This window comes from Elephas maximus, chromosome 19, assembly GCF_024166365.1.
Source record: "Elephas maximus indicus isolate mEleMax1 chromosome 19, mEleMax1 primary haplotype, whole genome shotgun sequence".
NCBI lineage: Eukaryota > Metazoa > Chordata > Mammalia > Proboscidea > Elephantidae > Elephas > Elephas maximus.
In genome coordinates this window covers 9,705,368-9,849,546 of record NC_064837.1, presented here as the reverse complement: position 1 = coordinate 9,849,546, position 144,179 = coordinate 9,705,368, and the positions used below count along the sequence as shown (strand labels likewise).

The following is a 144,179-nucleotide window of genomic DNA, read 5'->3' as shown; positions in this document are numbered from 1 at the left end:
CATTTCACGTGTCCTTATGACAAGCCAGACCGTTTGTACTGAGACCCACCTCGCAGTCCAGCCAACCCAATTAGTTGTAGTACAAAGTGATAATTAAATTCTGGACCTACTTTTCTCAGACCTTGCACCTCTCTGTTATTATATTGTCACTCAACGTTACTAAGTGTCGGCAATCAGATTAGGATGACATTACTATTCTTACATAAACTGTATGTTGCTCATGTTGAAATAACATAAACCAATCACAAACAAATGTGTGGTATTCTTCCTACCCTGAAAAGGGCAGAGACGGTTTGGAAGGAAGAACCCTTCTTCTTGGCGACTTTCTTCTTTCCGCTGTCAGCTGTAAGAAGTAAAAGACAGCGCATACTATTAGCAGATCTATAACGTTTTTTGGTCATGTGGAACAAGCGGAGGGAGACAGCACGAACACAAGGGCTTCCTGAGAGTCCATTACCGTCCGCGGTAGCAAAGGTGGCGTAGAGGTGCGCCAGAAGCCTGTTAGAGGACTTCTGGTACAACCCGACCACTGTCTCATTCAGGGGGTCCTTGTTCTTCTCCAGCCAGCCCGAGACACTGTAGTCCACGGTGCCGGCGTAGTGCACCAGTGAGAAGTGGGCCTCGGCCCTGCCTTTCACCACCTTGGGCTTCTGGAAGTTGGCCGACTTTCCCAGGTGCTGGTCATAGAGCTTGTTCTTGAAGGAAGTGTCTGTGGCCTTGGGGAACATGCACTCCTCTTCCAGGATGGAGAAGATGCCCATGGGCTAGATTTGAAGGCAAAGTGCAGGTAGGATAAGTAGGAGCTGCAGTAACAAGCAACAGAGCATATGAGAAGAGGCTTCAAAGTGGATGGGCGGATAGGAGAGGATACCTTCTCGATGAGCTCAATGCAGGCGGCCAGGTCCATCCCGAAGTCAATGAACTCCCACTCGATGCCTTCCTTCTTGTACTCCTCCTGCTCCAGCACGAACATGTGGTGGTTGAAAAACTGTTGCAGTTTCTCGTTGGTGAAGTTGATGCACAGCTGCTCCAGGCTGTTATACTGACACCAAAATACAACATTAACGTGGAAAGTTAGACTTCCTTCAAAAGCAAAGGGCCACCAACGTTCCTTCTCATTGCCTTAGGCTGTCGCCAGCTCATTTATCATTTTCGATGTGGTCACATTCTTTAAGGCTTAGCTCAGATCACCTCTCCTCCACAGAGCCTTTTCGGGGCTTCCCACTAGAAGGTGTTTCTCCCTGTCCGGAGTGGCCATGGTCTGGGCATCTCCTGGGCACCAGCCACGTTCTGCCTTATATTGTAGTTACCTGGTGTGTGACTTACATAATTCTAAGTTTCCTCTGCAAGACTAGAGGCTCATCTTTTATTCACTTTCACGTCTTATACGTGGTAGACACCAGATATGCACTTTGACGAATGGATATAAGCTTCTAGCGCAGAACCAGGAGGATATTTATGTAAAATATTGCATGATTAGCTTATTATCAAATCCTCTATATCCCTTTTCTGGCTCCCTCTAAGTGATTAATTGCATTTTCTTTCTTTCATCCACTTGACAATGTCCTCTAAAATTCCGCTTAATAGAAGTCATCCTCTCTCTTAAAATAATGCCCTCCCCCCCTCCCCGGCCAACTGGTACTTCTTTGCTGCCTGATCTGCCCTCTGTCTAGTTTTCCCAGAATGTGCTATGACATGTTGCCCATCTTGATATCTTCCTTATTGAAAAAAAAAAAAGTGCCATTGAGTCAATTCTGCTTCATGGCTACCCTATGCATGTCAGAGTAGAACTCTGCTCCATAGGGTTTTAAAACGACTGATTTTTTTAGAAGTAGATTGCCAGGCCTTTCTACCAAGTACCTCTGGGTAGATGAGAATCTCCAAACTTTTAGTTAGCAGCTCAGTGTATCAACCATTTGTACCACGCAGGGACTGCATCTTTCCTATAGAATCGTGACAACTAATCCTCCCCCCGCCCCACACACAAAGCCATATGAAAACATGCCTATAGGTAACACAAACCTCAAAGATTTCAAAACCTGCAATGTCCAGAACACCAATGAAGTGTTGTCTTGGTAGCTTGGTGTCCAGTTGCTGGTTGATGCGGGTGACCATCCACAAGAACAGCTTTTCATAAACAGACTTGGAAAGGGCATTCACAGCATGGTGGACCTGTTAGGGGAAAGAGGGGCCAAAATCACTCTGAAGTCTGTGGGTACCTGTGTCCCTTCCCGGCCCTGGAGCAGTCCCTTACCTGATCCACAGTCTGACCCTTGGTAACGTACTCATTCCCGACTTTCACTCTGGGGAAGCACAAAGCCTTCAGGAGGTCTGATGAGTTCAGGCCCATCAGATAGGCTGTTTTGTCAGCCACTGGCCAGAAAAGAAAGACAATTACAAAGGGAAGCTCTGGGTGCTTGGCAAAGCACAGGAACAACTTTGAAAACCGACCGGGTATTTCAAAGCTTGGATATTTTGTCTCGGGATTTTTTTTTTCTCCTGAATAATGCCAAACGCAAATGAGTATTTCATACTTTTTGCAAGTATCACCATTTATTTCCAAAACTTTCATCAACCAAAACAGAAACTCTGTACCCATTAAGCAGTAACCCCCACCTCCCCTCCCCCATACCTGGGAACCACTCTTCTACTTTCTGCCTCTATGCATTTGCCTATTCTAGATTTTTCACATAAACGGGGTCATATAATACTAGTCCTTTTGTATTGCCTTAACATGTTTTACATTCCATATCTCTAAACTGCTTATACAGTCCCTGGGTGGTGCCAACGGTTGAGCGCTCAACTACTAGCTAAAAGCAGTCCGAACCTACCAAGAGGCACTTCAGAAGACAGACCTAGCTATCTGCTTCTGAGAGGTCACAGGTTTGAAACCCTATGGAGCCCAGTTCTACTCGGACACGTGGGATTGCCATGAGTCAGAATCAACTTGATGGCAATTAACAACAGCAACAGCAAAACTGCTTAGTGTGGCCAGTGGAAGCTAAATCACTCAGAGAATAGGAAAGATTTTCTGAAAAGGCAGGACTGGGTTCCAGAAAACCCTGGTCACTTCTCTTTGCATCTGAAATAGGAGATTCCAGGGATTCACAGCATGGGTGGTAATGGTACCTAAAGACATCTAAGCCCAGGGAGGTTCCTTCTCCAGGTAGAAGAGGCACCAATTGATCTCGGTTGAACCACCCCACCTCCCAGCCCCCAGCCCCCAGCCCCCAGCCGTGGCTTCTGGCGTGTTGCAGGGAATTTTTACCCTCCGTGCCATCCGGCTCTGCCTGCTCCTCTCGCTGCTTCTGCTTGAACTTCATGTTCCCATAGTGCATCACGGCTCCCGTCAGCTTGTAGAGCCCAGATTTCTCTTCTGGGGTGAAGCCCAGGATGTCAATGGCACTCTGGCATTGAAATAACAGCGAGTCAATCGGTCATCCCAAGTGATGGATGAGGAACACCCCACACCTTTCTCTGGGCCCTACTTACATCCGTGGCCAACAGCTCCTCAGCGTCGTCGATGCTGGCCACCAGAATCTCCCCCTGGCTGATGAACGGATAGTCGTAAGGGTTGGTTGTAATAAGCAGCAGCTCTGAAAGGCAGAACAGTTTGAGATTACATAGATGCAAAGAATTTACCCCCCTAGTGGATTTGAGCTCCTGCACCCTGGGCTGGACGTCCCTAGGTGGTGCAAGAGGTTAACGCCCTTGGCTGAGTCCACCCAGAGGCACCTGGAAGAAAGGCCTGGCAACCTACTTCTGAAAAATCAATCATTGAAAACCCAGTGGGACACAGTTCTACTCCGACACACATGGGATTGCCATGAGTCAGAATTGACTCCATAGCAATTATTGTTAGTTTTTCTTTTTCTTTTATTTTTTTCCACCCTGGGCTGGGGCTTTACTGCTAGAGCCCAAAATGCATTTTGAGTTAGAAGTCTCTTTTAGACAGCCTAAAGATACTCAGCTGTGACTGATGGTAAACTCCAGGGAAACCTTTGCAGGCTGCCCATGCAATGTAGATGAAGAACTCCTGAGAGAATAGTTAAATTCTCTCACTTTGCATATGAATGGTGCATAACAGTGGGTTGGGAAAGGTTCATAGCGGAAACTGAGAGTGGGTGGGTTAGGGCTTGATCCCAGTTGGGGAGAAGCACCAGTTGTTTGGTATAATCATAGCCCTTTCCAGAATCTGTTGAAAAGCTGCAGCCAATGCTGTTTCCAGGCTGGAGACCAAAAGGCTGAGTGAGCACAGCCAAAGAGCAAGGGAGGCAGTGTATACAGGGGCCTCTGTTCTGTGCCCATCAAAGGGCAGAATGAAGAATATCCCCAGGCTGGATTTTTCATCTAATTTTGCACTGGCCGCACAGCGTTTGGTGACAAGTTATTTCCATACCAGAACACAAGGGGGCGCTGAAGGACAATTGCTTAGTTCAGATTTTTATTAATAATCAGGGCTGAATTCCACAACCGTGCTCAGCTGCTAACAAAAAGGTTGAAGGCCTGGAAGAAAGGCTTGGTGGTCTACTTCTGAAAACTCTGCCATTGAAAACCTCATGAAGCACAGTGCTACCCTGACACACACATGGGGACGCCATGAGTCGGAATCAACTCAACAACAACAACCAAAAAAACCAAACCCGTGGCCTTCGAGTCGATTCCGACTCATAGAAACCCTATAGGACAGAGTAGAACTGCCCCATGGGGTTCCTAAGGAGTGCCTGGTGGATTCGAACTGCCGACCTTTTGGTTAGCAGCCAAAAGCTTAACCACTATGCCACCAGGGCCCCTCAATGGCGACTGGTAATGGTTAAGATGATCCTGTTGCCGTCAGTTCGATTAGATTTTTTCATGTTGGCATGCCACTGTCCAAACATCCCATTTCTAAAGTCAACTTCCTCCACTGGCTGTTGAGCTACCCATGTACCAAAATGCCCACCGATGGCCGAACGTGAAAGCATGGACCTCCTTACCTATGAGCTCAGGCTTCTTGTTTGAAAGAATCTGGTAGAAGATGTGGTAGCTCCTCTCAGCCTTCAGCTGGAAGGTCACTCTTGATTTCTCCAGCAGGTCTGTGAACACAACACAAGACCATTTTCCCAGACTGCGCCTCTCCTCACCTTGAGACATCGTCTGATCCCATTAATTTACTCACAAGTTTCAATATCTGCGGAGGCCAGCTTCCCAGTGGTGCCAAAATGGATTCGGATGAACTTGCCCTGGGGGAGGAGGGGGAGGACAGGATCTCACACAGCTGTAATTGTTCCAGCTAGTCTCCTGGAAGGAGTCACACGGCTCACCCTTTGCCTACCACTCCACAGACACAGGGAGCCTCTTTAGGTCCCTTGGCCACCAGGCTTTCCCCACCTCAGAGACTGTGCACATGCTTTTCCCTGTGTCCCCCCTCCTCCCTGGTCTTTGCAAGGCTGGCAACTTCTCATCCTGTAAATCTTACCTGCCCAGCCCCAGATAGGCCTTCCTGCCAACTCTGTCTAAAGGAGACCCCCTCCCCACCTCCCATTTCAGTTATTCAGCAGTAAAACCAATTGCCTTCGAGTCAATTCAGGCTCCAGTCAATTCCACCCAGATGCCTCCAGGTAGGTTTGCCACCAACTTTTCCGTTAGTAGCCAAGTGCTTAACCATCTGCTCCACTCAGGGACTTCTCTACGACTCACACGGCCTGTTAACTGAACTCCTCCTGAATGTAGCACTGACTGAAATTGTTTTGTTTCCTTATTGGCTCCGTTCGTTCACTGTAGACTCCTTGAGGACAGGAGCCTTGCCTATCCTGTAGAACACGAAGCAAATCCATTTTAAGGGAACTCAGACTCACAAAGCGGGAAGAGTTGTCGTTCCTCACAGTCTTGGCGTTCCCAAAGGCCTCCAGCAACGGGTTAGCACTGATGATTTGATCTTCCAGAGTCCCCTAATGCAAGAAATTGAGGGAGGAAGCAAAAACCCGTTTGAAGTCACAGAATGGCAGTCAGAAGTGCTCTCCAGCTCCCCCTCCTGCCTGCCCTTGTGCCCTGGCGGCCTCTGGTGAAACCAGCCCCCTTTCTGATCACCCGGTTTGGGGTTGACCAAACCCACACCATGTCTTGCCCAGAGCACTTGTGCCGCTTTGTTATCCTGGGCTATTCTGTTATATTTGTCTTCATTTTTAAATTCCTCCAACGCTGTGATTCCTGGATTCTCAGTTAGGAAGTTGTCTGCTTTTGTAAAAATACATTGGCTTACAATTTTCTCAAGCTGGTGTATGTGATTCTGCCACAGAAGAGCAAGCCATGGGGCTGCCCCCAAACTGATCTTCCTTAGTTAAGCTCTAAAGCTTTCTCTTCTAGGAAATCTCAGGGTCTGGTCCTGTAACAGCACACGCATGCCATGTTGTCTAAGGTGACCGACTGTCGTCCAAGATTTTAAATCCTAGGCTGCTCTCCTTTCCTTGGAGAGTTTCAGTCGTCTTTGCTACCAGGAGTGTTGCCGCCCCTGCCTCCTCATTCTGCAGTGAAGACAGAAGTTTGAAAGCAAAGCAACCCTTCCCTGTCTTCCTGCATCCCATACCTTCATTTTGGAGTCCTTCTTCTTGGTGAGGTCTCCGGTAGCTGCAATTGTTGCAAAGTACTGGATGACCCTCTTGGTGTTCACAGTCTTTCCTGCCCCGGATTCTCCGCTATTCAGAGTGACAAAAAGAAAGGAAGCAAGTCCTGTTAGTATGAACAGCCTCCTCCAGACCGCACCCCCATTTTGTTTTCTTGGGAGCCCATGAAGATGACCCGTCATACGGAGGCCTGGACACGCCCTGAGCCTCATCAGACACACGCCTGTCATCCAAGGGCCCGAGGAGAGACTCATCACAGCTGCTTGTGTCGTTGACCCGAGGAAGGGTAATTCCAGTTTTCTGAGACTTTAGGCATATTTCCTTGGCCATCCTCCACTCTATCTTTTCATCCAAACACTTTCTAATTAATAGACTTTAACAAGTGGGATCCTTGCCTTCAGCACTGGGGACAAAGGTCACATCTATGAAACTACCCTGCGCCGTGGATACTTACGTGATCAGAATTGACTGGTTTTCACGATCTGCCAAAGAAAAAAGGAAAGCAGAGTTGATGGCAGTACATAAAAAGCCTCCCAATTGTCCTCCATTTCTCATGCAGTCGAAAGTTGAATTGCAGTCCTTCCCTTTCAGTTGTTCTTTAGTGCTAGGTGGGAACTTGGAGTCCCTAGGTGGTACGAACGGTTAATACACCCAGCTGCTAACTGACAGGTTGGAGGCTCAAGTCTGCCCAGAGGTGCCTCAGAAGAAAGGCCTGGCCATCCACTTCCAAAAACTCAGCCATTGAAGACCCTGTGGAGCACAGTTCTACTCTGACACACACAGGATTGCCACGAGCCAGAGTCGACTTGCTGGCAACTGGGAGATGGGAACTGAAGAGCCTCCTTTTTGAGAACAAGTCTCAGAGAGATTAAGCCCCTTCTTAAAACTAGCCAGTGGCTTCTGACTAGTTACTGACTTCTCATTGCAGCAGGCTGAACCAATGAGATTGCCAGTCTTTGTTTCTGACCCACAGAAATTTCATACGATTCCATCAATAAACCAGTGACCATCGAATTGACTCTGACTAACGCCAACCCCACGTGTGCAGAGTAGACTGCACTCTGTAGGATTTGCGAAGCTGGGACCTTCTGGAAGCAGGTCACCGGGCCTTTTTTCTGAGGGGCCTCTGGGTGGGTTTGAACCACCAATCTTTCAGTTAGTTGAGTACTTAACCAATTGCACCACCCAGGGACTCCGAACTTTTCACCAAACTTTTTGGCCTCTTTCAACTCCTTTTATCCTCCTGTCCCCCCTGTTGGATGTCGTAATGCCAGACAGCACTAGGCCCAGGGCCAGAAGGCAGGTCTCCTGTGTCCCTGTCTAATGCATGCCCCCGCACTCCATGCTTCCTCCTTGGAAACATACCAGTCAGCATGAACTGATAGGCGTTGTCGGAGATGGAAAAGATGTGGGGCGGGGCCTCCTGGCGCTTCTTGCCCCTGTAGCCATCCACCACCTCGGGGTTATACACCGGCAGCCACTTGTAGGGGTTGACGGTGACACAGAAGAGGCCTGAGTAGGTCTGCGGAAGTAAATAATAATGTATAAATATGTGTGTATATGTATACAGAAAACCTTTTGCCTTTATTATTATCTAATTTTTCTTTATGATAGCCTTGAAGAGGAGGGAAGATAATATGATCTCTATTTATAGATGAGGCAACTGAGGCTCAAACTGGGGTGTAGTGGGACCTCATACAACTAGTAAGTGATAATGCAATTCCCAAACCTGGGCCCCCATCGTTCCTGCTCTCCCCACTTTTCCTCCTCCCTGCATTCTTGCCAACCACTCTTCTTTCCACCCTGTTTAAGTCTTGCTTTCTCATCTTCCAACTTCTTTGACTCTCCTCCCCTTTTTCTGTGTTTTCCTTTGCCCTGACATTTTCAGCAGCAGAGTCAAACAGGAAATCCCATCACCCGCCCAAACATCTCTCCCTCCATCTGCTGTCCTAGGAAACTGGAGCAGGCCAGCACTGACGTAGATCATCCAGGACGTGTAACGGTCCTTGAGGTTGTAGAGCACTGCTGGCTCGTTCAGGTGAGTCAGCATGGCCATGTCCTCGATCCTGTCGAACTTTGGGGGGTTCATCGCGTACACGTCCTCGGGTTTGACAACCAGGGTCTGAAACGGAAGAAGCACAGAGCTTCACTGATATTCTCTGCTGCAAATGTCTGTCACCCTGGAAGAGACTTAACCCGTGGTCCAGAGGGGCAGCCCTAGAGGAAACAGCCAGTTCACAGAGAGGTAAGTAAGGTTGTAAGGTAAGTGTGGCTTGCGCTGGTGGCGATGGAGTGAGATTTGTTTCTGTTACTCAGGCCTTTTCCCCCCTCCACGGGCCTGAGGTTGAGGCAGGGATGACAGAAGAGAGAAGAGAGGCTGTCTGTGGGAAGCTGAGGGAAAGGATGGCAGGGAACCAGCAGGAACCTCTCAGCTCAGTCATGCTGGCTGGGCCAAAGGCCAGCTCCAGCAGCCAGTGGGCAATTTTCTATCTACTCAGAGGAAATGGCACATCCACTGGCGTTCCTGAGACGGCGATGCAAGAGAAAAGGGGAATGGCATTGGGCTCCCAGGCTGGCACCCAAGGGGTTAGCAACATTCTGAGTACTCTGAAAGCAGCTATCCAGGCTCCCACCTCCCCAGTGTGCTCCCCCGACCCTGTCACGGCTCTGTGAATGGAGTGTTACAATTCAAGGGTACAATGAGATAGAGCGGTGGCTCCGAATGTTCCTCAGAGGAAAAGCCTGGTGCCCCAGTGCCCTCAGGCTTCCCAGAGCTGGAGGACCCCACGGCCCTGGGTGTGTGCAGCTGGCCTTCTTCTCTCTGCCCCACCCTCACCACGTTCCTCCTCCCTCTGAGACTTCCTCTGAAGACCACTGTGTTTCCCTTTGGGTCTCTGGGCTAGAAAGGGAGGAAGCTTGCCTTTTCCCTGCCTTCAAGCAGGGACCACTTAAGCCACCCCATATAATCAGCCCTTCTCCTGAATGGTCTCTTATATTGTCTTTGATTATCATTCATTCTATCTGACTTCCATCTTTCCTGCTGCTTTGTAAGCTCATCCTTAGCTACTTTATCTGAAATATATGCAGAACCAGGCTCTGGGAGAGCCAGCGCTCAGCAGCAGTGAAGGGCAGTCCTTAACGTCTCTCGTCACACCCAGTGATGCCATCTCCTTTACCGTTCTCTCTTAGAACTTCTTTTCCTTTCTCTCTCTTTTTAATTTTCCTTGGATCATTTCCAGATTTTAACGGCCTTGAGTCCAGAAAGTAGTGAAGTCTAGAATTGCTCCCAGCACTTCCACTCTGGCCTGGGACAGAGTGTCTCCAGATACAATACTCAGCTCCTTTATGATATGGGAAGGCTACTATTTCATTAAACTTGTGGTCCATTAGGGCCCCTTGCACGTTTTCTTTACTTCCTTCGTTAGGTGGCTTTAGCTGGAAGAGCTGGGGGAAAACCTAGGCTGTCAAAGGAGAGTGTTCTAAAGAGCCCCTCCTAGTATTGGACCCCAGCTTCAGGCCCTCGGGATGAATGGACCTGGACCCCTGCAACCTACCCACAGTGCTTGAACATTGACAAAAGCACCTGAACACTGATTGCGTTGATCACCTACAACCAGACTCTTCTCCCAGCCGGCAGCCTGAGGCCAGCATCTGCTGGGAAGGCTAAGGCAGTGACGGTGTGTGTGCGGAGCATCTGGAGGAGGGCAGGGGAGGGGAAGTTGCAGGCACAAGGCGACCCTGCAGAGGGAGAGGACGAAGCCTACCCTGTTGTCTTCCGTTTCCACCGTGACCTTCCCATCTTGCGTACTCTTAATTTTCCCCTTGGCGTATTCTTCCTTGGAGTCGACCACAAAGCAATAGGTTTTGGCATCAAAAGGCTGGTTCTGAGCCTCGATCCTCTCCTTCTCCGACTTCCGGAGAAAAGGAGCGGCTATGCCGAACACTTCCATTTCAGTGTCGCTACTCATGGTGCCAGCTGGAAGGCAAGCAGGCCAGGTGAGCTCCGCTGCCTCTCAGCCAGCACCTGGCCGCCCCAGGCCCGTCTCCACATCTGCTTTGCCACTCTTAGGACGCAGAGCCTGCAAAGGCCAAGTCCCAGGAACAAAGCTGTCCCCCTTCCCAGTGGCCCTCCACCCACAGGATTTAAGTGCAGGGAAAATCAAACTGACACCTATTTATTGAGCGGCTACTCTGTCCAAGGAGTCCCTGGGTGGCACAAACAGTTAACACACTTGGCCGCTAACTGAACGGTGGGAGATTCACGTTCACCCAGAGGCACCTCGAAAGAACGGCCTTATGATCTCCTACCAAAAGATCAGCCATAGGAAACCCTAAGGAGCACAGTTCTACTGTGATAACACACAAGGGGTTGCTATGAGTCAGGCTCCACTTAACGGCATTTGGTGGTACTCGGAGCACATTTCATCCAAGCTCCCCGGTTATCTGAGTCTTGGATTGGGGAAAAGACGGTAGAAGTGGGTTCCACTCTCTGGACCGCGTTTTCCTTTTCTGTAAAACTCAGGTGTTACTGAGGGAAGATTTAAAAATAAACATCATACACAAAGTAAATAAACTCCATTCTTCAAAGGTAGTGTGCTCAAGAGAAAATAGCTAAAGAATTTTTGATCCATTTCGTTTCAAGGCGGCTACCTCCTCAAAGAAACCAGCCTTTTCTTTTTTTTCAGTTGCCAAGAATAGAAGCTACGTCTGACCTCACACAGCCATTTGGAAAGTCTACAGAAGGGCTACCTCCTCTCTGTTCCTCTCCAACTTTACTTTTCCTGGTCTGAACGCTGTAGCTCTTCTGGGTCTCTGTGCTCTACAGCCATTGAGAGGAGGGAGAAACTGACCACCTTTAGTCACCTGGAGACTTCCCACAGCCAAAGGGGCACAGCCAGAATTCTCACCTGGGAGTCACACTCACAGGAGGACAGCAGAAGACAACAGGAACCGTGGAAATTCCAACCTGCAATAAATACGCAGAAAGAAAACTGAGGGACACCTGGGAGTGTTTGGTTCAGTGTTGCATCAGCTCTTGACAAGTTCAGTAATAAGGATGTTGTCGTTGTTAGCTGCCACCAAGTTGGCCCGGACCCATGGTGATGCCAGGCACACCTGGATCAGACCGTTGTGATCCATAGGGTTTTCATTGGCTGATTTTGCAAATAGACCATCAGGCCTTTCTTCCTAGTTCATCTTAGTCTGGAAACTCCACTGCAACTTGTTTAGCATCATAGCAACATACAAGCCTCCGCTGACAGATGGGTCCATAAGATGCACTGGCTGGAAATCAAACCTTGGTCTCTCACATGGAAGATGAGAGTTCAACCACTGAATTGCCACTGCCCTCTGTTAATAAGGATAAAGGATAAAAAACAAAAACAAAAAAACCACCAAGCCTATTGCTGTCAAGTTGATTCCAGCTCCTTGCAACCGTATAGGACGGAGTAGAACTGCCTCATAGGGTTTCCAAGGAACAGCTGACGGATTCGAACTGCCGACCTTTTGGTTAGCAGCCATAGCTCTTAACCACTGTGCCATAGTAATTTTGAAATCATTTTACAAGAGACTAGTTAGAAGAACAGATGGGACATGACCCACAGGTAAACTACTAAGGTTGGAAAAGCCCCCAGCTGCCCTGAAATCTGTCTCCTATCAGCCTGACAGGGCAGCTTCCTCTGTTCCTGCCTGCCCTGAGGGCCTCCCATTTAGGATCAGACAACAAGGGCAGAATCCCAGTTAAAAAAAACTTCTCACCAGGCCAGGATCTGATCTCCTTGTTGTCTGCAAACACGGAGAAATTTCTGAGATTGGCTAATTTACCTGTACCAGGTGGCTACAGCAAATGTGGTCTTAAGGGGACAACACACCCAATAAGCATAAAGCCCAGGTAGAGAAGGTGAGGGCAGGGGAGGGAGTCTCACTGGCCACTTCACAGGTCAGAAGGGCAAACAGGAGAACACCAGGCCACTATAGACAGGCAGATGCCCAATGGGGTGTCCAAATGCACCCTGCCCCACAGGGCAGTCAACAAAGAGGACAAGGAGAGAGCAGGCAAGAGGAAAGAGAGTCTGAAGGACAGACACTGGCTTCAGGTGAGGTGCTGGAGGCAGAGGGTGTGTGGGCATCTGGGCCTGGGGAGACCTATCTTCGCACCTCGCCATGGAGTTGACTCTGACTCATGGCGCCCCCATGTGTGTCAGAGTAGAACTGTGCTCCATGGGTTTTCAATGGCTGATTTTTCAGAAGCCAGGCCTATCTTCCAAGGTGACTGGGTGGGCTCAAACCTCCATCCTCTCAGTTAGCAGCCGAGCATGTTACCGGTTTTCAGCACTCAGGGACTCCAGTTCTACACCTTAGAAGAAAATGAGATGCTACCTCACAGAGCCAGGCAGGACCCCGCCTAGGGCGCTTGTCCACTGCCTGTGCTAGGGGTACTGCAAGCAGCCTTGTGGGAGGAAGGCGCGACTTACCTCTGCCTACAGAGAGCCAGCGAGCCACAAAGGGACTGCTGCTCACCCTGGGCTTTTATAGGCTGCTCTTCACAGCCAAGGCTCATTCTTGCTCTATATTTGGAAAGAGAATGACCGACACCACAGGCTGAGAACAAGCTCCTTCCCCACTATTTTTTGTCATTGCCAAGGGGACGGTCTATATAGAGAGGAGCAGGAGCCATAACCATCTTCCCAGTTGTAGAAAGCTAGGAGTTTGAGATGCCTTACTCAGAACTTGGAGCTGGCGCATCTTCCCTTGAGGTGAAGGGGGGCCCTCACCATGGGGAGCCCGCCGTACTCTGTTCTGCAGGCCAGGGTCACACTTTACATCACTGTGAGCCCCCCACCCTTGTGTGCAATAGAGGCCACTGCAGGGGGCAACGTGCTTGAAATCACATCATGTGGAAAACAGATAACACCAAAGATGAAAATGTTGAATTCCTCTAGGAGTTTTCAGTAAGTTTTTGTCACAACAAGGGGTGTGCCAGGAATTTTTCTTTTTTAACAATGTGACTTTCTGTCTAATTAGTGTCATTATTAACTTAATCCTTTCTTAAGTACCAGTAGGACCAACAAGTAAATGAATGACCAGGAGCTGTTCTGCCAGCCAGTACTCAGCAACAGCTGTTGAAGGGTCCATTATTATTAAGATATACCACCAATTAGGAAAGGCCAGCTGCTGGCCTAGGTGGGGGCGGCGAGGGGGAATGTGGTGGTGTGCAGAGAAAGGAGGGTTGGCAGTAACAAATGAGGAATTTCTAAATCAGGATGGGGGGTGGGGAGCCTGAAGAGAGGAACAAGGGTGATATGAAGCTTTTGCCCATTCCATTTCTGTTTTGTTTCTTTGTTTTTTTTTCTGGCCACATCTTTGGGAGGGTATACCTGTGGGTTCTACGTATGGCTGTTTGTTCCCACCTGAGGATAGAGACCTATCCCGTTCCCAGCACACCTGTGCCAAGCCCAGGTATGGAGGCTGCTCAAAGACAGGAGGAGATAGGAAAGGGGAAGCAGGGCTCCAGTCCCCACCATGAAGGAACCTGCGGTATGCTGACCCCTATAAAGAGCATGACAGGAAGATACAAAAGAAATGGAAGACACAGCCTTTACCCTGAGGCAGTTTCTATTATAAATGATGAGTCCTATAGACTATACAGGCTCCTTTTGAAGATTTCAGTGACTTCATATGGATACAAAGGAGGTGGCTGCCAAGGGAGTAAGTTGGGAGGGGCTTGCTAACCCACTTGCCGGCCCCATGGGCCAGCTATGGGATTGCCCTCACCTCACTACCCCTCTTCCTCCAATTTGGACTGCAACGCCCATCCTTGAAACCTCTCCCTGCCCAAGGAGAGAGCACCGTCACTCCTAAAATGTCCATCCATGTCCTGGAAGGGAGTGGTCTCCTTGAGGCTCTCCCCTGCCTGCCTGGTGACACTCCAGCATGCATCTTTATGCCATTGGCTGGCCATCTCCTTGGGAGGCCTGGTCAAGAAAACCACTGGACAGTCAAACCACAGACAGGTGGGAAGAAAGAAGAAGTGTCAGCAAAGCCTAAAGGGCCAAGGGCTGGTCAGTGGGAGGGGCAATGATCAGGCCACCGGTGGGAATTTGGGCTTGCCGTTTTTTTTTAAACAAGTCGTTGTTTAGATGGACTCTGTGGTAAATAAAACGTGTCAGCTTTGCTTTTCCTTTTTGTAGTCAGCGGTTTGCCCATCTATTTATATAACTGTATCCACACTTACCTCCAGGAGACTGGAAGGAACTATTCTGTCCAGAATTTCTCTGAGCTCCTAGTAAGAGAGCACCTAGGCTGCATTGTTGCACCCACCACAAGCTCTAAAACGTGGCTCTCTCTCACCTCAGCTTTCCCAGACTTACCATCTTTTTTCCCTTTTCTTCATCAGACTTCTCATCTTCAGCAAACAAATACAAGTGAGCGTAAGAGAGGACACCAGGGACTCACAGAGCATTCAGCTGAAAGGTGTTGGAGATCACTTTCTAAACAACCTTTCACAGAGGAAGAAATGGAAGGCAAGAGAAGTGGGAAGCCTGTCCAAGGTTGTAGAAAGAGGATGAAGTTAGGGAAAAGGAGCTGGAAGTGACAGCAAAGACCACCACATAGAAAACAGTTTAAAATTAGATAGGAAGAATGAGAAAGAAAGGCCATTGGGAAAAGTATCTTTAGGAGAGGGGAAAACACCGTGTAACCTGTGACGGCAGCTGTAGGCTGTAGCAGGAAGAGCAGGACACTTCAGAGTCAGACAGACCTGGGGGGTGAATCCCAGCTCGCTCCCTTGTAGACTGTGTGAGGGCGGGCATGGTGCCTAACTTCTCTGGGCCTCAGTCCTCTCATCTGTAAAATGGGGACAATGATGCTCCAAGGCGAGCTATGAGGATTCAATGGGACGTTCAAATATTAGACACACCTGTCTAGTGCTGTGTTCCGCACGTTGTAGGGTTTTGACAAATCTAAGATTTCTTCTCCTTGGGAGAGTTTCCACAGCAGAGTTTTCTTAATGATGACCCTGCTTAGATGGAGCACAGTGCTGTTCTGAGGCTCACGGGTGGCCAGGAGTCAGAACCAACTCCTCCACTGGTAGCTACTGAGATGGGGAAGAGGAGAGGGAAACATATAATATTACTAAAATTAAAGGAAAGATTTCCATCCAAAGAGACAGGAATCTTAAAGGAGAGACCCTCTTGCTGCTTAAAGAGGCCCCTTTGAGCTGACTGCACACTCTCCTCTCGTGGAATTCCTCCTTTGAGAACCGGGGGACGGATGACTTAAGGGTCTATTATTAGCCAGCCTTTTGGGAACAGGAGGAGCCCCGGTTCTTTCAGCCATCACACAGCAAGCACTAATCCCCACAGCAGGGCAGAGAGCTGCATTTATCCCGGCATGAGCAGGAAGAAAAATGTATCGTGTCTCAAGAATGCACGCCGGCTCCGGAGGCGACAAACAGAGCGGCGGCTGCCACGCTCCGGCCCAGGGAGATGCCCGCTGCTTCCGCTGAGCCGCTGCGCTCCGCCTGTTTGATGTGCGGAGTCGCCCCGGGTCAGCCTTCTCAGGACAGCCTCTGCCAGGGCATGAAGTCACCTCGGGAAGCTCATGCCTCCTGGATCAAGTGCCTTCTCCACGGCCCACTGCGAGGGGATTATGTGTCACTGCGGAACCGGGAACTTCATGACTCTGAGCTGAGACTGCTCCCTGGCACTGAGATGGAGGGTGGGGGTCCGGAGCCAATGCCCGGAGTCGCAAGAAGAAATTAAAGCAGAGAGAGGCCACATCTCTCCTTTAATTCCACACTTACTTTTCCCAACTTTCTATTGCAGAAAATTTCAAACCTACAGCTAAGTCCAAAGCATAACAAATGAACATTCGTTGCCTTATTATTATTAGTTCCCATCGAGTTACCCTGCTCATGGTGCCCCATGCACAACAAAACAAAATGTTACCCAGTCCTGGGCCATCCCATGGCCGTTAGGATCAGATCATTGTGATCCACGGGATTTTCATTGTCTCATTTTTGAAAGTAGATCACCAGGCCACATACCCTCCCTCTCAAGGCAGCAACTGGATTTTGCCAACTTGCCTTTCCTCTCACTCTCTCTTTCTATACACACACAGACACACACACATAGTTTGTTTTTGTTGGGGTTCTTGCTGTACCTTTGAGAGTGGTATGAAACTTCACCCTTAAATACTTCCGTATGTATCACCAAAGAACAAGGACAATCTCAATGCCCATTTTCCACCTACTAAAATTAATAGTAACTCTATTATATCATCTCTCAGGCAGTCCGTATTTGATTTTCCCAACAATATATAGCTTTCTTTTTTTCCAAAATCAGGATCTAATCTAACTCTGGGTATTACATTTGGTGGTTATGTTTCTTTAGTTTCTTTTAGTCTAGAGCATTCTCTGCGTCTTTTCTTTTTAATACTAAAATTATTGAGCACTTTTATGAGCCAAGAATAGCATTGCATATCATCAGGAAGATAGAGATATATATGGCCTGGCCCCTGCCTTCACAGACGTCTCTGTCTCCAGGTGTGGGAAGGGGACTAAAAAATTCATTTAAATTAACCATGTAGTACAAGATTGAAAAGGCATATATGTCTATGACATTCAAGTGAGGGAGAAATAACTTGCAGCTGGGTAAGACAGGCAAGGGCTCCCGGGGTAGAGGTGAGGGCTGAAAGAGCACTTTGTGACAAGGTATTAGAGTTGGGCTTTGAAGAATGGAAAGAGTAGTATCCTGAAAGATAGAGGTTGCAGGAAGGGTGTGTTCCAGGTAAGGGGAACGACAGGAGCAAAGACACAAAAGTAGGAAAGCTTGGAGGGCGCTAAGGAAACACAGGGACTTCTGTTAGGCTGTAGTCCAGTGAAAGCCAAGTCACTAGGAAGCAGATCTCTATTGATTTCCCAGAAGCTCCCTTTCCTATGGCAGAGAATAGGACGGTGAGAGGACAGAGAAGGAAGACTTCTTTTGCTTTTTACTATTTACCGTTGTGTAACTCTTGAACTTTGTTCCTGGCACATGTATTACCTATTTTAAAAATTAATTGAAATAGAAAATGATATAATATGAAAAATGCTGCCCTAACAGCCAGAAATAAAAATAAACATCATGTCTGCTTTCAAGCGGGTTGTGGGATATACATGCTCACTGTTCATGTCATGGTTAATAATTGCTAACATTTATGGGGCACTTTATTCTGCTGGGCACTGCTGTAAAGGTTTTGCGAGCACTAGTTCATCTAATGCGCACACTCAGTCTATGAGGGAGGCACTGTGATTAGCTACTGTCATGGACTGAGTAGTGTCCCTCAAAAAATATGTGTCAACTTGGTTAGGCCATGATTCCCAGTATTGTGTGGTTGTTCTCCATTTCATGATAGTAATTTTATGTTAAAAGGATTAGGGTGGGATAACACCACCCTTACTCAGGTCACCTCCCTGATCCAGTATAAAAGGAGTTTCCCTGGAGTGTGGCCTGCACCACCTTTTATCTCTCAAGAGATAAAAAGAAAGGGAAGCAAGCAGAGAATCAGGGACCTCTTACCACCAAGAAAGCAGCACCAGGAGCAGAGTGTTTCGTTTGGACTTGGAGTCCCTGCACCTGAGAAGCTCCTCGACCAGGGCAAGGTTGAGGACAAGGACCTTCCTCCAGAGCCAACAGAGAAAGAAAGCCTTCCCCTGGAGCCGATGCCCTGCATTTGGACTTGTAACTCACTAGACTGTGAGAAAATAAATTTCTCTTTGTTAAGCCATCTGCTTGTGGTATTTCTGTTATGGCAGCACCAGGTGACTAAGACAGCTACATATCACAGAAGGGAAAACTGAGGCTCAAGGGAAGAAACAAAACTCTCGGGGTATACAGCTAGAAAGGGACTGAGCCAGGATTATAATGCAGGTTTTGTCTGATGCCACAGCCATGTTATAAACCGCCTCACTAACTATATAAGGGGAATTTAGAGGATGGATAGCTCGGCAACTATGACGTGATCCAGAAAGTTCGTGAAGTTAATCAGGAGAAGCTTCCCGAAAACGTCAAACATCAGTCCGTGAGTGAAAGGGAAAGCTAGTGCTGGAAGGTGACCAGGTAAGGACATGATTCTCCACACACTGAAAACATAAGGAGAAGACTAAGGATGAGCACGAGAGTCAGGTTTGGGAGACAGCTTGGCTGACAAAGAGGAGATAGACCCCTATTTAAGGAGGGGCAGCTGGCAGCTCCTGTCCCAAGTCTGCTCTTTATTCAGATGACTGATGGGACCCCTGTGGTTGGAAGCATGTGACAGCGTGACTGAACCATACAGAATGCTCTAAGTGGGACAGGAGAAGACGAGGATTCCCAAGGAAAGGAGGTTGTAAAAAGGCAAGCATGGCGCAGGACTGTGCCAGGAGACTTGGGAACAGGCGTGAAAAGTAACGGGTGAGTCTGGCAATGCCCGGAGAAGGAAGCGGATAAACAAGGCCACTAGCTGTATGTGGAGGTAGAAGAGAAAGATCAATGATCACCCTGAGGTTGCCAACAGGATGAATTGGAGGACAAAGGATGCAGTGATAATAGAGAATCTGAAAGATAGCCAATTTGGGGGTGTGGTGATTAATATTTAAGTCATAACCTTTAATATGAAGGATCCCATTGAATGAATTTTCAGTTAAAGCAGTGGTTTTCAAAGCTGGCTATACCTTAGAATCACCTGGGGAGCTGCTTAAAAAAAAAAAAAAAAACTTTGCATAACCAATTGGAAGATATGATGGAAGAAAAAGATCCCATTGTAACAAAACAAAAATACCTAAGAATAAATTTAACTAGAGATGTGCAAAAGCCTTAAAGCAGTACTGAAGTCTACAAAAGTAGGCTTTCCTTGTTAGAAAGGGTGATTCAATGTCATAATGATGTCAATTACTCCCAAGTTAATATTTATTTAACTTCAATGCAATCTCAATAAAAAATACCAATACATATTTTTCTAGAACTAGTCGAGTTGATTTTTAAGTTAATGCAAGTATATTGGAAAAAATTCTGAAAAAGAATAGCCACACGAGGACATCCTACCAGATATTAAAACACTGTAAAGTCAAATAATTAAGATTGTTGTACTTGTGCATGAAGAGACAAACTGACCAAAGGAACATAATAGAAAGGCCAGAGCTAGGCCCAAATACATAAGGAAGAGAAAATGATGGACTCTTCAATAATTGATGATGGATACCCATTTGGAAAAAGATAAATTTGGATCCATACCTCACACCATATACTAGAACAAATATCAAGTGTATCAGATCCAAATGTAAAGAAATAAAACCTTAAAAGTACTAGAGGAAAACATTGGTGAATTCTTTTATAATCTGGAAGTGGAGAAAGCCCACTGTGACTCTAAATTCAGAAGCAATAAAATAAAAAGTAGATTAATTCAACTTCAAAACAATTTTTTAAAACTTTTATGGGAAAAATAAAGTCAAAAGAGAATTGACAAACTGGGAGAAAACATTTGCACTTTATGTCACAGTCGTAAGGCCAATCTCAATATATCAATAATTCTTAAAAGTTAGAAAGAAAAAGACAAAAAAGAAGCAGGCAAACAAACAAGCAGACAATTCACAGAAAAAGATGGCTTTTAAACATACGAAAAAATTCTCATCCTTACTTATTTTAAGAGAAATTCATATTAAAACCGCACTGAGACACCATCTCTCACCTACTGAATTGGAGAAAATCAAATGCTGGGGAACGATTGTTGGCAAGCTGTAATGAAACATGCACTCATATTTTTCTGGTGGGAGTATAAAATTGTACAACTGCTATGGAGAGGAATCCTCATGAAATAAAATGTCCCTCCTTGATGTGCCCAAGTTTATTCCAAGTAATGAGAACAAGGCGGTGAACTTGACAGCATTAAACAAGTAATTATGCAATGACTTGATGAGTTACATACCTTTGTGATAACTATTAGAAAGGAGAAATGCAGAGAGTTCAAAAAGTAACCCAGATGAGGCCAGAGGCCACCCTACCAATGGCACCCTTAGTGCTACTTTTGCTTACCAACATGTCAGCTTAAATGCAAAACCATATCCTTCACTGCTTTCCACAAGAAACTCAGTCACACAGGCATTCTTTGGTTTGTTGAATCTTATTAAAGGTGGGAGGGGAGGAGAAAAGGATACCCCACCTTTCTTCATTTCACTCACCTTCTCGATTCCACTACTACCCCCCAACCCCCCCAACCAGGGAGCTGAAAATACCCTTCTCTTAGTTATGCTTTGTTATCATCTGAAACCTGGATGCAAACCTAACCTGGGGGCCTAGATTCTACCCCAGGTAACGGATTTCCTTAAAAAGACAACTCCACTCTAAGACAGAGTCTCACACCAAAGGGCCACAAAATAACATTCTCTCCATTTCACGGCACATTCACCCTGACCCCCAACCTTCCCATTATACTTGGAGTAAGCTATAAGTGACACGCCCTGCCATTCAGCAGCAAATGGCACTAGGGGCCTGTAAGTTGTCAACTCTCCCCGGCCATGACCTACTGTTCCACTTCATTGTCAGTTTGTCATAGCCTCACCAATTCCTGTATACCCAACTTCACACGTTCCCTAACAGAAAATAGTAACAGTCCCTGTTTTCTGCGGTCAAGGTGTACCAGTTCTACCATGCTAAGAATTCTATGAATGTAGAGTAGCTTTCCATCAGCCTGGTTTTTTGAGGGCTGTTGCATGCCATGCTGCCTTGTGGCAAGAGTTTCTCTTTTCTCTTCCCAAACCATGAAATCTCCATGGTTTTCCCAACCCTGAAATGGACTGGGAAAGGGCCCTGGCTAAGATAAGGACTCATCTTCGTTGAAACAAGCAGACTTTGTTGGAAAATGTTCTATTTCCCAAGGTTTCTTTTTTTTTTTTTCTGATTATAAAATTAATATTTATGGAAGAAACCAAGGTGCCCATCAATGGATGAATGGATAAATAAATTATGGTACATTCACACAATGGAATACTGTGCATCGATAAAGAACAGTCTGGAATCTGTGAAACATTTCATAACATGGAGGAACCTGGAAGGCATTATGCTGAGTGAAATTAGTCAGTTGCAAAAGGACAAATATTGTATAAGACCACTATTATAAGAACTTGAGAAATAGTTTAAACTGAGAAGAAAACATTCTTTTGTGGTTACGAGTGGGGGAGGGAGGGAGGCTGGGAGAGGGGCATTCAATAATTACATAGTAGATAAGAACTACTTTAGGTGAAGGGAAAGACAGCACACAATAAAGGGAAGGTCAGCACAACTGGACTAAACCAAAAGCAAAGAAGTTTCCTGAATGAACTGAATGCTTCGAAGGCCAGTGTAGCAGTGACAGGGGTTTGGGGACCATGATTTCAGGGGACATCTAAGTCAACTGGCATAATAAAATCTATTAAAAAAACATTCTACATCCCACTTTGGAGAGTGGCATCTGGGGTCTTAAACGCTAGCAAGCAGCCATCTAAGATGCATCAGTGGGTCTCAACCCACCTGGATCAAAGGAGAATGAAGAACACCAAGGACACAAGGTGATTACGAGCCCAGGAAACAGAAAGGAACACTTGAACCAGAGACTACATCATCCTGAGACCAGAAGAACTAGATGGTGCCAGGCTACAACAGAAGACTGCCCTGACAGGAAACACAACAGAGAACCCGTGAGGGAGCAGGAGAGCAGTGGGATACAGACCCCATATTCTCATAAGATCAGACTTAATCGTCTGACTGAGACTGGAAGGACCCCGGTGGTCATGGCCCCCAGACCTTCTGTTGCCCCAGGACAGGAACCATTCCCCAAGCCAACTCTTCAGACATGGATTGGACTGGACAATGGGTTGGAGAGGGATGCTGGTGAGGAGTGAGCTTCTTGGATCAGGTGGACACTTGAGACTATGTTGGCATCTCCTGCCTGGAGGGGAGATGAGTGGGTGGAGGGGGTTAGAAACTGGCAAAATGGACACAAAAAGAGAGTGGAGGGAAAGAGCGGGCTGTCTCATTAGAGGGAGAGTAATTGGGAGTGTGTAGCAAAGTGTATATGGGTTTTGTGTGAGAGACTGACTTGATTTGTAAAGTTTCACTTAAAGCACAATAAAAATTATTTAAAAAATTAATATTTATATAAAAATTTAAGTTATAAGAAAGCATAAAATAAAGAAAATAAACCATTATCTCCTCACCTAGAGCTAACAGCCATTAATATTATATGTCCCTTCCAAATATTTTTTCTATGCCTATTCATATTTTTTTTTTTTATTCATTGAAATGAAAATGGGGAGATATTTACTTTTTTTTTTAATTAAAACAACACATGTTCACCATAAAAAAAAATCATATCATCCAAAAATGTAATTGTAACCAACTTTGTTTTCACTTGATGTATTGTGAGCACCTTTCCAGGTCAGAAACTTTAGATTTACATATCTAATGTTATATATCTTATGTTATCAGGACGGCATCCTTTACATACACATATTTATCTTGGAACATTTGTCCAATTATTTCTTTTGGATAAATTCCTAAAAGTAGGATTACTGAAACGTACGCTTTTAGCAGATGTTATGGATTGAATTGTGTCCTCAAAAAACATGTGTTGGTTTCATGGGACATCTAAGTCAATGGGCATAATAAAATCTATTAAGAAAACATTCTGCATCCCAGTTTGGAGAGTGACATCTGGAGTCTTAAATGCTAGCAAGCGGCCATCTAAGATGCATCAATTGGTCTCAACCCACCTGGAGCAAAGCAGAATGAAGAACACCAAAGACACAAGGTAAGTACGAGCCCAGGAGACAGAAGGGACCACATAAATCAGACACTACATCAGCCTGAAACCAGAGGAACTAGATGGTGCCCGGCTACAACTGATGACTGCCCTGACAGGGAACACAACAGAGAACCCCTGAGCGAGCAGGACAGCAGTGAGATGCAGACCCCAAATTCTTGTAAAAAGACCAGACTTAATGGCCTGACTGAGACTAGAAGGACCCCAGAGGTCATGGTCCCCAGGCCTTCTCTTAGGCCAAGACAGGAACCATTCCCAAAGCCAGCTCTTCAGACAGGGATTTGACTGGACTAAAGAATGACTGGACTATTGGATAGAAAATGATACTGGAGAAGAGTGAACTTCTTGGATCAAGTAGACACATGAGACTATGTGGGCAGCTCCTGTCTGGAGGGGAGATGAGAGGGCAGAGGGTGTTAAACGCTGGCAGAAAAGACACGAAAATAGAGAGTGGAGGGAAGGAGCATGCTGTCTCATTAAAGGGAGAGCAACTAGGAGTATATAGCAAGGTGTATATAAGTTTTTGTATGAGAGGCTGACTTGGTTTGTAGACTTTGACTTAAAGCACAATAAAATTTTTTTTTTTAAAAAAAGCAATTCAAAAATACATAATTAAAAAAAATAGTGTTGTAAATTCTAACGTCCATGACTGTGGTTATAATCCTATTTAGGAACGGGTTGTCTTTATATGTAAATGAGATAGGATTAGTGTAGGGTGTGTCTTAAATCAATCTCTTTTGAGATACAAAAAGTGATTAAACAAGCAAGCCAGAGAAGCAGAGATGGGGGAAGATAGACACAAAGACACATGGAGATCTCCACAGAAACAGGAAACAGAAGCTGAAGAGACAAGGACCTTCCCCCCAGAGCTGGCAGAGAAAGAAAGCCTCCCCCTAGAGTTGACGCCCTGAATTCAGACTTCTAGCCTCCTAAACTGTGAGAAAATAAGTTTCTGTTTGTTAAAGCCATCCACTTGTGGTATTTCTGTTATAGAAGCACTAGATCACTAAGAGGACATGTAGCCATATTACTCTCCTAAAAGATCACCTCCATTTACAACCCCCACCCCCACGCACACACACACACACTGCGTGAGGGTTTATTTCCCCACATCTTTGCAACCCTTGATACCATCATTCAAAATTTGCCAATTTTCTAGGTGAAAAATACAATTTACTGATGTTTTAATTTTCATATCTTTGGTTATGCATGAAGTTGAACTTCATTTTATATGCATGCTGGTCATTTATAGTTCTTCTATGAATAGCCTTCATATCCTTTGTCCATTTTTCTCTTGAGGCGTTAATCTTTTTATTTTAAGAACATTCATACACCAAAGATTTTAGTAATCTCCTGTGTATGTTGCAAATGTTTTCCCCATTTTGACATTTGTTTCTTATCTCACTTGAGCTTCACAACAATCCAATAGGATAGGCAGAGCAGGTGGCATTATCCCCACTTAATTGGTGTGGAAACTATGACTCAGTGAGGAATGGCTTGCCCAAGGTAACAACTCAGCTGTGGGCAGACCTTGCTTTCCAGCTCTGAGTGAGGTGCACCAAGCTGTCCTGCTGCTCAGAATCCTGATGACATCCTTTAGGATTCTAGGAGAAATTATTTCCCCCTATTTTTTTTTATATCAATTAAGGAGCTCTGATGGCGCAGTGGGTTAAGAGCTCGGTTGCTAACCAAAAGTCTGCACTTCGAATCCACCAGCCGCTTCTTGGAGATCCTATGGGCAGTTCTACTTCGTCCTATAGGGTTGCTTTGAGTTGGAATCGACTCAACGGCAAAGGGTTTGGTTTTTGGTTTTATACAAATTAAAATTTCTTAAATCTCTGGGCTTCGGTTTCTTCTTCTGTAAAAAGTTGTTGAACTAAATGATCTCTCAAGTCCTCTTCAGCTCTATTATCTTCTGATTCTGTGATTTAAGGCACAAGAGAGAGCACGTGGATGAAAGGATGGTCTTTATGCTAAAAGAGTTAATGTGAATGTTGCGCTGTGGATGGGAGTGGCAAGCAGCTGCTTAACTCTTAGTGGCCTCACCCTCCCCCATTCTGAAGTGTAGGGTGAATGTCCATAACAAAATATTTCCTTCCTTGTCATCCCTAGGCAGTGAATGAGGACCCTGGCCCTGTCATGCCTCCCCCCAGTCAAAAGCAATCAAATACGGCAACAACAATCACTTCAGCATTCTCTGTCAGGGCTGGAGAGTATTAGATCAAGGGAGTTGCTACTTCTTTCCGTGACCTCTGCAGACATCATTAATGGATCGTAGCACACATCATCTGAGCCTAGGCACAGCTTCATCACCTCCCTTAGCACTGATTGCATGATGCAACTACTATTTGACTGAAATTGACAGGGGAGATAAACTATTTGTCTTCCCAGCACTAGACTGCTTTTCCTAGTAATGAATGCTTCTAATTACAAAATTACTCATGTTCCTTTAGGCAGGTTTAGAAAATAGACCCTCAAAAATAAGAAAAAAATAGTTCATAAACATACCATCATTGCTGATAACTGTTAGCATTTTGGTGTGTGCTTTTTTGTGTTTATATAAACTTTTAAAAATGGAATAAACTTGCAGGTTATTTATTCACTAGAGTATATAATGAATATATTTCCATATCATTAAATATTCATCAAAAGCTCTACTGATTCCACGGTACTGCATTTATTAATGTACCGTGATTTATTTAACCATCCATTATAGTTGGACATTTAGGTTGTTTCACATTACCTACTGTTACAAAAATATTGCTGTGAACAACTCTCAAGATAAATCTTTGTGCATACATGCAGTTTTTTCTTTAAAAATAAAGATGTTACTTTGATGACTAAGGTGCTTCTGATCCAAGCTATGGTCTTTCCAATTGCTTCATATGTATGTGAAAGTTGAATGATAAAAAAGAATTGATGCATTAGAACTGTGATGATGGCAAAGAACATTGAATATACTGGGGTCTGCCAATAGAATGAACAAATCAGTCTTAGAAGAAATGCAACGAGAATGTTCCATAGAAGCAAGAATGGTGAGACTTTGATTTGCTTACTTTGGGCACATCACTAGAAAGACTAATTGCTAGAAAAGGACATCACGTTTGTTAAAGTAGAGTGCCAATGAAAATGAGGGAAACCTCAGTAAGATGGATTGACACGAGAGCTGAAACAATGGACTCAAACATACCAACGATTATGGGGATGGCACAGGATCAAGCAACGTTTCCATCTGTTATACATAAAGTCTCCATGAGTTGGAGCTGACCTGATGGCAAATAACAACAACATGGTTCTTTCTGTGGATAAATTCATAAAGGTGGAATAACTGGCTTGCTAAATATTGACAAATTTCATCCAGAAAGACTGTCACAATTTATACTGCCACCCGTCTTAAGTGAGTGTCCATTTCTCCATATCCTCGTCCTCAATGGGCTACATCATTTGGCATTTTGTCAACCTGAGAGACAAAAATTCTAGTTTTAATTTGCATTTGATCACCAGCAAGTTTATTTATTTACTTTATGCAGCTATTAACTATTTGATATTCTTTTGTGAATTACCTGTTCATATCATCTGCTCAGATTTTTCTTGGGTGTTCATCTTTTATTTCCTTAAGAATTTGCAAACATTCCTTATATATATTAGTGATAGTAATTCTTTGTCATATATGTTTGCTAGCAATGTTTTACTTTATGCTTTATGATTTCTGCCTTTGGGATTACGTTTACAAAACCCTTCTCTACAGTTTTAGTCTTGTTTTTGTCATTGTTTTGATTGTTTGGTTGGTTGGTTGGCTCATTGGTTGGTTGTAAGAAACAGAGCCTTATTTAGAACCTCCAGGGAAAGGGAGTGGGTTTATTGTAAGACTGGATGTAGGCTAGATCTGAAACTGGAAAGCCCAGGTACTCTAAGGCAGTAGTCTCCAAAGTCATGAACACTCAACAAGGAATGATCCGTTGGAGAGTGGGAAGAAAACATTTTATTTGTTTTCTTCTCTTTAAAATATGCGGTGTTAGTTATCTAGTACTGCTATAACAGAAATACCGCAAGTGGATGGCTTTAACAAAGAGAAATTTATTCTTTTACGGTCTAGTAGGTTACAAGTCCAAATTCAGAGTGTCATCTCCAGGGGAAGACTTTCTCTCTCTGTCAGCTCTGGAGGAAAATTCCTTGTCATCAATCTTCCCCTGGTCGAGGAGCTTCTCAGGCACAGGGACCCAGTGTCCAAAGGACGAGCTTTGCTGCCGGTGCTGCATTCTTGGTGTTACCAGGTCCCCCATTCTCTGCTTGCTTCCCTTTCCTTTTATCTCTTGAGAGATAAAAGGTGGTGCAGGCCACACCCCAGGGAAGTTCCCTTTACACTGGATCAGGGAGGTGACCTGAGTAAGGGTGGTGTTACAATCTCACCCTAATCCTCTTTAGCATAAAATTACAATCACAAAATGGAGGACAACCACAGAATACTGGGAATCATGGCCTAACCAAACTGACACATATTTTGGGGGGGACATAATTCAATCCATGACATATGCATATGCATTTTAAATTTTTATAGGAAAATAGAACAAACATACATAAGCATATACAAAATATATATGTTCAGTGTATACAATAGTAATAAAATGAACACACATATACCCACCACCTCACTTAAGAAATACACTTATTTATTATCTTATCCTTTCGAAAATTTTATTGCATTGCCACCCTGGCATCTGCCAAGTGTATTTGTGCCTTAGTATATGATTTATAAATAAATAAGCATATATATATATATATTTATATATATATATGAGGATGCGTAGTCACTTTTTTTATTTCTTGGTTTTCTTTATTGATTATTGTAGTCAGGAAGTTTGGAGACCACTGCTCAAGGAACTCGTTTGTAGGGTTTCTGCTTATTTCCTTCTACCTGCTTCTTCCTCTTTGCTCTGACAGTTGCTCTGCCTTTGCTTACTGGTTTGCGCACAACACTTCTTCATGGCTACCTCTGCTCTGTCTGGCTCTTCATCATGACCTTCTTGCTTCAGCTCCCATTGCTTATCAGCAGACTTCTGTTTATATTCCAGAAATAGGTTTTGATTGGTTCAGCCTATGATTGCCAGCTCTGGGGCCAGGTGTCCACCTCGGCCTAGGCCTATCAGCTGTGACCTGAGGTGGGTGTGACCATGGGGTATAATACATGGCCACCCCTCCAACAGGTGTGAGTGGGCTGCTTCCCTTAGAAAGGATCGTGGGCAGGGCATGTACCATGACGTTGTGGGCAAACCTATTCCCAAATAATATAACTGTTCACATATATTCCTTGCTTTTTTGGAAACCGTGGTGGCATAGTGGTTAAGTGCTATGGCTGCTAACCAAAAGGTCAGCAGTTCGAATCCACCAGGTGCTCCTTGGAAACTCTATGGGTTTAGGTTCAGGTTTAGCACTTTTTTATTATTTTTTTTACACTTAAATTTTTAATCCACCTGGAGTTCATTTTAATAGAGGACATAAATGAAGAATCTAAATTTTTTCCATTTAATTAACTATTGTTCCAGTAGCAATTTTTAATAATCCTCACCAATTTGATATACTACCTTTGTTATGTACTGTGTGTCTTAATCATCTAGTACTACTGTAACAGAAATACAACGAGTGGATGGCTTTAACAAATAGAAGTTTATTCTCTCACAGTTTAGGAGGCTAGAAGTCTGAATTAAGGGCACCAGCTCCAAGGGAAGTCTTTGTCTCTCTATCAGCTCTGGGGGAAAGTCCTGGTCATCAATCTTCCCCTGGTCTAGGAGCTTCTCAGCACAGGGACCCCAGGTCCAAAGGATGTGCTCTGCTACCGGCTCTTCTTTCTTGGTGGTAAGAAGTCCCTCTCTCTCTGTTTGCTTCTCTCTCCTTTTATCTCTTGTAAGATAAAAGACGATGCAGGTCACATGCTAGGGAAACTCCCCTTATATCAGATCAGGCCTGTGACCTGAGTAAGGGTGTCGCATACCATCCTAATCCTCTTTGACATAACTTAATCTTGCCTCCTTAACCACAGGGAGAAATTAGGATTTACAACACATAGGACAATTACATCAGATTACAAAATGAAGGATGACCACAGAATACTGGGAATCATGGCCTAGCTAAGTTAGCACATATTTTGGGGGGACACAATTCAATCCATGACCCTGAGGTTTTGTATAGACATGGGTCTATTTCCATACTTCTTATTTCTGATTTAATCTATTAAATGCTGCATAAGTACTACACTTTTTAAATTTTATTATGGCTTAGTATTTTAACATTAGTAAGGCAAGCCCTTCCCCCTTGCTCTTACTTCCTCTATCATTCCTGAAAAGATTTTTCACATTTCTTTTTCCAAATGAATTTTAGGATCATTTTGCTGAATTCCCAAAAGATGTCATTATAATTTTTAAAATTCAGGTTTATTGAAGTATCATTTACATACATAAAAATTCACCCTTTTAAAGTATACACTACAATGAGTTTTCACAAAGGTGTTCAGTTGGGCGGCCACCACTACACTCAAAATATAAACATAGATTATTTTCATTACCCCAGAAGTTCCCTAGTGCCTTTGCACTATTATTGAAACTTAAAAGATTTAAGTTGGAGAAAATTGATATATTTATATATTGAGTCTTCTCATCAAGGAGCACATTGTGTCTCTTTATTCACTTATTGTTTTTCCAAAGTTTTATAATTTTTTCATATGGATCCTATGTAATTATTAACTTTAGTCTTGTTGTTGTTGTGTGCCATCGAGTTGATTCTGACTCATAGCGATCCTATAGGGCAGAGTAGAACTGCCCCATAGGGTTTCCAGGGAGCAGCTGGTGATTTTGAACCACCAACCTTTTGTTTTAGCAGCCAAGCTCTTAACCATTGTGCCACCAGGGCTCCTTAGCTATCATTAAAAAAAAAAAAAAAAAAATTTTTTTTTTTTCAGGTATGTTTAATTTGCACAAATGTTATGGAGTGTTAGAGCTTGTACTAGGGTTTGCCAAAGAAACAAAATAATATATATTCTCTATGGTTATTATAATCTTCCATTAAAAAAAAAAAAAGTTGCTGTCGAGTCAGTTCCGACTCATAGGACCCTATAGGACAGAGTAGAATTGATCCATAGAGTTCCAAGGAGCACCTGGTGGATGTGAACTGCCAACTTTTTTGGTTAGCAGCTGTAGCTCTTAACTACTGCTCCACCAGGACTCCATGGGTATTATCCCAGTGCCCAGTGCCGTGGGTAGTACACAGTAAATGTATTGATTTTTGCATATTCATAACTAAACACTGACTAGATACAGAAAACATTTACAATGGTGTTTGGCAAGCTGAGGGCAGAATGACCTAAAAACCGCCCTATTCTTTGTGATTTGCATTCCAGAAGCAGTCCCCAATGGTTGAGATGATCTATATCTCTGTAGCATTTAGCCTAACATTACCAGTTGCCATCAAGTCAATTCTGACACATGGTGCTCCATAGGGCTTTCAATGGCTGTGATCTTTCAGAAGTAGATAGCCAGGACTTTGTTGCAAGGCACCTTTGGGTGGACTCAAACTGCCAACTTTTTGGTTAGTAGCAGAGCACTTAATCATTTGCCCCACCCAAGGCCTGTTAGCCTAACATAGGTGTTCCAAAAATGTTGAATTAATTAATGGATCTGTGAATGAATGTCCTAGTACTGTGGTCCCTCACATTCCATACAGAGCTTTCTGAAAGCATAGGCATTGGTGCTGCCTGTATTTTCACAGGCAGGGGCCCAGAAGCTGGAGAGGTGCCCCTGAGGCCAGCAGACGGAAGGAAAAAGTGATCATTCGTAGACCTGCCCTACTTGAGATACTGAATGCCTGCCTGTCCCTCTTCCAAGTGAAAGTTGATCCTTGAAGGGTTTCATGGCCCCACTTTCTTCTGCGACTAAGAGCTTTACCACAGCCCCAGGCTTACCAGGTGACAGGCAGATTAAGCCTCTCCCAGTTTCACTTAATAAAATCAGCAGCTTTCATCAGACTGATTCCTCTAAGAACAACGGAGATCAAATGGTCTGCAGTCTGGTTTCAATTCAGTATTTTAAAATGCCTAAATGGAATTGTATCTCTGATAAGGCCCTGCAGGCTAACCGAAAAGCATGTCTTTTTGCTGGAATTCTATCAACTTAGTGGGGAAACCCTTGGTATGCCGTGCTGAAGAGAAGTTCTGACAGGGAGTGATGTACACCTTTGGTTAAAATAAAAAATGAGAAAATAAAATAATTAGCAGAAAATCGAATTTGTTTTGTAAATATGCTCTTTAAAACTATTCATTTCATGGAAGTGAAATTAATTAAAAGGATTCCTGTTGGGGGAAGAGTAATTACTTTTTTATTCTTTACTTTTTTCACTTCTCTATTGGGGAAACATTAGTAGGCTCTGTGGTATAACCCATTGCTGTCAAGACTATTCCAACTCATAGCAACCTTACAGGACAGAGAAGAGCTGCCTCATAGGGTTTCCAAGGAGCAGCTGCTGGAGTAGAACTGCCAACCTTTTGGTTAGCAGTTGAGCTGTTAACCACTGTGCCACCAGGCTCCTCTGTGGTATAGAAAGAAAAAAAATCAACGTGCTATGGAGCAGTGATTCTCAAACTTTAATGTTCATAAAATGACTCTGGGATCTTGTTAAAATACATATTCCAATTCAGTAGGTCTGGAGTGGCCCTGAGACTGCTTTTCTAGTAAGCTCCAGGTGATGCAACATTGTTGGTCCAGGGACCACACTTGAGTAGCAAGACTGGAGAGGAAGTTCTGGTGTTAGCTATGCCACAGACTTGCAGGCAAGTCTCTATTTGGGCCTTTCCTACATAATGCCTGCCCTGCAAAATGAAGACATACTTGATGATCTCTGTCTCTACGTGTTTGGTACTATGATTGTAGAACAACCTCAAAGCCATCACAGAAACTTTGATGCCCAGCCGATGCAGCGCCCAAGGCTTTCAGCATGACCTCTCAAGACTGGAAGGCTCTCTCACACGCATCTTCAAAGCTCAGCCTTGGTCTCCTACCCCTGTATCATACTTGAATGGAAAATGGATAATGGCCTGCCAACTGTGGACACACCCAAGAATACATAGATGGCCCAAGTGTGAGAGCAGTCTCCTTGGCTTGCTCCATAAAGAGGGAGTGACGATGACCAACTCTTTCAGTCTGTTCCCCCCTCAGTGTCCTGGGTCCCAGAAAGCTTCCAAAAGCCTCCGAATAAGCTTCTCTGCCCCTCCAAGCTGTGCCAATATTAGTCCCTGTCCTCCAGCTTGGGGGTACAGGGGGTCACCAGAGCGATTTATTCCTGTACATTCAAGTGGGAATGAGAAGAACATCGTATACTGAACAGAAGTGTACCTACCCTTGCTGTGACTGCCCACATCAGACCCAACCCTCCTTTTCTGACTACCATCATTCCTCTGGTTTTGAAAATGCTTGCTGAGTTTCACCTTTTGTGAAGTCTCTTTCCAAAGCATCTCTGACTTGGACAACCTGGTGTTAGCGATTAGCTTGTATCACTGTGCTCAAGCTACAGCAGGTGCGAGGGTCGTCCTGATGCCTTCTCCACATCACAGGTCTATTTTCTTTCAATCCTACCTTTCACAGGAACTCTTCCCCTCATTTGGGAAGAGTAATAGTTTACATACAGTAAAGTTCACGAATCTTAAGCTTATGGCTTAATACATTTTAAAATATGTAAATCACCACCCAAGGTTAAGCTATAGATTTCCATCACTCCAGAAGGTTCCTTGTGCCCAAGGGCAGGTTAATCAGTAAGCAAGGTACACATGGGCTTGCGTTTAGTCACCAATCTGTAATGCACAATTTCACATGTGGATTACACCAATTGTGCACTACAGATTAGTAAGCAAACACAAACCTCTTTGTGCCTTGCTTATTTGATAATCTACCCCATCTCAAGTTGTGCCCTTCTCAATCAATAACTACCTCAACCTCTGCCAAACAGGTAAGTACTATTTTGACTTCTATCACCAAAGATTCATTTTCCCTGTTCTTGAACTTTATCTACACACAATAAGTTTTTTTTCCCCAGCTTTCTTCACTCATGATGATCTTGTGATTCATCCATGTTATTGGTATATCAGTAGTTTGTCCTTTTTATAATTGTGTAGTATAACGTTGTGTGAATATACCATAATTGATTTATCCATTCTCCTGGTAGATAGGCATTTGTGTTTCTTCCATTCTGGATATTATAAATAAAGCCAAATTGTTGTTGTTGTTACATGTCATTAAGTCAGATCCAACTTATAGTGACCTTATGTACAACAGAATGAAACACTGCCTGGTCCTGCACATCCTCACAATCATTGTTATGCTTGAGCCCATTGTATCACCACTGTGGCAGTCCATCTTGTTGAGGGTCTTCCTCTTTTTCAATGACCCTCTACTTTACCAAGCATGAAGACCCCCTCCAGGGACTGGTCCCTCCTGATAACAGGTCTAACATATGTGAGATGAAGTCTCACCATCCTTGCTTCTAAGGAACATTCTGCCTGTACTTCTTCCAAGGCAGATTTGTTCTTTCTTCTGGCAGTTCATGGTATATTAAATATTCTTACTCGACACCATGATTCAAAGGCATCAATTCTTCTTCAGTCCACCTTATTCATTGTCCAGCTTGAGCATGCATATGAAGAGATTTAAAATACCATGATGAAGGTGAAAGAGGCTTTGAAAGGCTAAACATGAACACCCTCATGCATCCCACTAGTTCACTACAGTTTGCTAAGTCATCCTTATGCAAATCTTGGCATGTAGTCACTATTGTCTGCCACCAGTATAAAACCTCTGGCTTCCCACTGCAGGGCATGGAGATCTGCTTGGTTCCTTGGCCACCCAGGACTTTCTTCATATGTAAGTCTCTCTAATACACTCCTTTGCTGCCACCCTGGAGTTGCCAGCATCTTTCTTCAATCTCTTGCCATCCTCCATTTTTGGAGACGAGTTTCACATTATAAGTCCATGCCAGGACAATTGGTAAGCCAGCCAGGAGACCAAGGAAATGGTGAATGGGAGTGAGGCCTCTGCGAGGGAAATCCTGGGTTCACCAGCAACCTCCAAGTGGAGAGGTCTTGTTCATGTGCTTGATCCATGTGGACCACCACATGAGTACAGGGACACCCTGAAAATGCCAAACGGTGTAGCACAGTTGTGAGAAGATGCACACCCTCATAAGCGTGGAAAGGAAGCCAGGAAAGCAGTAGCAGCTGTAGGATGGCCACTGCTCTGGGCTGTGTGGCTGGCCACTGAAGGCCAGCTAGCTGCTGAAGTACACATAAGAGCTTTGCAGGAAAAGTTGCAGATGTAACAGGATGTGCAGCAGTTGTGTGCAGCTGTGACTGACATATTGAGCATCTGTGTCTGTGAACAGGATGAGCAGCTAGAACCGCTCACCTGCAGGTTTGTAAAAATGAGTGGAAGGAAAGTATCAAAGGTGAAGATCAGGGCGGTGTTGATGAACGGTGACTGGGAGGTGAAAACATGGCATCCTTGGAAAAGTGAATATAGTAGTGAATCAGACATGGATGTGATAGTTGAGGAGGAATCTGGCTTTGCAGAGTGGTCCCTCTGGGCATAGCCACTCATTACCCATAAGATGAAAGCTACACGCATGCCTGATGACTACAGACAAGAAATCCCGCCCACCAGTTCCATGACACTCCCACTGAGCTGACTGAATTTTGTGGGAAATTCTACCAGAAAGGAAACCATTGCATCTCTGTAACTACATCTGTGATATTGGTGGAGACAGTGTCTCTTTAAATGGAGCCAGGGCAAAAAAAAAAAAAAAAAAAATGAGTACTATAACCCCTCACCTCACCCCCTGGAAACATTTACATGCAGCTTGGAACACAGAGGGCATACATGCCCTCATGAATTGGATCATCTTGTGTTGTAGAAAGCCGTGGTCAAATGAGAGGGATCTTTCTGGTATAATTGGGAAGTGTGCTTCTGTAGAGGAGTTACAGCAGCTAATACAGGAGCTAGTTATGCACCACACCATTTATGCCAATCACATCTGGGGACCAGACGATGAACTCTTTACTGTAGGAATGAAAGCAAAAATCCTGCAGACGGCCCTGTCCTCCTGGTATGGCATGCTAGTGGCTATAGTTAGTCCCTAAGTGAGTCAGATGGTCTACCAGGTAGTCTAGGGTGTGAAGTTCATCCACTTTGTTACAGAAACGATTTTCATCTATATACATCTCTCTCTTCATAGACATCAGATTAGTTCTTTGAGTCAAAACATTGGATGTAACTTTTAGACATTTGGTTGTTCCAATAATAATTACAATAAGTATCATGAAAATCAGTTAACAGCATCAATCTGATCCACAAGCCAATGCCTTTTGGTGACCAGCTGAAGATACCAAACCAATCAGACTGGGACCCAGAATTGTCTATGTGAAACCAAGTAGCCTTTCACATGCTGCTTCAATATCTTGTTCTACTTGGCCTGAGGTGTTAATTCATATACAAGAGGTGTTAGTGATTTTGCAAACCCCACCTTGTTGCAGGAGGATGAAATCTAGAATTATTCTATGGTCTAAAACTACCTTAACTAGAGAATCTAAAGATTGTTTTAGGTTGGTCAGTCCATCTGCAATGTCATTGGCTATATTCTTCGTGGTGGCAGAAACATTTTGGAGCGAATTTTCTAGTTCAGCTTACAGAAGGGAAAAAAAGGATCTTAAAAAATCTATATCCCATTCCAGGATTTAGTTGAATAGAATTGTAGCACCCATAGGTTTCTGTTTCTTTCTTAATTCTGGTAAGCAATTTTAGGCAACTAGTCCAGCATAAGCTTTCATTTCAAAAATGAAGGTCTAAAGGTAAACCAAGCTGCCCAAGGGTGCATCAGGCCATCAGGTATTATCCATCTAGACAGGGTAATGCCCAAGTGTAGAGCTCATTACTTGGGTTTGGTCTTTTTTTAGTGGGATAATCCAATCCTCCACATAAAAATACATACCCATATGGAGCACAGATTATGCTATTTCCAGTATAATTGTGTGGAAAAGGAATATTTTATTTAGCTTGTTCAAGTCAATGCTCTATTAAGGAATTGTTGCAAATAGATAATCATCCCATCTTTAAAAGGGTCAGAGAGCCTAGTGCAAATGGGGGATGAGTCATTTTTTATGCAGTCAGGTAATTCCTTTGCCTTTCTTGATAAAATCCTGAAGTATCTAGGGTATTCTCTGTGTTGGAGTGAATAGCTAATTTGGCAAATATGAACACCTCCGCATTTTGCAAAGCGGGCTCTCAAGCATTCCACGACCTGGTCAGGTGCTATGGGCTGGGTTAAATTAAAGCACGATACCTGAGGTTGAGCTAACAATCTAGGACAATGCCATGGTCTAACATGTACGGCTTGCTTAAAGGTGATGTTGAAGTTAATAATAGCAATACGTATAAGACTATAACTACACACATGGTATGCTAATGGATATGAATTTTGATGCCCAGATAGTGGAGAGGGGTGATGGATCCAACAATTAGTTAAGTTGCCTGTATTGGCTACTGCTTGGGATAACCTGACAAAAGAATTCTCATGCCAGGCTCTGGTGAGAGTCACGATACAGATTAAGAGAATACTTAAGAAAAGCTTTATAACCCCAAGAGTATGGCCCGCAGACACCCTTTTAACTCAGTCCCGAAGTCACTCTTGACGTTTACCCTTCAGCCAAAGATTATACAGGCCTATAAAGCAAACAATAACACACGTAGTTGTTCAACCATGTATACGAGACTAAATGGGCACACCAGCCCAAAAACAAAGATGAGAAGGCAAGAAGGGACAGGAAGCTGAGGACAAGATTGGGAGAGTGTTGACAAATAGTGGGGTTGGCAACCAATGTTACAAAACAATTTGTGTACTCACTGTTTAATCAGAAACTAATTTGTTCCGTAAGCTTTCACCTAAAGAAAAATTTAAAATGTATTCTTACATTCTTATGATGTAAGAATACTAACCAAAAATAATGTAGTAAGGCAAATATGATAAAAATAATAGCTAGAAAGAAACAAATTCCTCCTTCAGTTATTTGCATTGAAACAAAGGGAAGTTAAAATAGGGACTAACACCAACAGTGTGCATTATAGCAACTAGCATAAGAATAGCAATGAATATGAAATAAATAGCAAATATGTCAATAGTGTGCATAAGGATTGTTTTAAAGGATAATGAAAACAAAGTATAAGGAGAGTGGTAAGTAACAGGATAGTCACAATTGTGAAGCAAAACACAACGTCAAGAGTCTGCATGAAAAATTCTTACTGGTCAATTTACCCAAGCTTGTGAAATCAGGCTGTCTTAGTCATCTAGTGCTGTTATAACAGAAGTACCGCAGTGGGTGGCTTTAACAAAGAGAAATTTATTCTCTCACGGTCTAGTAGGTTACAAATCCAAATTCAGGGTGTCAGCTCCAGGGGATGGCCTTCTCTGTCAGCTCTGGAAGAAGATTCCTTGTCCTCAACCTCCCCCTGGTTGAGGAGCTTCTCAGGTGCAGGGGCCCCAGGTCCAAAGGACACACTCTGCTCCCGGTGCTGCTTTCTTGGTGGTACGAGGTCCCAAACTCCCTGCTTGCTTCCCTTTCCTTTTGTATCTTGAGATAAAAGGTGGTGCAGGCCACACCCCAGGGAAACTCCCTTTACATTGGGTCAGGGATGTGACCTGGTAAAGGTGTTACAATCCCAACCTAATCCTCTTTAACACAAAATTGCCATCACAGAATGGATGACAACCACAGAATACTGGGAATCATGGCCTAACGAACTTGATACACACATTTTTGGGAGGACTTCATTCAAACCATGACGACGGCAATTTCAAAAACAGTCAGAATCGGACAGAGTCTAACAATTTCAAGAACTTGCATGAGGTCTTGTTGTGTGATCTTGGGAAGAGCTGTCTGCTTCTGGCCACTTGGGCGTTTGAATTTCAGCTTAAGTCCTTTTGTATGTTCAACTGTCCAAGCAGAAGCATGGTTGGCCTTATTCAGCCAAGACAAGTGGATCCAAGTCTTAACTCCCTGTAATTTTGCAGCACAAAGCTTAGTGAGAAGGACCAAGTTTAGCCTTTTTCAATGAGGCTCAAGAGAATCCTTTAATTGATGTTTTTTCTAATATACATAATCTCTAGGTTTAATAGATGGCAACTGAGATACAGCTGGTTTCTGATCATCAAAAGCTACTCTTACATGAAAAGAGTACTCTCTGTAGTACTGGATTAAAAATTAGCAGGATTTTGATAAACCGTTTTGTACCAGGTTAGAGTCAGTCTAGGCTGATTGATAAGGACCATAGGTTGTCCAGTAAAAATCTCATGAGGAGTCAGTTTCTGTGGTCCAAATGGGGAGGACCTTAAATTTAACAAAACAAGAGGGAGTACCTGGACCCAAGACAAATGTAGAGAGATGGAAAGCTTGGCCAACTGGGTTTTTATAATGTAATTAGTTCTTTCCACAAGGCCTGATGATTGTTGGTGGTAGGGGCAGTGGAGCCTCTGAAAAATTGGAAAAATCTTACACATTTCCTTTATTACTTGTCCAGTAGAGTTCTTTGGTCACTGCAAAGAGTTCTGGGGGCTCCCCAAGTGGGAATGATGTTTTCAAGGAATTTCTTCATTACAAAAGTTGCTGTGGCTTGATGTCATGGAAATTTTCCACCCAGTGAAAATCCACAGATCATTACCAAAACTTATTTATAGCCATTGGAGGGTGGAAGCTGGATAAAGTCAAATTGCCATTAAAGCATGGGTCCTGAAGGCAAGGGTTATCTTCCAGATGGGGCTTTGTAAGGTTTTCCCAAATTAAATTTAGAACAAACAGAATAATGTTTGGTAACATGATCAGCAGCTTCTCAAAAATGCCCCCATCAATATTTGCTCAATATCTCCACCATCTTAAGTCTTCTTGAGTGGGAGGTCACATGTAATGCTTTCACCATGGGAATTTGGGGGGACTTTGGAAGAACTGGCAAGTCATTAGGACCCATCCATATTCCCAAAGTAGATTCCTAAGAACAATAATATTTTTTCTCATGTCAATTTTTTTCTGCTGGAGCCAATAGTTGACTTGCATAAAGATGTTCAAAAGTAACCTTATCAGGAGGGCAGTCTTCTTTTAGTAATTCAGCTGGATAATAGGAAGGACTCTTGTCATCATGACCATGGCTAAAATGCCCCACTTTACTGGGGCCAGGACAATATGAAGGGAACAGATAGGACAATAGGAAAGCACATAATCCACAGCTGCTGAAAAACCTCACCACCAATATTTTTCTAAGATTTGTATTATCTCATCTCCCTCTAAATCTAAATGTTCATGTAAGTAGTTTCAGACTACAGGGATATGTAAGCATTCTGGTAAAACAATCTTTTTATCAGGCCCTGTCCATAATTTGGTTGTCAGATCTTGATAACAGATAGCATTTTTCCAGTCTTCAATTTCATCCTCTGAAGTCAGCTGTTGGTACTTGAAATGCAACTCTAAAATTGCATGTAAGCCAAAATTTGGAGAGGTTTCTAACACAGGGGACATAACAAAGGTCATAGCTATTTTATTATTATTATTCAAAGTATTTCCCTCCTTTTCATCATCATGACCATTGTGATCACGAATGAAAGCACTGATAGAGGGCAGCTGGGAAGCAGCCAGTTTAAACACATTCTCTGCTAGGTTAGTCCTTTAATCTCCTTCATTTGTGGAAACTCTTTGGGTTGATGAGCTTGTATTTTCATTACAGGAATCTCAGAGGGACACAAAAAGGTTTTTATGAGTTCTGCCACTAAGGGGCCATTTTTTTTAAATCTCTTTTTTAAAATTTTCATTGTGCTTTAAGTGAAAGTTTACAAACCAAGCTAGTCTCTCATACAAAAATTTATATACACCTTGCTATACACTCCTAGTTACTCCATCCCTAATGAGACAGCACACTCCCCCTTTCCACTGTCCATTTTCATGTCCATTTGGCCAACCTCTGACCCCCTCCACCCTCTCATCTCCCATCCAGACAGGAGCCGCCCACATACTCTTACGTGTCTACTTATCAAAGTATCTCACTCCTCATTAGTATCATTTTCTATCCCATAGTCCAGTCCAATCCCTGTCTGAAGAGTTGGCTTTGGGAATGGTTCCTGTCTTGGGATAACAGAAGGTCTGGGGGCCATGACCTCCGGGGTCATTCTAGTCTCTGTCAGACCATTAAGTCTGGTCTTTTTATGAGAATTTGAGGTCTGCATCCCACTGCTCTCCTGCTCCCTCAGGGGTTCTCTGTTGTGTTCCCTGTCAGGGCAGTCATCTGTTGTAGCTGGGTACCACCTAGTCCTTGTCACAGGCTGATGTAGTCTCTGGTTTATGTGGCTCTTTCTGTCTCTTGGGCTCATAATGACCTCATATCTTTGCTGTTCTTCATTCTCCCTTGCTCCCGGTGGGTTGAAGCCAATTGATGCATCTTAGATGGCCGCTTGCTAGCGTTTAAGACCCCAGATATCACCCTCCAAAGTGGGATGCAGAATGTTTTAATAGATTTTATTATGCTAATTGTTAGATGTCCTAAGGGGCCATTTTTAATCTGGGTTCCAAAAGAAGTTAGGAGCCCCATTTCTGTAATATGCCAAAATCATGAAAAATTCTAAATCCATACCTCATATCCATATAAACATTTACCAACTTTCTAGAAGCCAATTTGCAGGCCCTTGTGAGCCCGATCAATTCAGCTTGTTGACCTGAAGCAACTTTAGCAAAGGCACTGCTTTCAAGAACTTCAGTAGAAGTGGGGATGGTGTACCTACTCTGGTAATTTGAGCTGGTGGGGCCAGGCTTTAAATATGATCCATCTACAAATAAAACTAGTTCTGGATTAAGAGGAGGAGTTTCCTGTAAATCTTGTCAAGTGGTTAAAGTTGGCCTGTCAAGTCTAAACAATTATGAAGAGGGTAATCCCCATCATTACATAGAGTTAAAAATGTATCTAGATTCAAACAAGCCAGTGTGTAATTGATTATTCCAAAAAAAACAAACCAAACCCACTCCCGTCGAGTCGATTCCAACTCATAGCGATCCTATAGAACAGAGTAGAGCTGCCCATAGTTCCCAAAGAGCGCCTGGTGGATTCGAACTGCCAACCTTTTGGTTAGCAGCCATAGCACTTATTAGAAGCTGCTAAAATACAAGAACTTCATAAGAAGCTAATCTACTAGCTGAAAGATGTTGGGTCAAAGCTGACTTTAATATAGCAGACACTGCATGCAGCACATAAAAATCAAGAAATTTCCTAAAACTATGTTTACTGTGGTTTCCACTAACCTTGCAATGGCAGCTACTGCCCTGAGGTAAGGAGAGTAAACTATAGCAACCAAATCCAGTTGCAAACTATAATAACCAACTGGTCTCTGCTTCCCTGTGTGCTTTTGTATGAAGACTCCTAAGGCATTTCCAGATACTTCATGTACAAAAATAGAAAAATCTAAATTGTAATTTGGAAATATTAATTCTGGTATATTTATTAATGATTCTTTTAATTTTGTGATGGTTTCCTTGCCGCCTTCTAATTATTGAAAAGTATCAGGCTCTCAAGTCTTTAAATACTGGTATAAGGGTTGAGTTAATAAAGAAAAATTAATAATAAAAAAGTTCTGCAATAACCACAAAGTCCAAGAAATCCTCTCAACTGTTTCTTAATGGTAGGGACAGGATAGGCTAAGATAGTTTCTTTTCTTTTGGGGTCTATAGTAATCCCTTTTGCAGAAATTTTATGTCCTAAATATTTAACTGATTGTTCAGCCAGTTGTAACTTTTCTTTGGTAGCATTACATCCACCATTAGCCAAATGTGTTAATAAAATGATGTTGTCCTTAAGGCAAACTTGATGAGACTTAGAGCAGACCAAGAGATCATTCACATATTGTTACAAGGTGGATCCATTGGTAAACTGTATAGGTTCTAAGTCTGTGAGCAAAATCTGAGAAAAACAGGTGGGAGACTCAGTGAAAGCCTGAGGCATCACAGTCCAAGTAAATTGCCAGTTTCCCTAGGTAAAGGCAAACAAATATTGACTGTCAGGGTGCACAGGTATTCTGAAGAATGCACTACAAAGGCCAACCACTGTAAAATGTGTGGCTTTGGGGGAACATTGGAAAGGAGTAAATGTGGGTTGGGGACTATGGAATTACAATGTGATTAGTGGCATGCAAATCCTGCACAAATCTCCAGCCTCCATTATTGGGTTTCTTAAAAGGACAAACAGGAGTATTGCAAGGGCTAGTGTAAGGAATAATTAAACACTTAACAGGGAAATCTTGATTATATGAGCAAGTCCTTCTTTTGCTTCCTTTTTCAGTGAGTACTGTGAGAAATTTCAGGTAAAGGCTTGCAGGTGTCAATTTGTATTTAATTGGGTTTACTGACAGTACTGGACTCATGTCTGTGGAAGTAGTTGCCCACAAGGTCTCAGTAATGGAGGAAAGATCATCCAAAAGAGCGGAAGAGGCAAGGAGACTATCTTCTTGCAGAGGCAAGCTAAGTGCCTGTAAATAGCAAGAAGCTTCCTCTAGTGAGGTTTCCTCAGTTTCACTGTAGCTGTCAGGGATCCCTAATAGCATTTTCCCTTTTTCATTGAATTGTATATCACTACTCCACCTAGAAAGTAAATCTCTCCCTATTAAGTGGGGCATCTTTGCTAAGTAAAAAGGGATGTAAGTCTGCTATGAAGACAAAAGATATTGGGAGAGGTTTTTAATGAGTTAAAATTTGTACTTGATTAGCAACCCCAGCTTTAGAGGTTCTGGTACTGGAGGGGCAGCAGCCTTTGTAAACATGTGGAGTTAATGGCAGAAAAGGTGACACCTGTGTCAATTAAAAATTTACAAGGTTCTCAGTTAACTTGAATTATTGATTTCCCTTGGAAATCAAAGGCCACCACTGGAAAAGCCCCCATTCTGTCCTTGGAGCCCCTTCAATCTGTTTTTATGTAGGCAGTATCTGGTGACAAAGTGCCCATTTCTCAATTTTATACAGTCCATCTTGAAATGTCCAGGTTTCTTGCAATAATGATAAACTCCAATTTTGGTGCCCCCTGGTTTGATGCCTGCATAAGTTTTGAATTCATATTATAATTAGGAGACTGAAGCTGTTTTAATTGCAAAGCCATCAATTTATTTGCTTTGGCAGTTTGTTTGGTCTTCATAGATTGAGCTAGTTCACGTGCTAGTCGGTTTGGCAATAGGAGCTATTTTCCAATCAAGCCAAAGCCTTTTTACTAATGCTGACAGTTTTAGATTAAGGCCAGGTATAAATGCTGTGTTAAAAGCTCCTGAAGCTCTCGGAGTCATTGTGCAACAAATTTTTGATATAATCTATTTTGATAAATGCTTTCATCTTTATTTTGTATACAAGGATGAATCTGTGCCTCATCAACTATTGGAGGAAAAGCTTTGTCTACGACATCAAGTAATTTCTGTCCTTTCTGGGCTTCCTGGAGCAAATTGTCACCTGTTTTATTAGTATCTAAAGTAAGAATGGCCTTGGGGGTCTCTCCATTCAGCATGTTCTAGCCATAACTGAGCATCCCCAGGATTTACTAGCATGTGAACCAGTTGACAGAAATCAGGAAAGTCAGACTGGTAAGCTTCAATTAGGATTTTGGAATCCTTAGCAAATTTATAGGGATCCTTCCACATATTGGGAAACTCTTTTAACAATACTATTTAATTCACTGTGAGTCCAGGGGACAAAGGACACACTAGGTTCTTCGGGGTTTCCCGTAGTGCCTACATTTGAGGGTGCAAGGAGAATTTCAAAGGCTATTTCAGGAACCAGTTTCTCTTTTACGGTGATTCTTTAGGAAAGAAAGGGAGTTCTGAAAAGGCCAGCATGGGAGCAGAAGGAAAAGGGGCAGGTGCCTGACATTCTAATTTCTTTTGTCTCTTAAATAATTTAAAAACAGTGTCTTGCTTAGAAACCAATCTGCTTTCTTGCTGCCTTTTGGAAGCATCCATACACCAATTTTTTAAAAATTCCATTTTCCTTGCTAAATGCGGGGAGCCTTTCTTTTCTAATGTACTGCACAGAAAAATCAACTTATCTAGATCAAAAAAAAAAAACAAAGGAGCCCCAAATCAGCCACTGATTTTTTAAATTTTCTTTAGTGAAGTCATGCCAGCACTCCAGGAACAGGCAGGTGTTCATGTAAGTGGCTGGAGTGCCTGGAGATGGTCCTGCCAAGTTCTTAGAGCTGAAGTTTCCTGTTCTGCAAAAATATGGAACACGTATGTGTGATTAAAACCTAAATGTGCACCAAAAAAACTAAGTGCATGCTCAAATCTAAGTTTTGGCCACTAGACAGCCCCAAAGAACTAAAAATGCCCTTTAATTGAAAAACAGTGAGTTCAAACCTTTATGGGCTGAAACCTTGGCTTTCCCAAGATCACACCAAAGTCCTGGTAGGGATTTGCCACTAGATGTCAGCCTTGCCAAACCTAATCTGGCAATGACCTCATCGTGTTCAGGGAGCAAATTCAAAAATGAAAATACAGAGAAACAGAGACAAAAAAATCAATGAATAAATCTCAAAGAACTCAATGCAAGGATTTGGAATTCAATTCAAGAGCCTGTTTACCGGTGGTAGCTCCCAGGAGCCCAGGGAGACAGAAGGGCTTCAAGGGGCCTGCGTTTGGAATCAGAACTCTGATTTTCATGAAGGCCTGGGAAGTCACCAGAGACAATTCACCTTTTAATCCCACATCTCTTACACCAGAAAATGTCTGTTGAAGTAAAAACAAAGAGATTTATTGAAGGTTTAAAAACTATTCAGGCCAGGAAACGTGAGGTTCACAATGTGAAACCAAATGCCCCATGGTGGAGTTACAGAAACATATTTATAGGGTTAGAACAAATAACTTAAGGTATACTACTTTGAAAGTTATAAACTTAGATCAGCACAAGGTGGGATTACTGGAAGTGGGGACTTTACAGGGATTGGTGCAAAGCATATAGGTGGGCTTTTTAGATTGGTTATAATGTTATAATTTCAACAGTACATAACTAAAGGGGGGTTACAGGGTGTTCGTATAACAATCATAGGACATTCTTCCTTAAAAACATTCTGTTAAAATAGCTTTTCTCAGCAACTTATTTCCTAGGGGTAGTAGGTGCAAGCAATTGCTGATAAGTCATCAGCATCAAAACCCTCTGGGAAAAGTTTTGTCTACACCCCGTCTCAGCTCAACCACAGAGAAACACATTTCCTCAACTAGAGGCTTAAATCTATGTCAAAGGTTAATAGCTGCTAGGTAAGTAAGCAAGAGTTAAGATGGAGTCTGGACCCAGACCTGGGCCACCCATTTTACTAAAGTCAAATGCCTCAGTTTTGCAGCCCTCACACACTTCTTTCACCCCAAAATTGCAAATCTCTTCTGTCAGAAGCCAGGCTCACTAAATTTGAATCTCAAAAGATGTAGGCTGGGTGGAGGGGCAGAGACCATCTTGAGAACTGATATCCACTGATCTCACTGTAAGGGGAAAGGCAGAGTTCCATCAATCATGTTAAGGTTACCCAATGGTTGGTCTTCTATATTTCTCCTTCATCTTCTCTTTATAAGCCCCACTGTACTTAGTTTCTTTAAGCCACTTTTTCTGGAATCAAAATGGTCTCCCTATATGAAGAGCCCTGGTGGCACAGTGGCTAAAGCACTCAGCTGCTAACCAAAAGGTCAGTGGTTCAAAAACACCAACCATCCTGCAGGAGAAAGATGTGGCGGTCTGCCTCCATAAAGCTTACAGCCTTGGAAACCCTATGGGGCAGCTCTACTCTGCCCTATAGGGTCACTATGAGTTGGAATCAACTCAACAGCAACAGACATATGAATATAGAATAACTGCTCAGAATAAAACTTGTGTTCATATTTCAATGAGTTTTGATTATTTTTTAACAATGGCATTTATCAGTATCTGACACCATATTGAGGCCCAGGGTGGTGCAATATATTTCTTAATGGTCTGTCTCACTAAAAACAAGCTTCATGAGTGCAGGGACTTTGTTTTGCTCACTTCTCTATCTCCAGCACACAGAACAGGGCCCGCTACATAGTAGGTGCCCAGTATTTGTTGGTCAAACAAGCCGGCTGCCGAGCAAAGCTAATCTCCAGGCTGGTTGTCCAGGGCCCAAAGAAGGAAAAACTCTTCTCACGACACTTTCTGTTTGCCCCCTTGTGAGGCAACAAGTATAATCAGAGCTGGGTACAGAATTAAGTCAACATGCCCAGAGCAGCAGAAACTGGTCCCCAGGAAAAGTGGGGCAGCAAGAGACAGCCACCTTTCCCTTACATCTCAAAGTGGGAGTGACACTTCACTTTTAAAACTGGAATCCTTGACAGAAAAGAACATAATCTGATGGAGTAGCTGTGCCTGTTTCAAGCCTTTGCTGAAGCCGGAGGCCCTTTCAACAATCTACTGTCCGAAGTATTACATTTAAGACCTTTGAAGACTACCCTCCTCCTTGATAGACTTAAGAGTTGCTTGGAAACCAACAAGCTTCATGAGGCCCCTGTGCCTACGCAGGCTTCTGAGGAAGAACTGCCAAGCTGCCAACTCACTACATAATCATGCCCCAGTGGTCTTCTGTTAAGACCCAAAACCCCAACATTTCTGGTTTGAGCCTCTTCTCAACAAATTCTTCTCTAAATTCTAATGCCATTTAAGAAAACAGTTCCAAACGCTCCAGGCTTAAGATATGAGTGAACCTGGGGGAGAGGGAATACAAAGGATGGGAGAGAGTATCAGAAGTGAGCATACCCCAAGGCAGGTTGAAGTGGAATGGTGATAGAAGTTTAGAAAACGCTGTAACCAACAATCAGAAACTAAACCCCACTTACTGACACTCTGTCAAGTAAGCTCCAAATCACCACCGGTATTAGGGCCAAAAATAAAGCAAGCTATCACTTTCAAACAATGTGCTGGCCCTCTTCTACGTGACTTCATTTAATCCTCATATCAGCCCTATGAAGACGGGACTCTTAGTATTCCTAGATTACGGATGGGAACACTGAGGCACAGAGAGGGTATCTCAGCCAAGGTTGTCAGGATTTAAGCGAGGTGGGTTTGAGTGCAAGAAATTCCAAGAAGCAGTGTTATGATGTTAAGAGCACAGGCTCTGCATACATGCTGCCACCTACCCACACCTGCTGCGGGGAAGCCAGTAAATTGTTAAGGAAAGCAGCAGTCACCCACAGAGAGCCATTGAGTGATTAACGACTATGTGCTTCCCAGCCCTGCATCACCATTCTCAGTTAATGGTTGAAGTTTATCCAACATCACCCCTAAAGTGGTGTCATTATTCAATAACTGGTGTGTGTGTGTGTACTGGGGGTGAGAGAACTGAAGCCCATCTGTATTTAGCCTGCAAACTAATTTTTTCTCTAGTTAATCCACTACCTAACTTTGGCAAGGGAGAAGAGGGAGTTATTTTGGGCAGCCTTCAAAGTTTTATCAAATTCAATAACTAGAAAAATCCTAGCGACATCTATGCTAACCCTGGTAGTTAAGACTTCTCACTAAATCTTAGAATTCAAAACTTTCTAGGTCTGGAAACAGCCTAAGTGGATCTTAAATGCTCTGGAGAGATACACTCCAAATGCTAAATAGTAGTTACCTTTAAGGAAGGGTCTAGGATTGGGGGAGAGGTTATACTTAGTTAGCTAGTGCTGCTATAACAGAAACACCAGAAGTGGATGGCTTTAACAAAGAGAAATTTATTCTCTCACAGTTTAGGAGGCTAGAAGTCTAAATGCAGGGCACCAGCTCCAGGCGAAGGCTTTCTCTGTCGGCTTTGGAGAAGATCCTTGTCATCAATCTTCCCCTGGACTAGGAGCTTCTCCACACAGGGACCTCGGGTACAAAGGACTCCCTCTGCTCCCAGCACTGCTTTCTTGGTGGTATGAGGGCCCCATGCCTCTCTATTCACTTCTCTCTTTTGTATCTCAAAAGAGACTGGCTTAAGACACAACCTAATCTTACAGATTGAGTCCTCCCTCATTAATGTAACTGCCTCTAATCCTGCCTCTTTAACATTATAGAAGTATAATTTACAATACATACAAAAATCAGATGACAACATGGTGGACAATCACACAATACTGGACAATCACACAATACTGGAATTCATGGCCTAGCCAAGCTGACACATATTTTGGGGGGGACACAATTCAATCCATGGCAGTGGTCAATAGAGACTTGAACTTTATCTATCATATCTGAAATTTTAAAGGAATACTGTGGCTTTCTGGTAAAAGATAAATTTAAAAATGTTGACGATTCTTGGTAGTAGAACAATGGTGATGTTAGAATGTCGTCCTGTAACTTCTCTGTATAGTCCAAATTTTCTATATTGAGGATGTGATACACTTACTGTCAAAGAACCAACAAACTTCAAAAATGAATAGAAAATAAATTACCTCCTATGTTCTAAAGGTATAGCAAGAAACAAATGGCCAAGGAGGTTATTGATTGCACCTCCTTAATACACAGCAATACCCACTGTTACAGAAAAGGTAACTCACAGCCACAAATAAAAAGCATCAGCTAACGGATGGCAAATCCTTGCCCAGGTGACTGCTCTTCTAAAAGCAGTTCTCGTGCGCGCACACACACAGTTCGAAACAGTTGTTTGGGGATTATGGATGATTTGAAATTTTAACTTCTTTTAACCTTATATTTAAAAGCAATAAGAGATATTTTTAAAATATGCTGATGCATTTACGATTTTAAATAATTTTAGTGGGCTCACATTACCCTCCCAACTCACATGGGTGTTTGACACACATCAGCCTGGTACCAGTAAATCTCAGTTCTTGCACCTATGGTAGCAGCTGCCTCATGAACAGCCTGATGCATTAAGCACTTGCATGCCTACTGCATTGGCAGGATTCTTCTAATTTTCAAAGAAGCCAACAGTATTTCTTAAAATATTAATTCCATTAAAGAGCCTGCTGACAACACAGTAACACATCCACATAAAGATCTCTAAGTGATACTTCACTGAAAAGAATTTTGATTTCCCACAATTCCCAATCTGACAAGTTGCCCCAGCACAAGGCACCCTCCCTCTTCCCCCCATCTTTGGTTGTGGGATACATATGGTCACCAGAAGCCAGCTGTACCAGTGGGACGAGCAGGGGCTTGACTAGCAACTAAGACCGGAGTTTTAGTCTAGGGTCAGGAGGAGTAAGTGACAAAACCTTACTGCTCCTGGATTTTCCCCTCATCCATGAGGGGATTTGGGCTAGGTCATCTCTGAGACCCTTTTGCCTGCTTCTGACATCCTGACTCCACGCCTTTAAACTTGATACTGGAATGAAAAGCAAATAAAAGGTTTCTTCAAAACCTTCTGTTCCCTTTCTGGACCATTACACAAGCTCTAACCTGCAACAGCTGAGAATGAAGACTAAATTTTATTTAAGAGCAAGCTTGATGCAAAGTGATCCACACAAATGTTTCGTGGCTTAAAACAGACCATCTTTTTTAACGCCTGGCATTTCAGATACTAATCTCTCTCCTGTTACATGAGACTATTCTTTTAGTAAGTTCTTCACCTTCCTGAGGAAAATCATTCCAACCAACTACTTCTGATCTGTAGCTTATATAAACTAAATATTGCCCAGTAAACCCAGTGCCCTCGAGCCGACTCTGACTCATAGCGAACCTGTAGGACAGAGTAGAACTGCCCCCATAGCGTTTCCAAGGAGCGCCTGGCAGATTCGAACTGCCGACCCTTTATTCAGAAACCTACAGAAAGGAAGGAAAATCGCTACTGTTTGTGCTTTTTTTCCACATTTTTACTTTGATTAAACCAGTTGCGACTTAGCTGATTTCCACTCACGACAATGCCATGTGTTTCAGAGTAGGGCTGTTCCACGAGGTTTTCAAGGCCATGGCCTTTTGAAAGCAGATCACCAGGCCTTTCTTCTGAGGTGCCTTTGGGTCAGTTTGAACCAACAATCTTTCAGTTAGTAGTTTGAGCCCTTAACCGTTTTCCTCACCCAGGTTTAACGTAAGTATCGAGAAGCAAATTTAAAAACTGGAAGATAGCTTGTACAATGTGCACGTAAAACAAAACTGGTGTGCAGTGACAACCTGGTGGATGAGTAGGTATTATGTCTTTTACACCTTAGGATTTACTGAAAAACTTTGAAAAGTCTCTGCTTTAGGCAGCAGCTATAGGTGGAAGACGGCAGATGTCCAGCCCAGGTACCCAGGGAAGTTAAAAGGAGAAACAAAAGCCAAGGTTCATTTCATCGCTCACAAACACTTTCCCAAACAGCTAAGTGTGTACCCAGCACTTTGTTCACTGACACACCCAAAGGTGGGTCAAGTCTTCACTCCTCCAGATCAAAACCTTATTTCCCCACAAAACACTGTCTTTCAAAGCACGGTCTCCAGACCAGCATCCAAGTTACCTGGGAAGTCTGTTAGGAGTGTGGGTCTTCACGTCCTGCCCCAGATTCAGTGAATCCAGTTTTGAGCCAGTGAACCTGCTTCTTGCCAAGCACCTGCCTACCCTATCCTGCCATCTGCGAGTCCCTGCCTGAGGGCTATGTGCTGCCATACACACACACGTACTCTTCAGCTGTGACAGGGGGGTCACACTTACCCGATTTGCAAAATCAAATAAATGTTTATTGTACACACGGTGAAGTCCAATACGTGCAGAAAGGTACTCTACACCACATCCATGATCAACATTCTGTTGTAACCATTTAGCATGTCCTTGGAAACCTGGCACATCATTTAGCTACACATCACAATAAAGACCCTGAACAACAACCCAATGGTTTTCCCCAAACAGGCATTTCCTTTTCATGAGTCAAATCAGCACTTGTTGGCAGTGGAATGAAATGTAAACCTGACACTGACATTCATTAACAAGGAAGAAGACACTTAAGCTTTCAAGCATAAAGATTAACTTTGAATGGTAGAGGGTCTAATTTGACTGTTTTTCTCCAAATCAGCTACCAAGAACTCATCATAAAGAAAAGCAAGAGCACTGTAGAAATTACATTCTTTTCCTGGAAATTACATCCCACAACCTGTGAAGAAAGCATCCAAGACATTGGAAAGGCAGCCAAGCTGAACAGGGCACTGTTGACACAGGTAAACACACCAACCGTGCCTCTTCCTGCTGCGTCCTTCCGCTCTCCATGGCTTCATGTCGCAGTCTCACAGTGAGCTTTTCAGTTCCAAGAGGCTATCTCAGGTGAGCCCAAGAGTGATGTTCTTGCTGCATAAAGGCCGTTCCATAAGCTGCATATATATATTGGCTCCCATGGGAGACAAGGCTTCCTTCCTCTTTAGTGAGAGAGTATTGCACCCGACAACACAGCTCTGGCTAACTCTTCTTCCTCTGTTCCCTCATGTGTGCAGCAATTGAACCAGCAATTTCTGCATTCCTCTTGTTCTGGCCGAAATAATCTAGAAACTCACCATCTGGTCCAATCAAGTACATTATTATCGTATGATCTACCTGCGGAGAAAAGAGGTGCGTGAAAAACAAACACATTAGCGGAATAAGCAGCGAATACGTGCTGCAGAATAAGAGAACTTTACGCTAATCCTTAAATAGCCTTTAAAGCATCTACTATTTATGGAATGGGCCTAAACCTATTAAAACAGCAGATTCACAGGGACAAAGTATCTAAAATCTTTCGTGTTCCATACGTATTGGCTATTGCTTGAAAAATCAGCTAGAATATAGGGTTCTTCTGGTTCAATCCGTCACGTACTCTCCCAAACACCCTCTGAGGAAAGACTCCACCTTCTAAGCAATGGCTGCCGCGGCCTCCTCAAAACAGCCCGCGCCCGCCGAGCGGCTCACCTTTAACGGTCCTCAGCCACTTTATGAAGAGAAGTCCATGGAATTAAAAGTGCTGGTGAAAAATCGCTTTTCCTTAGTAAATTCTTCAGTGTACTCCTTTATGTTTTAGGGTTCATTAATTTTTACCTAAATTTTTGCCCACCATGTTTTATGAGAGGAAACCAGAAGACTAAGCACGGGTTTAATCATCCAATCCTCAAATTCTAACATATACTTAATCCTGACATTAGGAATACGTGCTATACCCCAAAGCATCATCTCAAATCCATTATCCATTTTCCTGGCAAAGTTCTTAAAACGTTCCTATGTTTCAATTAGTCCTCATTTTTTTTTTTTAGCTGTATGGTTCCACAAAACCCAAGTTAAAACAAGAAGATCTGGCATGTGGAGACCTTGGTATTCATTGCGGGCCTGAATGCTATTTGGCAAGACAAAAGGACAGGAATGTGGTTACACATACCAAACAGGAGACACCCCCCAAATATACTCCAACACACATTATATGCCTGTGAGTTTTTTTTTTATACACACACACATTCATGAAGACATAGCGAATGGAAAGAGCCAGCTGCCTACCCACATAAGGAAAGAATGCACAGCGAGAGCCGCAGCAGCTGCTGCACTCGTGTGTCTTGGAATAACTCAGGGCAGGAACAGGAGAAGGGCCTGTGCTTCTCCATACATCTGACAGAGAAGGCAGAACCAAGGCCCAGCTTCTCTCAAGCCTGACTCTGGAGCTTACACCCCTCTTTCCCCCGATTTCTTCCTTTTATCCTTTCCTTCCTCTATTCCTTCTTCTCTCTTAAAAAAACAGAATTATAGTCGATTGGATTCATTTCATGAGTGTTCATAATATAAATTACCTTCTAACACATAATAAAAATGTTTTTTCTACCCGCATCTTTCAGACTTGTCAATGGTCACTTCTCTATCATTTGGGCTGAGGGCAGAGCAAATCGACATCGCTTTCTAACATACAGCACTTCAAAGTTCTAACAGTTCCCAGTGTGGACAAAGGAAATGAACATTTACTGACAAGTTCTTCTCCTTGTTAACTTAACCTGTGAGATGGCAGCATCCTCTTTTACAGATGAGAAAACAGGCTAGAGAGGGAAGTTATGGAATTAGTAAATGCCAGACCTAAGCCAGCTTAGAACCTAGGTTTGTCTGACTTCCAAGTCTACAATCTTTTCATATTACCATGTTGCCACTATTTCTCCTGGAATTCTACTGGAGAGCAGAACTCAGTTTTTCTGAAGTTTACTTTTTTTTTAAATATAAATTTTAATTTTTTTGAAAAGCACATGCACATAAAAAAAATAAGAAAAGGATATACAATGAACTTATACAATGAAAAGAAAGTCTTCCTCCCATCCCTGACTCCCAGAGCCCTCAGTTCTCCTCAGAGAGAGCCACTGCCACCAGTTCCTTCTGTATTTTTCCAGAATAATCCTCAGCATTTATCAGCATTGTATACAGCCATTACCACATTTTTCTTTGTAAACACAAGTATCAATACACTACACCTGCTTTTGTAGTCAGTAATATCATGGACACTGTCCTGTAGTACACAAATAGTAGCTTTTTAAAAAAATGGTTGCTTGGTTTTCAGTCTTTTCTCTTTATAAACATGCTTCTGGGTATAAGACCAAGTCCAAGAAGCAGAATTTCTAACCTAAACAGTACTCCACTGTATAAATGCTGACAAGACCGTCAAATTGCCCTCTGGAGAGCATGTATCAATTCAATTTCTACCCACAGCGCATAAGGCCGCCTGCTCCTCCAAATTCCCTCTAACAGTGTATTTCCTGATTCTCTAAATACGACTGACAAGATATTTCGTCAAATTTTCTCAGTGTTGCTGATGTAACACGTGAAAACAGCACCTCGTTATACAATTCACATTGAAACGAACATCTTAGCTTTGAAAGCCATTTGCGTTTTCCTCAAAAGCATTTTCTAACTTTTGTGCAGATTTAGCTTTGCATGGAATCCCAAATGTTTGTCACATCCAGTTTACACACACTGTCAGTCTGAAAATTCCATTGGTGCTCAAAGCTGGAAGTTTACCTTTTGCTGCTATTATTTAAGAGCAAGAAAACCTCAATTCATTCTGTCTCAGAATTAACCTTTAAGGCACTCCCTCACTCGCTGCAGGCTCTTAATCTTCACAGAAGTTTCGCAAACCACTTTGTGGATGAAAATCTGTACCCTCAAGGGACAGAAGTTATACTAATGAAAAACCTAAGAAGCTGGACAGTGTCTCCCTCTATTGGTTGGTTTACCAAATGCACAGCAATGAACTCATTGAATCTGATCAAAAGGTCACATGCTTATTGTGGGAGACCAGTTATTTCTTAAAAATGGGGTGTAGGACATATTCTAGAGGGTTCAAGAAGCCTCCATAAAGAGAGAGTGGACGAAGAACTGTGCTATCTCATTAGAGGGAGAGCAATTAGGAGTGTATAGCAAGGTGTATGTAAATCTTTGTATGAGAAACTGACCTGATTTGTAAACTTTCACTTAAAGCACAAAAATTAAAAAAAAAAAAAGTGCAAAAATTTGTCACTGAAGAATTTGTGTAGAAATTGTTAAATGGGAACCTAATTTGTTGTGTAAACTTCCACCCAAAACACAATAAAATATTGTTTAAAAACCAGTTAAAATGGCAAATTTTTATGTTATATATATTTTATCAAAATTAAAATATATGTAGGTAGATATTATTAGGAAACTTATTAACAAAAAATATCTTATTCTTCTTCTATGGAAAAAATCGGCAAAAAGTAAACAGACATTCTGTATAGAATGGCCAACAAGCACATGAAAAGATGGTCAACATCAGTAAGTTATTAGGGAAATGCAAACTAAAACTACAATGAGATACCGTTATACGCCATCTAAAATGATTAAAATTCAAAAGACTGACAGTATCGTCGGGGAGGATGTAGAATAACTAGAACTCTCAAACAATGCTGTAGGGAACCACTTTAGAAAGTCATTTGGCAGCGCCTTAAGATGTTAAACATACACCTAGGACAGCAATGGGTAAGGGGTAAGCATACAACTCAGGTCTTCCACTTCTAGGTATCTAACCCACCCACTGTCCTTGAGTCGATTCTGACTCCTAGCAACCCTGTAGGACAGAGTAGAGCTGCCCCACTGCGAGTCCAAGGCTGTAAATCCTTACAGACGCAGACTGCCACATCTTTCTCACGGGGAGTGGACGGTGGGTTCAAATTGCTGACCCTTAGCTTAGCAGCTGAATGTTTTAACCTCCGTGCCACCAGAGCTCCTTTAGGTATGTACCCAAGAGAAATAAAAATATATGTCTGCACAAAGATTTCTATGCGAACATTTAGAGTGACTTTTTTTCATCATAGCCCCAAACTGGGAACAACCCAAATGTCCATCAGTAGGTATATGGACAAACAAAGTACAGCATATCTATACATTGAAATACTATTCAGCAAGACAAAGGAATAAAGTATACATTCACCAACATGGTGATTTCCAGAGTATGCTGAGTGAGGGCAACTAGCAACAAAATAGTACGTATTGCATTAATCCATTTAGATAAGATGCAAACTAATTGATAGTCACAAAAAGCTTCCCCAGATATGAGGAAGGGATGGACGGCAGGGAGCACTAGGAATCTTCTGGAATGATTCCATTGTTTTGTATCTTGATGGTGGAAATGGTTTCATGGATATACACAACTGGCAAAGTTCATCAAATTGTATACCTTAAATGAATGCATTTTACTGTGCACAAATTATTTCTCAGTGAAGTTGATATTAAAAAAAAAAAGAAGGCTCCATAAGACTTTATGTTTTGTATTTTAATTTCCATGGTTAAAAAAATCAACATCTAAATTGTAGTTTAACTGTAGGATACCTTGTAGGATACCTTGTAACCCAGTACAAAACTTCCGCCCAAACCTGGGTTAAACTGTAAACCGTTGCTGTCAATTCGATCCCGACTCATAGCAACCCTATAGGACAGAGTTTCCAAGGAGCACCTGGTGGATTCGAACTGCCGACCTCCCGGTTAGCAGCCGTAGCACTTAACCACTATGCTACCAGGGTTTCCAAACCTGGGTCAGGTTTATGTTTATGATCTCATTGGCACCTAGCTGTACACATCTGGTCACAGGCAGACTCAACATGAAAATGATGCATTCTTGCTGAATCAAGACCAACCTGTCGAGGCAGACCATACCTTCAGAGATTTCACAGCACGTATTTTTTTATTTTAAAATGGGAAATGCTGGTGGCGTAGCAGTTAAGTGCTGCAGGTGCTAACCAAAAGGTTGCCAGTTCAAATCCACCAGGTGCTCCTTGGAAACGGTATGGGGAGTTCTACTCTGTCCCATAGGGTCACCATGAGTCGGAACTGACTCGACGGCAATGGGTTTGGTTTTTTGGTTTTTATTTTAAAATGAAAAGCGTGGAGGTGCAGTGAGCATCTGAACTCAAAATGTGCACCACAGCAGTCCAACCCGAGCCACATCCCTGTGGGAGCAGTCCTTTGGTTTCAACAAACTATCTTTTGTCACATCTAAATGAATGTTTTAAATTTGAGTTTTATAGGTAATCTGCTCCCACTATCATCATGAGGTAAAATGCAAAACTGGTTACTCTCTCTACAAAGAGTAGAGAATTCTGAAAAGTCCTTCCCTTTGCACGGCTTCCCCTTGGCCACTGCTTCCCTCTGCTCCCTCTCGTCCTGGTGTGGCAAGAGGGAACCACAGCAAGGTCCTCCACTTCCCTCAGACTCGGGGCTAATGGAAAAATGCTCATTCTTCTCTTGTCTTTTTCTCCCATGTATCTGCATGTCCCTATTTCTACGAGGCACCAGAATGGTATCAACTGGAAGACATGATTAATTTAGGCTATGCGGTCAAACAATGTGCTTTGGGCTCAAAGGTGATGGAGAGACCACCCCCGCTGAAGGGACATGGCACAGGGCTGGAGGGACGCGGGACGGGGCTGGAGGGACGCGGCACGGGGCTGGAGGGACGCGGCACGGGGCTGGAGGGACGCGGCACAGCTCCCTTGGGAACCAGCAAGGAGACGGCTGGCACATCAAGGGGTTAGTGCCCTCGCGCCTTGCTTTCTACAAAACCAGCTTTGCAGAAGGAAAGGCTCTTAGGGATTCACCACTTAGTTTAACCAGTATTATAGAGAAACCAAAGTAACTGACACAACTGAAAAACAAATAATACGAAAATATAATGTCAACTCAACGTGATAGGAAAAAACGTCCATATTAAGAAGAAAATTGTGGGTGGGGGGGCGGTGGAGGTGCTTGTGCACTTCACTGGTGCCTCACTGACCAACTGCTGATAAGAACAGGAACCTAAATGACAGGCATTGGCCTAGGACTCCTGGGCAGTGCTGCTGGCAGCAATGAAAGCTCCCTCACCGAAGGGCTACGTTAGCACACTCTGACAGAACTTGCTCTTCCTCACTAAAAAGCATCTATTAAACACCTATATCGCTGTTACACAAATGACCTCTCAGGAAACCCACCTTCCCATAGCTTTCATCTCCTCCCGCATCTCAGAATTCTCATTCAGCCCCAAAATGCAGATGGCCTAAGTCAGCTTCTCAAGAGGAACATGCAGTTTACACCTCTTCATGGGGAAACACAGGGAGGACCAATACAGTGTTTTTAAACTAAAATAAGCTTTGCCCCAAAATGACGGCTTCTCTTTATTCCCAGCTTGGCATCCAAATGCATTTTATTGAGTTTAAGACACCACTGGTTTTAGATTGCCCCAAAATTTCACGCGCCACTTCAGAAGAAAAGAACACCAGCAATTAATTCGATAACAGTGAACATAGTAAGTTAAATGAGTATCCTTAAAAGAAAAAAAAAAAAATGCTTCTACTACCCTTTCAAATATTACAAATTCCCAAGGAATTGGCAATAATCTCAGATTTTCTTTTATCTCTGAAGCTAGTCAGTCATTTAAAAACCACAGGAGTATCTGGAATCTGGGAGCTGGCCCAGGAGCTAAAACCTGAACACTGACTTACTATGTAATCCTGATCTTCATCCTTGGGGCCAGGACTGTAATACACTCTGTAAGCTCTGGCCACTTTATCAATCTCTTCTTTTGTGCCAGTCAAGCCAACCAGTTTGGGAGAAAATTCTAAATAAAAAATGAGACAGACAATAAAAAATCAGAGTCAAGCAAAATAATCATTCTTATTTCCCAAAACAGTTATCAGTTATAGAGCAGCCCTTTCGCCACTTCCTGTTAAGTGCCCAACTGTTTTCTCAGGATTCAAAGGAAAGAACAAGAAATTCACAAAGAGCAAAGGAAAACTCTTCTTTGTAATATATAAGCCAAATTCAAAGAAGACTGCTAAAGATCTGGAGGGAACACATTCCAATTATTTAAATAACAGTTTTTATTAATTTAATTGTTTTTAAATACATGTTGTCTCCCCGAGATACGCTGAAGTTTAAAAATACTATCATGAGTTAAGTACCACAGTGTTCCACTGTCTCATATGAGAAAACAGTCTGCGCCACAATAGCTCACGCTAGGTCAAAACACCTGTATCTCGTTTTCTAGGAGGTAATCGCAATGCAGGTATCAGGTTCTACTCTTAACTTCTGGTAAGGACCTGGATAACTAATACTCATCATTCCCAAACAGCAATTAAAATAAAGCTCAGGGGTAAGGGTGCACACATAACATTTATTTGCTGTTAACTTGCTGGAATTTAAGTGAGCTGATGGAAATCACTTAAAACAGCTGGATTCATCAGACTCCTAAAGCGACAGCCCAACGTTTAACAGCAGTACCTTCTTCCAAAGGTTTAGAAGCCTATAGAAAGTGCCTTGGACTAATTCACTCTAAACTGAGAAATCATTCAGGTACTAAAAAAGCAGGATGGCTTATCTTTCTTTTCTATACTATGAATAAAAAGGAAGGGAAAGACAAAATCTGAGTTAGCTGTACATCCAAATATTTGCTTTTTATTAAATTTCTGGAATTATAATATTTTTCTAAATACCAACTTAGACATTTTTTAACTCCCCCAAATGCAAATACTAATGGTTATGTCATTAACGTTAGGTATGTACGTGTTGTTAAAAAAATTACTCTAAGGTAAAGATTTTAGTAGTTAAGTAATGCAACTCAGGAAACCCTGGTGTAGTCGTTAAGTGCTACGGCTGCTACCCAAAGGGTCGGCAGTTCGAATCCACCAGATGCTCCCTGGAAACTCTATGGGGCAGTTCTACTCTGTCCTATAGGGTCGCTATGAGTCAGAATCAACTCGACGGCACTGGGTTTGGTTTGGTTTTGGAATACAACTCAAGATTTCTACTCATCTGGAGATATTTATGGTTTGCTTAACATAGGATAAAAATAGCTGCCAACATACACGTGCAAACTGGAGATTGTTTACCACCCAGCGAGTTCAGAGAAACCTGCTTTTTATTGCACTCTGAAATAACTATGCTATTGTCCAAGCGGAGCCCTGGTGGCACAGTGGTTAAGAGCTCCACTGCTAACCAAAAGGTCAGGAGTTCAAATCCATCAGCCACTCCTTTGAAACTCTTTGAGGCAGTTCTACTCTGTCCTATAGGGTCTCTATGAGTCAGGACTGACTCAACAACAATGGCTTTTTTTTTGGATTTTATCAACCTAGTATTTGACAAACCTGTCAATTGTGGACATAAATTCTGCTTAAGTAGGTATAATAAAAACTCTAAGACTTCAGGAAGAAAACATATGCCTTTGCAACCCTGGCTTAGACAAAGATTTCTTAGATAGGAAACTAAAACGCTATCTACAAAGGAACAAAGTGATAAATTGGACTTCATAAAAATTAAAAACTGCTCTCCAAAAGACACTGTTAAGAAACTAAAAAGACAAGACATAGACTAGGAGAAAATATTTGCAAATCATATACCCGATAAAAGACTTGTATGCAGAATATATATAAAACTCTCAAAATTCATTAAAAAGAAAGCAAAGAAGCCCATAAAAAATGGACAAAAGATGTGGACACTTCATAAACAAAGACATATAGATGGCAAATAAAAACATGAAAAGATACTTAACATTAGCAGTCATTAGGGAAACCACAAGGAGATATCACTACCCACCTACTGGAGTGGCTAAAAAGAAAAAGACTGCCCAAATCAAGTGCTGGTGGGGATGTGGAAGAAACGGAACTTTCATATACTGCTGGTGGGAAAGCAAAAAGAACCACCACTTTGGAAAACAGTTTGTCAGTTTCTTAAAAAGTTAACCATACACCTACCATACAGTACAGTCACTACCCAAAACCAAACCTGCCGCCGCCAAGTGGATTCCCACTCACAGCGACCCCGGAGGACAGAACAGAACTGCCCCACGGGGTTTCCAAGGAGCGGCTGGTGGGTTCAAAATGCCAGCCTCTTGGTTAGCAGCCAAGCTCTCAACCACTGGGCCACCAGGGCCCAGTCATCACATTCTAGGTATTTACTCAAGAGAAATGAAAGCGTGTGTCTACACACGGACTTGTGCATGAATGTGCCTGGCAGATTTCTAACAGCCAAAAAATGAAAATAACTCCTATGTCCATCAACGGAGCATGATTCATCAGGAGAAAAGAATGAACTGTATCCATACATGCTACAACTGAATGAATCTCCAAATAATCATGCTTAATACAAAAAGCCATTAAAAAATAAATATGGTATAACTCCATTTATAAGAACTTGTAGAAAATGCAAATTAACTTATATTGACAAAAAGCAGATCAGTGATCGCCTGGATACAAAGGTGAGAGGAGGGAGATATTAACAAGGGACAGGAGGAAACTTTTGGGGGTGACAGATATACTCCTTTTCTTGACTATGGTGATGGTTTCGCCAGGTATATATGTATATCAAAAGTTATCATATTGCGCCCTTTCAATACGTTTGTTTCCGTTGTTAGTTGCCACTACGTTGGTTCTGACTCCTGGCAACACCACGTACGCAGAACAGATCTGCCCCATAGGGTTTTCAAGGCTGTGACCTTTCAGACGCACATCGCCAGGCATGTCTTCCGAGGTGGCTCTGAGTGGGTTTGAACCACCAATCTTTCAGCCACTATTGGGCGCTTAACTGTTTGTGCCACCCCAGGGATCCTTCAATACGTGTACTTTATTGTATGCCAATTATACCTCAATAGTGCTGCTAAAAATAAAATACATAGCAAACTCTTCACACAAAAAATTTAATGTAATTTCAAAGTTTTAGAGGATATACGTTAGAAGGTGTCATATAATAAGCATAAATAAAAATATACGCGTTAGTGCTTCTAACCTGTAGCTTACATCAATTTCACCATAATTAAATTTCAACTTTTCAAGTTTCTGACTTTAAGCATCCTCGTTCCAGACACTATTATAACAACAAAAATATCTGTTTGATCAGCTTTTTACTCGGATCATTGACATTTCTCAGCTGAAAAAAACCTGAATTTATAAACCTTGAGCAACTTGCCCAAGTGCACAGCTGGTTTAGAACCTGGGCATCCACCCTCAATTCTCCTATAGTTTATAGCCTTTACAAGTCCCTTCTTTCTGATAGGTTTTACCTGTGAGTTCAGACGTCTAAATTTAAATTCTTCCATTGAAAGTAACTAATGTCTTCCCATCCCAGGAAGTATTTTGCATTTATAAAACACAAGTACTATGAGATAAAAATGTTCTTGTTCAATAATTCATCTTTACTCTCCCAATCTACATACTCCTAGAATGCAGGTTTGTGCTAAGTTTGGAAAGGGAAGAATGAAATACAGAGCTGGAACTGGAAGCAAAGTATCCTTATTCCCAATTCAAGGGTCTATTAACTTTGCTGATAGATGGAGGCCAAGTTCAAATCCTTCCTCTGTGACAAAGGAAAAAGACCACTGCATCAGGAGTTGAGAAACCTGTTTGTTTTTTTAATTAATTTATTTTTTAGAAGCCAGTTTCTTATTTATTTACTTACTAGCCACAGTCATGACTCTGAGCCTCATCTGTTTATGCACCTGTAAAACTAGGTGGGAATATTAATACCATTTGTCCTGCCTACTTCACCAGGCATCTTAAGGGTCAACTGAATTGGTCTTTCAAAAACTGTAAGAGCTGAGGAGATGTAAAATATTATTAACAAAACATACCTTTCACATAATCTGCAATGGCTTCTTTGGTGTCCCTTTCTGGGTCAATGGTGATGAAAAGTGGGGTTAAATTTGGCAGTGTTGGAATACTATCTGAAACGGAAGTTCTCATTAGCCAGTACTCACGTTCTACCACGGAAGGAGACATAAACGTTACAACAAGGTGTTAAGGAAACACAGAGGGATGTCTAACAGGCAGGGGACGGAGGGGGATGGCCTCCAGGAGGAACAGATCCATATATCTGTGGTGGAAGCAGACAAATACCCTATCAAACACCTACACCAGTGCACAGACTTTATTACCCCTGATTACATCATGTGGGTATCTTGTCTCTTAATCTAATCCTAATCCAATGCTCGTAATATTCCATCCAACCCTCCCCTCATGCCAAATTTCAAGGGGAAGGTAAACTATTAATAAGAACTTAGTATCTCAGAACAACTCACTTCAGAAAGGCTGCGCCCGCCCTTCTAGTACAGCGACTTCTGGGACATGATTAGCACTACCAGACACCACTGACTACCTATCCCAAAAACACAGATTTCCTGGGACATCAGACAGCCGCCCAGGAAAAGGCAACGGCAGGGCTCCAGGAAAGGAAGAAACACAAGGCTGAAGTTAAGGGAAACCCAAATTGCACGGACATTACCACTAAAATGAGCTTCCTTTGGTGAAGAATAAGGCACGGGAATCAAAGCAGCAAACTGGCCTAATGCTGAGATCTTAGGTTCCCACAAACCAAGCAGTTATAATGCTCCACACAACAACCACACAAAAACATGAAAACCGTAGCTCACTAAGGATAGTGAGGAAAAACACTCTTTACAGGGATGGTTTTCTTACCTATTTCATCCACAACTTGAATCATCTTTTCTAGTTCTTCTGGACAGATATCAGGGCAATGAGTGAAACCAAAATAAATCAGTACCCACTGGCCCAGGTAGTCCTTGTCAGTTTTCGGCTCTCCAGTATGAGTTGTGAGAGAAAATGGTCCCCCGAGTAAAGGTTTTCCTATGGATCGCTGCCGTTCCTTCTCCAGCTCTTAAAAAGACACACACACACACACACACGTTAACGTAACCACAGGTGCTCAAGTGCCCGAAACATGGTGAGTAATATACTAATGATTGTGGGGGCAGAAAATGTGGAAAAAATAGTCTCAGTTTTCAAGCAGCTTGAAAGATCTCTTAAGAAAAATAAGCATGAACCAAGAAAGCAGAATCAAAGTCAGTGCTATGGTGCTTAGTAAGGGCTACAAGGAAAGCGGTTAAGGTACATCTCCCGCCGTGGGAACACTTCGGTCCTAAGCCATTAGGCGTGGCCATACGGTGGCACAGGGGCGCAGAGCAGAGGGCCTGAGTCCGAGCGGGGTGAGCTGGGCAGCCTGGCACGGCAAGTCCGAGCCTGAGTGCAATGAGGACGGCATCTGCACGGGAGGCAGCACCATGATGGGACCTCTGCTGCATACAGGCGGACTGATCAAGTATGTAAACACACTGAGATGAAGAGAGTTACAAACAGAAAGGGAGTTAGAAAGATGGAGAGAGAAAACTGGAATGAACCCTGTAGTATTACAATGGAATCAGAGGTACTAGTGTGAACTTGGGGTTTCAATATATGCCCACCCAGTAAAAACCCAGTGCCGTCGAGTCAATTCTGACTCATAGTGACCCTGTAGGACAGAGTAGAACTGCCCCATAGAGAGTTTCCAAGGAGCGTCTGGCGGATTCAAACTGCCAACCCTTTGGTTCGCAGCCGTAGCACTTAACCACTACGCCACCAGGGTTTCAATATACACAGACACAGAAATAAATATAAAAAAATAAATACACATGTGAATAAACTAACAAGACAAAACAAAGAAAATCCCAAACCAAACCCAGTGCTGTCAAGTCGATTCCAACTCATAGAGACCCTGGAGGATTGAATAGAACTGCCCCAAAAAGAGGTTTCCAAGGCTGTAAATCTTTACAGAAGCAGACTGCCACATCTTTCTTCCGTAGAGCAACTGGTGGGTTTGAACCACCAACCTTTTGATTAGCAGCCAAGCACTTTAACCACTGTGCCACCAGGGCTCCTATAGATGTAAATACATAATTTCCTAGCTCTGTCCACTGTGAAGATTTGGGAGCACAGACACCCCAGATTTGGGTTCTAAATACCATTTTTCACTAAAAGAAACCAGGGCTCTTTGGAGAAATGGGTGATACCAGGACTGGAGCGAGGGAAGTACGAGATGAACCACTAATGTGCTGTCCCAAGAAGGAAGGAAGAACTCAAAGGAAACAGCAGCCTGCCTGAAGGGGCTCCCACTGGCCAACTGGGACAGTCTGAGGATCAAAATTAACAGAATAAAGGGTTATAATTCACTGACTAAATAGAAAATCATGAGTCCATACAACTAACAATAAATAAATAAATTGAAAGTTTGATGGGCAATCAAATAAATATATAAATACAGAATATTTACATATGTAGATACCAAGTACCACAGAATACACATTAAATACTCAAGACTAACTTCTCAGTAGAGAAGCCAGAAAGACACCACCTTAATCAAGTGATCAAAATGCACACCATGAGTCACGGGACAAACTGAAATCACGTGGCACCTGGCTGGATGCAAGGCGAACACAGCAACACTTTTTGATGTTCCTGCCAAGGTGTATGACCTGAACCTAATCAAGAGGAAACATCACCCAAACCCAGACTAAGGGCTAGTCTACAAAATAACTGGCCTGTGCCTTTCCAAGGTGTCAAGGTCATGAAAGTCAGGTAAAGACTTAGGAGCTGTTACAGGCTGAAGGAGACTAAAAACACACGACAACTAAGTACAAGGTGTGGTTCTGAACAGGATCCTTTTGTTATAAAGGACAAGTGGCAACTGTGAATGAGGTCTGAAGATTGAGTGGTAGTAATGTGCCACTGTTGGTCACGCTGGACAGTGTCCCTGCTTGAAGGAATACACACTAACGTATTCAGAAATGATGAGGCATCATGTCAGCAAAAACTCAGACGACTTAGGAAAACTTTTCTTTAAGATTGTTTTTAATTTTTTTTAATTTCAGCTTGGCCTTCTTCTAAAAAAAATTGAGGTGAAATTCACATAACATAAAATTAACCATTCTGAAGTGAACAAATTCAGTGACATTTAGTATATTCTTAACGTTGTACAACTACAACCTCAATCTAGATTCCCAACATTGCCATCATTCCAAAGTAAAATACCTTGCTCATTAGTTTCCCCCATCCACCCATCCCCACCCCACCCCCAGCAATCACCAGTCTGCATCGCCTCAATGGACTTATTTATTCTGGATATTTCATATAAATGGAATTACATATGACCTTTCGTACATAAATTTTTTGATAAAAAAATGTGTTACTACTGCAGGGGAAATTCTGAAGTCAGAAGACGCTTGCATATTCTGGAATTGTCTCTTTTACCTTCCTAACTTCTAAGTTTTGTTTTTTTGTGAAAACAAGGGAATCCACTGCTTCTTAGAATATGAAATTGTATCACTAAAATACTACTTGTTATGCAAAAAAATGTACGTATATCAATGTATGGCTCTTATATTGCTATGGTCCTAAAACCTACGAATTTTCACTCCCAGACTGAAACATCAATGCCTTTGTATAATGGCATCAAGAGATACTCTAATGATACCTTAAGATACATAAAGGTTTACTGGAAGCTCCTAAGCCAAATCTTAAAAGTACTAGAACATTCACTAAAATATAAAGTTCTTGCAAACAATTTATAAACACTCCAAGATGCAAACCCAGAGCAGTTTCTGGCATTCCTCAACTAGGCTCTCCCTATCTCGCCCACTCATCCTGTGGGCAGCGTCTGGCCTTTTCCTCTGCTGATACCCAGGGTTTGCAGTATCTACCACCTGTTCCCATGCCTGACTCTCCCAGGAAGCCATCCCAAATCCCAGGGTTACCTGTCTGCCTTCCTTTGGCCCTCAGAGCACCTGAGCATCCCTCTGTCGTGGCAGAGCCTTATCCAGTGTAATTTCCCACTTCTGTATCTTTTTCCTCATCATGTGCACCACAACGGCTGGACTGCACCTTGGTCGTGTTTGTACCCTCGGGCTTTCATATTGCCTACATTCCAATTGTTCACACTAAGTCTCTTAAAATTATTAAGACAGTGGTAGCCTGGACTGGATCCTGGAACAGATAGAGGACATTAATGGAGAAACAGGCGATGCCAATTTTAATTTCTTAGTTTTGATAAATGTGCCACGGTTATATGTTAACATTAGGGCAAACTAGGTGAAGGGTACACATGAACTTTCTATACTACCTTTGCAACTTTCCTGTAAATCTAAAATTATTTTAAAATAAAAAATTAAAGGAAAAAAAAAGATGTTAGTTTATAGCCAGGAAGGATTTTATTTAGAAGTGGTCAGATGTTATCTACTTACTTTCCATCTTTTCTTTCTTGAAGTACTTCATTCCAGCCAATAAAGCTCCTCCAAGAGCGAATGTGAATGCTAAAGACTTCCAGGAAACAGGCTACTGGGGCAGAGATTTCCAAAATAAGAACACTGGCAAGACGCAAAACTTAACCATACTGAGTTCATTAGTTTTTAATCTACACACACACACACACGCCCTGATCTTGTTAACCGTGCAGAATGTTCCAAGTTACTTTTGGATAAGAAAATGCTGGCCCATGTCTGTGAATTCAATTACATTTGGGCTCATAACAGATGATTACAAAGGCATTCAACTACAGGGGTAAATTCCCTAAATCAATTTCTTTTCATGTGAAAAACAATCCAAAGAAGCCCGAATACCAAGCTACTTGTCTATGCCCCTGGCCCCAAACATTGGTTTAAAACCCAGTTAAATAAACACTTGTGCTAACATTGAGAATATAAGTCAAATAAAATTCAGGAAGAAGTCCCAGGGTGGTGCAAAGTGTTAAGCGCTCCACCATTAACTGAAAGGTTGAAGGTTCAAGTTCACCCAGAGGCGCCTCAGATAGAAAGGTCTGGCAATCTACTTCTGAAAATTCAGCCACTGAAAACTCTGTGGAGCTCAGTTCTCTGACACAGACACACTTGGGGTTGCCATGAGTCGGAGTCAGCCTGAAAGCAACTGGGCCTTCAAAGTAACAAAGTCAAAGGGGAAGACATCTGAAAATGGAGCTAAGTACTCCTTCTCAAATCCCAAAATAAGATGTTGGCTACCTACAGTATTAACCTCCAGCCAGCTCCTAAAACCCACTTCTCTCCCCTACCACCAGAAGGTAGTGGCTTTTTAATTCTTTTTGGGTCATAACTAACCATCACCAATTGCCGTTGAGTCAATTCTGACTCATAGCAACCTTATAGGACAAAGTAAAACTGCCCCACAGAGTTTCCAAGGAGTGCCTGGTGGATTCCAACTGCCGACCTTTTGGTTAGCAGCCCCACCTCTTAACCACTATACCACCAGGGTTTCCGGGTCATAATTGGAACTGAATAAAAGGTAAGGACCCTTTACCAAAAAATAGACACCAGCACTCAACGAAACCTATTTTGCTTCAATTTCAAGGTATTCACTGACCTTACGAAGGGGGATTCAGGTGACAGAAATTATAAAAGGGCTCTGACTCCTCAGACCTGGTAAACCTACGGTTGATACCCCTGAGAAACCTGAAACTTATTATTTTGACTCAAGGGCTGATGGAAATCCAAGCCTGAATATCTAACCACATGGAAAGGGTGTGTGTTCTCAAGTTCTCTCTAGGGCTGGGGCTGCAGCCCAGGCCTGCGCCTCAATCGCCCCAGTGTATTTCTGTTTTTTTTTTGTTTTCCAATCTAACCTTGAATTGAAGCGAGACCCGCGCCTCAATCACCCCAGTGTCTCTGTTTCTTATGCAATCACCCCGGTGTATTTCTGCTTCTCATTCGACCTCCTCTATGCTCCTTGCTTAACCGCTTTGTCAGCTTATTTTGCAGAAAAATATCAGGTGTTTCAAGAGACTAAAGCCAGAGTGGTAGACAAGAACGAGCTTGAACCAGACGTGGCCCGCGAGGTCCAGCCGAGCCGTACTCGAATTATCTATGTATGAGATTTCCCAGAAAATTAATGTGTGTTACTTCCTAAATCAGAATCCCAATAAAGACGGTAACCTAACCCCTGCTCAGGGAGTCAGATGATGGCTAGCTCCCTGGCTCCTAGCATTGCTGCTCTGCAATAAACCGGTTCTTCTTTCCTTAAAACTCGGTGTGTCTTGTCTCTTGGCCTTACAGCTCATCGGGCAGGGACCCACCTGGTCCGCGAACAGGGCTACGGGTGAACCAGGGAAAACGGGGGATGAGATATCGTTAAGGCTGCTGAGTTGACAATTTTAGCCCAGGCCGAGAGGTTTTTGGAGGTTATGGCCAAGAGGGATAGGACGGTCGCGCCGAGCCACGGACGGGCTCCAGGTCTGCACTCACCCCGGGCTTCGAGGGGCGCGTTGTGTCTCTGTGGTCCTTCGACCCAGGCGGTGGCGGCATCGCAGTGCTCAGGGGCCGGCTTCCCAGGTAGCAACCTCCGAGCCCTGAAGCCCGCCACGCCCCCTCTCGCCGCACGCAGAATGGCCTCAGCACGACTCTCAAGGTCCCCGCAGGCGAGCTCCAAAGCCCGAGTCCGCGAGGCAAGAAACGCCAACATGGACCACCGAGGGGCCGCATGATCCAGCCAGGTCCTAGCAGGACACCCGCCATGACTTGGGAGACCACGCCTCCTTTGCCCCGCCCCGCGGCTTCCGGCACCGGTTCCGCTTCCTCCGGAAGTCGGACACAGCCGCTCTCTCCGCCCGCGCCGCTCGATGGTTGGGCGGAGAGTGGCTGGAGCTCCGGGAGCCGTTCGCGGAAGGGCCGGGAGGCGGTAGGTGGTTCCTTGCGGCTGGAGGCGGGTCGGGCCTGGGCGGGCCGGGGACGGGCTGGAGCGGGGCGCCGAGCTCCCGGCAGGGGCTGCGCCACGGCCGGGGCCGGTGGACCAGGAGCGCGGGGGCGGCCCCTGGACTGCACGCTCGGGGCTTCGGGGACCACAGCCAGCTCCTCGCCCCGCCGGGCGCGCCCGGCCTCGGCGGGGAGACAACGCTGCCCGGGGGCTAGCGGCGCCCCACTGCGCCCCACCTGCGACCCTCGCTGTGCCCAGGTGGCCGAGTGGCAGCGCAGGCTTGTTGACGCCTGGGCGTCCCCGAAGTGGAAATCGACCCCGTTATGCTTGAGATAATCCTTTATTTACTTTTGTCTGTTTATAATGATAATTCGGTTAGGGCTGCAAGGACTGGTCAGTATGGCCGAAGTGCCCCCAGCTGTTCCCCCGTTATGTTACTCAGTCCTGAAGCGCAGCGCTGCATAAAGAAATGGGTTCTGCGACGTATCCCGCTCTTACCTGGGTCTCTTAGTTTCTGCAGTAAAATGCCTTCGCGGATACTCCCGTCCCCTTCATTTTCCTGATTTTAAATTTGTTGATGGGTCCCTGATCTGGGACAGCTTATCTTGCTCTCAGCTCCTAACTGATGAGGTTAAGATAATGTGTAGGTTTATTTTTCGCTCCTTGGAAAGTCATTTTAACTTGCATTCATTCCGCCTGTTTTTGTTTCTGTCACAATAGCTGCAGTTTTACGGTACACCCGTGGTTGATTTGCAAAACACAGGAAAAGGGGGGGAAAAAAATTGCCCTCTCATTCTCTTCCTGAACTACAGATCTCACTCCTTTGTGGCTTTTTTTTCAGGAAGCTGCCACTGAGGCAGAAAAATGCCTGCCCTAGTGATTGTGGGACTGAGGCATGATTTCTGTGAGTTGGTGGCTCAAAGAGTTAAGCTCTCCAAGGAGAGGTTGGCAGTTTGAACCCACCCAGTCTGAAGAAAGGCCTAACAACCTACTTCTGAAAAGTCACGCTATGAAAACCCTATAGAGTGCAGTTCTCTGCAACACATGGGATTGCCATGATTTGGAATCTACGGGATGATGACCGGTTGCTGGTTTTTTGGTTTGGCCTAACTGGTCAACTTATAGTCTACTATTAACCTGTGTATCTTGATCCCAAAGTTGGGCTGGAACTTCTGCCCGAAGTTAGAAATCTTCTTGAATGTTTGCTTAGCACTTAGATCATTTTTAATGAAAACTAGTTTTTTGTTTTTTTAATACTGAAGCTGGGTGTGGGCAAGACTTTTGCCCTTTTATTTCTGTGTGTATTTTTGCCTAGGGAAAAGTTTTTTCTCTAATTGTCAAAAAGGCAAAAGTATGTTGCTTATTCAGGCAGTGAACATATAAAATTATTGTTCAATTCTTTAATTGCTCAATTGTAGGTTAACTGATCAAATGCGGGTTATATAAATTAAAATTGAAATCTGTTGTTTCAGCTGGTATGTTAAATTTCACTTGCCAAAGTGATTTTTTTTAAATAGTTTTCATTTAAATGTATTGTTTACCAAAGCATTTTGTATAACTTGTTCATATTAAATGTATGATACATAAAATACCAACTTTCAAAACAGTTTTCTGCTCAAAGTAGGTGTTAATAACTAATATATTTTGGATGAATGAATTACTAGTAACACCTCTGAGCCAGATTTCACGGACTGCTGAAACCTTTTCAGCATCATAGGAACACGAAAGCCTCCACTGACAGCCAGATGGCTGGAAATCGAACCTGGATCTCCTGTACGGAAGGCAAGATTCCTCTTCTGAGCCACCACTCCCCTTCCCTCCATTGCAATACCCATTGCCACCCAGTCGATTCTGACTCAGCGACCCTTTAGGACACAGTAGGTCTGTCCCATAGGGTTTCCAAGGCTGTATTCTTTATGGAAGCAGACAGTTTCACATCTTTCTCTCTCAGAGTGGCTGGTGGGTTCGGACTGCCGACCTTTCAGTTAGCAGCTGAGCACTTAACCACTGTGCCACCAGGACTCCGTCTCCCATTGCAATGGTCCCCCTTAATAAAGTCTCTCTTTACTAATGTCCACACTTGCAGTTTTTTCCTTTGGTAGTATATCGTGTGAAGGAAGCATACTTTTCAGTGTGGGCCAGGGCTTCCAACCCTTTCTTTCTGGTTTGAACCCCTGCTGAGAATTTGATTTCCATCCCCAATATATTGAATCATAATCTACATTTTAACAAAATCTCCTGGTGATTCTTATGTAAACGTACAACAAATATTGAGAGCCGCTGCTCTACTGGTGGATCTCAGCCGTGGCCCCTAACCAGCAGCATTAGCGTTGCCTGGGAACTTAGTTCGCAGCAGAGGTTTGCGTTGGAATGAACTGATTACAAGCCCTGGTGTAGGGCTGTCCTTGTTCAAAAGTTCGTCACAGATACTTGAGGATTTTCCACAGGAACTTGAGCCATCTACCAATCTTAAGTATTACAGAATTTTATTATTAGCATCATCTCACAGCAAGTTCCCAGCAATTAAGCATCCCTAGATATTTCTTCCTATTTATAAAAATGACTTATGCCTAATGTTGTTTTCACAAAATGCTGGCCATTTATCCTGCCCCATGACTTTTTGTAGGAGTTTCGAGAGAAAATTTTGTAAAATCTTCATTTTTCTGTTCTAGAGAAAGTTGGAGGTGTTTCATTTATCTTGAGGCTCACCAGACAGATGTATTTTCAGAGCTCTGATTTAAAAATCGTTTTTCTTCATATGCATGTAGTGCTTTCTGGTTTACACAGTAGTTTGCTGAGCATTATAACTCAGTTGACTCTTACAACAACCCAACAAGGTGATTTTCCTTATTTGCACGAGGAAAAACTGAGACTGTAATTCATTTGCAGGTCTTCAATTTCAAAACTTTCATCCTAATACCTCATAACTAAAACCTGGAAAACAGCATAATAAATGGTGCAGACAAAACTTTCAGAACGAAGTTCACCAAAAACTTGCTATTTTCCTTTCTTTTCTAAAGCATACTTTTAACTCTGATTCTTCTGTACTTTCTGTTCTCTGATTTTTAGATTAAAAAAAAAAGTTTACATATTATGGACACTTAAAGACCCACCTGGAAGTAGGGAGAATAAACCTCTTAACAGTTATTATCTTCCCTCTAGTTCCCCACTTTTGTGTGTGTATTTGGGGCAGGGGCTATTTTGAAAACGTTCCACAGCATTAGAATGCTTATTAATTCTAAGCTTCCCCACTGGAGATGGTTTTGATTCTTTGATTTTTGTCCTCCGAGATCAGTCTTTCTGAGCTCTCTGGTATCTCCCTGAACCATTAAACTCGTTGGGAGAGTCAGTTCCCTGCCCGCTTGGTTCTTTTTGCTCCAACTTACTTCTGACTCTGGTTGTCTTTCACTCTGTGTGCCCCTGTCCTCTCCTCTTGTCTCTGATCTTAACAGATCACGGGGTAAATTTAAATGTCTGTTTTTCAAAATAATTAGTAAAATTGTATGTTCTCTATCCCCCTCCCCCCCCCTTTTTTTAAAAAAAGCTGTTTGTATTCAACATTTTGGATCTCTTTTCTACCTCAGAACACATTGCTGTTTTGAAGTGTGTGGGCCTTCATGGTTCTCTTCACATTGTTTAGCTTTTTTTTTTAAAAAGCTGCTAACTCTTAGTGTAGCTTTGAGTGTCCATAAACTGAACTGTATTCCAGTGGAAATTGTGTCTGACAGAAAAGCAAGTCAATTTGGCTTTAAGTCTAAAAGGGGGATTTATTGGCTGATGTTAGTGACCAAGGGTAGCTCTAGTAGGGACAGGTAGATCCAGGTACTGTTTCCCAGACTCTACTTCTTGTCATCACTCAGATTTGGTTCCTTCTGTGTTGGGTTTATTCTCAGGTAACTTCTCCCTAGCAGCCCCAGTTCCAGCCAGCAGCTTAGCAGAGATAGCTGTAGTAGTTTTGTCAGTAGTTCTAGCAAAATTCCCAGGCCTGATGCTTATTGACCCAAGTTGGGTTTTATACCTACTGGCCAGAGGGGAACTGGGCTTTTATAAGAGGCCAGGCCTGGGCCAGGTTTCTGCTCCTCACCCATTCGGGAGGTGGAGGTCAGACTACAAAGGCTGAGAGTGAGGAATTGGGTAGATGCCTAAAGGGAAATCAGGATGCTGTTACCAGAAGAAGGAAAAATGAATGCTGGGCAGGCGAAAATAACAGCTGTCTACTGGAGAGAAGATCAAATTAATTAGAACTAAATTCCCTCTAGAAGATCCATAGTACATATTATCTCCTCAAAGGCTCTGAGTAGTCCCTTGGCAATAAAGCCTTTAAACCTTGTTTGAAGGTAAAAACAAAACAGCTCATTTGGCAGCGGATAAAGTGTTCCCAGAAACAGTTTTCCCTTTAGCTTTGCTGGTAACGTTCCATGTGCTTGCTAAATTATTTTTTGGTTTGATCCTCTGGTCTGTACTTGGAATCACAAAAATTTAAAACCTAATAAAGAACTAGAGATTTTCAGCTTATCAGTGAGTTTTGCATTTCTTGTATCTGAGTTCTTTACCTTTCAGATCAGATTCCCATTTCTACACTCCTCATACAGAGTTACCGACTGGGTATCTAGTGGGGCTTTCAGACGGGGGCTGAAGGAAGAAGGAGCAGATACACAAAATAACATGAGAACCCCAAACCACTTTTCAGGATTTCTATTTCTGGTGCTATTTTAGGGCTAGCCTATTTTACATATCCAGTTACATCCAACCACATTAAGGAAGAAAGTAGCTGAAGCTTGTAATTGATGGACCAGATAGAAAGTGTATCGCTAGTGACAACAATTTTAGAATGAAGAGAGCCCCCTCATTCTCAAATCAGTAAACTGAAGTCTGATTTTATCGCTGGCTGTGGGGTTGTTGCCTCCACCTCAGTTAAGAGGGCTGACAATTAGGATTTCACGTGTCTATATGTCGGGTTGCTGTAGGGTCGCTGTGAGTCGGAATCGACTCGACGGCAGTGGGTTTGGGTTTTTGGTTATAGAGGATTAAATAGCGGCTCTGGAGGTATATTGGGCAAATGACTGGAAACCAGGAATCTGAAAGTAATTGTAGAAGTTCCAAATGAATTTTTAGAAGCAATTAAGTTTTAATAATGCATTCAGACCCATGGCAGCAGTTTATTACTTACAGTCTTCATAATAAAAATAGTTGATAATTTAGGAACTTGGCCTTCGGTTTTGTTTTAATCCTTAGTGTTCTTGGCTCTTTTCAGAAATGATTATAAATTTAGATTGTAAGCCATCTAATAAAATAATAGACTTTTTTTGGGCCGGGGGGTGGGTGTTAAAACCCTTGCTCTTCTTGGCCACAATTCAGTGCAGAAATAATTTGTAAGAAGGAAAGATTCGCTATTTCATGGTTTGGTTTGGTTGTGGGAATAGGGGATTAATATTCAGGGTAAAAAAAAAAAGTCAGAATTAGAATCCAACTATTTAAAGAACCAAGAACCACTGTTCACAGAAATTACAGTCACATCAATGTCAAAGTTAATTTTTATACAAGGTTTTTTTCTTTTTTGATTAAAGCGGTTTCTCTCAAAATGCATATACTTATTTAAGTAAAAAGATAAATATTTTTCCTCTCTTTTCACGTCTTCACTGCCTCCCCGTTATTCCAGATATAAAATATGAGAAACTTATTTCAGGTCACCTACCCACCAGCAAAGAGAAAAGAGCTAGCCTGACGGAAAATAACCCGTAATGGGAATCTGATGCATAAGGTAGAATGAATTCATGTAATATACAACTTTCAAATAAAACCTTGACGTTTTGAAAGAACCATTTTGGTGTTTGTGGGAAAGGGGTGCGTGTGTGTGTGTGTGTGTGTGTGTGTGTATGTATGTATGTGTGCTTAACACTAGTTCGTATTTCTTAAAAATTTAGAAATTATTCCAGATTTGAATTTGGCTCTACTTATATTAGAACGCCTATTCATTAATTGGATGACAACACCATTTTGTAAACTATTATTCTCCCGAGGGATAGAGGTTATCATCTGTTTTCCAGATGAGAAAACTGAAGCATTTTAAAGACACGGTAACTTGGACCTATGACCATCCAAGACTCAAACGCACTTTTCTCTGTACCAAGGTGCTTAGTGAATTAAACTGTTAAGTTTAATATTCATTTTAGCGTTTTCTGCAGTCCAATTAGAAAATTATGGTGTTTACAACTTGGTTGTCTTTTTTACTTTATGTAGTTTACAGGAAGGCTGTTTGGAGATTATGGATGATCAGCCGGGAACCTTAAGGGAGAGTTCAGAACTTCTCTTCTCCTTTGGAGTTATAGCAGATATTCAGTATGCTGACTTAGAAGACGGCTATAATTTCCAAGGAAACAGGAGGAGATACTACAGACATAGTCTTCTTCATCTACAGGGTGCTATCGAAGACTGGAATAACGAAGGCAATATACCCTGTTGTGTACTTCAGCTTGGAGATATCATTGATGGATACAATGCACAGTATCAAGCATCAGAAAAGTCTCTAGAACTTGTTATGAACACATTTGAAACGCTTAAAGTCCCAGTTCATCATACATGGGGAAATCATGAATTTTATAACTTCAGTAGAGACTATTTAACAAACTCCAAACTTAACACCAAGTTTCTGGAAGACCAGATTGTACATCATCCTGAGACCATACCTTCAGAAAACTACTATGCTTATCATTTTGTACCATACCCTAAATTCCGGTTCATTTTACTTGACGCGTATGACTTGAGTGTCTTGGGTGTGGATCAGTCTTCTCCAAAATACCAGCAATGTATGAAGATACTGAAGGAGCATAATCCAAATGCGGAATTGAATAATCCTCAAGGTGAATTATTCCTTTGAGCTGAGAATCTAATACCTTGTCTTTAAATTCTTCAGCTACCTTTTATTCAGCAGGAAGATGCACGATTAAGGTAAAAGTATATTGTTGCTGTTGTTCAGGGTCAGGATTTTCTCACAAGCTGATGTTACACGGATTGATGGCAGTTGATTCAACATTCCTCTATTTAGCAGATACTTGAATGCTTCCTCTGTGCCAGGCAGTTTTTCTAGGGCGAGCTATTCAGAGCTATAACAAATACTGACAATATCCCTCTTTTGTGGAGGGAGTGGGGGGAACAAGAGAGGTAGGTGGGCAGGACAGATAATAAATGGAATAAAACCAAGGCTGTTTGTCACAGTGATAAGTGCTATCAGGAAAAGGAAGCAGGATGATGGTGTAGGAAGGGACGAGGATTACTAATTCAGAATAGGTGGTCAGAGAAAGCCTTTCTCAGGAAATAAACATTTACATGGAAACCTGAATGACAAGAAGGAGTCATCTTTGGGAAGAGTAAGGAGCCCTGGTGATGCAGTGGTTAAGCACTCAGCTACTAACCAAAAGGTTGGCAGTTCAAACCTACCTGCTGCTCTGTGGGAGAAAGATGTGGCAGTCTGCTTCTCTAAAGATAAACATCTCAGAAACCCTGTGGGGCAATTCTGTCCTGTAGGGTTGCTGTGAGTCAGAATCAACTCAAAAGCTTTGGATTTATTGGGGCAGAGTATTCCAAACAGGGAAAAACAAGTGTAAAGGCCCAAAGCAGAATAAGACTTCGGCATTTTTGAAGACCACAGAAAAGGGCCAATGTGGTGGTGTGGGGGTGGGGTGGAGAGGGTATGAGGTGATTGTGGAAAGTAAACAGTAGCTAGACTATGTAGTGCCTTGTTGGTATAGGAAGGAGCTTGTATTTCATTTAAAATGTAATGGAAAGCCAGTGAGATAAGCAAAAGTGTCCCAACTAGGATTAAGATAGACTGATTCATACATTGTTCTAAATTCTGGTGATTTCTCATTTTAAGTTATTTACTCTTTAAGATGGCTGCCAGTCAAATATTTCTAAAGAAAAGTACAAGTCTTCCTGTATTAACTAAGTTTGAATGCCCAAATGAGGGGGTAAAAAAATGACATTTGGTGGATGTGACTTTCTGAATTCATTTCAGGACTTTCTGAGCCCCAGTTTGTCCAGTTTAATGGAGGATTCAGCCAAGAACAGCTGAACTGGTTAAATGAAGTTCTTACGTTCTGTGACACAAACCAAGAAAAGGTGGTGATTGTTAGTAAGTATTTTAAGTGTTTATCTGATTATATTAGCATTTTAGGGAATGGGAAAAGTTAGGTTTTAATAATACTAGCAATATTTATATTGTGATAGCCTAAGATCAGCAGTTCAAATCCATTAGCTGCTCCTTACAAACCCTATGGGGCAGTTCTGCTCCGTCCTATAGGGTCGCTGTGAGTTAGAGCTGACTTGATGGCAATGGATTTTTTTTTTCTTCACTGTAAAATGGATGCTTAGTTTAAAATTTTTTATTGAGAAACAACCTGAATCATTTAAAGTTGAGTCAGGAAAGAATTGTAAAATAACAAAAAACATCTTGATATATATTAGAAAGCCCCTATTCCATCTACATACTTTCTCCCACATCAGTAGAAGATTGTTGTTGTTGTTGTTAGGTGTCATTGAGTCAGTTCCAACTCATAGCGACCCTGTCTGTGTACAACAGAACGAAAACACTGCCCTGTCCTACGCCATCCTTATGATCGTTGTTATGCCTGAGCCCATTGTTGCAGCCACTGTGTCAGTCCACCTTGCGGAGGGTCTCTACCAAGCATGATGTCCTTCTCCAAGACTGGTCTCTCCTGCTAGCATGTCCAGTAGAAGATTGATAAATAAAAATTACATTTATATATAGGAACACAATGTTACATTATCAACCATTTAAATAAATTCTAAGACTCCTGTAGCTAAGTTAGAAATTTTATAAGTTGGCCTTTTAGGATTCAAAGTATAGTTTCCCCAAGTAGGATCAATTTATGTAGTAATTTTTAAATGAGAAATTCGGTTCAGGCCCTACACACAATCTCAGCCTTAGGAGACCTACCTGTCAGTGAAGTAAGTGGCCACCAAATAGGCAACTGCTGCCTAAATGAAAGGAAAGCTGACATCACGGGAGAGAAGTATTACAGGCTTAGCTGGTAGTGAGTCATTTCAGTACTATAACTGTCTGCCACAGGGTTACGAGGAATTTGGATTTGTGTTATTTTTACTTAGAATAGGTTTTTGACAGACATACTGCTGTCGGAGATGATAGGAATCTGGAGTTGCTTGAGACACACACTTATGCACACACGTATGTACACACACACAGGAAAAGCTGGATTTGGATTTGCAGTATGGCTGGTATGTATGGTTTGGGGACTGAGATCACAGCCCTTGTTCTAGAATTGATGTGGCAAAATGGATGAGAAGATTGGACTGAGACTTAGAAGGACTGGAAGCCATCCTGGCCCTTATTTACATGAACTGTGGGACCCTGGACAAATATCTAACCTACGTACTGCGGTTTTCTCAGTATTGCATCAAATAAAATGATAAATATGAAAACACTTGGAGAATGCGTTTCTGTGTGTAAGTGTGATTTTTACTTAGTAATCTTTCAGTGATATGGAAACCATGTGGATGGAATAGGAGTGTTTCTGCTGCTGTGGAATAGTGAATGTTCATTCAAGGCTCGGAGAATATAAACCCATTGCTGCTGAGTCAGTTCTGACTCAAGCAACCCTACAGGACAGAGTAGAATTGCCCCATATCGTTTCCAGGGAACGGCTGGTAGATTCAAACTGCTGACCTTTTTGTTAGCAGCCTGAGCTCTTAACCACTGTGCCACTGGAGCCCTCCAAGACTATTGGCTGTATGTGACGATCTTTGGCTCTATACTAAAGGATCTCAAAAACTGGGGTACTTTTTGATTTATGTCTGCTTTTTAGTTTTCTTCTGGCAGGCTGTAAGTGTTACTTTAGAGAATACTAGAGCTAAAAACACTTAGACATTATATAGCCAGACCCCTTTGTTTTAAAGGTATGGAAACGGAGGCCCAAAGAGGTTGAATCACATAGCTAAAATCCTATAGCTACTGACAGAACTGAGACGGGAGTCCATGTTTTACATCCCAGCCCCCTTCCCACTCTAGCCCTCATTCTTCCCGTTTCTTTTTTACTGCTGGCAGTGGACCCTTCTAGTTTAGTGTCTTTTACATTCTTCTTCCACTTTGCTGTAAGCTAGGAAACTAGATAAGCAAATCTTTAACAACTGAGTGTCCGAGATTTTCTTGTAGTAAAGTTTAAAATGTTTAATAGAAATTTTCATTTGTTTTTGTTTGCTTTTTTAGCTTTCCTTCTGGCTATTCAGAGGTCATTTTGCCTAGTTGTTGAGTTTTTGCTCTGCATTTGGAAGGACAGAATTGCCATGAGCTAAGATGGGGAATGTTACAGGGGAGGAAGGCTTGGAGGGAGGGTTCCTGAGTTCACGTTTGGATATATTAAGTGTCAGATGGCTCTTAGATATCAGAAGCCTGTTAGATATTAGTGGAAATGTTGAGTGGACAGTTTGGTCATATGAATCTGAAATTGAGTATCTAGGTTTAGGCTAGATATATAAATGTAGAAGCTGAAAGGACATCCTCCCCGCCAAAAAAAAAAAAAACAAAAAAACTTGTTGCCATTGAGTCAATTCCGACTCATAATGACCGTATAGGACAGAGTAGAACTGCCCCATAGAGCTTCCAAGGAGCGCCTGGTGGATTTGAACTACTGACCTTTTGGTTAGCAACCGTAGCACTTCACCACCACACTGAAGAACACAGATGATCTTTAAAGCCATGTAAGTCACTTAGAGATCACCAACGCATTAGGTGTAGAGAGAGAGGACAAGTCCAAGGACTAAGCGTTTGGGCACATCTGGTAAGACACTAGGAAAATGAGGAGAAACCAGCAAAGGAGATTGAGAATTAGTGGCCACTGAAGTTGGAGGAAAACTAGGAGAGTGTGGTGTCCTAGAAGCCAAGTGTTTCAAGGAGGAGGGAGCGACTGTTCGTGTCCAGTGCTGCAGAGTCTTGCTAGGTGAGTCCAGTATGGCTTCTAGGCCCTGGGAAGGAAGTCACACGCCCCTTTGGACTCAGCCTTCCCTTCCTTACTACAGCGTGGAGGGTGGTTGTGGGTACGTGTGTGCGTAGTAAGTTCCTTTGACTCCTTTTCTTGCTTTAGTGGCCTGTTTAACTAACAATATTTTTAAAGCTTACATTACAGACAGACTAATAGGTATTGAGCAGAAGCGTGTTTAAATTTTGGAATAAAAATGAACAATAACAGAAAAAAGAAAAGGGATTTAATGGGAAGAAGCAAAGCCCAGTGAGCTACTGAACTTGTACTTCAGAATGAAGACTGGGCCTAATATATGTTTGGGCGTTAGGAATTTGAAAGTTTCCCGACTGTACTTCACACTTTACTGTGGGACCTAGAGTAAATATTCCCTGCTTCAATGCAGTTTTCTTATCGCATCTTGTGAGTGGGTGTGGCTACCTCTGCTTCGTGGAGGGGTTGTGAAGAAAAACAACTTTAAGGTGGCATGAACTACTACTAAGGCACTGCGTGTATAAGTGACGTACTCCATGGCTTCCTACCTAAACTGCTCCTTTCTTTAGGATTATTTCTTTCTATGTATAAGACATTCATTTTTAAGGAAATGAATGAGATTGGGTTCCAGGGCAGCATCGGCCTGATTTCTGGCCAGCTTTGCAGACTGGCCTACACAGGAAGCCCTTGATCTCCCTCGGTGCTCACACATCATGAGACTGTGTAGGGCACAGAGATCTCAGGGCTTCTGCCTCTACAGACTTCTTCCGCCTTATATGCGAACTGTCTAACCCTTCTTTCTGTGCTCCAGAAACTGTGGAGTACATAGTTCTTCATGTATCTGGATCCTTTCTGCTCTCAATCCATTTGGATAATGAGGTAGAAATATACATTTTTTTCTGGTTTTTAGCCATTTATTTGATGAAAGCACTATTTCTTAAGTGGTTCATAACTCTTTTTATTTTTTCTTTTACTAACAGGCCATCTTCCCATTTATCCGGGATCCTCTGACAGTGTGAGCCTAGCCTGGAATTACAGAGACGCCCTTGCAGTCATTTGGTCTCATGAATGTGTGGTTTGCTTCTTCGCTGGTCACACCCACGATGGTGGGTACTCGGAGGATCCTTTTGGTGTGCACCATGTCAGTCTAGAAGGGGTCATTGAAACAGCGCCAGATAGCCAGGCTTTTGGCACAGTCCATGTCTATCCTGATAAAATGATGTTGAAAGGGAGAGGCAGAGTTCCCAACAGAATTATGAATTACAAGTAAGAAGAAGCTTTCCATCTATAGTCTGATTTGTCGACCTTCGTAGAAAGAGAATGACTTCGCTTGTGTGTTTGGCCCTCCCCTCAAAGGTCCCCACAGAAACGTGAATCCTCAGTCCCATCGTTCAGTGTTGTGCCTGCATAATAAAATGGATTTCTGGCCTCAGTGTGCATTAGTTCATAAAGTATTCTAAAACGTTATCAGTGGATAATACATCCATTGCTGAAAGAAACAGAACAAACCGAGGAGGAGGCTGAGGTGGTGGTGGGTATTGTTCTTAAAAAGGACTGTATTTAGCCTTACCTCAATTTTTTTACTTCTTATAAGGGGAATGCATTCATGTTTTACCTATTTAACTTAAAAATTCATGAACAATACCTAAAATAAGCTCAGGCAAACTTTTCTGTTCACCCTGCTGTGTGAATAAGCCTTGGACGTTTTTTGTCCCCAGTACCTGTCATACTTGGAGTTTTATAGGCTCGTCTTATTTTGTAAGTAGAAGAATCGTCAGCACGTGTTCACAGGTGCGTGTGCAGAGCTCTCATGGCCTCCAGAGAGGCCATGTGATCCTCTTGTGACTCCAACCAAAGCAGGACCCAAGAGCCAGGGCAGCAGGGCGCCTATGGACTGGCCTGTGGGCCACCGTAGGGGGTTAATGAACTTTCCCTTGACTCCCTTTAGGAGAAGCCGGACATGTTTAAGCAGCTCAGTTGCCATATATGCTAAGACTTATTTACAAAACACCTACTAGGTGGCAAATTGGAACTGTTCAAGTGTAAAGAAAGTTTGATTCAGGCCTTAAAAACAATAAAAGAAATAACAGTCAACCCAAGTGTGTATGGTGAGCACCTGGGCACTATGAACATTATTGTTGTTGCCATCGAGTCGGCGCTGACTCATGGCTGTCTTATGGATGACAGAATGTTGGAAGTGTTGCCTGGTCCTGCACCATCTTCATGATCATTGGTACGCTTGAGTCCACTGCTAGGGCTGTTGTATAGAGCCTGCCAACCTAGGGTGCTTATCTTCCAGCACCGTATGGTACAGTGTTGTCAGATACACTATGAAGATACAGAGGCTGCCCTGGTTTCCTACGACTGCTGTAACAAATTACCACAGACCCAGTGGCTTAGAAACAACATACATTTGCTGTCTTACAGTTTTGGAGATTAGAAGCCCAAAATCACTTTCACTCGGCGAAAAACAAGGTGTCAGCAGGGCTGTGCTCCCTGGGGAGGATCTAGAGGGGAATCTGCTTCCCTACTGTCAAAGGTTGGATTGTGTCCCCCAAAAATGTGTGTCAACTTCGTTAGGCCATGATTCCCAGTATTGTGTGGTTGTCCTCCATTTTCTGATTGTAATTTTATGTTAAAGAGGATAAGGGTGAAGTTGTAATGCCCTTACCAAGGTCACATCCCTGACTCAATGTAAAGGGAGTTTTCCTGGGATGTGACCTGCACCACCTTTTATCTTACAAGAAATGAAAGGGAACCTCATACCACCAAGAAAGCAGCACCAGGAGCAGAGCGTGTCCTTTGGACCCGGGGTTCCTGCGTGGAGAAGCTCCTAGTCCAGGGGAAGACTGATGACAAGGACCTTCCTCCAGAGCTGACAGAGAAAGCCTTCCCCTGGAGCTGACTCCCTGAATTTGGACTTGTAGCCTACTAGACTGTGAGAGAATAAACTTGTGTTTGTTAAAGCCATCCACTTGTGGTATTTGTTATGACAGCACTAGATGACCAAGATGCTTGCCTTTTCCAGCATCTATAGCTGCATTCCTTGGCTCGTGGGCCTTTCCTCCATCTTCAGAGCCAGCAGCATAGCATCTGTTAATCTTTCTCTGCTTTATCGTCATATCCCCTTCTCCTCTGCTTTCCCTGTAGTCAAATCTCCCACTGCCGCCTCCTCATACGAACACTTGTGATTACGTTTAGGGCCCACTGGATAATCCAGGATCATCTCCCCATCTCAAGATCCTTAATCACATCTGCAAGGTCCATTTTGCCATATAAAGTACATTCCGGTTCCAGGGGTTGGGACCTGGACGTCTTTGGGGACCATTACTCAGCCTCCCACAGAGGTAATGTGATGTGCTTTCTGCAATCACAGATCACACAGTTAGCGAGGGACAGACATCCATCATTCACATAACTTATTACAGTTTGTTACAGTTGTTTTATTATCGTTAATTTCTTACTGGGCCTGATTTGGAGCCCTGGTGGTGTAGTGGTTAAGAGCTCGGCCGCTAACCAAAATGTCAGCAGTTTGAATCCACCAGCCGCTCCCTGAAAACTCTGGGGCAGTTCTACTCTGTCCTATAGGGTTGCTATGAGTTGGAATTGACTCCACGAGTTTTTTGGTTTGTGCCTAATTTATAAATTAAACTTTATCATGGGTGTGTATATATAGGACAACACATAGTATATATAGGGTTCGTTACCATCTGCGGTTTCAGGTATCCACGGGAGGTCTTAGAACATTTCCCCCACAGATAAGGGGGGCTACTGTGATACAAAGATAGGACTATGGGAACACAAGAGGGAGAAATTAATTTTGTTTGAAGGGATTAGGAATGACTTGGAGAAAAAAAGTTTAAGTGGGGAAGGGCTTTCTAAGCAGAATGGCGTAAGCAAAGGAACTGAAGGATATGATGAGTTTAGGAGTGGCAAGTAATGCTATGCGGACTCTCCAAAGGGTGCGTGGGAACATGGCAAGAAATAAAGCTGGAAAAGGATCGGCAGGGCTATGCTGTGAAGAGCCTTGAATGGTAAGCCAAGAGTTAGAATTTAACTTGTCAGATGGTGAGTTGGCAAAGGTATCTCAGCTGATTAGATTTGTGTTTCAGTCTAGGCAGTAGATCATGAGGCTGCATAGGACGACAACAGGAAGAAAAAAGATTATGGGGGCGGGGAGATGAGATTTTGATATTAGAAATATTAAACTTACTGGCTAATAATACTTAAATTCAATTGAAAAAGAATTAAAAACAATAAAGATTTTTCAAAAAATGATACTTCACCAAATCTTAGTGCCTTCTATGTGCTTGGCTCTGGAGATACAAAAGGGACTGACCGCACATAGTCACAGGATTCACAGTCTGATACGGGAGGTGCAGATACAGTGAAAGTACTGAACACAACACAGTCAAATAGTATTTAGAAGATGGGTAGGTCCTTTATGGAAGTGCCGAGTCAGTTCCTTCATGTAACTTTAATAGTTAGACTCAAAAAGGTGTAAGAGCCTTTTTGGATTGAATTGTGTCCCCGCAAAAATGTGTGTCAACTTGGCTAGGCCAAGATTCCCAGTATTGTGTGGTTGTCCACCCCTTTGCCATCCGATGTGATTTCCTGTGTGGTAAATCGTACCTCTATGATGTTAATGAGACAGGATTAGAGGCAGTTAAGTACTGAGGCAGAACTCAATCATTAGGTTCTATTTTGAGTCAATCTCTTTTGAGATCTAAAAGAGAACAGAACAGAGAGGGAAGCCCTGGTGGCATAGTGGTTAAGTGCTACAGCTGCTAACCAAGAGGGTGGCAGTTTGAATCCACCAGGTGCTCCTTGGAAACTCTATGGGGCAGTTCTCCTCTGTCTTATAGGGTTGCTAATGAGTCAGAATCAACTCGACAGCAACGGGTTTGGGTTTTTTTGGTTTAGAGCAGAGAGGAGGAGGACCTCATGTCACCAAGAATGAAGAACCAGGAGGGGAGTATGTCCTTTGGACCTGGGATCTCTGCACTGAGAGGCTTCTAGACCAGGAGAATATTGATAAAGGGCCTTCCCCCAGGGCTGACAGAGAAAGACTTCCTCTGGAGTTGGCACCCTGAATTTGGGCTTCTAGTCTCTTCAGCTCTGAGAGGATAAATTTGTTTGTTAAAGCGACCCACTTGTGGTGTATCTGTTATAGCAGCACGAGATGACTGAGACAGAGCCATACATATCATGTAAGCTGAATGTGCACTGGAATACTCAAAACCTTTACATGTATTTTATTGAGCCTTAAGATAAACTTCACTTAAGATTAATTGCCTTAATATCAACTAGGTTTTTTCCTTTTCCCTCATCCAAATCATAATAGAGAATTTGACTAAAAAGGCCGTTTCATACCTCCTTTAACAAATATTTGTGGAATATTCACTATTAAAAGCTATAAAAATGGAGATAAATTACCAAACTCATTTTTACTCTCAAACCCAAACCCATTGCCGTTAAGTCGATTCCGACTCATAGCGACCCTATAGGACAGAGTAGAACTGCCCCGTAGGGTTTCCAAGGAGCACCTGGTGGATTTGAACTCCTGACCTTTTTGTTAGTAGCCATAACTCTTAGCCACTATGCCACCAGGGTTTCCATTTTTACTCTACTGACATGTAAAATCTCATGAAACAGTATCTTAACTACAGAATTTAACAATAGTATATGCAAAAAGTTGCCATAAAGAAGCTCTAAAAGAGCCATATATTTTATATATTCTAGTAGTCACATTTTAAAAAACAGAAACATAAAATTAATTTTTATAATGTATTTTACTTAACCCAATAGATCTAAAATATCATTTCAACATGTGATCAATATAAAAAATAATTACATTCCTTTTTTTGTATTATGTCTTCAAAATCCAGTTCACTTCTATCTGGACACTAAATTTTCATTGGCAGTATTTGATCTGTGCCTAGATTTCATACAATTTGTAGTCCAAAACATTCACATAGCCACATTCCAAACAATAACTGAACTGAATATTAGTTTTTAAATGACAATGAAAAGAATAGAAACTTCACTTCCTCAGTCACTCTGACCACATCTCAAGAGCTCAGTGGCCACGTGGGGCTGGTGGCTGCTGTACTGGACGGTGTCTAAAACGTTCTTCCCCTCAGAGTTGCTGTTCACATTTTTTAAAAAAAAACCAAACTCGCGTATAGATTTTGGTCTTATTTCTCATTTTGAATGTAATTAACATTCCATATTTCCTTCTTGATTTGGTCCCAAATTCCTTTATTCTATCCAACTTCCCTTTTTTTCTCCCCAAGACATTCCTGCTTGTTGGAGTCACCTGGGGTCCTCATTTAGCTCGTGGCAGTTCCCAGTTCAGTACAGCAAGACTAATTCAGGGGTTTAGCCCTCTCTTGAACTTCTTATTTCTATTACATTGTTCAAACCCTGCTTCCCTCTACTTTAGTCACGTGCACCCCTTTGTAACTTTGTGAGTATTTTTATGTTTTTTCATCGACTCAATTCCAACTCATAGTGACCCTACAGGGCAGAGTAGAACTGCCCCATAGGGTTTCCAAGGAGTGGCTGGTGGATTTGAACTGCCGACTATTTGTCTGCAGCAGAGCTCCTAACCACTGCGCCAACTGTATGAAGTCAACAGGAAATCTAGTCAATCTAGATAAGAACTATCCATCAGGAGCTTTATATATTTGTCCAGGCCACACAGTGATGAAACCGAACTAGAAATCACTTCTTGACTTCTATTCTAGTGCCTTTTCCACTACAGTTTGGCACATTATCCTTCAGGAAAGACTTCCAGAGAATGTCAGAGCCCATCTGTTGCCAGTCCCATTAAATCCTGCATCATGTTATAGGCAGCCTTAAAAAGTCACTAGGATTTTTTCTTTAAATAATCTCAAGTATTAGCTTAAATTACCTGAAATAAACTCCTAGGAAACTGGCTTGTTACCCCAATATATTTATAATAAATGGATATTTTAAAAAGATTTTAATTTGAAAATCATCAATTTAAGAACAGACTGTTGAATTAAATGACTGTCTTGCAGTGAGTTGGCCAAGAGGACCGCATCTCTTTGTTTATATATATGTAGACCCATGAGATGAATGGGAAAAGAGAGATTATAACGGCAATAGCCAAATGAATTCTTCCACCAACTGGATTCCTAAAAAGACACACAAAAAATTGTTATAGTTAAGAACTACCAATAAAAATTAGGGATTGCTTTGGAAACAAGTATAAAGATGAAATGGGTAAAACACATAAATTATATTTTAGTATGCTCTTTTTTCCTTAAATTTTTCATTGAAATACAACTCACAAAAAGTTAATAAAACAAACATACAACTGCAGTGACTTATCACAAAACAAACGCTCATGTAATCACCTGCAGGTCAAGAAAGAAAACATCGTCGGCACCCCAAGAGTCCTCCTTGTATGTCTGCCCAATCTATCCCTTTTCTTCTCCCCGAAGATAACCATTATTCTGACGTCTAACACTACAGCTTAGTTTTGTCTGTTTTGAACTTTGTATAAATGGAATAATATAGTATCTACTCTTTTGCCTAAAATTATGTTTATGAGGTTCATCCCTGTTGTAGCTGACAGTAATTTGAGAGCTCGGCTGCTAACCAAGAAGAGATCAGTGGTTTCAATCCACCAGTCGCTCCTTGGAAACCCTATAGGGCAGTCCTGCGCTGTCCTACAGGGTCTCTATGAGTCAGAATAGACTCAGTGGCACCGTTTTTTGTTGATTTTTTTTATATATAGTATACCATTGTATGATTATACCACAGTTTATTTACTCTATATTGATGGACATTTGGGTTATTTCCATAATAGTGCTATGAACATCTTTTACATGTCCTTTGGTACATATATATGCACATTTCTATTGGTATTTACTTAGGAATGGAAATACTAGGATAGAGGACGTGTGTATGTTCAAGTTTAGTACAGAATGGCAATTTTACACAGTGGCTTTCCCAGTTTACATTCCTACCGGCACGTGAAAGTTCGCATTGTTCCATATCCTTCCCATTGCTTGATACAGTATTGTTGTTTGTTGTTGTTTTTAATTTTAGCCTTTCTGGTTGAGGTATATAGAGACATCATTCTGATTTTAACGTTCAGTTCCCTGATGACTACTGTTGAGCACTTTTTCATATATTTCTTGGCTGTCTGAATTGCTTCTTTTGTCAAGTGCCTATTCAAGTCTCTTTCCCATTTTGCTATTGGATTATCCTTATTTCTCTTATTGATTTGTAGGAATTCTTTACATATTCTTAATACAAATCCTTTGTTGTTTATATGTGCTGCAAATACCTTTTCCCACTCAGTTAATGATGTCTTTTCCCACTCAATGATGTCGTCTGAGGAACAGAAGTCATTGGTAAATAAGACAGTGTTGAAACTGATCTTTTCCTAATGTTTTCTGTGTCCCATTTAAGAAAACTTTCCCTCTAAGGCCTTGAAGATACTCATTTAAGTTACCCTCTAGAAGTTTTATCATTTTGCCTTTCACATCAGATCTGTAATTCACCTATAACTGATTTTTATGAAAGTCATGAGGGTAAGAGTTGTTTCACTCTTTCTGTATGGATATTCAGTTAGCCTACCACCATCTATTGGCAAGGCTGCCTTTCTTTGCTACGCTGAAGTGCCAGCTTTGTCATAAGTCAAGGGTCTACGTATGTATATATCTATTTCTAGACTCCTCGGATCCATTAATTTGTCTATCGTTTTACTAGTACAGGCTTATCCTAAGTTCTCTCACTATGTTTTATAGTTTTATGCGCAGAGATTTTACCTAGAGACTTATTTCTAGGAAGTTGTTTTTTGATGCTATTATAAATGGTATTTTTTGTTGTTATCATATTGTAACTGTTACTTGCTGACAGAATGTAGCTGATATTTGTATAATGACCTAGTATCCAGCAATCATGCTAAACTCACTAATTCTAATAATTTACTTTTAGATTTTCTATATATGTAATCATGTCATTAATAAATTTTATTTGTTCCTTTTTAATTTTTGTGCCTTCTATTTCTTTTTCTTGCCTCATTATACTGGCTAGGACAATAGCTGAGGAGCCCTGGTGGCATAGTGATTAAAGCATTTGGCTGCTAACTGAAAGGTTGGCAGTTCGAAACCACCAGTGGTTTCCACGAGAGCAAGATGTGGCAGTCTGCTTCCCTAACGATTACAGCCTTAGAAACCCTATGGAGCAGTTACACTCTGCCCTATAGGGTCACTATGAGTTAGAATCAACTCAGCAGTAGCAGGTTTGGTTTGATTTTAGAACAATAGCTAGGGCATTACTGAACAGAAGTGGCAATAATGGCTAACCTCATGTGATTCCTAATTCAAAGGGAAAGTTTTCAGCTATTCACCATTAAGTATCATGTTTGCTGTAGGTCACTGGTAGATGCCCTTTACCAGGTTAAGTTCCCTTCTACTTCCAGTTTTTAAGGGCTTTTATCATGAATGGATGTTAATTTTATCAGATGATCTTTCTGAATCAATTGACAATATAGTTTATTTTCTTTTATTCTGTTAATGTGGGGAAAAACACTGATTGGTTTTTGAATGTTAAACTAATTTAGCGTTCTTAGAGGAAACTCACCTTGGTTGTCAGATTATATTTTATAGCAGAACATCTGCCAATGCTTTGTTTAGTAGTTTTCCATCTGTGCTCACGAATGAGGCTGCTCTGTAATTTTCTCTCTTTTTTAATGTTCTTGTCAAATTTTGGCATCTAGGTTATTCTGACTGCCTAAAATGAGTTGTAAAATGTTTGTTTTTTTCCTACACTCTGTTTGTTGACAGTTGGGTTATTTCTTTCTTAAATGTTTGGTAGAATTCTCCAGTTACGCCATCTAGGTCTGGCGTTCTCCCTTGGGGAAAACTCGAACTTCAGACTCAATTTCTTTAATAGTTAGTTGTTGTTGTTAGGTGCTGTTGAGCTGGCTCCAACTCAGAGCAACCCTATGAACAACAGAATGAAACATTCCTGGTCCTGCACCATCCTCACAATCGTTGCTATGTTTGAACCCATTGTTGCAGCCACTGTGTCAATCCATCTCATTAATGGTCTTCCTCTTTTTCGCTGACCCTCTACCTTACCAAGCATGATGTCCTTACCTAGGGACTGTGCCTTCCTGATAACATGGAGGCAAAGTCTCAATATCCTCATTTCTAAGGCGCATTCTGGCTGTACTTCCTCCGAGACAGATTTGTTCATTCTTTTGGCAGTCCATGGTATATTTAATATTCTTCGCCAACACCGTAATTCAAAGGCATCAATTCTCCTTTGATCTTCCTTATTCATTGTCCAGCTTTTGCATGCATATGAGGCAGCCGAAAATACCATGGCTTAGGTCAGGCTCACCTTAGTCCTCCAAGTGACAACTTTGCTTTTTAACTTTAAAGAGATCTTCTGCAGCTGATCTGTCCAATACAATACATCATTTGACTGCAATGATCATGGGTGTGCATATGTCTATTCATGTAACAGCTCTTATTTCTCTAGGATATATTGCTAGGAGTGGGATTGCTGGATCATATGGTATTTCTATTTTTCTTAACAATATTGTTCGATAATTTCTGCATTCTCTTGAATCACCTTTCTTTGGAATGGGCACAAACATGGATCTCTTCCAGTCAGTTGGCCAGGTAGCTCTCTTCCAAATTTCTTGGCATAGATGAGTGACTGCTTCCAGCACTGCATCCGCCTGTTGAAACATCTCAATTGGTATTCCATCAATTCCTGGAGCTTTATTTTTCACTAATGCCTTCAGTGCAGCTTGGACTTTTTCCTTCAATACCATCGGCTCTTGATCATATACTATCTCCTGAAATGGTTGAACATCGACCAATTCGTTTTGGTATAGTAACTCTGTGTATTCCTTCCATCTTCTTTTGATGCTTCCTGTGTTGTTCAATATTTTGCCCATGGAATCATTGCAGCTTAAGGCTTGAGTTTTTTCTTCAGTTCTTTCAGTTTGAGAAATGCTGAGCATGTTCTTCCCTTTTGGTTTTCTAACTCCAGGTCTTTGCACATTTCATTGTAATACTTTACTGCGTCTTCTCCAGCCACCCTTTGAAATCTTCTGTTCAGCTCTTTTACATCATTTCGTCCATTCCCTTTAGGTACTCTACATTCAGGAGCAAGTTTTGGACTCTCTTCTGACATCCATTTTGGTCTTTTCTTTTTTTCCTATCTTTTTAATGACCTTTTGATTACTTCAGGAAGGATGTCTTTGATGTCATCCTGCAACTCGTCTGGTCTTCAGTCATTAGTGTTCAATGTGTCAAATCTATTCTTGAGATGGTGTCTAAATTCAGGCAGGATGTACTCAAGATCATACTTTGGCTCTCATGGACTTGTTCTAATTTTGTTCAGCTTTGGCTTGCATATGAGCAATTGATGATCTGTTCCACAGTTGGCCCTTGGCCTTGTTCTAACTAATGATACTGAGCTTCTCCATCATCTCTTTCCATAGATGTGGTTAACTTGATTTCTATGTGTTCCACCTGGTGAGGTCCACATGCATAGTCGCCGTTTATGTTGGTGAAAAAAGGTATCTGCAATGAATAAGTCGCTGGTCTTGCAAAATTCTATCACGTGATCTCCAGTTTCTATTACCAAGGCCATATTTTTCAACTGCCGATCCTTCTTTGTTTCCAACTTTCACATTCCAATCACTAGTAATTATCAATGCATCTTGATTGTGTGTTTGATCAATTTTAGATCGCAGAAGTTGGTAAAAATCTTCAATTTCATCATCTTTGGCCTTAGTGGTTGTTATATAAATTTGAATAACAGTCATATTAACTGGTCTTCCTTTTAGGCATATGAACATTATACTATTGCTGGTAGCGTTGCACTTCAAGATAGATCTTGAAATGGTCTTTTTGACAATGAACGTGATGCCATTCCTCTTCAATTTGTCATTCGAGGCATAGTAGACCATATGATCGTCCAATACCGGTCTATTTCAGCTCATTAATGCTTAGGATATCAATCTTTATACGTTCCATTTCATTTTTGATAACTTCCAATTTTCCTAGATTCATACTCTGTAGCTGTTTCTTCTCATTTTGAGTCGTGCTAAGTCCGCAAATGAAGGTCCCGAAAACTTCATCTAGTCATTAAGGTCGACCTTACTCTGAGGAGGCAGCTCTTCTCCAGTTGTATTTTGAATACCTCCCAGCCTGTGGGGCTCACCTTCTGGCACTGTATCAGACAATGTGCCACTGCTATTCATAAGGTTTTCACTGGTCTTTTTTTTATTATTATTTTTAGAAATAGATTGCCAGGCCTTTCTTCCTAGTCTGTCTTAGTCTGGAAGCTCTGCTGAAACCTGCCCAACACGGGTGACCTTGCTGATACTTGAAATACTTGCGGCATAGCTTCCAGCATCACAGTAACACCTAAGCCACCACAGTACGACAAACCAGCAGATGAGTGGAGGTTAATAATTAGAGGACTCCTCTTAGTATGTATTTCTTCTTGTGTCAGTTTCGGTAAGTGGTATTTTTCTAGAAATGTGTCCATTTCATCTACAGTTTCAAATTTATTGACATGAAGTTGTTCATAATATCCTCATGATTTTTGTAATATTTGTTAAATATGTAGTTATGTTCTCTTTTTCATTCCTGATATTCTCTGCCTCTTTTTGCTTGCTTTCACTCTTTTATTTTTCCTCTTTTTAGTATTTTTAGGATTTATCAATATTATGAATCATTTTAGAGAATCAAAATTTGACCTTGTTAATTCTCTACTTTTATGTTGATTTTTCATTTCATTAGTTTCTGCTTTTATGTTTATTTTCTTCCTTCTTGTTTCTTTGGGCTTAATATGCTGTTCTTTTCCTAACTTTTTGAGACAGAAGCTTAGCTCATTGATTTCCAGTCTTTCTTGTTTTTTTTTTTTTTAATATATGTATTTAAAGCTACACCATGGCTGCAACAATGGGCTCAAAAATAGCAATGATTGTGAGGATGGCAGAGGACTGGGCAGTGTTTCATTCTGTTGTACTGAGTGTCGCTATGAGTCACAATGACTCGATGGCACCTAACCAACCATACATGATTTTTAGTTGCATCCCACGCATTTGGATATGTTATGTTCTTATCATTCAGTTCGAAGGATTTTCCAATTTCCACTGTAATTTCTTCTTTGACCCAAATGTTATTTGGAAGTGTATTTCTTGATTTCTAAACATACAGTGATTTTCTAATTACCTGCTTAATGATTTCTAACTGAATTGCACTGTGGTCAGTGAACATACTGTATACGATCTGAGTCCTCTGGAATTTGTTGTGACTTATTTTCTAGCCTGACATACAGTATTTTTGTAAATATTCACTGTGTACTTGAAAAGAATGTGGAGTCTATCATTCTTGGTTCAGGTGTTCTATACGTGTCCATTAGGTCAATTTTCTTATTGTATAGTTTGAAATGTCTGTATCTTTATTGATTTTTTTTTTTGGTCTGTCTATTCTGTTTGTGACTGAGAGAATTGTGTTAAAGTCTCCTAAGCCGATTGTGGATTTTTCAATTTTTCTTTTTAGTTCTGTCAATTTTTGTTTTATCTTTGTGAGGCTACGTTACTTGGTACATGAAAATTTAGAATTATATTTTCCTGATGAACTGAACCTTTTGTCATCAAAAAGTATATGGAGGGAAATTTGAGAGTATATAGCAAAACTATGTAATTACATTTTGACCTAGCAATCCTACTTCTAGGAATCTATCCCAAATACACACTGGCAAAAATATGTTAGATAGATGTATAAGACTATTAATTACAGCACGATTTTTAATAGCAAAAGACTGGGTACAGTCTAAACAGTAGAGGGCTGGTTGAATAAACTACGGAGCTATCAGAGAAATAAGGGCCGTCTTTATATACTACAGGATGATTTCCAGGATACAGTAAGCAAAAGGAGCCCCAGTGGTGCAGTGGTTAAGAGCTCGGCTGCAAATCAAAAGGTCGGCAGTTCAAATCTACCAGCTGCTCCTTGGAAACCCTACAGGGCAGTTCTACTCTGTCCTATAAGGTTGTTTCTATGAGTCAGAACTGACTTGATTACAACAGTTTTTTTTTTTTTTTTTTTGTAGTAAGCAAAAACAAAAGGGGGATGCAGTTGTGTATAATATGCTACCCTTTATCTAAGATAAGGATGAATACAAATAAATGCACATATTTACTTCTGTTAAAAAGCCACAGAGGAATAAATCATAAAACTGAAAAAAAAAGTTTAACCTGTAGAGAGAGAGAAGATGGAGAGTGAGGAGGACAGAAAAGCTAGATTTATTTAAATGTAACTCGTTTCGTATATTTGATTTTGGAACCATGTCGATATTTTATATAATTATAAAAAAATAAACATTTAAAAAATACAGTTATCCCTAGAAATTGAATGTAAAATAAATGAACTTAACTAAGCATTCACTTCGTGGTGTAAGCACACAGTGTAACTATTGTAAGTGATTTGAGATATACCTCAAGTGAGATATATACTAAGGACAAAAACAAACAACAAAAAACCTGCTTTTGGTGATTGTGTCGTTATCCTATTGTATTGTGTTTGTATTGTGGGAAAATGAGTTATGCTGAAGTCACTGAGACTTGAGATTTTTGGCATGATTAAAAGGTATCAGTGTAAGATCTCTGATAAGGTTAAATGAAAACCAGTATTCCTGAATTTGAATTTTTAGGATCTGTATGAACTAATGAGATATTTTATCTTTAAATATATGTGTGTGTGTGTATATATACACACACACACATACATACATATATATGGGGCATATATTGATATATGCATATATATTTATGACACACACATATATATATGCATGTGTGTGAATTTCCTAGCTCCGCCTGCTAAAAAGACCTAGAACCAACAACAAACCCAGCAGCAGTGAGCACCTCTAATGCCCAGATTGTGACCTCTAAATACCATTACCTACCAAAAGGAACCTGGGCTTTTTTGAGAAATGGTTGATTCAATATCTGGGGCATAAAATGTACATAGTGTAATTGGAACATCTTATCATACCAGAAAGCATGGAAGGTATCAAAGGTTTCTAGGGTCATGTCAAAAGAACTCAGGAGTCAACCTAAATAAGTGCTCAAAGGTGGGAGAGTCTGAACATGAGGAAAGACAATAACTACCATGGACTGAAGCACATCAGCTATACCGAAACCAGTGACTTGATGATGGAAGTGCTAAAACAGACAAACCTGAGTCACTTTTGGAGGATGCTGAGGCAAGAAACAACTTACTTATTTTGAAAAAAAGGGAAATAACCAAGAATTTAAACCCTGGTGGCATAGTGGTTAAGTGCTATAGCTGCTAACCATAGAGGTCAGCGGTTCAAATCCGCCAGGCGCTCCTTGGAAACTCTATGGGGCAGTTCTACTCTGTCCTATAAGGGTCGCTATGAGTCGGAATCAACTCGACGGCACTGGGTTTGGTTTTTGGTTTCCTTGGATCAAGAAGCCCTGGTGGCGCAGTGGTTAAAGCACTCGACTGCTAACCTGCAGGGTTGCTATGAGTAGAAACTGACTTGGCGGCAGTGGGTTTTGGGTTTTCCTTTTATGATCTGAGTAGCCAAAAAAATGATAAGGGGAAGTTTCTCTTTATAGAAGTTTTCCAGCTAATAAAGAAATAATGATGGAATTAAAATATCATTTTGTAACTGAAATGAATGAATGGACTTAGGCAATGATCATTAAAGACTGCCAACATCACAAAGAAAGGATGTTACATGCATTCTGATGGAAGTATATGACACTACCTATGAATTAGTCTTGCCTAAATGGAAACAAAAAAAAAAAAAAATTTTTTTTTTTTTTTAAATGGAAACCCTGGTGGTGTAGTGGTTAAGAGTTCAGCTGTTAACCAATATATCAGCAGTTCAAATCTACCAGGAGCTCCTTGGAAACCCTCTGGGGCAGCTCTACTCTGTCCTATAGGGTCACTATGAGTCAGAATTGACTTGATGGCAATGGGTTTGGGTTTTTGTTTTTTTTTTTCTTTTGATAGTAACAATACCAGGACCTTCGTAAGCTTCTAGCTCTAACCACCAACTTACAGGAAACACAGGGCACAGAGGAACAAGTGTTATGAGACAACTGGGGAAATATGTTCACTGGGAAGCTGGTGATACTGAAAAATTATTGTTCTCTTAGTTATGTGTGATGATGGTAGAGTCTCTTTTGTATATGTTTGAAAGTTTTCAAAACAAAAAATTAAAAATGATCAGCCCCGACATCTTCTTTTTTCTCTAATTCTTGCCTTAAAGTCTATTTTGTTATTAAAATAGCTATACTGGCTTTCATTTGGTTAGTGCTTATATACCATGGTCTTTCTATCTTTTTGTGTATGTATATTTAAGGGTTGTCTTTTATACAGTTGAGCTTTTAGTATTTTCATCAACTTTAAAAAAATCTTTATCTCTTAATTGGAATATTTGGTCCATTTACATTTAATGTAATTACTGATTTGTTGTTGTTGTTGTCAATTTTAACTCATAATGACACAGTAGAACTGCCCCACAAGGTTTTCAAACCTGTAATCTTTACAGAAGCAGACTGCCACATCTTTCTGCCAGGGAGCAGCTGCTGGTTCCAACCCACCAAATTTTTGGTTAGCAGCTGAACATTTAACTACTACACTACCAGGGCTCCTTAATTACTGACATATTTGTGTTTAAATGTCTATGGTAACATTTACTTTCTGTTCCATGTCTTTTTTTCTTCTTTCTCTTCCTGCCTTCTGTACTCATTTTCTATTGTTTTAGTAGTTACCCTAGGAATTACAATATGAATCCTCAATTTACCAAAGTCTAATACAAGTTGGTACTTTTATCTTTCCCCAGATGATTCAAGGACCTTGAAACACTTTAAGTCCATTTATCCCCTTCTAACTTACATGCTACCGTTGTCATGTATTTTAATTCTGTATAGGTTTAAACCTCAAGACACATCATTATTATTGTAGTATAAGCTAATATCCATTTACGTTTACCCACAGTTTTATACATTCTTTGATCTTCATTTTCTTCTGAATTGCTAAGCTTCCTTCTGAGGTAATTTTCCTTCTCCCTAAAGAACATTCCTTGAATGGCAACTCCCTATGACCGTACTGGGCCACAAAGGACACTACGGCATTTATGAAAGTATGAGTGATTATGAAAATTAGAGTCAACTATTATTTAGCTTTCCATAGATGGAGAACAGATTCATTTAAGAAGATTCTTGTTTTCATTTGTGTATCAATATTTTCACTTAGCAATCTGATTTTGCCAATCTTGAAGACATTTAATTTTAATTAATAAGTTGAAAACTTACTTTGACGAACTATGGCATAGGCTCATCCATACTGCTATAATCACCAGACCAAACAGCTCCCTGTAAAAATATCATACATTTTATATTTTTAAGTGGCTGCAAGTGAGACACACATCATCATAGCCTACGCATGCCCATTTAATTCCATTGTCTGGATGATTTCCTCTAAGATGTAAATCACCTACAGAATATTTTCAAGTCTGGCCATGATTCATAAATTACTTTAGTCAGACAGTTTCAAGTCTTATATGAATACAAATTTCATCTTATGAGACAGATATGAGATACATGACTGTTTCCCAGCTTAGAAGTGAGGAAAAAGAAAAAACACAGATGAATCACTTCAGGTCACTGGGAGAAATAGTATAACCAAGAAAAGAATTCTAAATTTGATCAGTCATTATTTTTGCCATTTTTTAGATGGTTCAGTGTTAGGATAAGGTCAGATCAATAAATAATTTGGGCACCTACTGCAGGAGATTAGGTCACTTCTTAGTGGGAAGAAATGATTTGTAGTATGAGTGAGATTAGTGGTTTTGGGGTGAGTATACATTTCTAATATATGTGTGTCATAAGTACATATCTTTTTTTTTTTTACATGCAGTTAAAAACAATCATACTCAGCCACAGTACCACTGGAAGCCCCACGCTGAGTTCACCACAATCATGGGCTCCAGGCCTGAGGTGATTCAACCCACCTGGCTTACATTCCCATCTACACAACCATCCCGATGTGCTCTCCAGTTTTATAAGGATTTGGACCTCTTCAGTGATGCTTAACTTTTAGATCTCTGAACCTTAGGTATTGGCAGGTGTTAGCAATAGGACAGAAAGGAAGGGAAAGAAAAGGGACTTAGTGAGGCCAGAGAGGATGCAAAGGAAGAGGCAGTAGGGGGAAGAGGTGATAAAATAGGAACAAATGCTCATGACAAAGGGAGATGACATGAGATGTTCCAGGGCAAGGCTGACAGAGGTTGACTTGAAATACTGACCTCTGCAGTGGCTGATCGCACTGATACGATTTTGGCTTGACCAAGAACTGAATCAGAATGCTGACAGCGTTATCATCTTATTAGATTGGACTGGGTATTACTTTATCTCATCCTTGCTAGTCACAAGGTGGCCAAAGTCCAACTACATGATAGTAAAATAATGCAATATGCAACAAGTTACTACCTGTAGTAGTAGTAATGGAGTATGATGGGCACTTCCAGGTTCGAGTCCTGACTCTATCATTTCCTCAGCTTCTTCAGCTTATAAAGGAGAAAATACATGCCCTGTCCTCATGGTGTTGCTGGGAGTTTAATCATCAATGTGCAGGGATAAGACGGTGTTGTAAAGGAATAGAAAGCTCTCAGGTCTGCATCCCTCCAAAAGAGCAAGAGTCGCTGCTCACCTGCCTTCTTCCTCGTGTAAGATGTTCTGCTGTGTGTGAAGCAAGAGGTAGTATCCCAAGCCAAGAGCCCACACGATACAAAATAATACGTGTATTGCAGAGATGCTCTTCCAGAAAAAGTTACCTGAAAACAGATATCCCGATACTGTGAATCGCGGAGTCGCATCCCAATGAAAAATGAGCTTGGGACTCTCTGTGGACCTGCATTGGACAGGCTACTTTCAGGAAAGGTATTCAGACAGGAAAATATCTCTTTTTTTTTTTTTAGGGACAACTTAGAGGTTAAAGCACTAATTATAAACTTAAGTGGACATTCATTGTTTTAATTGCCCAGTATCTCCCCTTCCTATGACAACGGCCCTGATTTTCCTTGGGGATCCACCGCTCCCACACTGCAGTCCGTGTCCCCGTGAACTATGCCTTAACTAGGCCAATCATCGCATTTTAGCTACAGTGACTTGGCTCAGGGTGACCAGATGCCCGATCAGGGCCAACAACTCCTCAGAGTTCTGAGGAGCTCTCAGGGAAGGAGACTCTAGATTCTGTTGCACTCACTGTTGTGGTGTGAACCTGGAGTTGCAGGGGGCTACCATGTGGGTTTATACCATGTGCGTTTGTAAAGTCAGCAGCACACTGTGGAACTGAGGGGTGGAATGAAGTTTACACCCTGCGTCCTCCAGTGCCTGAAGCCGGCAGCATCTTTTCAGTAAAGTATACCAAAACGTTTCCTTTTTAGCTTACACCCAGTTTGAACTAAGTTTTCTGCTGCTTGTAACTAACAGAGCCCTAACCGATGCACTTTAATGATGTAGACGGAGTTCTAAGGGCCAAAACCAGGAGCCCATATGTCAAAGGAACTAGAGTTTTCCCTACCCCCGCCGAATCATTAGTTTATTCCAAGGCCCCTCAACACTTTCAAGCCCACTGGTAAAAAAGAAAGTGAAGAATGACCCGTCGGGAATAATAGTCCCCATTAATAAGAACGACGTAAACAATGTCACGTGTATTTATTTTTTCTGTTAGAAGACATATAAAAATGTCTAACTTAAGGCTTGTTGAGAATTTCTCAGGGCATAAGAGGTAAAACAGCTACATTTTCCCCAACATTGAGCAGGCAGTCTGAGGGCAATACAAACCAGTTATTCTAAGTGAATTTTTTACATGTTACACAAGGAATCCAAGGAGCAGGTTACAAAATAAATGTATCCTAAAGTCTCTGTTTTACAGTCATTCATTCTGTCAACAAGCAGTAAGTTCCTACCACATGCCTGTCCATATGTAGACTGGGCTTGTGCAAAGAAGAGGCAGGCATGGATGGTCCTGTTTTTAAGAGGCTTACAGCCCAGTAGGGGAACAAAGATATGTAAAATCATGCAATAACTTGCTGTAGGCAATCTGGCAGCCTGATTAGGGAGAGCAACATATATTAATGAAAAATCTAGATATTTGTTAGAGACATTATAAACAGTTTCTGTACGTTGGTGTTGAATAAACTTACAATAAGGAAAGGATTAACGGGAATGGTATTGGTCTAAGAAGGATTTGTAAAGCAAGTGAGTTGCACTGGGTTTTAAAGAGTAAATATTATAATAGACATTGACTGTTAGTGAGTATGGGGACAAAGGTCGGCACTTAGATTGCTGCTGACTTTACATTAGCTTGGCAGCTTATGGAAACCCTGGTGGCGTCGTGGTTAAGTGCTACGGCTGCTAAACTAAAGGTCGGCAGTTCAAATCCACCAGGCGCTCCTTGGAAACTCTATGGAGGCAGTTCTACTCTGTCCTATAGGGTCACTATGAGTCGGAATCAACTCGACGGCAACGGGTTTTTTTTGGTTTGGTGGCTTATGAGAAATCAATGCAGCGACCCAAACCCTTCTCTCTCCTGGTTTAAGCTGTGTAAAGGGTCCTGAGTTCCAAATTGATAAAGAATGGCTTAACCTGCCAAGTCCTTGCAAAGTTCTTCTGAAGATGGGTGAGGATGACCTAGATTAGAATTAGCCTTTCTTATTAGAGGAAGGACAGAGTAGAACTGCCCCATGGCACTGTTTTTTGGGTTTGGATTAGAAGAAATCAAAAGAAAGGCCTTGGGCGCCCCCGTTTTCTCCTGGGATTTGGCCTGACGGACTGTCACTAACAGCTAAATGCTTGACTACTAGCTGAAGGGTTGGCAGTTTGAACACAGCCAGAGGAGCCTCAGAAGACAGGCCTGGTGATCTGCTTCCAAAAGGCCACAGGCATGAAAACCCTGTGGAGCAGTTCTACTCTGCATACGTGGTGTCACCAAGAACTGGAATCGGCTCAAGGGCAACTAACAACAACAACCTTCTGGGAAATCAAAAGAGCAGCCTTGGGAGCCCCCTTTTCTCCTGGGATGTGGATTAACAGACTCCCTCATTATTATAGTGAAGGTAAGGAAACCTGGTTTGCTCTACCGCCATTCCGAAACCAAGGCTCGTACCTGTGACAAGAGGGTTAAGTCCAACAAGCAGGGTTAATCCCGCAGGTATTGTGTACACCAGCTGTTAGCAAAAAGAGGGAAAATTATGTGGGTTAAGATTTCCAATATATAAAATGTTCAGAGGTCTCTAGGAAGCAAAGAAAAACAACATCAGTGACTTCATGTTCCATGATTTACCTCTAGGTTTCAGTAACAACTGAGGAAGTGGAAGTGACCTATGCTTCGATGGCACTTGACAGTTGCAGTTATATCTGCCTTCCTCTTAGACTGTAGGCTATTCCAGAAAGGGCTCATTCATCTCTGAGCTCTAGCACTGAGCACAGAGTTTGGGTCTTAGGACACACTGATCTTCCAGTCTCTCCCAAGCAACTTCCATGCCAAAATTCCCTTTCCCCAGTTGCATAAAAGAAAATTCTCTTTGAAGGAAGGGCCATAATTAGCAGGAAGGGCCATAATTAGCTGTACAGCCCTGCTGGGTCTGACCCAATGAACCATCAAGCCCAACATTCCATCTCAGCAAGGGAGACCACAGAAGGTTTAATAACAATGCATGAGTCAGATATGCTCAATAAGATCAAGCTCTTTATTTTGGGAACAGACTGGCCCTAAAGAGGCCCTATTCCCGAGCCTCACTCATAGCAAGAAGAGGGCAAGTAGGCAAGGGTAGGTTTATAAGTAGCTGGAGACTTTTCAAGAAATGTAGCTGCTTAACCACATCGATTGTGATGCTTATGTCAGAAATCTATAGTTTACTTTAAAGTTGTCAGAACTGTACATTTAAGTGATTCACAATAAAACCATGTCTGTGTTGACTCTGGGGAGAAAGAATATTTGGATTACAAACTCTGTGTTCATCTTTCCTACTCCATCCCTCATAATTACTAGAATATTGGCCAATATCGACATTTCCAAGTCATGATCTCTCAAAGGTGGATGGTCATGGTACTGAAGATCAGACATTCCCAAATTTTTAGGTGCATACGAATCATCTGGGCACCTTGTTAAAATGCAGACTGATTCAGGTCTCGGGTAAGGACTAAGACTCTGCATCCGAACAAGCTCCCAGGCGATGCTGCTGTTGCCTGGAGAACCACACTTAGTGAGGAGTAGACTGCCCCAGAGAAAAACTACACGTGATTCATCCACTAAGACTTCATTTTACAAAATGAAGTCTTAGTGGATAAATCCTACACATACGTGTACATATAAATCATACACGTGTGTCTATATAAAGCACACACACATCTATAGGGACGGAGAGAAGTCATACACGTCAGACAATATATAAATGTGCTCTCTATGAGAAATGTTGGGCAGGGATTTTTAACAAATGGGTGCTCCATCTATTAGATGTCTATCATTAATAGATTAGGGGTCTAAAACCTTATTTCAGTGTATTGTAAACATGAACAAATGACTTTTTAAACTAAGTAATGGTTTCCCATGGCAATTGTGATATGATAATCCTTATTTAAATGCTTTTCTCTATCTTGAATGAAATAAAAAATTTGAGAGCAGACAGACTGAAAGTAGTTGTTTTCTAGTACACAAGTTAAAACAATGCAGAGTATAAACACACAGCGAATTCAGCAGAACCCACTTAAAATGGTCTTTTATCTTTTGTTTGTGGATTTTTTTAACTAAGGGTATCATAGTATTCATTTACTGTACTCAGTTGAGTTCAGCGGTGGTCATTGAGTACCATGGCAGCTACTCTTAATTCCTCTCTCCTTTGTCCACTTGCTACTATAAAAGCTGAAAGTACCAATTAATTCTCCCAGCCTCTCTTGTAGCTAGGAGTGGTCATGTTCCAAGAAAAACAGGGAAGTCTTCTAGAGACAAGCCTGGTACTCAAAGTATTGAACAACCAATAAGAATGGATGCTGACCAACCAGAATGGATCCCAGACAACAGGGTCACTATGAGTTAGAATCCACTTGATGGCAGTGGGTTTTGGTATGTACAAACTGGAAACATTTTCCTCCCTGATAAAAGGAAGGAAAGCACAGTTTTGCTTGTTTTTGCTCCTGTCTTGTCTAAGGATGAGATGCCTGGAGCTGCAGCAGCCATCCTGTAAAGCATGAAAGGAGATAAAACACTGCGGGAGGCAGAAGAGAAAGCAAGCCCAGGTCCTTCATGACACTTGGCCATTAAGCACCTACGGACTTGTTGTTAAGTGAGGTACTCTTTGTACTTTTATAACCTGCTGCTAGTTTGATTTTCCATTATTTGCTGCTATATGCATCCTGATACAAGTATCCTCCATGAGCAAGGTAAAGCAGGGAACGGTACCAGCCCTCAAGGCCCAGTAACCTCGTATTCATTCATCCATGCATCCATTTATCCTTTCATTCACTGAAGGGTCAATACAGGAAGGTCTGCCATACGGAAGGCTCCATGTTATGCTGCCTGAAGACCATGATGAAGGAAGAGCTGGCCCCTGCCTTCCCAAGTGCTATTCCTGCTGGCATGTACAGAGCCAACTCTAATGCATGAAGAATGTGTTAATGCTACAATAAATGTTCAAAAGAACAACAGTCAGAAGTCACCAGAAAAAGACAGATTTTTTTAGATGAAACAGCATTTGCGACAGGCCTGGAAGCTTGGGTAGAATACGACATACAAGAATTCTACGGGAAAGGCACAGTAACTATTATAGGTAGGCTGGGCTTCAAAGGCCAAGCTGGGAAGCTAGTGTGTTGAGCCCATATTGTGGTGGGCTTTGAGTATCAAGTTGAGAAGCTTCAACTTATAGATCTTGGGAAATGACATAAGTTTTTGAAGCAGGAAGTGATGTACAGTAAGTATTCTAGCAGCAGAAGAGATTAGAGGCAGGCATTAGAGTTAGGAAGTTATTGCAAGGGTACATGTGGGAGGTAATAATGAAGGGCTGAACTGGGGATGGGGGAGGATGTGGGGGCATGAGGTTTAATATTCATATTATGTCACCTAAGCATAAAGAGGACCCCTGGTAGTACGGCAGTTAAGAGGCTGGCTGCTAACCAAAACGCTGACAGTTCAAATCCACCACCCGCTTGCTCGAAACCCCATGGGGCAGTTCTACTCTGTCTTATAGGGTCGCTATGAGTCAGAATCAACCTGATCACAACGGGTTTTTTTTTTTTTTTTTGAAGCATTATGAGAGAGGTAAAATATACAGCTAACGGGCAGATAAGCCATTAAACCTAGATTATTTTTTGTTTGATTGTTTTGTTTTTGGAGGATAGATCTCAAAGGCAGTGGCAAGGAAGATGTTAAAGATGACTGAGGTTTCAAGCCAGGATGACTCGGAGAATGAATCTTCTGATAAGAGAAATGGCTAAGTTAGGAGGAGGAGTGGGTTTTTTGAAGGGGCAATTTGGGGCAATTCTGAAGAGCCAGTGTGATATACAGGTGAATATGTCCAGCAGTTGGTTGGAAATTCAATATTAAGCTGGAAATGTGAGACTTGTCTGCAGAGAAATAATACTTGGAACCAAAAATATGGACCAGAGTGCTCAAGAAGAGGCAATTTGATTTAACTCCAGGGACACTGAATCTGGATCATCACACTGGCTCTTCAAAATGGCTCAGGGTCCTACCCAATATCAGAATGTGGTTCTACTGTACTAAAAACTAGGATTTCACGTTCTAATTCCAAATATGTTCACTCATGGCTAATCTATACATTGTCAACATTATCCTAAAACCTAAGAAACCTCTTGTTGCTAATATTATAGTCTCTATATCGGTTTTAAAAGACATTGGACAAAATCCAGATATTTCAGAAAGGGAAGGGACAATCTCCCCCTCCTCCAAAAGGCTCAAATTACAGCATTAGTTAAACAAATTCTAGTCTTTAATGGTTTCATAGGCTTTAATTACCTTCTATAAATATAACTCACTGAATTAGCAGAATTACAGACCCTGAGACTGCCATTTCCTGGTTGAATGTTTGCTGGAGTTTCTGGCCAGAAACTCACCAGGAATGGTTCAGCTTACCTCAAGGGGTCTGCTCTTTGTCCTCATGAGAAAAAGGAATACTGATGAAAAGCTTCTATGTCTCCACAAAGTTCCAAATTTACACACCCCTCCCCCCAAGATTTTAGAGAAAAGAGTCTACAAAGGGCTTGCTTTCTAAGCTTGTAAATAAAGCAGGGAGGAGGGAGCAAACAGATCCAGTCGTGTGCTTCCTGCCATTTCGCAGTGGAGAAGAGTTCCCACAGCAGCTCCTACTCACCATCCACAGCTCTGCATCTGGATCATTCACCTGAAATTCCAAACCATTAAGGTATTAGCAGGCATACATACCATGTTCCATTCCTACATTTAGTGTGCGCTTTTATTCAACCAACACATGTTAAGCGAAGTGCCAGAAACTCCAACAGACACCGAGGGAAACATGAATAAGGCATAGTCTAGCAGATCATGGCAGCTGAAAGGGCTACTGGCTGAACACAACAGATGGCTTTAACGCAGCTTCACATTTTAAAAAAGAACTGCACGGGAACTCTGAAGAGAACGTGCCAAACCTAGATAAGGGTATTTTACTGGTCCTCCAGTATCAAGAAATGAGGAAAACGATTATGAAGAAGGCCCCAAAGCAGCCTTGAGAGGGTAAATATGCTATAAAGGGTTTTGTTTCTGCCTCCTCCTCCTAGGCCCTGAATTTTGTTCAGTTCCATCCACAGGGTGAATATTTAAAAAGGTGCCAGGGCTGCTTCTGCTCAGGTTCTTTTCGGAGAAACAGGAGCTGAACCAGCTTGGTCGCACAGCAGGACTTGTGAGGAAAAGAGGCCTGTCAAGATTTCAGGTGAGGGGTGTGTGTGTGTGTGTGAGAGAGAGAGAGAGTGTGTGTGAGTCTGTGTGTAAGTGAGAGTGTATGAATGTGTGTGAGAGAGAGCATATGGATGTGATAAAGTGTGTGTGTAAGTGTGTGAGAGAGAGTGTATGGGCGTGAGGGTGTGTGAGAGCGTATGGTCATGAGTGTATGTGTGGGAACGTGTGTGTGAGTGTATGGGTGTGAGAGAATGTGTGTGTGAGTAAGTGTGTGTGTGTGTGAGTGAGTGAGAGAGGAAGTACAAGCCCCACTCCCTCCCACAGACAGAGCCCTCGGCGACCTGCCGGCTCATCAGACCACACCACAGGCAGGGCAGGCGCGGCGCTCGGAGCCGGCAGCTCGCTCTCCCGCAGCCCGCCCGGGGCCAGGGGAACTGGGGGCGCCGCCGCAGCCCGCCTGACCTGCACGAAGGCCGCCAGCGCGAAGAAGGCGGCCATGAGCAAGTTGCACAGCCTCCAGAGGGCCGGCGCCCAGGACCTCGCCGCAGGCGCCATCGCGTCGCCGGGCGGCCTGGGCGGAGCGCGCGCAGGCGGACGGGCGGGCGGGGACCGAGGCGGGGCGGGGACGGCGGCCCCGGGCGCCCGGCAGCGATTCCGTCCTCCCGGCGCCGGCCCCTCGGTCGCGGAGCGAGACGCCTTGCCCGAGGGCCGCCCCGGCCTTGCCCGAGGGCCGCCCCGGCCTTGCCCGAGGGCCGCCCCGGCCTTGCCCGAGGGCCGCCCCGGCCTTGCCCGAGGGCCGCCCCGGCCTTGCCCGAGGGCCGCCCCGGCCTTGCCCGAGGGCCGCCCCGGCCTTGCCCGAGGGCCGCCCCGGCCTCAGCCGCCAGCGGTTCCGAGGGGCCGGGGAAGCGCGCTGGAGCGCCTGCCGCCGTCTCCCATTTAGGCCTCCCCAGACGTGCCCAAAAGTTCGGCAGTTCGAATCCACCAGCTGCTCCTGGGAAAACCTGTGGAGCAGCTCTACTCTGACCGATAGGGTCGCTATGAGTCGGAATCACGCGACCGCACCGGGTTTGGTTTTGGGTTTTTTAGACGTGAGCCCCAGAGCGGCTGGGTGACTCCCTAGGGTCGCACGGCCTCAGTAGTGCGAGGAAGTCGTTCGAACCCCTGTAGGTCCGACTCCATAGCCTGTTTTCACTAAGGCTGCCTTCTTCATATTTTAGAAAAAGAAAGCTTGTGTGTGATGCTTTCTGGTTAGTGTTTATGCATTTCTTTCCAAGGGTCGGGAACGTTGAAAGCCCTGTAAGCATTATGGTAATTTCTAAAGCGAAGACGTTATATTAACATGTTATACAGCTCGCAGCATTTCCACAGACAGGCGCATTTATCTTCATGGGTTTTTATTATACAAGGTATTTACATATTATACATATTTACAATTCTTTCCCACCACCAAAACCAACAAAATTTCCACAAGCATTGCTCATGAATTTCTTATGAACCAAAGACCCTGAAATACTCACTGTTCTCCCCTCGCTGGTTTCCCAGCCTCTGTTTGGTAATTTACCGTCTGATTAGTCCCTCCCTGGGCTCATTTACACATCCATAGGCCTCATCACTTTTGCTGCTCTGTGGAATCTTTATCACTTCAAATCGTGAGCTTCTGTGCCTGTCTGCCTTTCCTTTCAGCTAAATCTCTTAAAAACACTTTCTGAGGTTTTTTTTCCCCCAGCTCCACTCCGTTCAGGAAATGCTCATTAAACGTCAGCCGGTGCCAGACCCTGAGCGGGGTTTTGCTGTGTGCTCTCCAGGAAAGGAGCTCACATTTAAGCAGTGGCCACACAGGGGAATAGAAGTGGGGCAGGTGTGACAAGGAGATAAATGTATGGCAGGTGTGGGGTCTGACAAGGCTCTTTAACCGAGCCTTACCACTAAATCAGCCTTGGGATCGGGGGCTGGTCACAACCAGGCTACCCTCACTGTCATGTTCCATACCTGAAAGAAAAGGTGTGTGTGTGGTGGTGGTGGGGGCCATGATTGTGATGCCTGCTCTGCCAACCATACAGGGTTGTGGGTGACAGAGGAAAGCACGGTGTGGAATGCTTTGTAAGTTAGTGTAGGCTGCATGGCCATCCTGGAGTTGTTTAATTCTCACCATTGTTTGGGACCCTGAAGTTCACTGTAGTGACCGCCTGTTGTTTTTGCCTGCACAGGATACATTCCCTCTTCTAGGGATAGGGGACCCCATCTCCCACTGTCAGGGCATGTGGACTAGGTAGGGCTGGCTTTTCTCACCCATTTCAGGGGTAGGTACTTGGCGTATCCCCTTCTCCTAAACACAGTGGTGGGGTCTGGGTGGGCATACAATCCAAACTGCCCAGATTCAGGCCTACAACTTGTGCTGGACTTGGGTTTGCCAGATAAAATAATGCCAGATCAAAAACAAGTAATTTTTTAGTTTAAATATGTCCCAGGTATTTGCTAAATCTGGAAACTGTAACTGGACTATTTAAAGAGAAGCTTTCTTTTTGCTGAGTGTGTTGAGCTGGTAGAATATAAGCCTGGAGCTGCTGGGGCCAGTGCATGGAGAAGGCCTTCCTTAGGGTGAAATCAGTGTAGAGGAAGACAGAGTTGAGCAGTAGAGAAAGACAGGAATCTGAGACATCACTTGAGGCTTTGGGTCTAGCCATGTCTGAAATTGAACTACCTCGAGACCCGTCAGTTTGTGAGCCAGCCAACAAACTTTCTTCTTTACATAGTTGTTGTTAGCTGTCACAGAGTGGTCATGAATTGCAGATTGTACTGTTGTGATCCATACGGTTGTCACTGGCTGATTTTTGAAAACAGATCACCAGGCCTTTCTTCCTAGTCCATCTTAGTATGGAAGCTCCACTGAAACCTTTTCAGCGTCGTAGCAACACACAAGCCTCCACTGATAGATGGCGGCTGCACATGAGATGCATTGGCCGGGAACCAAACCCCAGTCTCCCACACTGGAAGGCTAGAATTCTACCCCTGAACCTCCACTGCCCCTGGAGCAGATGTAGGGTACTTCATATAAAGACACAGATTGCCTCCTGGGCCCACAGGGATAAGAAAAAGCCATTGAACGTATTAGCGTATCTAAAGAAGAACACCTGAAAAGGGGAGGTTGGTGGTCGGTGGGAGCCCAGCAGGAGTCAAGTCAGGGAGGCAGGTGCTGGCAGAGCTCGTAGATGTGGTGAAACCCATGTGAAATTGTTCACTACAGATTAGTGGATACACAAAAATAAGCCTGTGCGTACCTTGCTTACTGGTTAACCCACCCCTGGCGAGGATTGATTTCCTCCTGCAAAATCCATCTGTTGTCTATGAAGGACTCAGGCTTCTACTGTTAGCAAACCTTAGACCATATTATGAAGGCTTGAAAGCTTACTCACATTGATCAACAATGAAAGATCCTGGCTTAAATACTTTCCTCGAAGCCCTTGCTGTCCCTTTACACCACCAGGAGACTATGGTTCAGTGCACCCTGCACGTGTACTTACATCCATCACATCTGTATGAAACACTCATGGAATCATTCGTTTCATTCATTCAGTAAATATCAGGACTTGGTATGAGCCAGGCACTATGCTAATAATGGAGGTGGTGACATGGACAGAAGAGACACTGTCCTTGCCCTGGTGGAGCTTACAGTCTGAATAGTAATTATAGGATTAAGCAGGTGATTACAGCAGGTAATTGTGATTAGTGTTGTCAGGGTACGAGGGCTGCTGTGGACATGGGTGGAACAGAGGGAACCTGACCTTCTCCAAGGGTTCTCTGAAACTTCTCTGAGGAGGTGACTTTTCAGGTGAGCCTTGGAAGATGATTGACAGGTGAAAGGTACGTAGGCCAGAGCTTAAGGCAGAGAAAAGGGCATGGGAGAAGGCCCTGGATCCTGAAGGCCACCAGGTCTAGGGGCAGAGAGTGAAGGGTGTGAGTGGAGAAAGATATACAGCAGGGAGTTTGATTTTACCCAGAGTGCAGGAGACGTCCCTGGAGCATGCCGAGCAGGGGAGAGGTAGGCCAGCTGTTTTCTTGGGCTGCAGCATGGGGAATGGACAGGGAGAGCCGAGAGGAGAAGCAGGGGCTTGGTTATGAGGTGTTTGCTGTAGACCAGGTAGGAGATGATGGTGGCTGGGACAAGGAGAGTGGTGGTGGTGATGGAGGGACATAAGTGTGAATGAAGGACATTATTTAGGGAATAAAATCAGCAGGGCTGTATGAGGGTGTCACGGATTGAGTTGTGTCCCCCCAAGTATCTGCCAACTTGGCTGGTCCATGATTCCCACTATTGTGTGATCATCCACCATTTTGTCACCTGATGTGATTTTCCTGTGTATTATAAATTCTACCTCTATGATGTTAATGAAGCAGGATTAGAGGCAGTTATGTTAATAGGGCAGGGCTCAATCTATAAGATTAGGTTGTGTCTTAAATCACTCTTTTGAGATATAGAAAAGAGAGACATGGGAACCTCCTACCACAAAGAAAGCAGCACCAGGAGCAGAGCCTGTCCTTTAGACCCGGGGGTCCTGCGCAGAGAAGCTCCTAGGCCAGAAGACTGATGACAAGGACCTTCCTCCAGATCCAACAGGAAGGGAAAGCCTTCCCTTATTGCTGACACCCTGAATTTGGACTTCTAGCCTACTAAACTGTGAGAGAATAAACTTCCTGTCAGTTGAAACCATCCACTTGCGGTATTTCTGTTATAGCAGCACTAGATAACTAGATAAGGGGAATAAAAAAGAATCCATTCTCTATGTGTGGACAAAAGTTTTTAAGCCCAAGTGGGCAAGGGCCAGATGTTGGAGGTGGGTGGACACATCAAGGAAATGCACCTGCCAACATCTGGGGACTTCCCCAACATAGCCTTTGCTCCACACAGTAGCCTCAGAATGGCAGTGCCTTGTTAATAATTTACCTGGGTTCAGCTGGACTCTGTAATCTCCTTAGGTGGGTGTGAGAGTTCTCTTCTTGTTCTCCATACGCGTTGCTTTGTTGCTTTTCATCACACCCCTGGACTATCCTACAAGTTGGAGAAAGTAAGAACTATATTTTTATTTCCCTCCCTAAGTACCTGGCATACCTGGATACCAAAGGCAAACAGTGAGTGAGCATACATTTAACTGTTGTAGGAATGCTGTCAAACTTGGGTTTAATGGTGGGAAGAATGCAATAGTCCACATTTATTGAGCCACTGAGTTAGGCAATATTCCAAGTAGTTTGCATATATTAACTCATTTCATGCCCAGAACTGATCTCTTAGGTCAGTGCTATTATTACCCCCAAGGAGTCCTGGTGGCACCACGGTTAAGCACTTGGCTGCTAATTGAAAGGTCAGCAGTTCAAACCTACCAGCTGCTCTGCAGGAGAAAAGACCTGGTGATCTGCTCCTGTAAAGATTGTAGCCTAGGAAACCCTATGGGGCAGTTCTATTCTGTCATATAAGGTCTCTATGAATCAGAATCGAATCGATGGCACACAACAAAAACACTACTATCCCCGTTTTATGGAAGGAAAAACAGAGACATAAAGTAGTTTTTAAGTACACTGATGAGAAATAAGCAAGGAGCCCAGCTCTCTGACTCATGAGTCAGAAACTGGACTTCTCTGAGCCCATGGAGAGCCCTTTCATAGGTTTAGGGAAATAGTAGCTGGAGGGGCCCAGAGCCCTCTATCCCATGAGACTGAAGCATTTCACCGACGGCTGGTCCCCTCCCATAAACTGGAGAGGGTATAAGGGGTCTTCGGTGGACCAGTGTATATAATCTGCAAAAGCTGAAGGGGCAATCCTTCAGGTCCTGCCCTTTTTTTGGCTACCTCTTAGCTATTTTAAAGGAGCCCTGGTGGTGCAGTGGTTAAAGTGCTCAGGTGCCAACCAAAAGGTCAGTGGTTGGAACCCACCAGCTGCTCCATCGGAAAGATGTGGCAGCCTGCTTCCATAAAGGTTTACAGCCTTGGAAAACCTATGGGGGCAGTTCTACTCTGTCCTGTAGGGTTGCAGTGAGTCTGAATCAACTCGACAGCAGGGGATAGCTATTTTAAAGACCAGAAAGATCCTCCACCTGGGTCCTTAACTTAGGGCCTGTTAGATGAAGGTGCGTTTGGAAGTAGGAAGACAAGTTAAGCAACTTTGAAGCCACCTTCTTTCTCTCTACTTCTGAAGGTCTCATTTAGAACTGGGCTGTTCAAATTGAGTCCACAAGGTGGCGGACTTCTGCTACAAATGGAGTCAGAGGCGCCAAGTAACAGGAAGAAAGGAAGGTGTGAAGAGGGGGGCTTGTGCCTTCTTCTCTGGGTGGTGCAAACAGTTAAAGTGCTCAGCTGCTAACCCAAAAAGGTTGGCGGTCCAAGACCGCCCAAAGGCACCTCAGAAGAAAAGTCTGGTGATCTACTTCCAAAAAATCAGCCACTGAGAACCCTACGGAGCACAGTTTTACTCTGAGGGCAACTGGTTTTAACTGGGGTCTTCCCTTGGCTCTTCCTGGAAGGTCGTGATGTATGTAGACTTTCTGGGCGGGTGTGAAGTTGGCATCAGTCTGAGGTAAAGAAGTACAAATGGAACTTTGTACCAGGAAATATTTATGTCCAGTGAGTGAAAGAGTCAAGCTTTGGTGACTAAAAGCTGCTTGCTTTCCCAGGATTCAGGGAAAATCAGATATGCTTAAGAGAACGAATTGCATCCCTCCAGGAATGGCACTGTTACCTATTCAGCGAGTCACCATACTCATTTCCTCAGGCTGGCATTACAAGCCACAAACTTGGTGGCTGACAGAACTTTATTCTCTCACAGTTGTGGAAGGTCAGAATCAAGATGTCAGCAGGTTTCTCTCCCCTTTGTTCATTCCGCTCCCTCTGAAGTCTCTAGAGGGGAATCTTTCCTTGCCTCTTCCAGCTCCTGGTGGCTCCAGGTGATCCTTGGCTTGCAGCTGTATCACCCCACCTCTGCCTCCCTCTTCACAAGGCCTTCTCGTGGGCCTGTGTCTTCTTCCCTACTGTCTTTTATAAGGACACATGTCATCGGATTTAGAACCCACCCAGATAATCCAGGGTCATCTCATCTTGAATTCCTTAACCTGATTCCATCTGCAAAGACCTTTTTTCCAAATAAGGTCACATTGACAGTTTCCAGGATTTAGGACATGGTACTCATTCTAGAAACCTAGGAGTTCTTCTTGACACTTCTTCCTCCTCCCGTTATCACCGAGGGCATGGAGGCCCTCCACACTCAATAGGTCTTTGTCTTTCTCTTGTAAAAGGACACACAGGAGACAATTTTGGGTTCAGCTATAACAGGTTTATTTTACTTGTGACAAGTAAAAGGAGTCAGTGGGCGTTCATGCCTCTCCAAAAGACTGATGCAAAAAGGGAAGCAAGGCTAGGGCTTATATGGGTTCTGTGGAGACAATACAGTAATGAATATTTAGTGGGTTTTTTTCAAGGGGCGGGTACTTCTCAGAATGGCGGTGCATGTTAATTAGGTTGCGTGTGCACCTGGAATCCGAGATGGAATCTGCTGATATTCAAAATGGAGTCCTCTCGGCAGCCCTTGGCATCACTTACTGTAGAATATAGCACAGGTGCAAAGGTCTTTACTACACAGCCTTCTTCAATGGGCTAAGGAAAGCCAAACAGTGGTTACACTTTGTCCTTCTGCGCATGTGGAGCCTGTAAAGGCAGAAGAGACTAGAAAAACACTAAGTAATTCACCAGTTGTTTTAACCTTATTTCTTGTTGACAGGGTGTGGTTCCTGTTTACTCAGCTTCTAGATGGTAATCTCTTAACAGCTCTTTTGTTCCGCCAGCACGGTTAACCCTGTCTCACTCCCTCCTCATCTAGTCCACCGCTGATTCTGACAGACTTTTCTGCTAAATGCCCCCCAATCTTCACCGACAACACCTAGCCCAAACCATCATGAGTTGTCGCCTAGAGGGGAGTAACCTCCTAACTCGTTTCCCCGTGTGCACATTGAGCTGCCTCCCACCCGGCATCCACAGGCAAGACCTTTTTAAGATACAAATCTCAACTCTCTGCTTAAGATCAGTCCTTCCTTCTCTCCACCCTTCCTCCTTCCCTTTCTCCGTTTTTCCCTTCCACAAATGGTGCCAGATACTGTTTGGAGCACTAGGGATATAGCAGTGAACAAAGCAGACAATTCCTGCCTGACCTTCTAGTGTGAAGCTTACAGGCAGCTCTCCTTGGCTGCCTTTGACTCTGAGGGTTAGAGACCAACATTTTGAATGTGGCCTGCAAAGCCTTGCATGGGGCCTGCTGCCTGCCCTAGTCAGCCTGCACTGATTCCCTTCTCACCACCGTTCTCTACCACTTCCCAAACACTTATATACCTTCTCCCTTCAGTTACACAGCATTTGTCTGTCCTTCTGTTGTGCAGCATTCCTTTCCTCCAGAGAGCCTTTTTTTTTTAATTCATCTTATTGTAGGGTTTTTGTGTGTGTGTGTGTGTGTGTGTTTTAGATGAAAGTTTACAAAGCAAATTAGTTTCTCATTAAACAATTAATACACGGATCATTTTGCGACCTTGGTTGCCAACCTCACGATGTCAACACTCTCCCCTTCTCTACCCCGGCTGGGTTTGCTGTTTCCATTCATCCAGTTTTCCTGTCCCTTCCTGCCTTTTTCTCTTTGCTTTTGTGCTGGTGTGCCCATTAGTCTCCAATACACGATTGAACTATAAAGCAGATCCCTCATGTGTGCTATTGTTTGCCCTATAGACCTGCCTGATCTTTGGCTGAAGGGTGAAACCTCACAGGAGTGACTTCAGTGCTGAGTTAAAAGGGTGTATGGGGTCATACTCTTGGGGTTTCTCCAGTCTTTGTCAGACCTGCAAGTCTGGTCTTTTGTGTGTGTTGTGTGTGTGAATTTGCATTTTTGTTGTACATTTTTCTTCTGCTCTGTCTGGGACCCTCTATTGTGATCCCTGTCACAGCAGTCAGTGGTGGTAGCTAGGCACCATCTAGTTGTTCTGGGCTCAGTCTGACAGAGGTTGTGGTAGTTGTGGCCCATTAGTCCTTTGGACTAATCTTTCCCTTGTGTCTTTGGTTTTCTTCATTCTTCTTTGCTCCAGACAGGATGGGACCAGTAGATGTATCTTAGATGGCCACTTGCAGGCTTTTCAGATACCAGACACTACTCACCACGGTCGGATATAGAACATTTTCCTTATAAAATGTGTTCTGCCAATTGAGCTAGAGGTTCCCTGAGACCATGGTCCCCAGCCCTCAGCCTGGTGGCTCAGTCCCTCAGGGAGTTAGGATGTGTCTGTGAAGCTTCTATTACTTTGCCTTGGTCAGGTTGTACTGACTTCCCCAGTATTGTGTACTGTCTTAAAAACCTGTTAACCAAACCCGTTGCCATTGAGTCCATTCCAACTCATAATGACCCTATAGGACATAGCAGAACTGCCCCATAGAGTTTCCAGGGGGTGCCTGGTGCATTCGAACTGCTGACCTTTTGGTTAGCAGCTGTAGCTCTTAACCACTATACCACCAGGGTTTCTGTGTGCTTGCCGTCTTACCCTTCACCAAAGTTACCACCTATTTACTATGTAGGAGGCCTGGTAGCTCAGTGATTAAGAGCTCAGCTGCTAACCGAAAGGTCAGCAGTTTGAATCCACCAGCCACTCCTTGGAAAGCCTATGGAGCAGTCCTTCCTTCATCTACTATCTAGTTAGAGTTTTTCCTCCCTACCCTTTCCCTCCCTCGTAATCATCAAAGATTGCTTTTTTTTCTGTGTGTAAACCTTTTCTTGGCTTTTTATAATAGTGGTCTCATACAGTATTTGTCCTTTTGTGATTAACATTTCACTCAGCATAATGCCCTCCAGACTGATCCATGTTGTGAGATGTTTCCCAGATTCATCTTTATCGTAGCACAGTGTTCCATTGTGTGTACGTACCATAGTTTGTTATCCATTTATCTGTTGATGGGCAGTTAGGTTGTTTCCATCTTTTTGCTGTTGTGAACCATGCTGCAATGAGCAGCACTGTCACTTCTGCCTGGAAGACTCCCCCTTTGCTTACTTAACTCTTGCTCATCTTTTACTCCTAGCCTCCTTGAGCAGCCCTCTTACGTGCTCTCAGAAGCTGTCACACTTCCTTGCAGCACTGAGTAAAAAAAAAGTTAAGCCATTAATTAGCTGTTGAATGTCTACGTAGCCTACTAGAATGAAAGCCCCATGAAAACAATGTCTATGCCTGTTTTTGCTTCCTGTTGCTTTCCAAGCACTTAACACAGTTAGAACAGGACAGGGACTCGTTAGTAATTGTTACATTAATGAGCAAAGGAATGAATGGACAACTGTTACGGATTGACTTGTGTCCCTCAAAAAGATATGTTGAAGTCCTAATCCCTGTACCTGTGAACATGACCTTGTTTGGAAATAGAGTCTTTGTAGATGTTAGAGTCTTGGTAGATGTAATTAGGTAAGGTAACATGAGGTCATACGGGGATAGGCTGGGTCTTAATCCAATCTGAGTGACTCCTTATAAAAGAGAAGAGATGCAGAGAGACAGACAGGGAAAGGATGGCCCTGTGAAGATGCATCTACAAGCCAGGATGCCCCCAGGGTTATCAGAGGCTGGAAGAGACAGGAAAGGACCTTCCTCACTTCAGAGGTCTGGCGGACACATTGATTTGGGCTTCCATCCTCCAGAATTGTGAGACAGTAAATTTCTGTTCCTGTAAGCCAGCTGGTTTGAGGTATTTTGTTATGGCAGCCCTAGGACACTAGTACAAACGTTACTTCTAGTAAGCACCTTATATTCTTCAGCTATTTTACTCCTAGTTTACAGATGAGGAGTACGTAGTAGGAAGCTGGCCTGAGTTCCCCATCAGTAAGAGCTGCACCGGAAATAGCAATCCAGAACTTTCTGACTTCAAAGCTAGATTCTTAACACCTGTAACTCCACCCAACAGAAAGTCGGAAGCATCTAAACTAGAAATTCATTAAAGAATAATTTCTTTATTAAAATAATCATTGCAGTCCATAGAAGAATGGGTAAACAAGCTCTGATACATTAATATAGTGGAATGCTACTCAGCAAAAAAGGGAATATATTACTGATAGCACGCAATTACATTGATGAACTGCAAAAACACTATGCTGTGCCATAGAAGGCAAACACAAAAAGTGCAAACTGTGTGAGATTTCATATATGAAGCTCTAGAGCAGGCAACATCGTCCATGGTGAGAAACATCCATGGCTGGCTCTGGTGTGATGGTGGGAAGTGAGCTGGAAGGGGCATGAAGAAACTTACTGGGGTGATGACAATCTTCTATGTCTTGAAGAAGGCTTCAGTTACCCAGGTGTGTATCCGTATTTGTCCTGACTGAGCATATGTACACTTAAGATTTGTCAAGTTCACTGTTCGCAAATTTTATCTGAAAAAAACCCCATAAACAAATATTGAACTCTGGTTAATGATGCACAATGCTGGCGTGTTTAGAAGTGAAGTGTACAGATGTCTGCAGTGAACTTCGGAATGCATCAAAAAATAAGGTGAATTGATAAAGGACAGAGGAATGAGCAGATAGATAAATATGTGATAGCAGAACTAGAGCAAAATGTTAAACGTAGGCTCTGTTGTTGTTAGCTGCTGTCTTATTGAGTCCATCTCGTGGTGACTCCATGTGTGTGGAGTAGAACTGCTCCATGGGGTTTTCAAAAGATGTGAGCTTTCAGGAGCAGATCGTTAGGCCTGTCTTTAGAGGCACCTTGGGGTGGGTTCGAACTACCAACCTTTTGGCTAGTAGTGGAGTGCTTAACCGTTGGCACCACCCAGGAGCCTGAATATAGACTCTAGGTGGTAGGTAGATGACGTTCACTGTATAATACTTCAACTTTGTTCTATGTATGGAAATTTTTATAATTATGGAAAAAATTAGAAAATACTGTAAACTGAAAAAAATGGATTTCAAAAGTAGCTCATGTTCATTGTGATCAATGAAACAATCTGAAGATGCATGAATAGAAAATTACTCATTGTAGTTTTCACGTCTGTTTAAATAGGCAGGGAGGGAGCAGAGAAGGGGCCCAGAAAGTGGCGACCAGGTGGGACTAAATCTTGGCTGGATCTAGAAGAGGAGAGAGCTGGTGGAATGTTCTTCACACTACAGAGGTTACAGAAGAAAGAACTGAGCTGCTCTAGGGCAGTGGAGCTGGCTCTCAAAACTTATTTCCCCTATGGTACAGTTAGAAACCATGCAATATTTCTTAAGAGGTAAACTGAGAGAACACTTAGCAAGTTTCAGGAGTAAAAACAATGGAAATGAAATGCCAAGCTTATGTTTTGAACTGGATCAGGCAACTTTATAGAATGACTGCCTGCAGATGTTATCTCTTGGCAGTGGAATCAAGCCTGTACTCTTAAAGGCCATGTGAGTGACAGGGCTGAGGGGTGAGTAGAGGGCTGTGGGGTGATGGCTTTCATGGTAGAATGGCGCAGGGGTCCTGACTCCATCCCTTACTGAGCATGTCTCTGAACCTCTCCTGGTCTCGGTTTCTATAGCTGGCAGATGAGTTGCAGGGTTGGTATAAGGTTAACAGATTGTGACCTTATCAAGGTTAATCCTCACCTCCACCTTGTCAGCTCCAAGGCTGGGCGGTAGTCTTCTGTTATCCCATTTACCGTCATATTTGACACAGCTAGTTACACCTTCCTCCTTGAAATACTTGTTTCCATTGGCCACCGGGACACCTCACATCTCTCCCAACCTCACTGGCAACTCTCTCTGACTCCTTTGCTGGGTCCCCCTCCTCTTTCCAGTCACACCTTGGGGTGCCTCAGAGGCTCAGCCTGCAGCCCCTTCTCAGCTCTGCCTGCACCCAGCCCCTGTGTGATTTCATTTTCAACTGTCCAAAGACAAATTCTTGATCCCTCCCCAAACCACTCCTCCCTGAGCTTCTAGGCTTGTAAATATAACCACCATTCTCCCAGTTGCTCAGGCCACCCACAATCCTTGGGAACATCTTTGACTTCTCTTTCTCTTCCACTCTGCTTTTAATCCAGCAACAAATCCTGTTGCTTCCACTTTTGAAATATATCTGCAATGTGAGCTCTCCTCCCCACCTCATGGTTAGCACCCTATCTAAACCACTAACATCTTTCCTGGACTATTGCATTTGCCATGTAACTGGTCTCTTGGCTTCCTTCCTTGTCCCCTGTCATAGTCATCTAGTGCTGCCATAACAGAAACACCACAAGTAGATAGCTTTAACAAAGTGAAATTTATTTTCTCACAGTCTAGTAGGTTTCAAGCCCAAATTCAGGGCATCGGCTCCAGGGGAAAGGCTTTCTCTCTCTATTGGCTCTGGAGGAAGGTCCTTGAACTCAATCTTCCCCAGGTGGAGGAGTTTCTCAGGCATTAGGGACCCCATATCCAAAGGACGCACTCTGTTCCTGGTGCTGCTTTCTTGGTGGTATGAGCTGCCCAACTCTTTGCTTGCTTTCCTTTCCTTTTATCTCTTGAGACATACAAGGTGGTGCAGGCCACACCCCATGGAAGCTCCATTTACCTTGGATCAGGGAAGTGACCTGAGTAACGGTGGTGTTACAATCCCCCCCTAATCCTCTCAACATAAAATTACAATCACAAAATGGAGGATAACCACACAATACTGGGAATCGTGGCCTAATCAAGTTGACACATATTTTCGAGGGGACACAATTCAACGCAGGACACCCCCTAAACTCTATTTTCCCCACAGCAGCCAGAGAGATTCTTAAAAAAAAATCATGACTCCCCTTTCCTCTTAGCTCTCCACTGGCTGTAGAATAAAGTTCCTTGTCCTTGTCATGCCCACGGTGCCCGATCTCATCTCCTGCATCTCTGCTTTGTTCATTCTGCTCCACCACACGGATTTGCCAGCTGCTTCTCCCACGTACCAAGCACGCCCCCTCAGGGTCATCCCGATGCCATTCCTCTGCTGGGGCTCTTCTCTCCACATCTACATGGTTTAATCTCTCACTTCTTGCAGGTTTCTGCTCAATGCACCTTAGGAGAGAGGTGGCCCTGACTATTCTACCTAAAACAGAACCCCCCTCACTCTTTCTCCCCATGGTTGGTGTTGTTCATTGCCGTTGAGTCAGTGCCTACTCATGGCGACCCTATGTACAACAGAATAAAATGTTCCCAGCCTCACACCTTCTTCACGATCCTTGATGTGTTTGAGTCCATTGTTGTGGCTATTATAGTGCTTTCCAATCTAGAGGGCTTATCTTCTAGCACTATGTCAGGCAGTATTGTATTGTGACCTGGGTTTTCATTGGCTGGTTTTTGCAAGTAGAATGTCAGGCCTTTCTTCCTACTCTGTCTTAGTCTGGAAACTCCACTGAAACCCCTTCAACATGGAGGACTCTGCAGGCATTTTAAATACCGGTGACATAGCTTATAGCGTCATAGCAACGCACAAGCCACTGCAGTAGAACACACTTACAGATTGGTGATGGTGTCTCCTCTTACCTTTATTTTTCTTCTCAGCACTCTCATCACTTGAGATTATGTATTTATTTGCTCATTTTTCATTTTCTGTCTATATTTTGCTCATTGCTATATTCCTGACACCTAATATGGAGCCTGGCACACAGTAGCTTATCAATATTTGGAGAACGAATGAATGCATGAAGAATACCCAGCTCTGCACCTGGCTTAGAGAAAGTATTCATAAAATGATCGACATTGCAATAATGCTTCTTTATGGAGAAAAAGGGACAGAATTTGATGAGAGGAACCAAACTTGGAACCTGAATGGAAAACAACTGAATCCCTTAGGCAACTTCATTAGGGGTACGAGTCAGAGTTTGCATTTCTGATCTGGAAGCAAGGGTGTCACTTGACCCGGAAATGATTGCTGCCACTTCCTGTAAATAATTTGTTCTCCTGTACAAGCACCCTTTTCACCTGGTTCCCAATCCCTGTTTCTGCCTGGGGAGCACTTCCTTGAAATGATCCTAAACACACCACCACCCAATGATTGTACCCCAGGGCATACGGCTTTCCAGTGGCTGCAAGACAGTGCTATTAGACGTTTCAACAGAGTCGGTTAAAAGTCATATATCAGAAGTCCACTGGGTGTGCTCTGAAATTAGCTCAGCTCAGATACTGGCCCTTCTTATCTCTGTAGACAAATAGATACAGCCCCATGTCCCACCTACAGGAAGGGAGCCTTTGATCTCTGTGGGGAAACCTGCTTTATAGCTCTTTTAAAAAGTGAATTACGTCCTGTTTAAATGTGTTTTTCAAACATCATAGTCAATGGAGAGAAGCAGGATTCCTTTATCAGAAAAGAGATATTGCAAATTATACAATTATACAACAAATATTGAGTGCCTACTTGGTGGATAACACAATGACTGTATTTAATCAAAACCCAAATACCTGATAGAAAAGAACAGGGAGAGAGGGAGATTGAGACATGTGCGTGCCTGTGTATGCACTCATGTGCACACATGCAAACACAGACATGCACAGATAGACACTGACACACAGGTACACAGACATATGCACAGATATATACAGGCACACAGATGCATACACTGGCACACAGACATATGCACACGTATACATGGACACGAAAACACACACGTGGATACACAGACATACGCATGGATAGACAGAAATAGACACACATGTACACACACAGATGCACACAGATATACACAAACGCACACAGATGCACACACACAGACATAGACATACCCACAGATGTACACATGCACACACACACACAGATATATGCACAGATAGAAACAGACACACATCACACATGTACACATACAGATGCACACCGATGTATACAAACACACACAGTCATACCCACAGATGTACACATGCACACACACACACAGACATATGTACAGATATACACGGACACATGAACACACACACAGATACACACACACAGACATATGCACAGACAGAAACAGACACAGATATGTATACCATAGATGCACACAGATATACACAAACACACACAGGCACATACAGACATACCCACAGATACACACAGATGCATACACACACAAATATATGCACAGATATACATGGACACACAAACACACAGCGATGCACACACACAAACACACAGGTGCACACAGACACACACACACAAGCTATTTTCAAACCACACTTCCTGTGGGGGAGCGAGGTACTTGCAGTTCCTCAGGGCTGGGGAGGGGCACAGAAGGGAATGGGGGCTTGGACTCCAGGGACCCCACCCCATCGTAGAGTGGTTCCCCTCAGGTTTGTTTTCTGTCTTGGGGATCCAAGTGCTATATCAATTGAAGAAAAAGGTTTGAAACTACTATACATTCAGGGTATATTAGAAAGGCTATTGTATACTGAGAGACCAAAAAACACAGTCGCTCAGAGCACAGATTCCGCAGCTGGACTACCCGGGTCCAATCCCAGCTGTACCTCGTTCCCTTTTCGTTTCTTTATCTGTAAAATGGATATATGAATGCAGTACTACCTGCCTCATAAAGTCGAGGGTATAGATGAGTAAGCGTATGCTGGGCATTTAGAAAGTTCACACTCTAAGGTAGGCTCCGACTAAATGCTACCAAACCAGCTGTTGCAGAGCTCGCTCTGACTCCTGGCGACTGCACGTGTGTCCGGGTAGAGCAGTGCTCCACAGGGCTTTCAACGGCTGATGTTTTTGGTGGTAGATTGACAGGCCTTTCTTCTGTGGCACCTCTGGGTGGATTTGAACTTCTAACCTCTTCCTTAGCACCTGAGCACGTTAACGATTTTCACCACCCTGGGATTTGTTAATAAATGGTAACTACTATTTTTTTTTTTTTTTTTTTTACTATTAGCTCAGAGGTGCGGAACCTAGGTTAGATTAAGCAGCCGTTGCTAATTGCCTACAAAGTGAGAAGTCAAAATTTCCTTTAATAACTAGCTCTATAGATCCAACAACTTCATTCTTTAATATTGGTGCTTGGTCAAATTAATACAGACTTTTTAGTTTTTTTTTTAGTTAGTTAATCCCTTCAGTTGGAAGGAAGGAAAAAATATTCTCAAGAAATAGCTCAAGGCCTGAAACAGACTGGAGAAACCCTGAGAGTATGGCCCCCGGACACCCTTTCAGCTCAATAATGAAGTCATTCCTGAAGTTCACCCTTCAGCTGAAGATTGGACAGGCCCATAAAACAAAAAGAGACTAAAGGGGCACAATGACCCCGCGGCAGGGACTAGAGGGCAGGAGGGAAGAGGAAAGCTGGTTACAGGGAACCTAAGGTTGAGAGGGGATATTGTTGACATGTTGTGGGGTTGTTAACCAGTGTCATAAAACAATATGTGTACTGTTTGATGAGAAAATGATTTGTTCTGTAAACTTTCATCTTAAAGTACTATTTAAAAAAAAGTGGAAAAAAAAACGAATCTGGATTTTACCTTAAAAAAAAAAAAGAAATAGCTCAAGAAAGAAGTAACACGGGGGTGGGAGGGCAGGTATTGCAAGAATACCACATGGTCGAAAGAGAAGACAAAAATCCCAGAGTAGGACCAGGGTGGGTTCTTGAACTCAGGACACAGGCTGGTGTCATGCATAGAGCCTGGGGTGGGATGTGGGTCAGGGGTCTCCATCCGCTTCCAGGTCACAGAAGCAGGAACTGGGGGATTTTTGCTGTGAAGCTACCTTGTTTTCATCACTCCGCTGCTTCAGTGTCTACTCAACGCTCATGCCTCTGATGGGCTGCCTCACCCACGCTGAGTTTCTTCTCTTGCACATCACTCTGGCTCTCACAGGGCTCCCCAACCTCTCTCTCTGCCGTTTCCACTTGCTCCCATAGCTCATGGTATTATCACCCAGAGCAAACTCCTGAGAGAAAATTGGATTGATCCAGCTCCTCTTGCCGTATCAGACCACACCACAGGCAGCTGACCAGCCTAGCATTAGCTGCTCCTGAGCCCTCTGACCCCCCTTGTCCAGTCGGCTCTGGCAGAGTTGGAGTACTTTTGTATGTGTGTGTGTGGTGATGGGGGGTGGCCAGTCTCCACGCCTGCCTTGCTTGTGGCTTTGTCTGAGGGCGATCGCCTCACCCACGGCCCTCCCTGCTGAAGGGTAGCTCCATGGCCAAAGGACTGGCTCCACGTGACCCTCCCACACCGTTGCCCTTAAGGATAATGAAGGGGGCAGGGATGCCAGTCTTCTCCTGGACCAGGTTCATCATCATTCCTGTTTGAATCTCTGGCCGAAAGCAAGGCACTCCACTTATCTGGCAGCTTCACCACTTCATTTCAAGCCAAGTGCTCTGGAGAAAACAAACAGCCCTGAATATGAACTTTGCCAACCCAAATGCCAAATGGCACAGTGAGGCAGAGCCCCTAGCCTCTTCTCTGCTGTACGAGGACAGCAGTTATGCCAGGCAGGCCTCCTAGGAAATGGTTCCCAAGGGCACCGGCGATCGTTTTAGCATTTACCCCTGAATGCCTCAGTTAGCATGGTGTGGCCAAAGAGAGAGGGCAGGAACAAGTGACCTAGAGCTCTAAGGTTTATCTGATCCCCAAGGAAACAAAATTGCAGAAACTGATTCCATATAACCAGGCTATAAAATAATGAGCTGATGGCTAAACTTCTGTAGTCCTCTCTTGCCTTTGCTCCTTGCTGTCTCTGTGCCTCCTACTGCTCCCTCCTTAGAAACCCCAGCCTCAGGCTGCAGGGCCCTTCAGAGTGCCCTAGCTGCCCCTCACACCAAAGGAAGGGTAGGACAGGAGCCGCTGCATTCAACAAACAGCAACAAATGGTTTTGAACATCCACTATGTGTCAGGCACTGTTGTAGGCACTGGAGGGAGACTAGTGAGCAAGACAGAGAAAAAGACCACATTTAATAGGGATGTCAGACAATAAACCAAATGATTAAGAAAAGCAGATGGTATGTTGGTGATGCATGCTATGAGATAAGTAGGTAAGGGGGCAGAGGGAGTGATTGTGAGGAGGGGATACAATTTTACATGGGAAGTGAGACCTCCTTCCCATTCCATCCCATTGCCATCCAGTCGATTCCGACTCAGAGCCACCCCAATAGGATAGAGTAGGACTGCTCTACAGAGTTTCCAAGGCCGTAAATTTTTGTGTGTGTGTGTGTGTGTGTGTGTGTGTGTGTGTGTGTGCTTTAGGTGAAAGTTTACAGCCCAAGCTAATTTCTCATTAAAAAATTTGGACACATATTGTTCTGTGACACTGATTGCAATCACAAGGCTGTAAATCTTTACAGACTGCTGCATCTTTCTCCTGCGGAGCGGCTGGTGGGTTTGAACCTCCGACCTTTCAGTTAGCAGCCACGTGCTTAACCGCTGTGCCACCCAGGGGTCTTTGAGATCTCTTTGATGGGTAATATTTTGAGTAAAGACCTGAAGAATGGGAGGGAACTAGCCATGAGGTATCCAGGGGAAAAGCATTCTAGGGAAAAACCCAGTGGCCAGAGCCCCACCTGGTGTTCTAGAACAGAAGGAAGGTGAGGGGCTGGAGAGCAGCGAAGAAGGGAGAGGGTGGAGGGAGGTGATGTCAGGGGTACCACATGGGTCCCCATTGGGAGGGCCCAGGCTTCATCACAAAGAGGTTGGCTTGACGCTGAGTGAGACAGAAGCCACTGAAGGGTCTTAGGCAAAGGACTGACATGAGCTGACTTCCACTTTAGGAGTCAGTCAGTTGGGCTGCTGTGTGGAGAATAGACTGTGAGTCAAGGGCGGGGGCAGGGAGGCAGGTCAGAGGCTGTTGGAATAAGGTGTTCCACTTCATCGACTCTTGGACATGAGGTCCAATTTATTTTTCACTCCTGTTGAAAACCAACAAAAAATTCCGTATTTCCCAAGCACTGAAGCCAGAAGAGCAGCCCTCTTCTCTCCTCTCCTCATGGTTAGACTCACTGGTGTGACGTCAGAACTCCCGGCCATACCGGCTGGATTGAGAAGAGGGGAGGATGGACAGGAAGAGGGAGAGAGAGGCGGGGTAAGATTGGGAGGTATTTACCCACTCCCTAGTCACAACACCAGGAGCCCTGGTGGCACAATGGTTAAGAGCTCAGCTGCTAACCAAAAGGTCAGCAGTCCCAACTCACAGCTGCGCAAGGGAGAAAACACCTGGCAATCTGCTCGCGTGAAGATTACAGCCTAGGAAACCCTATGGGACAGATTTAGTCTGTTATATAGGGTCACTATGAATCACTCCCATGAAGATTATAGCCTAGGAAACCCTATGGGACAGTTTTACTCTGTTATATAGGGTCACTATGAATCACTCCCATGAAGATTACAGCCTAGGAAACCCTATGGGACAGATTTAGTCTGTTCTATAGGGTCACTATGAATCACTCCCATGAAGGTTACAGCCTAGGAAACCCTATGGGACAGTTTTACTCTGTTATATAGGGTCACTATGAATCACTCCCATGAAGATTACAGCCTAGGAAACCCTATGGGACAGTTTTACTCTGTTATATAGGGTCACTATGAATCACTCCCATGAAGATTATAGCCTAGGAAACCCCATGGGACAGTTTTACTCTGTTATATAGGGTCACTATGAATCACTGGCCTACAACAACAACAACAGTCTCAACACAGGAGTCCCTGGGTGGCACAATTAGTTAGGCACTCAGCTACTAACTGAAAGGTTGGCAGTTCAAATCCACCCAGAGGTGCTTCAGAAGAAAGGCCTTGGTGATCTGCTTTCAAAAGTTCACAGCATTGAAATCCCTGTGGAGCGCAGTTCTCCTCTGACACCTACGGGGTCACCATGAGTCAGTCAACTCAGTGGCTACTGGTTGGTCTCAACACAAGACAGGAGTGACAGAGACAGAGATGGATTAGGTTCTTGGTGACATGATTTCAATTATTAGATCACTAAAACCAGTTCTGAACATCAAAGATTTTTTAGCTAATACGTTCCTTTCTGCTTTAGCCGGTTTTAATTGGGCACTCAATTAGATAGTTTAATTGGGTTTTAATTGGGTCACTTGCAGGGGCAGATTAACCAGTAAGCAAGGTACACATGGGCTTAATCGTGTTCATCTACTAATCTGCAGTGCACAATTTCACATGTGAAAAACAGTAAGTATGCACACGTAAGCCCGTGTGTACCTTGATTATTGGTAATCTGACTCCGGTCACTTGCAACCCAGAGAAGCCCGCTGACATACCATCCAGCCAACTCACATTTACGGAGTAACTGGCACGTGCCAGGTGCTCTGTGAACAAGTGACCCTGGTGGGGCTGGGTGCTGCCTACACCAAGGCTACCGGCTGGGAGAGAAGTACAATTACATAAGCACGCAGTCAAGTGTGGACCTCTTGTTGTTACAAACCAGCGTGGAAAGTCTAATCAGCTACAGTGTTAACAAAGGGTACTTGTGTGTGCCTACGCATAGACAGAAAAGTCAGAGAGCTGTGGTCTCTGGGCGCGTGGCAATCTGTTTCCTTCTTCTGTACTTCGCTTAATTTTTCCAGTAAACCGTAATTACTGTAATAATCAGAGGGGCTGAGCTTCGTAAGCGCTATGCTGGGAGAGGGACTGGATGCTGTTAGGAGCACTGAGCTGGGACCTGCTTTCGACACCTCTGTAATTGTGCAGGGAGCAATGGAGGAGGCCCCGTGAGGTTCTCTGTGCATAGAGACCTTCCTGCCCTCGCCTATACAGGTCTACGTGGTGGCAAGGCCCTGCGAGTGTGGGCCCCTTGGGGAAGCCAGGCACAGGAGCCGCCAGCCCCAGTCCCTTCCCCAGCTGTATGGGACGCTGGGTTCCTGACCCAGCTTCCTTTGGAGACCCCAGAAGGGCATCTTCACCCAGCTCATTCCTCTGCCTCCCAGTGGAGAGCTGATTTCTGGAAACCCAGGCCTTTTCCTCTCAGAGCTCCAGAAGCTGAACATTAAGAAATCATTGCAAATACAGTAATTGCTCAGAATGAGCAGTAGTGTCCTATTAAAACGAGGCCGCTGCTGTGGCTGTAACCTCTAATTCGGCAGTGTTTCCTGAGAACCACATTAATGTGATTTGAGCTAATTCCCTCCCTGCTGCCTGGGGGCCCCATCCAGGGCTCCCTCTGCCCCCTGACCTTCAGTCTCTGCAGAAGCACAAGAATGCCTCGTTCCTTCTCCTGGCAGGGGCGTTCTGGAGGCCCTGGCGGTAAACCGGCATCAGTCAGCCAGCTGCTGTGAATTGTCCACTGTGCTTGACGTTGGACAAGGTGCTGGGGGGGAGGGGGGCGGGGGGATGGATACAAGAAAATTACTAAGTCTCATCGAGTGCCTTTGGCGTTTGTCTAAGAAGCTAGGAGAGCTGTGCTAGAAATGAATGCATTGGAGAACAGTGCGATACAGATGTATTCTTTATTGATTTATTAATTCTGGGTATTGGGGATATGAGGAACCCTGGTGGTGCAGCGGTTAAGTGCTTGGCTGCTAATCAAAAACGTCAGTGGCTCAAACCCCCCGGTTGGTCTGTAAGAGAAAGATATGGCAGTCTCCTTTCAGAAACTTTGTGGGGCAGTTCTATCTGTCCCATAGGGTTGCTGTGATTCAGAATAGACTTGACAGCAAAGGGTTTGGGTTTTATTGGGGATACACCGGTGAAAAGGCATCTCTGATCCCCACTGTCATGGAGCCCATATGCTAATATGGGAGATGAACATCAAACTAAGACAGGGGACAGAAAAAAAAAAAAAAAAAGACAGGGGACAGAGGGCCCCCCAAATCTGCAAACAAAGTAACAGGAAATGGGCCAGGGTGTAGAAGAAAAGCCATTCCTCAGAACAATGGGGCAGGGTATCAGAAAATAGTCAACAAACGTCTTTAAATTTGCCTTTCAGAAGCAGCTGGGTAAAACCAGCCCCAGAGACATGCGCAGAACATCTACCTGTGACCACTGTGTGACCTTCCACCAGGGGCAGTGAGGGGCTGCAGCAGCAGCCGGGAATCGAACTTGGGGAGCAAGAGACTGCGCAGGCATAACACCCCATAATAAGTCCTGCTACGATTCCCAGAGGCCTCTGGGACAGGAGCCATCTTAGAAAGCTGCTGGGCCATTCACGGTAGTTAACATATCCCCGCCTGTGTCTATGAATAAACATGAATCTTTTCCAGCCCAAGAACTTTTAAAAACCCAGGCAAGTCCTTTGTTCTGTGAGACAGGGGCATGTGTTGCTTAGGCCCTCCACATCTCCACTTGCAAGCCTCTTCAATAAAGCTTTGTTCATATGGAAAATTCTGCATGCCTTACCTGTTCATTCTTGACCAGTGAGGGGCAAAAACCTTATTCAGCTGTGGTAACAAAACAAGAGCCCAATGATTTATTTAACAACAATTTTAATATTCTTGATAGATAAGCTCAGGTGCTGTGTGGACAGAAAAGAAGAAGGGATTGGGATCAACAATCAACGTCCATGGAAGCAGCAGTCAACAAATCAAATGACATACTACATTGGGAAAAATCTATTGCAAAAGACCTCTTTAAAGTTTTAAGAAGCAAAGATGTCACTTTGATGACTAAGGTGGGCCTAACTCAAGCCGTGGTCCTTTCAGTCACCTCCTGTGCGTGGGAAAGCTGGAAGATTAAAAATGGAGATCAAAGGAGAATTGATGCATTTGAATTGTGATGTTGGTGAAGAATATTGAATCTACCATAGATTGCCAGGAGAATGAACAAATCAGTTGCAGAAGAAATACAACCCGAATGCTCCTTAGGAGTTAGAATGGCAAGACTTTGGCTTGCTTACTTTGAGGGCATCAGGGAAGACCAATTGCTAGAAAAGGACATGTTTGGTAAAGTAGGTGTTGTTGTTATTGTTGTTAGGTGCCACCCAGTCAACTCCGACTCATAGCAACCGTATGTACAACAGAGCCAAACACTGCCTGGTCCTGCGCCGTCCTCACAATCGTTGCTGTGTTTGAGCCTAATGTTGCAGCCACTGTGTCAGTCCATCTCACTGAGGTTCTCCCTCTTTTTTGCTGACCCTCTGTTTTACCAAACATGATGTTCTTCTCCAGGGACTGGTCTTTTCTAGTAGGGGGTCAGCAAAAACAAGAGAAGCCCTCAATGAGATGACCTGGCACAATAACCACAACAATGGATTCAACCATACCAACAATTATGAAGATGGCACAGGACTGGGCAGTGTTACGTTCTGTTGTGCACGGAGTCACCACGAGTCAGAGCTGACTGGCTGGAAACTAACAACGACACCCTAGCATAGTTCCTGGCACATAGCAGGTGCTAATAGATGTCCTCTTTCCCTCTCTACCTCATCCCCATCCCTGCCCTATATCCGTTGTGGGGATAGGTGTATGTATATGTATTGTCTGAGTTGTCCAGTGCTGCTATAACAGAAATACTACAAGTGAATGGCTTTAACAAACAGAAATTTATCTTCTCACAGTTCAGGAGGCTAGAAGTCCGAATTCAGAATGCCACCTGGAGGGGAAGGCTTTCTGTCTGTCAGCTCTGGAGGAAGGTCCTTGTCTCTTCAGGTTCTGCTTTCCGGTTGTTTGGAGATCGCCATGTGCCTTGGCATCTGTCTTACCTCTTCTCTCCCTCTGCTCGTTTATTTAATCTCTTTTTATATCTCAAAAGAGATTGACTCAAAATACACCCTACACTAATCCTGCCTCATTAACATAACAAAGACAACTCATTCTCAAATGGGATTATTACCACAGGCGTAGAGGTTAGGATTTACAACTAGTATTTTGGGGGGACATAATTCAATCCACAACATGTATGTCTATGGAGGTAGATATAGAGATACAAAATAGTATAAAACGTAGATACGCAGATACGGACACCCACACATTTACAGACACTCGGATGTTAGCTGTATGCACCCATTCATTCATTCACTCAGTTCAGAGTTGCTCAATTTCATCACTATTGACATTTTGGGACAGTTAATTCTTGGGGGGTAGGGCACTGCCATGTACATTGTAGAAAATTTAGCAGCACCCCCGGTCTCTACCCTCTAACACTCCTCATTGTGGCAACAGAAGATGTCTCCAGACATTGCTAAATTTCCCCGGGGTGTGGGGGACAAAATTACCCCTGGTTGAGACCACTGAGTGGATTTCAAGGGTTCTGAAAAGAGAGAGGGGAAAGTATTTTTCCACTTCTCTTCCTCACATTAAGGAACAAGCACCACCCAACACCTCCTGGCTTCTCTGCAGTGTGGCCTCACTATCACCATCACCGTCACCACTACTATCTCGCCTTCCTTGTCGGACAAGACAGAAGACCCTCTGTCCCCTCTCCCCAGAGAAGAGTGACCAGCAGTAAGTGCTTCTTTCTAGGAGAAGCAACGTGCCTAACTTTCCCGGCTCTGTAAAAGTGGCCATGCCCAGGAGAAACTCCTTGGTAGAGGTGACAGTCCAGGTCCCACCACAAATCTCTGCAGGTTCATGTTCATGTGCTCTCAGCAGCTGGGAGCAGGCAGGGCCTCCAGCCCATGGTGACCACGGGTCCTCCTTTCCCTGGATGCTCAGTGAGCTGGTTGCCTAGCAACGGCACAGACCTGCAGCAGCCCTGGGGGTGCGCAGGCTGTGGACAAAAAGCAGCAGAAACAAAGGGTCTTGCTGTGTCATCGTGGGGCATTGTGGAAGTGTTTGCTGTCACTGAGTTCTTGGGCCCCACTGCGGGTCCTCCTCCCTGGGGGGTGGGGATGCCGGCCCGGCCTCTGCCCACTCAGCAGAGCCCCGAGACAGGACCTGAGGAGGCGGGGTCTGGGGTCTGCCCTCACAGACCTCCCAGGAAGAGCTACATGTATTCACTCATTCATTTATTCACTCATTCATTTAACAGATATGTTTTGTGCCCCCTGCTCTGTGTATAAGGAGCCCTAGTGACACAAAGGTTAAATGCTTGGTTGCTAACCAAAAGGTTGGCAATTTGAACCCACCCAGCGGCTCCGTGGGAGAAACAGCTGGCAGTCTGCTCCGTTAAAGATTACAGCCTTGAATACCCTATGCGACAGCTCTGCTCTGTCATGTGTGGGGGCTATGAGTTGAAATTCACTCGGCAGCACCTAACAACAACAACTGTGTGTATAGGAGTCCCTGGGTGGTGCAGACTGCTAAACACTCAACAACTAACTGAAACCTTGGTAGTTTGAACCCACCCAGAGGTGACTTGGAAGAAGTCCTGGAGATCTACTTCAGAAAAATCAGCCATTGAAAACTCTGTGGAGGCCAGCTGTATTCTGACACGCATGGGGACACCATGAGTTGGAATTGACTCTAGGGCAACTTGGCAACTGTTCGTTTGTTTACTATGTGTATTTATGGAGCCACTAATATGTGTATGTCTCTAGAAATACTGAGTTGGTTGAGACACAGGTCCATAGGCTATGCAACACTGGGGAGTTTAAAACACGGACCTTGGCCTCCTGGTGTTTTTGATCTGGGTGGGAAAATCATATATTCACAGAAAAGCTGAAGAACAATATAAACACCCCATAAAGAATAAGCACATAAGAAAAAGTACCACACGGCCTGTGATGGGGTGGCGGGTGGACTGTGGGGCCAATGTTTGTTGAGTGCTCATATGTGGGAGGAGTCCCTAGGTAGTGCAAATAGTTAATGCACTCAGCTGCTAACCGAAAGGTTGGAGGTCGGAGTCCATTCAGAGGTGCCTGGGAAGAAAGGCCTGGGGATCTACTTCTGAAAAATCCGCCACTGAAAACCCTGTGGAGCACAGTTCTCCTCCGACACACGCGGGGCTGCCGTGAATCACAGGCGGCTTGACAGCAGCTGTCATGTGTGGGAAACTTTAGCACTCATACAGCCCCAGGAAGTAAGTATAAGGGTCCCGTTTGTGGAAGTAGAAACTGGAGATCAGAGAGTGAAGAACATGCCCATGTATATTTCTACTGCAAAAGGCAAAGAGGGCTTTGTCAAGTTTAAGAATTTCCCCCCTTTTTGATCACAGCCCAGTTTGCTGACCGAGGCCTCTGAAATCCATGGACTGGCCTTAGCACCTCCTCGAACCCTCACCTCCACTTTTCTAGAAAACTTGCTCTTCTAAGTGCAAGTCTGAAGGGAGTACTGTACTTGAACTTGGGATTGACCTGACTGTTCAGGCCACTTAATGTATCTCCACAGTGAGGCAATGGTGGCTCAGTGGTAGAATTCTCATCTTCCATGCGGGGAGACCCAGGTGTGATTCCCGGCCAGTGCACCCCATGGGTAGCCATCACCCATCTGTCAACGAAGGCTTCCATGTTGCTATGATGCTCACCAGGTTTCAACAGAACTTTCAGACTAAGATAGACTAGGAGGAAAGGCCCGACGATCTACTTCAGAAAATCAGCCAGTGAAAACCCTGTGGACCCCAACGGTTCAATCCCCTGGTGATCATGGGGGTGGTGTAGGATCAGGCAGCATTTCATTGTGTTGTGCATGGGGTCACCATGAGCCCTGGTTGGTTGGTTAGTATCTCCACAACACCCTAAGCTCCAGGAACCACATAAACGACTTTGCTGGGTGTGTCTGGGTGCTGCTGGGTGAGGGTGAGAGCCACCTTGGGTAAAGAAAATAATCCAGGAAGGATCTGTTTGATTTTTTTGGACACCAACTGGCAACCTCCTTTCTGGTGCTCTTTGTTCCAAGTAGCCACAAATGTCTCTCCTTCACTGTTTCCAAGGGTCTGTGTTCTTCTGTCATGCAGCTGGCCAGCAAGGGCTGCCTGCAAGTCACTTGGTGCTCACTCTTTCCACTTATTTCTCCCAGGAGCTCAAAGCCACCTGCTTAGGTAACCATGCACCTCTCAGGCAGTTTCCTTCCACCCAGAGAGCCAATGACATTTGCACCCGTCTTTTTCTCTTCTCCTGTACTCAGTTCATTCCCGTTTCCTATTAATTTGAGCCCCAACAAGGAAAATGGGGAAATGCTGGGCTGACATTTTCAGGCAGTGGGGTGCCCTGGAAGCTGCTCTTCCGGCAATGCAGACTCCCCACCCCCTAGGCCTGGGCAGCTGGTGCAGCCAGGGGTTCCTTCAAAAGGCTGGAAAGGAGCATTTGAAGAGGTGCAAACAGTGGCGAAGGTGGACTTTGTCAACTGGGGAGCAAACACGTTTTAATTAAATTGCAAAGATAAAAATCTCTGGTTCACTTTTGAAATCTGGCAGAGTATGCCAGGGAGGAAAATTTGCACAGGGAGAATATCTGAATAGAAGTGTTTTGTAGTTTAGATTATCAGCAGGGGCAAGTAGCTGCAGGGGAGAGGAGCAGGGGTGGTTATCACAGACCCCCTGCTAAGTCCCTTGCAAAGAAAAGAATTCTCGCCTCCCAGGGTTATGTTTATTTGAAACTTCTAGTAATTGTTTGTCTCAGCTGGCTGATCTTCCTCTAACGGAGAAATTAAAGGAATTAAGGAACAGGGAAGGGTGGGAGGGAAATGAAGAGGGAGGCTGGAGATATGCTGATTGCTGCCAGAAACTGAGGGCTGTTAGCTTTTCTTTTGCAGGCCCCTGTGGTGAGAATCAGGCTCTACAATCTCTGCTGTTTTCTAGTCACTTCCACGCCCCTAGCCAAGAGCATGGGCTCCCTCCTGAGGACTCTGAGACTCAGCTTTGCCATGTCCTTGCTGTGTGACCTTGGATAAGTTACCTAACCTCTCTGTGCCTCAGTTTCTACATCCATAAAATGGAGATGATAGTCAACCCTACCTCTCAGAACTGTCGTAAGCAAGACTGCCCTTCTTCCTCTTTCTCCTCTTCTTCTGTCTGAGAATTCTGTTCTTCCTTTTTCAAGTTGCTCCTCCTTCCAGCAGCTTTCTGGAAGGCGGGGTACACACCTGGTTGCTTCGCTTTCCGATCTGTTGTGCCTTTTGGTTATGAACCAGTCTACCCTTGGTTCAAAGTGCCCTTGTTATCTCCTTACGATCCCATTTCTCACACTGGAAAGGTGAGCATCTGTTTAAGCCAGAGGTGTTGGAGGTCCACTTAACACCCAGTGAAATGAGTATGCGTGAAATTGCTTTGCAAACTGTGAAGAGTTCCCAATGCCCTTTAGGGGTCATCGCCCAGGGCAGCATTTGTCATAGCAAAACAGAACCTGCCTCACCAAAGGAGCGGGGCTTGCCCAGGTCCAGGCTGCACAGAGAGGCCAAAGCGTGGGGAGGAGGGGACACAGCATCCACTTTTGTGCGGTTTGGGAGAGGAGTCTGGAATGGCCAAGGATTCTGGCCATTCAACCGAGTCCACAGATCTGCTGCAAAAGGTCTAAAAAGCAAAGATGTCACTTTGAGGACTAAAATGTGCTTCACCCAAGCTACGGTCTTTTCAATTGCCTTATATGCATGCAAAAGCTGACAATGAAAATGGAAGACCAAAGAAGAAATTGATGCCTTCAAATTATGGTGTTGGCAAAGAATATTGAGTATACTGTGGACTGTCAGAAGAAAGAACAAATCAGTTTTAAAAGAAATACAACTGGAATGCTACTTAAAAGTGAGGATGGTGAGACTTCTGCTTGCTTGCTTGCTTGCTTGCTTGCTTGCTTTGGAAGCCAGGAAGGACCAGTTGCTGGAAAAGGACGTCATGTTTGGTAAAGTAGAGGACATCATGTTTGGTAGAGGGTCAGTGAAAATGAGGGAGCTATTCCATGAGATGGATTGACACTATAGCCTCAAAAATGGAACTTGAACATACCAACTGTTGTGAAGATGACACAAGATGTCTGGGCAATGCTTTGTTCTATTCTACCTAAGGTCATCACGAGTCGGAGCCGACTGGACTGCAGCTAGCAACAACACCTGAGTCCAGTCGGCCTCAAGCCCAGGCTCTTCACTGCTGGATTGGATATAAGCTAAGATTCTCTTGCTCCTTCCTCCATTATCAGTTCAAGGCTAAAATTTCATCAGATGCCCTTGGCAGCTGAATACGGAAGCTCTGGTAGCCTCTTTCTGCCAGCACCCAGGGCCTTTGTCTGGTAAGCCTCTGAGACCTGGGTCTCGTCGCCCTCTAGCCCTCTGACTTTACCCAAGTTGCCCAGTTTCTCTGAGCCTTGATTTTCCTATGCATAAGGTAGGGAAAATAATATTTATCTCATAGGGGTCAGAGGAGAAATCAAATGAAATGATGGGTGTGAACGGCTTCCTTTAATATCTTCCCATGTCCTTCCAGCTACAAGTGTAATACAGATGTTCTCAACCCTGGCTGTCCGTAGAATCACCTGGAAGCTATGAAAACATAGTGATGTTCTGTGGGCCTTCCCACCCCGTTTGAACTCAGCTGGTCTTGAATAAGATGGAGGAGACTGTGGTGGTTCACTGGTGGAATTCTCGCCTTCCATGAGGAAGACCTGGGTTTGATTCCTGGCCAATGCACCTCGAGAGCAGCTGTCCCATCAGTGGAGACTTGCGTGTTGCTATGATGCTGAGCAGGTTTCAGCAGAGCTTCCAGACTCAGATGGATGAGGAAAAAAGGCCTGGTGATCCACTTCTGAATTTTCAGCCAATGAGAACTCTATGAGTCACAATGGTCCTACGCCCAACTGATCATGAGGATGGCACAAAACCGGGCAGCACTTTGTTCTGTTGTGCATGGGGTCACCACGAGGTGGGGGCCACCTCACTGGCAGCTAATAACCATGCTGGTGCTTTACAAGCTCCCCAGATGATCCTAGTGTAGAGCCAAGACTGAGAACCAACCACAGTGCCCTTCCTGGCTAGGCATTGTCGCCCTGTCCAGCTTCAATCCCCCACCCAACTCCCCACACCCCTTTGGGATGAGCTAAAATCTTGCAGTTTCCAAAAGGATCCATGCTGTCTTGTGTCTCTTGGCCTTTGTACACCTGTTGTCTCTACCTGCACACTTCTCGGTTGGCTTACTCTTACTCCTCCTTCTGGTCTCTGCTAAGCCCCACGTCTTCCCAGGAGCCTTCTCTGAACTCTGTTCTGGGATTGGCACTCTCAACCCCCCCACACCCCTCACTTGCCCCCGGGAATCCTCATCTCTGTGAATCATAATGATCTCTGTTTTATGGCACTGACATTCTCTCGCTCAGAGCCTGGAATATGGCAGCACTCCAGTCAGTTCCCGCCTAGTCAGTTCTAACCACCCTTTTCTCCAGCTCCTCCCTGATCTCTCCTTAGCAGTGGCTCTCACGCTTCAGTGTGCATCAGAAGCACTTGGGGGGCCTGTTAAAATACTGATCGCTGGGTCTCACCTCCAGAATTTCTCATTTAGTAGGCCTGGGTGGGGCCGGAAAACGCGCATTTCTCACCAGTCCCCTGGAGGTGATGACCCCACTTTGAGAACCACTGCTTTGGAGCAGGGTTTCTCAACCTTGCACAATTGACATTTGGGGCTGGATCATTCTTTGTCGCATGGGTGCCGTCCTGCGCATGGTAAGATGTTGAGAGCATCCCCGGCCTCTACTCGGTAGATGCCGATAGTAACCCTATGCCAGTCGTGACAATCAAAAAAGTCTCTAAACCCGCTGCTGTCAAGTTGATTCTAACTCATGGTGAGACCATGTGTTGCAGAGTAGAACTGAGCTGCATCAGGTGTTCTTGCTGTAATCTTATGGAAGATCACCAGGCCTTTCTTTCACAGCACTGCTGGGTGGGGTCAAACTGCCAACCTTTTGATTAGTAGTCAAGCACTCTAGAACTCTTTGTTCTGGGGTGAGGGGTGGGGTAGGCTCTGCTGGGGCTCATGGGTACACTTCCTCTAGTTTCAACATTCCAGCCAGGCTGCCACCTGTTTTTTATACAGAATGGCTTAGTGGAACATGGCCACACCCATTCTTTGATGCGCTCTGTGTGGTTGCTCCCTTGCTACCAGGGCAGAGTTGAGTAGTTGCGACAGAGGCTGTGTGGTCTGCAAAGCCGCAAATATTTCCTATCTGGCCCTCTACAGAACATGTTTGCAGACCACTGTTTAGAGCTTACAGGGGTGTCCACCCCTGCTGCAGCATAGCAAAGGGAAAGGGTGGGAGGCAAAACTGGGCTTCGTGGCAGAGAATGCCTGGCAAGCCCTCCATGCTAGAGCTGAATACGGGAGGAGGGGGCTTCCACCCTCAGGAGTTTCGTGAAGGCCTGTGAGGCCTGGGGCCAGGCTGGGGATTTTCCACAGCCGCCTGGTTCATGCCTGAGCTGTGCTTACCTGACCTTGGCCAGACCTGGGTTCTGCTTATCCACTGCGGTCATCAAGAGCTCTGCACATGGCCCCTGGGGAGGGAGCCAGGGCCACAGATTCCAGGGTCCACAGCCAAGGTGAAGCAGGTAAAGCGTTCAGGTGGGATACCTCAATGGGAGCAGGGCCTTGAGGCCAGATGGAGGAGGAAGGACCCCTCCACTCATTCATGTATTCAATTGGCGCTCGTGGGGCACCTGCTGAGTGCTAGGCACTCCACTAAGGGCACGGTGAACAAAATGTTCTTGCCCTGATGGATCCAACGCGTTGTGGGGGAGACAACTAAGGAAGGGAGGGTTACCCTGGGGAAGGCTAGGGGGCGATGGACCGTGAGGAAGAGACACTGATACCTACTGGTGAGCCATGAATCTACTCTGTCCTCCTCCTTCTCACTGGGCAGTTTTAACCTCCCCACCAGACACGTACTTATGGCCTCTGGCTAGTCATCAGTTCACAGCTATTTTCTCTCCCCTTGAGCTGAGTCCTCTGGTCCCACAGAGATGGCCCAGCACCTCTCCTGCTTCTCTTGCACGAACCACAAGGAGTGCTGGCTGCTTGCAGTGACTGCATATGCCAACAGAGTCGCAGCCCTCTGCTGGGTCACCCTCCTCATTTCTCCTGGCTCACCTCCACCCAAATCCCACCTGGCTCTTTTCCGGCCCATCACAAATGCTCCCTCGTTCATGAAGGATGATCGTGTTTGGCGGTTGATTATGGGTGGTCCCAAGATCTTGCTGCATTCCTTTTTGTACTCTTTAGGGCTGAACCTAGCACCTGAGGTTCTTAGCAAGTGTTTCATAAGTGAATGAATGAACAAATAAGTGAATGGATGGGTGACATCTAACACTGATGGACACCAGGTGCCCGAGGAGGACTGAGTTGTTATCCAGCTCTCATTCGTTAAGTCTGTGCAGCTCTTAAGAGTTTTCAGAGCACTTGGACTCCTTACCGCATTCATCCACACACAGGCTGTGATGTAGACAGAGTAGCTGTCACATATCAGTCAGGGTTCTTCGGTGGTGAGCAACAGAAAATGGCTTTGGCTATTTAATCAAACAGGGCAAGGATAGGGAGGACATAGGGGAGCTTACAGATTTAGTGGGAAACGGAAGGGTCATCCAGAGCTCAGGTGATGGCCCTACTGTGTGCCCAGTCGCCCAGCTGGAAATGGAGGAGCCTGTCCTTCTCATCTCCTCTTCCCAGTCTCCAGCCAACCACTCCCTGATTTCTGCTGATTTTACCTTTGAGACTTATAATTCTTCTTCCATTCCTGTGAGCGTTGTTGACGTTCAGGCCCTGGTCATTTTTCCTCTAGATTGCAACCTTCTCCTGAATGGTCTCCTCACTTCAGTCCTGTCCACTATGTCCATCCAACCAGCAGTCAAGGGGTCTTTGTACATTGCAGATCTGACTACACCATTCCCCTCTTTAAAAGCTTCCAACAGGGCCACACTTTTGTGACCTTGGTAAGAAATTTATTTTACACTGCAACCGATTTCACATTTTATTAGGTAACTGAAGCAAAATTTCTAATAATCAATACTTATCCAAGTTTCTATTTTCTATTACTTTTCGAATCTGCTGGCCAGGACTCGTTAAACTGATATCATGACCCGCTTGGAGTCCCTGGGTGGTGCACATGGTTAACATGCTCAGCTGCTCCCCAAAAGTTTGGAGGCTTGAGCCCACCCAGACGTACCTCAGAAGAAAGGCCTGGTGATATATTACTGAAAAATCGACCATTGAAAACCCTACAGATTGCAGTTCTGCTCTGACACGTACGGGGGTTAGTGGGTTCTCAGTGAGTGGTTCCTATGACAACTGGTTTAGTGGGTCACGATCTGGCTGAAAAACACTCTTGCTTAAAGGATACAGTCTGACTCCCTTGGGATGACACAGAAGGTTCCTCCTCACCTAGTTCCTGTCACCTCCCCACGCCTTACCTCCTGCCACTTGTCCCACCGCTTTAGGTTCTTGTAAGTTTCTGTCTCCTTTAGTTCCTTTATGTTCCCGTGCTGGGTCTCGCTGTGGTGCCTTTGTTCAGCCCATTCCCTCTCTCTGAATCATCTTCCTCCCCTTCCTCACCTCCCCTTCCCGCCTCTTTCTTCAAGACTCAGCTCAGGCATTGTCTCTTGGGTTGGCCCTCCCCAAAGCCCTCGGTTAGGTCAGAGCCCCTTGTGTGCCGTGCTGATCCCTGCTTAGGTGTCTACAGCCTCAGGGTCATTCACAGCCCCAGACCCCAGCACAGGCCCATTGAGTCAGAGCCCTTGGAGGCGGTGTGGAGAACCTACAGTTTTGCTGAGCTACCCCAGTTGATTCTTATGCACATTAATGTCTGAAATCTGCTGGTCTAGAGACTGTCAGTTCCTCCAAAATTCAGGTTGTGCTAATCAACTACGTATTTTACTGTTGCTGTTAGTTGCCACTGAGTCGGGTCTTATACACTTCGAGCCCATGCACTGTGGAATGAAACGTTGTCCAGTCCTGAGCCATCTTCATGGTCATTGGTATGCTTGAGTCCGTTGTTACAGCCACGGGTGGTTTTGAGTGCCTTCCAACCTAGGGAGCTCATCTGCCAGCATTATATTGGACAATGCTCTATTGTGATCCATAGGGTTTTGGTTGTCTAATTTTTGGAAGTAGGTTGCCAGGCCTTTCCTCCTAGTCTGTCTTAGTTTGGAAGCTCTGCTGAAACCTGTCCACCATGGCTGACCCTGCTGGTATTTGGAATACTGGTGGTATAGCTTCTAGCATCATAGCAACACCCAAGCCACCAGAGTACAACAAACTTACAGAAGGGTGGTGGCATCTATGTATATCCTTTTAAAACGGCTGCTCAGCATCTCACCCTTCCCTATGTTTGGGGACTTCCCCGCCATTTTGTCTTGATGGCAGACAAAACCCACTACCCACAGAAGCTGCTTTCCCAGGCCCCTGGCTTAGGAGACATGAGCACATGACCTAGTCTCAGCCAAGTAGACTTTTGTTAAAAACCGAAATGCACAGAGAAACACCAGAAATTAGTGTAACAGAATATATTTGTTGGGAGTAGATATGATTCAAATTGAGCAGCATCAAACCAAAAGATTCAGAAAGGCACTCTGAAAAGGGGGTAGTGAAAACAGGTATATAGGCAGAGGTCGGGCAGGGTAGTTTCCTGAGGGCCATTGTGAATTCCTTTCATGTTAGTTTCTCAGGAGATAGTCAGAGCACGTGTAGGGCTTCAGGGTCAGTCCGTTGTAAAATGAGTCGTTAATGACATGCCATATATTCTAAAACACAGCTGCCAGCCAGACCCTGAGTTCCTGCTTGTCAAAACTGACTGCACATAGATAATTCCCCCAAAGAGCCCAATGCCTAAGGCAAAACGGTCTTTGCTAAGCTGCTTACTAGGCTATTGTTTGACCCTGTGTAAGATAATTAAAGAAAAACTGAGCTACTTGATATGATCTGAAATGAAGTTTGGGGATTGGATGCGATTCGCTGTTTGCTGGTTCCATTTTCTGCCTAGATGCAGCCGTCTTCTGTACTGAGACAGGAATATCTGGTAAAGACGGCGTAACTACACTGCGACCTCTCCCTGTCACTTTCCTGTGTAATTGCCACACTGTAACCAACCTAAGAAAGAGACGTGTACCCTTTGGTTTAGCCAATCGCCGTACTGAGCTTGGCACGGGAAGTCCTCCTTACAGGTTTCACTACAGGAAACCATGTTCACAAGTTCCCGCCACTGGAAGCCCTGCTTTAAAATGATCTACTACCAATTGAGTAACGTCTTTTGATGATATAACCCAGTAATTACCAATCAAGTAATGTCTTTCAATGATCTAAGTTGGTAAATACCAATCAAATACTGTGTTTCATATCCACTGTTCCCCTTCTGTAAAACGGCCCTGGTGAGTTGCCATTTTGAATTACTGGATTCCATAGCATGGAGTTCACTCTATTCCCAGCTGGAGCTGTCTCTTTCCATTCAATAAATCTCTCAGTTTTACATTAATCAGAGTATGGATGATTATTCTATGACAGACCTGAAGGTGAATCCAGGAAAACCATCTCTTTAAAGGCTCAAAGTTCAAAAAGACACCCAAGGGCAAATGGCCTGGGTCTTGTCACCCCAACTCAATGAGCCCAGAAATCTGAATTCCAGGAGAATTAAAATGGTTTCTTACTTTGAATCAGGAGTTAGTGACCCAGAGAAGCAACAGTGGGAGAGAGTGCATTTTGGTGGTGGCTTCTGCAAGATCCAGCAACCAGAGGCAACAGTACAGTGGAGTGAGCTGGAGAACCCTATATTCATGTGGCAGGAGCCACATGACTGGCTCTTTGGTATGATTAGGCCATGTTTATGGAGCTTAGCCTTTTAGATGCCCAGTTTTGGAGCCTGGCTTTCCAGTGTTTGTGGCCATTCTAGGACTTTTCCCCTTAAAATGTGCCAGAGTTCACTTCTTTTGACATTTGCAAGTAGGGATGCTTACTGATACATGTCAGGGTCTTGCAAATAGTGAATGTTTGTTGGTATGGTGGATTAGTCACTCCAAGACTCAGAGCTGCCATCCAACTTTCTTCTTAGTCTCTGTTAAGTGCTTCCAGCCTTGCCCCCACCGGAGCACCTAGTAACTCTTGACCTTGGCGCTCCTTTCAGGCGATGACGCCTGATGTTGGTAGAGATGAGACCTGGCTTTCTTCCTTAGGGAGACATATTTAATCCCCATCAGTCCACAGTGATGGCTGTGGTTAAGGGTGTAACAAGAAGAGGTTGGTGGGGTGAGGGAGCACTATTCCCACCGGAACAGGGAAAGTGGATTTAGGCTTTCAATACTTCATGCAAAACGTGGAAAAGCAACAATTAGAAGGTTCTCTGGCTTTGGCTGGCTAAGGGATTCTTGTGGAGAAAACACATTTTCTTTTCACTGATATCATCTTTCTACTTCTAATGTCCTAAGCCAACCAGCAGACTTCAGTGAATAAGACTTAAGCGTCCATCACAAAGAAAAAGCCAATCATCCTGTGTGAATGACTATAGGGCACTTGCAAACTGTTTATTGTGATGGCAATGATGGGGGTTGGTGAAATGATGGCAATGATAATAGCTGTGTCTGTCAGCATCCTGCAGAGAAGGGAAGGCACCTCAGAGGGAGTAACTGAGGAGAGTAATTGAGAATAAGTGATCAAAAGGGGTAATTGAGTAACTGAGAGTATTTGTTAAAGAGACTGTTCACCAAGCCTGGGTAGGATTAAGAGAATCAAGTTAGGAGAGTTGGTGAAGCATTTAGGGCTAACAATAGCAGGAACCAATGCTTTGCACTACTAGGCAGGAGGGGCAGGGAGATAAAGCTGTTGCCAGAAAATGGAGAGGGAACTTGTAAGAGAGGCTACCTGGCAGGAGCTGTGTTCTTCAGTGGAAGGACACAATAGGCAGCCTATCAGAGAGGGAGCCAGGAAATGAATACCTGGACTTCTTCTTCTTGCCCTCCGGCTGCCTGACAGTGTTTCTCATTGGCTAAACCCACCGGAAGCCAGAGGAAGAGGGAGCCATTGATGTAGTTCATAAAGGCCGACCTACAAGAGCTCCGAGCAGACAGAGAAGAGTGGGCAGGAGAAGAAAACCCAGACAGGAGCTTAGGTGGCACTTCCTATGGGCTGTTATGGGCACGATGCATGTATCA

At 43.6% G+C, this 144,179-nt stretch overlaps 4 protein-coding genes across 6 annotated transcripts in view; 1 reads left to right on the top strand and 3 right to left on the bottom strand.

The window, feature by feature from the left end:
- Positions 1-10,570, bottom strand: part of LOC126063268 (myosin-3) — a 24,552-nt gene extending 13,982 nt beyond the window's left edge. Inside the window, exons 1-15 of the mRNA XM_049861534.1 lie at positions 10,367-10,570; positions 8,581-8,724; positions 7,968-8,124; positions 7,057-7,084; positions 6,566-6,674; positions 5,838-5,930; positions 5,159-5,222; positions 4,977-5,075; positions 3,493-3,596; positions 3,269-3,407; positions 2,255-2,373; positions 2,023-2,172; positions 872-1,042; positions 458-764; positions 273-343 (exon numbers count right to left, since the gene is read on the bottom strand). Coding sequence (XP_049717491.1) covers positions 273-343; positions 458-764; positions 872-1,042; positions 2,023-2,172; positions 2,255-2,373; positions 3,269-3,407; positions 3,493-3,596; positions 4,977-5,075; positions 5,159-5,222; positions 5,838-5,930; positions 6,566-6,674; positions 7,057-7,084; positions 7,968-8,124; positions 8,581-8,724; positions 10,367-10,570 — 1,959 coding nt within the window. The remainder of the gene's footprint in view (positions 1-272; positions 344-457; positions 765-871; positions 1,043-2,022; positions 2,173-2,254; positions 2,374-3,268; positions 3,408-3,492; positions 3,597-4,976; positions 5,076-5,158; positions 5,223-5,837; positions 5,931-6,565; positions 6,675-7,056; positions 7,085-7,967; positions 8,125-8,580; positions 8,725-10,366) is intronic.
- Positions 10,571-44,570: 34,000 nt separating this feature from the next.
- Positions 44,571-69,284, bottom strand: LOC126062305 (protein SCO1 homolog, mitochondrial). Its single transcript, XM_049859707.1, has 6 exons — positions 68,934-69,284; positions 66,927-67,017; positions 63,334-63,531; positions 62,490-62,582; positions 58,372-58,487; positions 44,571-51,976 (listed from the first exon to the last, which is right to left on the bottom strand). The coding sequence occupies exons 1-6, from the start codon at positions 69,201-69,203 to the stop codon at positions 51,842-51,844; spliced, it is 903 nt and encodes a 300-aa protein (XP_049715664.1). The 5' UTR covers positions 69,204-69,284; the 3' UTR covers positions 44,571-51,841.
- Positions 69,267-81,798, top strand: ADPRM (ADP-ribose/CDP-alcohol diphosphatase, manganese dependent). Its single transcript, XM_049859706.1, has 4 exons — positions 69,267-69,366; positions 75,622-76,241; positions 77,396-77,512; positions 81,347-81,798. The coding sequence occupies exons 1-4, from the start codon at positions 69,308-69,310 to the stop codon at positions 81,634-81,636; spliced, it is 1,086 nt and encodes a 361-aa protein (XP_049715663.1). The 5' UTR covers positions 69,267-69,307; the 3' UTR covers positions 81,637-81,798.
- Positions 81,799-81,880: 82 nt separating this feature from the next.
- TMEM220 (transmembrane protein 220) lies at positions 81,881-106,918 on the bottom strand. Of its 3 annotated transcripts, none has more exons than XM_049859711.1 (6): positions 106,811-106,918; positions 105,810-105,839; positions 101,591-101,651; positions 99,131-99,254; positions 97,735-97,794; positions 81,881-83,730 (listed from the first exon to the last, which is right to left on the bottom strand). In XM_049859711.1, the coding sequence occupies exons 1-6, from the start codon at positions 106,901-106,903 to the stop codon at positions 83,694-83,696; spliced, it is 405 nt and encodes a 134-aa protein (XP_049715668.1). In that variant the 5' UTR covers positions 106,904-106,918; the 3' UTR covers positions 81,881-83,693. The 3 variants fall into 3 exon arrangements, with proteins under 3 accessions (XP_049715668.1, XP_049715666.1, XP_049715667.1); XM_049859709.1 differs by lacking the exon at positions 81,881-83,730 and adding an exon at positions 86,162-87,529; XM_049859710.1 differs by lacking the exons at positions 81,881-83,730; positions 105,810-105,839 and adding an exon at positions 86,162-87,529.
- Between the last annotated feature and the right edge of the window lie 37,261 nt (positions 106,919-144,179).

Bases quoted from the DNA above. Each gene is read 5' to 3' on its own strand.
- ADPRM (XM_049859706.1), top strand. From the start codon at position 69,308: ATGGTTGGGCGGAGAGTGGCTGGAGCTCCGGGAGCCGTTCGCGGAAGG. The intron at 69,367-75,621 runs GTAGGTGGTTCC...TACTTTATGTAG, and splicing joins CGCGGAAGGGCCGGGAGGCG to TTTACAGGAAGGCTGTTTGG. The intron at 76,242-77,395 runs GTGAATTATTCC...AATTCATTTCAG, and splicing joins GGAATTGAATAATCCTCAAG to GACTTTCTGAGCCCCAGTTT.
- LOC126062305 (XM_049859707.1), bottom strand. From the start codon at position 69,203: ATGGCGGGTGTCCTGCTAGGACCTGGCTGGATCATGCGGCCCCTCGGT. The intron at 67,018-68,933 runs GTGAGTGCAGAC...CTGCCCCAGTAG, and splicing joins CGCGCCCCTCGAAGCCCGGG to CCTGTTTCCTGGAAGTCTTT. The intron at 62,583-63,333 runs GTAAGAAAACCA...CTTCCGTTTCAG, and splicing joins TCAAGTTGTGGATGAAATAG to ATAGTATTCCAACACTGCCA.
- TMEM220 (XM_049859709.1), bottom strand. From the start codon at position 106,903: ATGGCGCCTGCGGCGAGGTCCTGGGCGCCGGCCCTCTGGAGGCTGTGC. The intron at 101,652-105,809 runs GTGAGTAGGAGC...TTTTGCTAACAG, and splicing joins CAGATGCAGAGCTGTGGATG to CTGGTGTACACAATACCTGC. The intron at 87,530-97,734 runs GTAAGTTTTCAA...GTGTCTTTTTAG, and splicing joins CTATGCCATAGTTCGTCAAA to GAATCCAGTTGGTGGAAGAA.